The sequence below is a fragment of the Pinus tabuliformis genome, chromosome Q (assembly GCF_031772625.1).
Source record: "Pinus tabuliformis cultivar Carrire ecotype Pingquan chromosome Q, CPIR1, whole genome shotgun sequence".
In the NCBI taxonomy this organism is placed as follows: domain Eukaryota; kingdom Viridiplantae; phylum Streptophyta; class Pinopsida; order Pinales; family Pinaceae; genus Pinus; species Pinus tabuliformis.
Genome location: NC_142296.1, coordinates 649,758,071 through 649,902,249, shown reverse-complemented (window position 1 = coordinate 649,902,249; position 144,179 = coordinate 649,758,071).

The window sequence follows — 144,179 nt, the reverse complement described above, 5'->3', positions numbered from 1 at the left end:
GGAACATGTTTTAGGATCAAAGGAGCACTTCTAGATATGTTTTTTGTAAAGTGAAGCCTATGGAGGCCCTGGTCAACCATAGTGTTGATTTAGTTTATGGAGGAGTTCCAAGATGGAGATGACCTTGTAGGGGTCTTCCTGCCTTCGTGTGCTTTCTGCAACAACCATTACAACAGTGTTGTAGCTATATTTCTTCTTTTCTATATATGTGTATGGAGAAAGAGATTTGTTTAAGTACTTCAAGTGGATTGTAGTACTGTTTATGCTCTTGGTAGTTGGAGTATGGGGTCTGGATTTGAGAGCCCTTAGCTTGCTGATTTTTTCATGATTAACTGTAGGTTGTCATGTTTTTAGAGTGAGAATTATTTGCAGAATACTGTTTCCTTGAAGGGGAAACTAACCACTCTTTTTTTCAACACATTTATGTACTCTTTATCTGAAGAATTTTGAGTATAATGAGAAGGGGTCATGCCTTTAGAGCTGATCCAAGGAGATGTAGCCCAGGAGGGGTGAACTCCTTTATTAATGGTTGGTGTATTATTGTTTGATGCATGCTTCCATTTAGTGTTTTGGTTTCATGTTTTAAGTTTTTCTTCATGAAACTATCTTAAGCAAAAACACATAAAATTCATGCTTTTACTTGCTATTTTGGAGTACAAACTCAAGCACATTTTTATATTATGATGAGGGGAATTAGCATAGCGTTACTAATCTGTCCCAATTCAGATAAAAAACAAAGACCCAAACCCTATACCAAGTCCTCTTCCATGTACCAAGTCAGCCCTTTCAATAGAATTAGATCACCATAGCTCAATCCTACAAATTTTACAACTTCAAAACTATAATTGCGGCCATGTAGTTGTTGTAGAAACCCTGATTCAGCTTCTTCAAGAGATCCTTCTTTGAGCAAGACAAATCTTCCCAAGGTCAAGGAAGTCAAAACAAATTATTTCCTCTCCCAACAACTTGATACAACAACTCGTCCTAGTGCAACTCGGACCTACAATTTCGGCCTTCCTAGAAGCTGCAAAAACCCTAATTCTTTGCACGTGTGAGAGAGATAGAGCCCAAAGAAAACAAGTGTTCTTCCTTATTTTCTTCTTCTATACCTTCGCTCTTCTTTCTTCCTTTCTTGAGATCGAACTTGTGTGTGAGTGAGTGCCAAATGAGGTCGAATTTGCTCCTTTATATATCCTTTCCAAGGGGTCGAGTTCCCTCCTTTAGGCCAACTTGGAGCTTCCAGGGCTAACTTATACTTTGGAGGTTTCTAGGACTTTCTATACTCAAAATAAATTCTTTTACAATATATATTTTTCCCAAAAGGGTCTTATAAACATGATATTGACTCTCTTCACTCATGATAATATATCGTATGACCTAACAAACCCTAGACGCATGAAGAACATGCTTTTACCTAGAAGGCCATAAATAATGAGCATGAAACCCATGCTTTAAAATAATAACTTTTTCTTTTTTCTTCTTTTGTTTGTTACATAAGATACATATTGAAATGAGTACAACAACAATTATGAATACTAAAACTAGTTACATTTCCAACACTTCTTTTTAACTAGGCAGGTATTCATAATTGTACAACCAATACAACATCATTCTCAAACTGAAGAGTTCTCATAATAAGAGTTGGATTGATAAGCCAACTATAAGCATCAATATTATAACCAACACTATCATTCAGGGCCTAACTAGACAAGCTCAAATTTATTCAAGATCATTATGTTGGGAGGCTTTACGTGTGATACCGCACTACCTCTACAAGGAACATACACCATATAGATGTTCATAGGGTATGTACTTTTGGGACCATTCTTATCTTTTATCCCAATCCTCAAAGAATATTTGTCCTCTTCGACCACTCTTCTTTTGGATACATGTCCCATCCTCAAAGAGTGTCGGTACCTTTCCTTTCTTGGATGCTTTATCCTCAAGGAAACCACATGTGCTTATCCAATCCTCCAACATTCTCTCTTCAATGCCTTCACTTAGACTTACAACAGTTAGTCCTTGTTAAGTGCATGAAACATGTAGAAGAGAATGCACACGTGGTGTCCAACATCACTTCCTCTTACCTAGAGAGGGTATCCCCATTCTCTCTTAACCAGGGAATAGATCCTCCTATTCAAGGAGACTCCTTTACTCCCTCTTAAATCTAGAGGAGATTCAAGACTTCCTTTCTATTTGGGAAGTCAACACCACAAGCCTTACAACTTGCCTTCATAAGAATATCAACTACCTGTTCTTTACAACTGCATGGCTCCCTATTTCCTTCGCATCTCATTATATTGAGCTTGCTTCCTTCTGAGGTATCATGGAGCCATCTTCTTTCTTCAATATTGTGACAGGATCTAGGTCATCAATCTTTCATCTCACAATGAAGGCATTATATTGAACCTTTCCAATCTTCAAGTTGATGACAACTTCCTCATGAAAGTGATCTCCTTATTATTGTATGAAATTTGACCTTCTTGTTATCTTCTCGAACCGCTACCTTTTAGTCCCAAGATGAACACATCTTGACTTCATAATTGCCAGGACCATATATTTTATACAATTGAACTTGTCACCCACTGTTGTAAGCGAACTTTACTAGTGGAAGGTACTCTTCCCACTTCTGCTTGTGATGCATGACGTACATCCTCAACATGTCCTCTAATATCTTGGTGACCTTCTCTATCTGTCCATCTGTCTGTGGATGATAAGTTGTGCTGAAGGCCAACTATGTGCCCAATATTGCAAATAACTCCTTCCAAAACTTGGAAGTGAACTTCACATCCCTGTCTAACATAATTTGCTTCAGAACTCCATGCAATCAGACGATGTCCCTGTGCTACATCACTCGATGAGAATGTATACTTTACTGGAATGAAGTGCGCTACATCTGTCAACTTGTCCACCACTACCATGATGGAATCATCTTGTCCTATCATCTTCAAAAAACCTATGATAAACTCCATGGAAATGACCTCCCAGTTCCACTCTGGAATCGGAATCGACCGTAGGAGTCCACCTAGATGCTTATACTCTACCTTCACCCACTGAAAATCCAAGCACCTAGCTACAAACTCTAGTACGTCTCTATTCAAATTCGGCCAATAATATATTTTCTTCATTGTTTTCAGTGTCTTCTAATAACTCAGGTGACCTGAATATGGTTTTGCATGAAACTCCCTCAAGATCACCTTCTTGATCTCATTGTTATGTGGCACATATATCCTGTCCCTAAATCTAACCAATCCACTAACATGATATGATAGTCCACATCATGTGAAGTTGCATCTATACTATACATGTACTTGTACTTGTACCACTACCTGTACTTATACCTATACCACTACCTATACTGTGCTACAACTTGTGCATAATATCCATATACTTGTTATGCAGCTGACTTACCTGCAAGATCTGATCTTGTAAATTTTTCCCGTAGGAGCTCATAGTTGCTATGTGATTTACTTGTATCTGCCTGCTAAGAGCATCTTCCACCCTATTCTCTTTACCTTTGATATACCTGATCTCAAAGTCAAACTCATTGATCGTGGCCAACCACCGAGCTTTCCTTCCATTCAGATTTGGATGGTCAAATAGATACCACATACCAATGTGATCACTCATCAATACAAACCTCCTACCAAGAATATAGTGCCTCCGCATATTCAATGCATGTATGATTTTTGCCAACTCAACATCATGTGTTGGTTAGTTCTGCTAATTCTCATTCAATTTCCGTGACTCATAGCATACCACTCGTCCATCCTGCATAAGGATTCCACCAAGTCCTCTCTTGAAAGCATATGTACATACTAAAAACTCTTTCTGCGAATTTTAAATCTTTAACATTGGTGCATGTGTCAATGACTGCTTGAGTTGCTCAAAACTGGCCGCACACTCCTATGTCCATTCAAACTTATTACCTTTCCTCTTCAATGATGTGATAGGATAAGAAATATATGAGAAGTTCCTAATGAACCTCTTATAATAACTTGCTAACCCCATGAAATATATCACCTCATCCAAATTCCTGGGAACTGCCCACTCCATGATAAATCTTACCTTTTCTGGGTCCACTTCTATGGCATCCTTGGAAACCACTTGTCCCAAGTAGTGTACCTCAGTCTGAAATAAATTTCTCTTGCAGAGCTTAGCATACAACTGATTCTCTCTCAACAATCTCAACACTGCTTCTAAATGTTCGACATGATCTTCTTCATTTTTTGAATATACTAATATATCATCAATGAACACAATACCAAACTTGTCCAAATAAGGACACAACACACTATTCATCAAGCACATAAAAGTAGCTGGAGCATTAGTCAAACCGAATGGAACTATAACAAACTCATAATATTCGTACCTGGTTCGGAAAGTTGTCTTGTATATGTCCTCTTCTTTAATGTGTACCTGATGATATTTGGACCTCAGATCAATTTTCAAGAACACTATTTCTCCCTTCAACTGATCAAACAAGTCATCAATCCTCGGTAACAGAAAACCTATTATTGATGGTCAATTTGTTTAACTTATTGTAATCAATGCACAACCTAAGAGTACCATCCTTCTTCTTCAAAAATAGTACCAGTGCACCCCATGGTGATACACTTGGCCTAATGTACCCCTTGTCAAGCATTTCCTTCAACTACAACTTCAAATCTACCAACTCAAGTGTACTCATCCTTAGCACCAACTCAATAGAAAATTCTACTTCCTTGTGAGCTTGAAACTCTAAAATATCTGCAGGAAATACATCTTGAAACTGTTGTAGAACTGGGTACCTGCACAAAACATCTGCATCCTCAACTTCCTTATCTTTGTTACTAGAAATGTGCATTTCAAATAACACACACCCTTTCCTGTGACTACGCTTGGCCTGCATAGTTGTCACCATTCTAATTGATGTTTTTTTCTTCTTACCCTACAAGACTCTTTGTTCCCCATTGTCATCCAAGCACTCAATGGATTTGTCATAACAATCCACCTTGGTTCTATCAAGGTACAACTAGTACATGCCCAACAACATATTGTATGATCCAAATGACAATACATTCAAATGTGCTGAGGTAGTCATACCATTCAAATCAAATGTACAAGCTATTACTCAGTGATGAACTCTCTTCTTGGTACCTATAGCGAACTGCACTAACCAAGACTCTGCTTGCACTTCTTTATTCAAACCACACTTATCCACCAGGTCAGGATTAACATAACTATAATTAGATCCAAGGTTAATCAAAATATAAACAACTTGATCACAAAGATTATTGTCCATCTCAATGATAGATGCCTGATGGTCTGCTTGTTTGTTATCCAACGCTACATAGATACAAGGAATGCTATGTCCAACATCCCCCCCAATCTACACCTCTAGTGCATTATAGATCTGTAGTCTACTACCCTGATGCTATGGGAAATCTCTCCTACGATTCTCTCCTCCATAAGTCCAACACCGCACAGACTCCTTATTTTCACTCTTATTTTTCTCCTTAGACCGAAATCTTTGTCCTCTACTAGATGTATTGAAATTCTTAGGTGGTGTGACATTCTCTTTGTTACATGAATCCTGAGGGCTTGCTCACTTCTTATCCCATCTCCCTTTATTCCTTGCATTATCTTTCCAGTACGGTTTAGTCTTAGATCTGTGCTTCGATTTCTCATAGAAATGCTTTAGATTTCATATGGCTTCCTCCAATGATTTAGGCTCATCGAACTCAATCCTATCTTTGAATGCTATCAGAAACCCCACTAATGAATCTCTGAATATTGGCTTTCTCCTCCTTGAGGTAAGGCACATACCTCAGTAACTCCAAGAATCTACTACTATACTCCTCATCTGTCATTGATCCCATCTTTAGCTCATAGAATTCTTTTTCTCTGTCAACAAATTATCTCTATGATAGATACTTCTTTCAAAATAGCCTCTCAAACTCACTCCAAGTCAACTCCTCCTCATAAATATCTATGACGTTCTTTATATCTTCCCACCAAATATCTACTTTGCCTTTAAAACTGAATGTAGCTATTCTAGCCTTCATGTTCTCTAAGTAATTGTGCAATTTGAAGAACTTATTCATTCTAAGAAACCATGCTTCTGCATCCTATGACTTCTTCATCTCTCCATCAAATGTAGGTGGCTTTGCTTTCTTAAATGCATCCGAAAAATACCCCTTGTCACTCCTCCTATAAGGATGATAAAAATGATGATCATAATTCCTGTCAGAACCAAAACTAGAATAATACCTGTGTCTATCACCTCTCCTATGCGAAGTGTCCAAGAACCTGCTATCTCTGATCGTGTCATCTCTACGTGTCATCTCTATATGACTTGTACCCACCAGGAGACCTATTTCCATATGCCCCATTAGTTCTTTCCTCCTACTCATGGTTGATCCGAAGTGGTCCCTGTCACTGCAATTTTTACAAACTTTGAAGTATCACTGCATTTACCTATGCTTGTTTCTCCTGTCCCTATATGATTTTGTCATTTTCTACCTTACAACTCCTTATTTCTGCCTTTAAGGTTTCTTGTGTGTCTGCCAAATAAGAAGAATGCCCAACACCATGCTTCTCATATGATCCACAGGAAGAGTCTCAGGAATGTAGTCTACCATCTTGCTAGTCATCTTTGGTGTTCTTCCTGCAAGGTATATCATGTCAGCTAAACCAAATCACAATAAACCTATGTACTGTAGCATAACTCGGGGAGGATACCACGTCTGTAGGATCAACAAATCAGCGTAATACATGTATAACATAATCATGACAACATATAGAAATATAACACATAAGCATATAAGCATATAACCATCATTCTAGGTAGAGTTCAGTCATCAATGCATGACCATATCAACTACACATACCATGACCTCATGCATGACAACAACCACCACATCATTGTACACTTGACCACATGTGAATACTAACGTGCATAAACAATTCATAATCAACCATATACTCATGATGACACACTCCACAACAACACCATCAATTTCCCATTGCGACCTCATTGCAACCATAACCCATACCATACAAATGCAACAAGCACATGGTCTGACAACACAAGAAACACATATTCAACCGACATGAATGCATGATCAACACACAACTCATCAAGTCTGAGGGGTGAACAATGCTCTCATACCACTTTGTAACACCCTCCTCCCACATCTACCCAAGTAACCGACCAACCAGGGTTAACATGTGACGAGAAGTTACTATGATATGATTTGAATCCATATGTGTTAGTTAAGGAAGTGAAACCGATGGAACACGTCACACAAAGCTTCCACATCAACAACATAACTCCTAGGAGCCATCTCAACCATTCGGGTAACCAGTCCTTGAGACCAACTGAAGTTTTAATGCATCAAACTTTTGGACGCTCCCTTGATATGGACCAAGGTGCGTCTAGGAGGCTCTAGACACTCCCACAAGAAGGGAAAGGGATTGTCTGGGGAATGTTCCCCAGTGTTGTGCCTTCGATTCTGAAATTGTGCCACTTTCTCAGGCCCAGAGCCTAGGTCACTAACCATAACCCAATGACAGCTTCAAAAATGAAATTTCACAGTGGAAAAAAGATACATTTGCAAAAAAATCAATAAGGACTAGACTGGACCCCTACTAGCCATGACAAACATTTTGTCATACATGTCACAAACATGAAATCTACAGGTCTTAACAATATAATTGAGCATAGGGGTCTCATACTTATCTGAGAATCGCTAAGAAGCATTGATGCCTCAACACATTAGCTACCATTTCATCTATTAGGCCATATTCATTTACAAGTAAAAGCATGATGAGAGCCACACATAGCCACTGTCATAATACATGAACCAACATAATAAAAACAAAAATACCAAGGAAACAACAACCATTTAATTCATATATAAGCCAGTATAATACTCGTGAATTAACTTGGAGAAATAACCTCATATTAATGATGCAAACGCCAACCAGGTTTGGGACTTCCATGAACCACCCGACCATAGACATGGTTGAACCAATCTCTCTCCATCTAGTCACCCTCGTGCCATATTCCAAGCATGAATGTGGTATCCCATGGAACAATCCATCAAAACCAAACTAGGGATTTAGAGTCCAAATCACCTCATCCCATCAAACAGTGATTCCACCTCACGGTCAGACATCACAAACCATTAACAGATTGGTTTCCACCCAAGTTGTCCAGGGCTCCAGAGAATTTTTTCTAACCAAGGCTCCAGGACTAGTAACTCAACCCACAACTACTTTCTGACTCTAGAGCGTTTGTCCAACCAAGGCTCCAATACTAGTAACTCAACCCACCAAGGGCTTCAGAGCGTTTGTCCAACCAAGGCTCTAGGACTACTAACTCAACCCACCAAGGGCTCCATAACGTTTTTCCAACCAAGGCTCCATGACTAGTAACTCAACCCAAGCTATTACGGGGCTCCAGGAACTAGTAACTCAACCCACAACTAAAGGAACATGAGAACCAATCAGAAATAAAAGGAAAATGAACCCACAACACCATAGGTATCCAAGAAATGGAAAGGCTAGGAAAATCCACTATCAATCTAGGAAATCCTCCATGCAATGACAGATCATAACCAAGAAACCACATGCATATGCCATGCATGCCAAAACTATTGAGGAAAACTTACATGCAACTCAGTACCTGCAAACAAAACTTGTTGTAGTTGTTGATCCTGATGTCCTCTTGCACTTTCTTACTCTTCCTTTACCTTCTTGCTCTAAAAATCCAAGTATTCCACACTCCTCCAAGAGTGCTCCAAGAAACTCTAAGTGTCAAAGAGTATGAGAAAGAGAGAATAGAGAGAGAGCTCCAAAACTGAATTGAAAAAAGTTAGTGAACTAATCATCAGAAGCCCTTTTATTAATGAGACCTATATTTTCTTCATTTTCCATTATTTTCCTTCATTTTCCTCTTCACATGCAACTTGTGACCTTTCACCTCCCTTTTCTCCTAATTTCTATTATTTTCATAAATAAAATGCCTATAAATGCCACTTTTCCTTTCTAAAGCCTTAGCCATTTCCTTTGCCAATTTCCTTAGCCATTAATCAATCACTAGTGATCCCCATCACTAAGATTTTGGCCAACATTCAACTTGGAATACATGTCCCATGACCAAGGTCTTATTTTACCTTTATTAACTTTTACATGGATTTGTGATCAGGGTTGTTACACCCCAATTAGCTTAAATGATGGCTTATCTGCGTGCTGAAGTTAAGAGGGCATGCCACACCAAGTGGAAAAGGAAAAGAAGAAATCTCATGAAGGAGGAAATTGTCTATTTAACCCATTGCTAGAATGGAGTTATTAGTTTGTGCTTGTTGGTTATGTGAGTGAGGTGCAAAGGGGGTCAAAAAGCTAAGTGTGCATATGCAAGCTCCTTGTACATGCATGCCACACCAAGTGGAAAAGGAAAAGAAGAAATCTCACGAAGGAGGAAATTGTCTATTTAACACGCTACTAGAATGGAGTTATTAGTTGTGCTTGTTGGTTATGTGAGTGAGGTGTAGAGGGGGTCAAGAAGCTAAGTGTGCATATGCAAGCTCCTTGTACATGAATGCTCGAACCAATGGAATTGAGGGTCTATGTTGTGATGGTGATGGGAGCTCAGTTGCCTCGACCAATTTTTGGGTTTGTGTGGGGGTAGTTCGAGACTTGGGTAATAGCGACGACTTTTCTAGTCTTATGGCCATTTTCCCTCATCCCTTCCTTCAAACCTTTATGCTTGGTCGTGAAGGGCATCAAGATGGTTTTCTATCTATCTAGGTAGTGCTTATCTCTGGTGTTTTGGCTTACTCACGAGGTGGTGCTCATCATTATTCTATTGTTTCCTTTTATTGGTTTATAGTGATAATTCAGTTTTGGTTTCCTATGGCCGACATTTGGTGTGGTGACATCAATGGTGTGTGAATTCTGTAGTAGTGGGTGGAAGCTTGGTATGGTTGGAGCAGGAGAGTAGTGTGTGCAGAGAGTTGTGTCTAGAATTGGGGGAGGAAACTTCAACTGGACAGGTAAGACCAACTAGCTTTATGAGTGTTGGTTTGAGAGTGAAGTGGGCTCAAGGGTGTCAACTAGTTGTGGGGTAGTTTGGGTCTTGCAATGGTTCTGTTAGGCCTAGAATTTGCCTCAGGCTGAAAAAACAAGGTTCTAGGTCCACATCAAACCACGCTTAGCCTCGTAGCTAGCCCTACGAGGACAGGAGAGGGCTCTCTCCGGGTCAACCTCAGCGAAAGATAATCAGATGGGGATTGAGATGACTGATTTTGCAACTAATTTTAGGCTAGGTATGAATTACAAGGGTTTGATTTGAGTTTTTTGGGGGTTTTGTACTGGAAACAGGGAAAGGCAAATTGGGCTCGGGGATGAGGCATAGTTTCTGCAGAGTTCTGATTGGGGAAAGGAAGGCAATCATTTTGATGCTTTAAAGTGGGTGAATGGATAGATCAGACTGGTGAGGAGCTAAGGAGAGCAAGAGAGTTTCAAGAATTCTCCTTAAACAGATGAAAACATAGAAATTTAAACAAATTCAAAGGCAGAGCATAGTAATGGATTCTACCTTAATCACTCATTTGTTCAAATTCAGAAGAAGAGACAGGAAAATGATACATATAACACTAATGAACTTACAATTACTCAGAGACTAACATGATCAAAACATAAAGCCACATGGATCCCAAAGAGTGCTGCAAAACCCTGGTCTTTCCTTTGCCAAAAATGCAGAAATGAATGTACAATAGAGTGACCAACTTTTCCCAAGAGTCCAACCCTGAAAATGACTTAGAATTTACATGATATAGACTAGCCCAACCCATTCCCTTGCCTCTAGGGGTCGAGCTCATCATTCTAGGAGCTGTTTCAACCAATTCTAAACAAAGCACTAAAATCTAGGCAATCAAAACAACTTGCCTCTATAAGGTAGGAAACTGATTCATTAATTAAATTTTCACTTTTTAGTGAATGAATCATCTAGAACAAGTAAATAAGTGCCCAAATTACATCATGTTCATCCAATTACATCATGTTCATCCAATTACATCAAGATAGATAAAAAATTACATCACAAAGCAAAACTAGTCAAACTGGCCGAATTTTTTAGCTGGAAGGTGAAAAATTGGGCAAAAACAACTCTGTGCGCCGCGCCAATTTCTCTGTGAGTCGCGCCACTTTGAGGCTGAGTTTGAGGCACTTACTGGAGTCCAAATTGAGACCAAGTGTGCTTGTTGGAAAGCCCTACCTGTCTAATTTCCAACCCAATGGAATGTTTGAATTTGGTGCCCATTTACCCCTCCAAAACTTCAATCTCCCAAGATTGCTTCCTGTGTGTGAAATTAGGGGCAGAGAGGTCATTTTTAGGGTGTTTTTGACCTCTTGAGGACTCAAAACTTGACCAAACTTCTTGGCCATGCACCAAAAGTCATGATTTTTCATGAAAAATTCAAAAATATAAACTTTTTGCAGTTTGGAGCTCCCTAGAAAAAGCGCGCGCCAGGTGGCGCGACGCACAGGGAAGGCGTGGCGCATTGGGCTTGAGGCGCGGCGCATAGAGCCTGTGCATAGCACTTTTGAAAGAGACTTTTGGAGGCCTTCCCGGTGTCAAAATTGGGCACAGGATAGCTCGTTGGAAAGGTATTTGAGTCTAGTTTCCAACCCAACTAGAATTATTCAATTTGGAGTTCATTTTCCCTATAAAAAATCAAATCTCCCAATACTGGTCAAAATGTGCCAAATGAGGTTGCCTCAAGGTAGAGCACGGTTGCAGTCAACTTTTGAATGCCTTCCTCAACTCCAAAGTGAGCTCATGATAGCTCATTGGAAAGATATTTGTGTTTAGTTATCATTTGACTCATCAAGAAAGTCATTTGGCCAACCAAGGTAGGAGAAAACTTGATTTTCCCAAGGTCACTTCACAGGTGCATCGATTCTCCCGAGGCAGTTGTATTTTTCACATTTCTATAAAACCATGACACTTGTGTAAAAAGTGAAGGAGGTTTTTCTTTCTTGGCATGTTTTGGACAAAAAAATCTCTCAATTTTCTAAAATTCATCTTTTCTTGCTCAGAAACATCATTTTAGTGAAACCTACCCCAATGTGTGGAACAAGAGATTTTTCGAAATGAAGCGAAATGAAGGGGATAGGGAGCTTCTAAATTCTTGACGAAATTTTGGGAAGTAGGGAGGGATGTTAGGAAGTAGGGGAAAGTGTAATCTCAGCAATTGAGTGAGGGGAAGGGGTGCAAAAGGGCAAAACACAGGCCTAGCCTTGAAAATTGCCAAGTTGTAGCAAGAAACTAGGGTTTGTGCAAAAATGAGGAATTTGGGGGATCTCAGTGATGGGAAGTATTTAATAAGGTACATTAAGGATAGGGGAAGGTGTATGAACATCATGATACAAGTTTTGATGATGATTTGACCGTCCAAGAGAAATTGCCTTCAAAACCCTAGGAGAGGGAAATGACCTTACCTAGGCGTGATTGAAGCATGAACAAGGTGTAAAATGACCCATTGGAACCTGACATGATGATGGCAACCCTCTGAATGATGGTACACTCAGCTGAATGGTGACATGGACTAAAATTTGGACAACTTTGGAAAGAGTGAAAGCAAACCCTAGACCTAATACCTAGTGACCAAATTTTGCTTGAAGACTCACTAAAATGACAAAATTTGACCTTGACACCTTAAAATCACTTTGTAAGAGCATGTTTGATCACTGGAGGAAGGCTGCAAAGACTGACACTAATAGGTTCCATGCAAATGAAGAGGGGCAGGGCTCGACATGTAGCTAGACATCATAGGAAATTAGAGTGTCAAGCCGCGAGAGGGGAGGAACGCGAGGAGTAGGGCGGCATGATGGAGGAGGAGGTCGCCTAGGAACAAGCCTAGTTGTCAAGAAGTGTTGAGCAACCCTGAATGATGCAGTACATTTTTCAACAACTGTGAAACATCCAAGCCATCTTGGACATCCTCCCGAAGCAACGTTATGAAGACCCAAATGACGTAATATCTTACATTAATGATTTGAAATTTTCTGAAGGAGAAATCCTTGACTGCCTAGCTTCTGTTTGTTGTAGCCAACACAGGTCTAATGAGCACTTGGAAGAAATAGAGCCTAGGCTAGGTCATATTTATTTTCATGTTCACGAGTGGCACGGTCCATTGATGGGCCCTGGAAATGCATAAATGCAAAATTCTCCAATATAATCTTCATGGTTGTTGGTAGTTTTTTTTGCCTAGCAATTTTCTAGGTTTTCAGGCATCTGTGGTTCATTTCTTTTAATTGAATCTCAGAGTATCCACAATAATGATCATACTTTTCAATGTTTCAAATCCCAAGAGGGATCCATCATCTAGGTGTTAGTGTCTGCTAGCCTTTTGGTTTTTTGTAGAATTTGTCTTTTGTTTTCAAGGTATTGTACAATTCTCTCAGCCAAAAAATTTGGTTTGAGTGAGGTCAATAGAGATAATAAATCCAGAATCAAATGTATTCAATTTTTTCAAAATTAATACAAAAAGTTTGACTGATAAAAAAAGAAGATTGGGCTAATGATAATGGTCCTATAATAAGAGGGACTAATTTTATCCCCATGTTTAAAGGTAGACAAATTGAAGCTTTGAGTCTATGGTTTAGGGAAGCTCTGCTTGACTATTGAATTGAAGAGATCTTATATATGATGGATGGGGATAGGCCCTATGATTTTCAATATTTCAACATTGTATCTTTTTATTTCCTTAAAATTCCCTTTTGGGAGTCACTTAACCAAACTTTATGTCTTCTATATAAAACACTTCATCATTTATATGAACATTTGGAATGTTATCCCCAACAATAGGGGATTCAATAAATAGTTTTGAGGTAGGATTTTCATTCCTTCAAGGGGATCATATTGTTTTCTTTAGTTTGAGGAGTCAAATTCTGCCTCCAAAATGTTCTAGCATTGAACTTTGATAGTTGGAGAAGCTTCTCGTGTTGTTTATTAACACACTTCCTTTTTTTCCTTTTAATTAGGGAATTGTTTCTTTGTATATTATCGAAATTTAATAATTCATTAGAAGCATATATGATGCCTTTTCTAGAAATTTTACACTTATTGTTAGTGCAAAGGGTTATTTGTCCTATTTTTATTTTTCCTAACAACTCAATACAATTTAACACCCCACCCACATTTACCTACTTTAACATACTTACCAAGGTAAACATGAGTTAAGAGTTACTATGCATGACCCAACTTCCAATATGAAGTTATGAAAATGGGGTCTAACTTTCCAACACGTGCTATTACAAGTACATAGTACCTGTAAGTCATGGATGCATAATTTGGTCATTGTTTACATTAGTTTCATCAGATGGTCATCACGAAGTCTTGATTCCCTCTCATAATTTCTGCAGAAAACATATTAGCTCATGCATCCATACAAAATAACCAAGAGTCTGTCAAACCATATATTAGATCTAGATCAAGAGCACACCGCATAATAATAAATACACCATGCATATGGCATATACTTAACCAACAATAAATCCATGAAAAACCAGACATGTAGACAATAGTAAATCAAAAATTATTCTCATTGGTAATCAATAAAGAGTGCCACATATTAAAGTGTGCAAAGTACCAACCAAGTCAGGGACTTCCACATACCACCTGACCATAGATATGGCTGAACCAAATCTTTCTTTCAGCCAATCACCCCTGCGGCATATTCCAAGCATGAATGTGGGATCTCATGGAATATATCAAACAAAACCAAACCAGAGCTTCCAGAGGCCAAACCGCCTCAACCCTCAACCTGTGATTCCACCTCACAGTCGTACATCACTAATACCAACCAAATTTGTCTCTACGCAAGTTGTCCAAGGCTCCAGAGCATTTTTTCCAACCTAGCTCCAGACTAGTAACTCAACCCATAACTATCGTAGGGCTCCATAGCATTTGTCGAACCAAGGCTCCAGGAATAGTAACTCAACCCACCAAGGGCTCCAGAGTGTTTGTCCAACCAAGTCTCCAAGACTAGTAACTCAACCCAAGTTGTTTTAGGGCTTTCAGAGCGTTTTTCCAACCAAGGCTCCTATAACTAGTAACTCAACCCACATCCATAAGGAACATGAGCACCAATCAGAAAAAAAAACAAGTGGGAAACCCACAACACCATGTCTATCTAGGAAATGGAAAGGTTATGAAAAGTTATTGTCAATCCAGGCAATCCTCCATGCTAATGACAACTCATAACCAAGAGACCACATGCATGTATTGTGCATGCCAAAACTAGCAAGGAAACCATACGTGCAACTTAATTCCTGCAAAGTAATTTGGATGTATCCTTGCACTTTTCTGCTTTCCTTTGCCTTCTTTTCCAATCCAATGAAAACTAGAGGGCTCCAAGCATGCTCCAACAATTCTCCAAGATTTATCTAAGTGTGCAAGATTTTTCTTAGTGGAGATTTTGTGCACGACAAAGTTTAGGGTTAGGGGTAAAGGTTTATGACCAGAGTGTAACAACCCTGGTCAAAATTCCATGTAATAAAGTTAATAAAGGAAAAATAATAACCAAGGTCACGAGACACGTATTCTAAGCTAAATGTATGGAAAAAAATCCTAGTGTGGTTGTTCATTTGGTTTATTATGGCTAAGGGAATTGGCAAATGCAATGGAAAAGGATTTGGAAAAACAAGAGGCATTAATTGGCATTTTATTTATAAAAATAAAGGAAAATTAGGAGAAAAGAAAGGTGAAAGGTCATAGGTTGCATGTGAGGAGCGAAATGAAGGAAAATAATAGAAAATGAAGAAAATAGAAGCCTCATTAATAAAAATGCTTCTGAGGATCGGTACAAAACCTTCTGTCAGTTCAGTTTTGGATCTCTCTTTCTCTTCTCTCTACTCTCTCATACTCTCATACACTTTGATTATTCTTGGAGAATTCTAGCATTGGTGAAACAAAGGAAAAGGAAGGACAAGAAAGCAAAGGGAGGCAAAGATCAAGCAAGGAAGAGAGGGATCAAACAACTACAACGAGATTACTTGTAGATATCCAGTTCCATGTGTGATTTCCTTACTAGTTTTGGCATGCATGGTACATGCATGTGTATTTTTGGTTCTCTTGTTGTCATTGGCATGGGTATTTCCAGGTGTGACAATGGTTTTCAGCCTTGCCTTGCCATTTTCAGATAGCCATGGTGTGACTGGGTTCTCTTATTTTGGTTGAGATGGATTGCCAGATGGTTTTCAAAATTGAGTGGAGTGGTCTCAAGGGAGAAACACAAGGCCTAGGAATCCTTGGACTGGTGAAGGTGGGATTATGGTAAAGCCTGATTATGTATTCCCTCGTTAGGCCTAGGAATACTCGACTGATGAATGGTGGGATATACAGTAAAGCCTAGAGGGTGGAGCCTTGTTGGGCCTAGGAATAATTGACTAGTTAATGGCGGGATATACGGTAAATCCTAGAGGTGGAGACAAATAGATTCCTCACAATTTAGGTGGAGAGATCTAGAGGCATCCATGCTTGTTTAGGGCCTAATGATCTAGTGGGATTGTGATAAACCCTGATTGTATTAATGAGGGTTTTGGGCCTAGGAATTCCTTGGTGGATATACAGTAAATCCCGAGGAAATCTTGGTTGGTTCTATTGTGAGTCCCACATTCATGCTTGGAAAATGGCATGGGGGTGATTGGCTAAAAGAAATATTTGGTTCAGCCCAATCTATGGTCGGGTGGTACGTGGAAGTCCTTGGCTTGGTTGGATTTTTCATATATTAATAAGAGCTCTTTTTCTCTTATGTTTTATGTGTAAATGTGTTAATGTGTGGCTTTAATGGCTATTCTATTATTGTTATTCTGTTGGTTATAAGCATGGTTCATGAAAAACTTTGGTTATGGCTCTCATCATGATTTGATTAGTACATAAAATGTGAATGATTATATGATCTAATAGGTGATAATGCAACTATTGTGATAAGGCATCAATTCTCCTCGATTATTCTCAGATAAGTATGATACCCCTATGCTCAGATCTGTGGTTATGGCCCATAGATTACATGTTTGTGATATGTTTAACAAAATGCCTATCATGGCTAGTAGGGGTCAGGTCAAGACCCTGTACCAAAGTTTGCATTAGTATCATTAATTCATTGTTATTTATCATTTATGGAAGTTTCATGAAGTTCTGGGTAGAGGCCTGAAACCTAGCCCTGAAAAGTGACATAGAAGTTGGGGTCGCTGACTCAGAATTGCCTAGAATGGGCCACAGTTGCATCCATGCCTTGTTGTGGGAGTGACTAGAGAGTATTAGTCACATGCATGGATTGTCATGGGAGTGACTAGGGGTTTAACTCAGCGAAATGACAAGTTGTCTTAGGGGTTGGGCACTTGGAAGGGTTGGTTGTCTCTTGAAGGTTCTGTAGCTCCGCGAAAGGTCAGATTGGTCTTGTTTTGTTGGTTCCACTTTCTTAACTATACATGGGGAGTTAAATCACATCATAGTAACTCTTCGTCACATGTTTTCCCTAGTGGACCGGTTAGCTTGGGTAAATGTGGGAGGAGGGTGTTACACAGAGTCAGGTGCATGGTCATTTAAATTGTCAAAATTTACTATTTGATTGTATATGGGGATATTTTAAATCACATAATACACGACATTACTGCCCAACCCATGGATATAATTCATCTAATAAGAATTTGGCCATTTCATTATACCATTGCAAATTATTAGATCTTGAGACCTACAAAGCTTGATTACCTCAACACTAAATAAATTTTTGATAAGATATATGTTAGTGGAAAAAAGGTCCTCATTTAGGCAGAGAGGATTATGGTTGGAATCATTTCTTTTAAGAATAGTTTGATTAGTATCATTTCTAGAATTACAGTCTCATATCAAGATGATATCGCCTTCATTTCTTAGGATGTAAATATCTTGATCTAAGTTTTTTAGGCACAATTCTTATCTAGATTGTTTTTCTTATAAAAAGTTAAATTAATAGGTAGAAAGTAATAGATTTCTATATAAATATTCTTTGCATTAATATAAAAAATATCCATCTATATGCACAAATGAAGACAATCTTTCTTATGAATTTGAATGTGAGGAGAATGTTCATGTTAATGTAATAAGCTATGCCTCCAATTCCCTTGTGGGAAAATTTCTCATTCCATGCCAACTACATTACAAACCTCTCAGTGTGAGGGACCTTAGATTCTTCATGCTCCCAAGTTTCAACTAGATATATAATATCGATTTCACTTGAGATCCAACTTAATATAAGGCCATTGCTCCATGGAAAACCCTGTCAGTTCAATGTGAGCATCTAAAGTGTACTGAATTCCTATATATTATTATCTTTTGGTCTCTATCCCCACCATAAACTTTTTGATTCCTAATTATTGCCCATTTTCCTTCCTTCCTAGCTTCTTTTACCTTTTGGCCTTCCTTCCTTAGTTATTCTTGGTCTTATAGAATGAGATATTCATCCTAACGCTTTTATGTTGAGAGTTTTGCTAAGTATTCCATATTTATGGTCATTAGATCTTACCTTAACATGAATCAACTTATTTTTATGTTCAAAATTTTTTCCCAATGTCTTCGCTTCCGTAAAGTAAGTTGTTTCTATTTTTAATTTGTTGTTTAGTTCTTCCTTCCCTATCGCTAGAGTGTCTTTATATTCTACAATTAAATAACTAAAATGATGAGGTTAAAGGCTCTTTAATAATACTGATAGTCTAACCCTTTGAACTTATTAATTTCCTCTATGATGGATTTGATATCCAAGTTACGTTCCAAATTATTTTGTAGTTTTTCTTCTAGCTCTTTAATATTGTCCCTAAGATTAAGATTTGATTTGACCTCTTCTCCTTGGGTTGATTGCTTGCTTTCTTGACTTTGTTTTTCCAATTCTTGCAATTTGGTATCCATTTATTGTAGTTGAATCTCCATTCCTGGTATTATATTGTTTATCTATGTCTGAATCTTGTCTTGTAAGGAATTAAATTTATTTTCAAGCATTGTCTCAATCATTGCTTTTAAATCTAATTGAAGTTTGGCTTCTCTCTCCTCTCTACATTTTTCTAAATAATTATATATTCATACAAATTATCTAGGATTATTTTACTAGGTCTCCCCTTGGAATATTTTTATATTTGTGTTGAATTACTAGTATTAGAACTCATATTGTAGAATGTGAGGAGAATGTTCATGTTAATGTAATAAGCTATGCCTCTAATTCCCTTGTGGGAGAATTTCTCATTCCATGCCAACTACATTACAAACCTCTCAATGTGAGGGACCTTAGATTCTTCATGCTCCCAAGTTTCAACTAGATATATAATATCGATTTCACTTGAGATCCAATTTAATATAATGCCATTACTCCATGGAAAACCCTGTCAGTTCAATGTGAGCATCTAGAGTGTACGGAATTCCTATATATTATTATCTTTTGGTCTCTATCCCCGCCATAAACGTTTTGATTCCTAATTATTGCCCATTTTCCTTCCTTCCTAGCTTCTTTTACCTTTTGGCCGGCCTTCCTTAGTTATGCTTGGTCTTATAGAATGAGATATTCATCCTAACGCTTTTATGTTGAGAGTTTTGCTAAGTATTCCATATTTATGGTCATTAGATCGTACCTTAACATGAATCAACTTATTTTTATGTTCAACATTTTTTTCCAATGTCTTTGCTTCTGTAAAGTAAGTTGTTTCAATTTGTAATTTGTTGTTTAGTTCTTCCTTCACTATCACTAGAGTGTCTTTATATTCTACAATTAAATAACTAAAATGACGAGGTTAAAGGCTCTTTAATAATACTGATAGTCTAACCCTTTGAACTTATTAATTTCCTCTATGATGGATTTGATATCCAAGTTACGTTCCAAATTATTTTGTAGTTTTTCTTCTAGCTCTTTAATATTGTCCCTAAGATTAAGATTTGATTTGACCTCTTCTCCTTGGGTTGATTGCTTGCTTTCTTGACTTTGTTTTTCCAATTCTTGCAATTTGGTATCCATTTATTGTAGTTGAATCTCCATTCCTGGTATTGTATTGTTTATCTATGTCTGAATCTTGTCTTGTAAGGAATTAAATTTATTTTCAAGCATTGTCTCAATCATTGCTTTTAAATCTAATTGAAGTTTGTCTTCTCTCTCCTCTCTACATTTTTCTAAATTATCTAGGATTATTTTACTAGGTCTCCCCTTGGAATATTTTTATATTTGTGTTGAATTACTAGTATTAGAACTCATATTGTAGATTGAGAAATAAATAAATAGGAGGAAAATATAAATTTGCGCTTGATCAATTGTAGGGTTTGGCTCTGTGCTACCAAGATCCTTTTAGATCACATAGAGTTTTTATTGGTTAGACATTTCTTACGACCTAGAGTTATAAATATATTTACCACAAATATTTTATCCCTAGAAATATAAAGCAATTGGAAGTAGAAAAATAAAGCCTTATACGTACCCAAATATGTTTTCATTATATAAGTTGTATGCCCAGAGATATATATTTGTCACACATAGAAGTATGCCCAAATATACATCCACCATAGATATGTATGTCGAGATAAGAAATCATTACATAAAAATATTCACCAAGGAGAAAAATAAAGTGATATTCCTATATATATGCCCAGAAATATATTCACTGCAAAGAGAGATGTGCCCAAAAAAACATTCTCTGCAAAGAAAAAATTATATACATGCTCATAAAACTATTTATCACAGAGAAAAATAAAATGGTATGCCCAAACAAAAATATATGCCTAAATGTGTCCTAAGGGGATAACTCAATTGGAAATTGTCGTAATATGAAGTATTGTGTAAGCTAAGAGATCCAAGATTCAAATCCCCCCAGAGTAACCTAGTCAACAGAGAGGGGGATTGTCACAAGCCTAAGAGATATAGTTGTAATGGTCATAATTGACCCCATGTCACACAAGTACGAGCCCGACCCTTTTTCCACTTCCTCTAGTATTATATATATGCCCAAATGTATCTGGAAAAAAATATTCACCACAAAGAAAAATAAAGAAATATGCACGTCTGTGTGTGCGAAATTGTTTGAAAATGAAGTAGTGTTTGTTTGTTTTGTTTGTGTTTTTTAAAATATAAATCACATACTCTCTTTTCTATCATTTTTCCTTGGGATTGCTTTTACTGTTTTTCTTATAAAAATATCAATTGTTAAGAACCTTGTTGCAAACAAGTAATAATTTTAATATGAAAAAAGGGTGATTTTGGGAGCATCATTTTTCAATTTATGGGTAAAAATAGCCACTAAATACAACCTCCAAAAATATGATAATTTTTGAGATTTCTCATCAAATAGGTAAATATGTTTTCTAAGGAATTTAAACATTTACTTTCATTGTAACCATGTCGGCCATTTACTTGCTACTCAATCTGGTCTTTCCAATTGGCTTTGATAGTAGCATTGACTTGATCAAGTATGGTTTCGACCTTGACACATCACAAAAAAATTGCAAATAATGCATGGTGTTGTCCAAGCATTGTTTCTATTTAATAATAGTAACAAAAGAGTCCTCTAGAAAGTTCCCATTACATGTTGACCTTCGTGTGGGTTAGAAACGAGATATCTTGAATAAGCCCTTGTGACATTTGTTATGGATGAGATAATATAGGGAATCAATAACCATCACAAAGTTTATTTGGCCTAGAGGGTAGTGCTGGTAGATGGAGTAGAATAGGTCTATTTCCTCATTTGACTTGATAAATATAAATAGGGTTTCAACAACTTTGGTAAAAAAGGGGCTAGATCTAATCACCCTCAACATAACAAGGATGAAATCCCACTCTATCAATCTTGATGAAGAGGTCTTGTAGGCCTAGCTTTGATCCCATTCCATAGATAAGCAAACAATAATGATATTTCCCATATTGAATTAGCCTCTAATAAATCTTGTATGTTCCTACCTTATAATCTTTGGAAAATGTGATTTTACCATTGTTACTACACAATTTAGCACCCTTTGGAAGAGTCTCGATAATGGTGTTATGAAGGTAAGTACTTTGGGAAACGTACCATTTTCACCTCAACATAATTTCCCCATCAATTTAGGCTATCTCTTTTCCTCTTGTGTTTTATGTGTAAATGTACTTGTTAATGTGTGGCTTTAATGGTTGTTCTATTATTGTTATTCTATTGGTTATATGTTGGTTATAAGCATGGTTCATAATAGACTTTGGTTATGGCTCTCATCTTGATTTTATTAGTACATAAAATTTGAATGATTATATGATCTAATAGAGGATAATGCAACTATTGTGATAAGGTATCAATTCTCCTTAACAATTCTTAGATAATTATGAGACCCATATGCTCATATCTGTGGTTATGACCTCTAGATTACATGTTTGTTATATGTTTGATGAAATGCTTGTCATGGCTAGTAGGGGATAGGTCAATCTCTTATACCAATGTTTGCATTAGTAGCCTTAATTCATTATTATTTATCATCTATGGAAGTTTCATGAAGTTTTGGGCAAAGGCCTAAGACATAGCCCTAAAAAGCAACACAAAATCTGGGGTTGTTGGCTTAGAATTGCCTAAAATGGGTCACTTTCGCATGCATGCCTTGTTGTGGGAGTGACTAGAGGGTCTCAGTCGCATGCATGGCTTGTCATGGGAGCGACTAGGGGTTTAATTGAAAAAAAATGACAAGTTGTCTCAAAGGTTGGGCACCTAAAAGGGTTGGTTGTCTCTTGAAGGTTTTGTAGATCCTAAGAAAGGTTAGATTGGTCTTGTTTTGTCAATTCCACTTCCTTAAATGTACATGGGGAGTTGAATCACATCATACTAACTCTTTATCACATGTTTACCCTATTCGACTAGTTAGCTTGGGTAAATGTGGGAGGAGGGTGTTACATAAAGTTAGGCACATGGTCATTTAAATTGTCAAAATTTACTATTTGATTGTATATGGGGATATTTGAAATCACATAACCCACGACATTACTGCCCAACCCATGGATACAAGTCATCTAGTAAGAATTTGGCCATTTAATTTTACCATTGCAAATTATTAGATATTGAGACCTACAAAGCTTGATTACCTCAACACTAAATAAATTCTTGATAAGGTCTATGTTAGTGGAAACAAGGTCCTCATTTAGGAAAAAAGGATTATGGTTGGAATCATTTCTTATAAGAATAGTTTGATTAGTATCAGTTCTAGCATTACAGTCTCATAGCAAGAGGATATCGCCTTCATTTCTCAAGATGTAAATATCTTGTTTTAAGGATTTTTAGGGACAATTCTTATCTAGATTGTTTTTCTTATAAAAAGTTAGATTAATAGGTAGAAATTAATAAAAAAAATCTCCATCTATATGCACAAATGAAGACAATCTTTCTTATGAAGTTGAATGTGAGGAGAATGCTCATGTTTGTGTAGTAATCTATGCCTCCAGTCCCCTTGTGGGAGAATTTCTCATTCCATGACAACTACATTACAAACCTATCAATGTGAGGGACCTTAGATTCTTCATGCTCCCAAGTTTCAACCAGAAGTATAATATCGATTTCACTCGAGATCCAACTTAATATAATCCCATTGCTCCATGGAAAACCTTGTCAGTTCAATGTGAGCATCCAAAGTGTACTGAATTCCTATATATTATTATCTTTTGGTCTCTATCCCCACTATAAACATTTTGATTCCTAATTATTTCCCTTTTTCCTTCCTTCCTAACTTCTTTTACCTTTTGTCCTTCCTTCCTTAGTTATGCTTGGTCTTCTAGAATGAGATATTCATCCTAACCCTTTTAAGTTGAGAGTTTTGCTAAGTATGCCATATTTATGGTCATTAGAACTTACCTTAACATAAATGAACTTATGTTTATGTTCAATAATTTTTCCCAAAGCCTTTTCTCCTGCAAAGTAAGTTGTTTCAATTTGTAATTTGTTGTTTAGTTCTTCCTTCACTATCGCTAGTGTGTCTTCATATTTTACTATTAAATACCTAAAATGATGAGGTTAAAGGCTCTTTTTTATGTTGATAGTCTAACCCTTTGAACTTATTAATTTCTTCTTTGATTGGTTTGATACCCAAGTTACATTTCAAATTATTTAGGACCAGATTATCTTGTAGTTTTTCTTCTAGATATTTAATATTGTCCCTAATATTAAGATTTGATTTGACCTCTTCTCCTTGGGTTAAGTGTTTGTTTTCTTAACTGTGTTTTTCCAGTTGTTGCAATCTGGTATAAATTTCTTGTAGTTCAATCTCCATTCCTGATATTATATTGTTTATCTATGTCTAAATCTTGTCTTGTAAGGAATTCAATTTATTTTCAAGCATTGTCTCAAGCATTACTTTTAACTCTAATTGAAGTTTGGCTTCTCTCTCCTCTCTACATTTTTCTAAAGAATTATATATTCACACAAATTATTTAGGATTATTTTACTAGGTCTCCCCTTGGAATATTTTGATATATGTGTTGAATTACTAGTATTAGAACTCATATTGTAGAGTGAGAAATAATAAATAAATAAGAGGCAAAGATAAATTTGTGCGTGATTGATTGTAGGGTTTGGCCCCGTGCTACCAAGATCCTTTTAGATCACATAGCGTTCTTACTGGTTAGAGGTTTCTTAATACCTAGAGTTCTAAATATATTTACCACTAATATTTTATCCCTAGAAATATAAAGCGGTTAGAAGTAGAAAAATAAAGCCTTATACCCATATATGTGTTCATTATATAAATTGTATGCCCAGAGATATATGTTTGTTACATAGAGGAGTATGCCCAAATATACATCCACCATATAAATGTGTCAAATATACATCTACCGTAGAGATGTATGCCTAGAGAAGAAGTCATTACATAAAAATATTCACCAAGGAGAAAAATAAAGTGATAGTCCTAGATATATGCCCAAAATATATTCACTACAAAGAGATATGCCCAAAAAAATATTCTTTGCAAAGAAAAATTTATATATATGCTCATACAACTATTTATCTCGGAGAAAAATAACATGGTATGCCCAAACAAAAATATATGCCTAAATGTGTCCTAAGGAGACGAACTCAATTGGGGATTGTTGTAATATGAAGTATTGTGTAAACTAAGAGATATAAGGTTCATATCCCCTTAGAGTAACCTCGTCAATAGAGAGGAGGATTGTCACAGGTCTGAGATGTACAATTGTAATGGTCAAACTTGACCCCATGTCACACGAGTACGATCCTGACCTAGTTGCCACTTCCTTTAGTACTATATATATGCCCAAATTTATCTGGAAAAAAATATTCACCACAAAGAAAAATAAAGCAATGTGCAAGTGTGTGTGTGTGTCCGTATGAAATTATTTGAAAAGGTAGTAGTATTTGTTTGTGTTTTTTCAAATATAAATCAAAGACTTGCTTTTCTATCATTTTTCCTTGGGATTGCTTTTACTGTTTTGGTTACAAAAATATTGATTGTCAAGAACATTGTTGCAAACAAGTCATAATTTTATCGAAAAAAAGGGTTATTTTTGGAGCATCATTTTTCAATTTAGGGGTAAAAATAGGCACTAAATACAACCTCTAAAAATATGATAATTTTGGAGAGTTATCATCAAATGGGTAACTATGTTTTCCAAGGAACTTAAACATCTACTTTCATTGTAACCATGTCCAACATTTCCTTGCTATTGAATCTAGTCTTTCCAATCGGCTTTGATAGTGGCATTGACTTTGATAAAGTATGATTTCGACCTTGATACATCACAAAAAAATTGCAACTAATGTATGGATTTGTCCAAGCATTGTTTCTCTTTAAGAATAATAAGGAAAGAGTCCTCTAGAAATTTCCCTTTACATGTTGACCTATGTGTGGGTTAGAAAGGGGATATCTTGAATAAGCCCATGTGACATTTATTGTGGATGAGATAATATAGGGAATCAATGACCAACACAAAATTTATTCGGCCTAGAGGGTAGTGTTGGTAGATGGAGTAGAAGAGGTCTATCTCCTCATTTGACTTGATAAATATAAATAGGGTTTCAAAAACTTTGGTAAAGAACGGGCTAGATCTAAGCACCCTCAACATGACAAGGATGAAATCCCACTCCATCAATATTGATGAAGAGGGCTTGTAGGCCTAGCTTTGAGCCCATTCCATGGATAACCAAACAATTATGTCATTTCCCATAATGAATTAGCCTCTAATAAATCTTGTATGTTCCTACCTGACAATATTTGGAAAATGTGATTTGCTCATTGTTACTACACAATTTAGCACCCTTTGCAAAAGTCTCGATAATGGTGTTATGAAGGTAAGTACTTTGGGAAACGTACAATTTTCACCTCAACATAGTTGCCCCATCACTTTAGGCTAGCACCTTGAAGCAATAGGCAAAACAAACTCAAAGTATATTGTTGTGGGAAATAAAAATTTCACTTCATCAACAAACACCTCAATTCAAGTTAGACTGGTGCCAATTAAATGATAAAATTCCTTAATATTATTTATTGAAGAGTTATGTTAACAATCAACACCTTAAAGTGAGGTTTAAGAGATAATTAATAAGTGTTGAAATATGTTATATGATATGTTATAGTAGAAATATAAATCAACACAATAATTTCACTCTTTAAGCTAGAGAGAATATACCTTTTACCATCCAAGAATGATGTAAAAATGCACAAATCAATGAAAAGTGATATGCCAAGGTTATCTCCTAATTATGTGATGCAAATTGGATAATATTTTTATTTTCCAAGCTTTCTAGAATCTGATTTATGGTAGAAAATGCAAAATTATGCAGAGTTTGGATGAGGAAAATCCACCTAAGAGTGCCTAAAGGAACTTTTAATGATGGATAATAGGTATCTTGACTGGTATAATGAAATACACATGTGAACATAGCCTAAAAATGATCAAATACAAGTTCAAATGACAAGTAAATTAGCACAAACTTGTATGAAAAGAGTGTGAATCCCCAGAGGGTTTCACCCAAAATTCTCCAAATTAACATGTAAGAAATATAAACCACTTAGGAGACAAATTTTATCATTAGAATGTGTTAGATAACTTTGAATAATAATCCAACAATGATATATGAGCTAGAATAGGGTTAGAATCAACCTTTATGGAGTAACTTTAGGGTTTCATCGAATCTCATTTATATTGTTGCAATTAATTTCCAAATTTAATAATACCTTTTTTCCCAAGGAAAAATCATAATTCTCATTAAGAGTTTTGAAAATTACATTTTGTATATGCATTGGAGTGCATTCAAAATGGGCTATTATAAAGAGGTACAACCATCCATAAAAAAATAAAATAAAAAACAAGCCTATAAAGCCTTATCCATGTCATAGTTTGTTTAGCTTCAACATTTTACATAAATACATAATCAGAAAAAATCTTCCTGTTAGCCAATAGAATTTTTTTATATAAGAAACAATGCCTTAAAAATATATTTAAAAAGATATGTGGTCCTCAATCTTGAACAAGGTCAACCTTCAAGCCTTCTATAAAATGCCTATGCAAGTACTCATAAAATGTGTTGTCACTGTGTTCCATGATCTTCCATGTGCCCAACGTCTGTTCCATGCCCGGTTTGGAAAGTTCATCAGCAATGGAGTTCCTCTCCCTGTAGATGTGACAAAAGGAAGTATGATCAAAACCACTTTTCAATTGTAAGATCTCCTCCAAAATAGGTATCTGTGAGTGCATGTGACATCTAGTGACTTCATTAAACTGATTTATAATAACCAAGGAATCTCAAAATATCTATAGCTACCTACATCCCTTTTCATTAGAAAATAGTAGCACAAGCTTAAGGCTGATCAATTTAGTGTGATTATTTGTGCCCCTACCCACCTTTCTTTGTAGTTTTAAGAAATTATTTTCATTTAAACATAGGAATTCTCCTCCCCCACATTCACCTCCAGCAAGGGAGTGTTGATTTTTGAGTAGCTTGGGAGGTACTCCAAGCCCTATCATTTAGGGTTGGGAGGTTGGAGCCCCACAATAGGGAATTGTGGGCTTGGAACCCAAGTTTGGGGTTTTTCACCCATTGATGTTTGGGCCAAAACCATGAGGCATTTTGGACATGTGATGGATGGAGATGATAGAGGATGGCAAGGAGAAACCAACATTTCAAGAATCATCGAAATCCGAGATGTCCTTGATGAGATATGAATTTTTGAAGATCGTGATGGGTTTTTGGACACTGAAGTCATGTAGGCCTTAGTAAAATTGGTCAAAAATACATGTCTCTTCAAAAATTCGTTGAGCCCTCTTGTTAAGCATAAATAACAAGTTATGTGATTTCATTTCATACATCCAAGAGCATCAAATCATCATCATTTCATCTTTGAGTTGGCCGTAGGCAAAGGAGGACAAGGTGTGGAGGTTTAGGGTTGTGTTGGGCATGTTTATCCTTCATTAAAGTCCTAGTTTATTGCAAGAGTAGACCACATTATAAAGAGGGGTTATAAGGGATGTTTGAGGTGTAGTTTTGTGCTAGGGTACCTTTGTTTGAGGGCCACAGAGCATAGTCTCCTTACAGGGGGATGAAAGGCATAGTTGAAGGTTGTTGAGGGCTATTGTAGGGTTCCGAAGGGATTTGGAAGAGTTATTTGTAGTTAGGAGAGGGATGGGAGGCCTAATCTAAGGAAAGAATCTTCCTAGAATGTATTCCTAAACAATAGGAGAAAGGGACATCAAGACCGCGGCTATAGAGGGCTATTTGTGCAAGGATATGAGGGTTGTAATAGTGGATCACAAGCCCTAACCAAGAGCAAAAAAGTACAACAATAAAAATACTTGGAAATCAAGGTATGTTATGATGTGTTTGTGTTGATTCGATGTTGGGGATGAGGTCCATGTGTGGACAGTTTTGTATGCAACCTGCGAGAGCCATTTGGAGGGCTTGACTTGGTGGTTAGAAGCCCCTCCTAGGAGCAGATTCTACTGCGAGAAATTGGGTGCCATTAGACTGGTGGAGGGAAGCATGTTGGTGACCCAAAGTGGCCATAAAAAAGTAGTCATAAAGAGATATTGATAGCCGAAGGTTGGGTGAATTTGTTGAGCCTAATGTGCAGTACATTAATGGACTAGTGGAATGCTAGAAGGCAGATTGTGGAGCTCAAATATTGGCTAGCCTAGAAGATTATATTGGATCAGCCCGTGTTCATTGTAGCAAAAGAGACTTGTAGCAGTGATAGGTGGCAGTCCTCCTGGAGAGTCTATGTGTTGTCTCTTGATGGACTAATGGGCACTATAGAGCATAACGAAAGCGAAGGACCGACAGGACGAGATACTTGTGGATAACTGAGGACCATTATCCCTTGTACAAGAGCCCTAGACTGTTGTATTAATTAGTTGGTTTAATATAATGAAGATTTGGTTGTTGTACATATTTGTACAATATTTTGTAAAAAGTTGTATATACTTGTGCATGTGTGATTTACTACTATTTATATTTCGCTATGCAAAGTAGCTTTGTTGAGATTCTTGATTCAGTAGCATCAGATATTTTAAGATTCTATCCTAGGCACCAAGGTCGTGGAAATTCAACATGGTGTTAGAGCATGCCTGAGCTACTTTGGAAAAAAGTGAATCAGAGTGTGCATAGAGAAGTACAACTTAAGAGGGAGTTGGTCACATTGTAGGTGAAGGGCTCACTACAATGTCGAAGTTGCAGGCTAGTATCTAGTGTGAAGTCAGGTTAGAGGGATTGTCCAACTATAGTCCATGGAAGGAAAGGATCAAGTTAGTCTTGTAGGTTGACATGATCTGGGAGTTCACCGAGAAGCCATCAAGAAGGTAATTGACCCAAAGGAGCTGGAAGTGTACGAGGATTTGGATACGAGGGCGAGATTGATCATCCTTGATGGTGTGAAGGATCCCCTAAAACCTCATTTTTTTGGGAAGAACATTGTAGATGAGATGTGGATGGCTCTTCAGAATTTGTTCCAAAATAAGAATGAGAATTGGGTATTGGTATTGAAGAATAAGTTGAAGTCCATCAAGATGATACATGATGAAGGAGTGACTTTGTATATGACGAGATTGTCTCAAGTCAAAGAAGAACTTTCTTTCGTCGGTGTGACTATTTCAGATTCTGATATGGTGAGGATTGCTTTGAAAGGGTTCACCAAGGAATGGAAGCCCTTCATCAAGGGGATCGTTCCCAAAGAGAACTTGCTAGAATGGAATAGAATGTGGGATGAATTCATTCAGGAAGAGTTGGGAGACAAGGATCTTCATCCAAAGAGGAAGGGTTTCGATGATGATGTTGCAAGTATGAATGAAGGGTAGGTGTTGGGCACCAAATTGGCCTATCTTTTTCTTGCATTTCCACTCCTCTTTTCATCCCTTTTGTATTAATTCACATATATTTACTATGTAAAACTATGAGGCAATTCCCCTTTCTTCGTCTCTTGGGATATTTAATTAATGAAGTAGAGTCATGAGGGTTTTGCCTATGTGAACCACTAAAACATGTTATGACCATAGATTCTGGAGCGCATGTGTTGACCTCACGGCATATCGCAACAGTTCCGCGATTCACAACAACTGATCGACCACGATGAAACAACATAACTGGTTTGTAGCTGTTCTCAACCCATTTTGGATCATTCCTATTCTTGTTCTCTCGGCGCTGGTGCTGTGTTGAACTAATGTATATATTTGGTCATATAGTTGCCGGGTTTTGGGGAAAGATGTTACTCCCCTTTGTACTATATAAAAGATGGGTCATTCCTGTATAAGGGTTTGGCTAGACCCTGCATTATATTGTAACAACATTGTTCAGATTAATAAAATACAACCCCTTTTGCTGTTCTATCTTTCACTGTGAGTAACGTAGCCCTGATCAGAGAGCTGGGCCCACTCTTCTGATCAGGTGCTGCATGTTTTCTTGTTATGTGTGTTGTTCATTATTGTGTTTATTTCTTGATTGCTATTACAGATTCTTTAGATCACTGTGAATACCTTTTTAAGTTCTGCAGTTGAGTTTCTATTTCTGTTTCAGCAATGATTTGATTTGGTAATCACGAACCCTTGGTCGATGACAAATTGTAACCTTGCCCTTGCATATATCTTGTGTGTTGCTTTGAAAATAATGCGCACCCTGATTGATACATTAATGTAGGAAAAGGGGTGAATAAATTGTTCATACCTAGACACCAACATTTTGGCGTCGTTGCCAGGGAGGCTAACAAGGTGCAAGACATGACCTGTATCAACTAGAGGGTCAATCTCTCATCTTGGGAAGAGAACGATATTTCTCACTATGCTCCAGGTCCTGAGCGTAGGCATTTTGTTTGTTTTGTGCTTTTATTGTTTTCCTATTTTATTAGGGCCGATCTCTTGCCCTGGGGAGGGAAGAGTCCTTTGACATCCTGCTCCAAGCCTCGAGCTTAGATTTCTCTAGCATTTTTGTTGTTTTGGTTTTGAGAAACCCAATCTCTCACCCTGGGGAGGGAAGGGTCCTTTGACGCCTTCAGGTCTTGACGTGTTAGGTTTTCTCGTGCGTGTGTTATTTTTCTTATTGGGTTTCTTGTCCTGCGGAGGGAGGAGTCCTTTGGCGCCTTGCTTCAAGCCCTGAACCTTAGGTTCCTATTTTTTTTCTGTTAACTATTCTCTTTTCAACGTGATCTCTCGTCCTAGGGAGGGAATGGTCTTTCGACGTCCTACTCCAAGTCTTGGGCACTATGATTTGGTATCAACATCTTTTGTCACACCAACTTGTATGAACAGAGAGCCAAATAAAAGGGGCAAAGGGAGAGCCCCAAAGAAGGGAGGACATGATTTGGGAAGGAATACTTATATCCAACAAATAATTGCAAAAGTTGAATTAGAGGCGTCTTCTTGTGCAGCTGTGAGGCCAGGTGCGCAGACAAGATTTGAGGGACAATCTGTAGATCAATCAGTGTTGTCCATAGCACCCCCTTTTGATTCGATACAACAGGTCCTTCCAGTAGCCGGAGAGACAAGCAACTTTACACTTGATAAAGGGGTACTGTTGCTTGTAACAGAAGAAAAAGAAGTTGCAAGTAAAAAATCTAAGGAAACGGTCCATCCTAGTAGGGAAGAAGAAGTTGCAAAGAGAAGATCTAAAGGGCCAAGCCACTGTGATAGGGAGGAAGAAATTGTAGAGACACTTCTATCACCAAAGGATAGAGGGATCATTGTTAAGGCAACTCAAACCCCTATGATAAAAGCCCTTCCTGCGGAGCCTGCTGAAATCCCCAGCGAGTGTTGGAGGATATTCACAGCACCGACAACCTCTACTATTGACTTCCCAATTGAGGATCTTGGGACTGGTGCACCAACAAAGCCCATTCATTTAACAACTTTACCCAGTTTCCATGGGCTTACTTCAGAAGACCCCGACACGTTTTTGTTTGAATTTGACATTGTGTGTCGAGGATATGATTATATAACGGATGCTCAGAAATTGAAAATCTTCCTTGCTACGCTAAAAGGGATAGCCCTACGGTGGTTTATGGGTCTTGGGGGAAGGTCTATCACCACATGGGAGGAGATGAGAACTGCTTTCTTGGAGAAGTACTAGGACTACTGTAAATCATGGGATATTAAGGAAGAACTTTTCAAATTTACACAGAAAGAGGACAAAAATATGGAAGACTGTGTGGAACGCTTTAAATACACATTATAGATATCAGGTCACTCTGACCTGGATAAGGACATTTTAAAATTATCCTTCTCCGAGCCTTCCGAGAGGACTCCTTGGAATTGTTAAATATAGTAAAAAAGGGAGATATATCAAAGGAGAACTTTGACACCATCTGCGAGTTGTGCATCCAGTGCTCAAGGGGAGTTGTAAGGAATAAAAAATGGATTCGATCAACAAAAGTATCTGGTGGAGGTGTTACAAAAGCAGAAATTGGAAATCTGTTGGACAACCAGAGGACTGATATCCTGAGTACCTTGTCTAAACAAATAGACACGCTGCAGGTAAAACATAAACAACTAGAATTGGAAAGGACTATGGTTGTATTTTTCCCAACATGCAGGAAGAAACACCCATAGAGGGAATGTCCATTAAACTCTGTAGAGGAGTGTGAAATCTATGATTTGAATCATGCGACAAGTTCATGCCCATCCTTTCCAGGACTGAAAGTTGTTTTTCAAGGGACAGACGAAGAGATGGACCAACTGTACTTTATGGGACCTAAAAATCCATGGCAACCTCAACCGTCAATGGGAAATCAAGGTATGTTTCCAGGTCCATCTCAATATTTTAGTAATTTTAATATGGGTCCCCAGTCCATGCCTTATCCACCTGTGTGGCCCCAATACCAGCTTCCACCTTGGCAGCAATGGGCTCCTCAAGCTAGTTCGAGTTCCTCGTGGGATCCGAATTGGAGGGGACCTTCTCCTCCTGAGCAGTTTCCCCAGTCAATGCCACAACAACAACTTCAGTTACCCTCTAATGTGCCTCCTAGTAATCAGCCTGTTCGTCCCCAACTTCCCATCCAACCCAATACAAATCATAACAATAAAGGGGTTCAGCACGCTGACACCCTCAACCTACCTTCATACAACATCTCTACCGTAGAATTCTATGAGATGAATTTATGATCTGGGAGGACAGTAGACGCTCAACCCTCACCAATTATCATTTGAACAAATTGACAATGAGGAAAGGGAACCAGAAATGGTTGAAGAGGAATCAAACCATGTCAACAAAAATCATACACCTTCTCAACCGCTAGTTACTCAAAAACACCAAGCGCCCTATCCAGAAAGGTTATCTTTGAGTAAACAAACCCATCAAGATAAGTTTGACCTGTTGGGGAGTTACATAATTTATTTATCAAGATTCCCTTGCTACAAGCTATGAGGGACATACCTATATACGCAAAAACTCTTAGGGAATATTGTGCTAAGAAGCCTAAAAAGAAATCAAGAGACCCGCTCACCATTCATGTAATGGGGAACTTATAAAAATTTTATGATGGGAAGGTCCATGCCTGTAAAGTATGGGGATCCTAGGAACCCGATTTTAACCATGAAAATTAATGGGGTATAAATTCCAAATGTACTGGTAGATTTGGGTGCTGCCATAAATGTTATCACTGCTGAAACTATGCATGCATTAGGTCTTCGTAACTTGAAACACACACCTACAGTGTTAGAGATGGCAGATCGATCTATAGTGAAACCGGTAGGGAAGTGAGAAGATATCACAATTTCGGTTGATTCATGGCACTACCCTGTGGAATTCCTATTACTCCAAATACAATCTCCAGCTGGAGGCCATCCCCTGATTCTGGGAAGACCGTGGCTGACAACTGCAAACATTTATATTGGATGTCGGTTTGGACATATGATCATTTCAAATGGACAAAACACTAAGAATTTAGTATTATATCCTCCCGCAGAACCTAACCCATCAACAAAACCAACAAGCCACAAGAAATTTTTAACCAGGAAAGAGTCTGAATCGAAAAATGAGGAATTAAGACCAATTCTTACTATTGGACAGGCTGTCCAGCTAAAAACTGAAACGAAAGATGACACAATTACTACCTTTATTAGTGATCCCTGTTCTATTTCAGATTTAAATCAGAAAATATTGGAGTCCATCTTGAGCTGTGAAACACAAGAAAGTATTAGAACAGAAGATGGATTTGATGAGTTACCTACAACTGCACCCAATGACAGTATTTCCATGGAAATAGAACCAGGAAAAGCCCTGAATATCAATCCAGATCTGTTAGAGTCCCAAAAGAAACAACTCTTGGATGTTCTTCAGAAACACAAAGAAGCCTTCGCCTAGGACTACTCAGATATGAAGGGGATTCCTACTAATCTATGCACCCATCACATATACATTAAGGAGGACTGTCGTCCTGTGAGGCAACCCCAGAGGAGAATGAACCCTGCTCTGAAAAACATTGTTAAGGAAGAGCTTCAAAAGCTGCTAGACGTGGGATTTATTTACCCCATTTCAGACAGCCAATGGGTTTCCCTATTGGTAATGGTCCTTAAGAAAAATGGAAAATGGCGGATATGTGTGGATTACAGAGAATTAAATAAGGCAACTCAGAAAGACCATTTTCCGTTACCATTCATTGACCAAGTCTTGGATACGTTGGCTGGGAAGAAGTTTTTCTCCTTCCTGGACGGATTTAGTGGGTACAACTAGATCCAGATAGCTCCTGAAGATCAAGATAAGACCACTTTCACATGCCCTTGGGGAACATTCACATACCGGGTCCTCCCATTTGGTCTCTGTAATGCGCCTGCAACATTCCAGAGGGAAATTTTAGGGATTTTCTTTGATTTGATGGATGATAGTGTTGAGATTTATATGGACGATTTCACGACATATGGAGATTCATTCGAAGAAGCATTGGGGAAGCTAGAAAAAGTTCTTGAAAGATGTAAGTAGGCGCATGTCTCTTTAAGTACGGAAAAATGCCATATGATGATGAACGAAGGAATAGTCCTAGGACACTTGCTTTTGGATATAGGAATCCAGATGGATCCAGCTAAGATAAAGGTAATACAACATTTTCCAATACCCAGAACACCCACACAGGTACGTAGCATTATCGGTTGCATTGGTTATTACAGGAACTTTATAGAAAATTTTTCTAAAACAACACATCCGCTTTTTCAATTACTGACAAAAGATGTAGACTTTATGTGGATGGATGACTGTGATGCAGCCTTTGTGAAGATCAAGCAATTGGTCTATTGCGCTCCGATCCTTAGGGGGACAGACTAAGCATTACCATTCCATATTCATGCTGATGCTTCCTAGACAACAGTTGGGGCGGTTTTGGGGCAACAAGTGGATAACGTACCATATGCAGTTTATTATGTTAGTAAGAACTTGGCTCCTATTGAGTTAAACTACACAGTGACTGAAAAAGAATTCCTTGCTATCATCTACGCCATCAACAAGTTCCGACACTACATCACTAGTTACCCCACCTTTGTACATACTGATCATGCAGCCGTTAGGTACCTAATGAATAAACCTGTTACTCCTGGTCGTATTACAAGATGGCTTTTGCTACTTCAAGAATTTGACATTACCATAGTAGATAAACCAGGGAAGGACAACGTGGTTGCTGATTTTCTATCTAGGTTAGAAAATAATGCCGAAGGTACACCTATCGAAGATAGCTTTCTAGATGAATATCTCTTTGCAATTTTCGCTAACACTCCATGGTAAGTAGATATTGCTAACTATATAGCTACAGGGAAGGTACCTCGTCATTTGTCATATAAGGATCAATGGAAAATTATTCATCATAGTACCCGATATTCATGGATGGCAGGATATCTCTTTCATATAGGGGTTGATCAACAAATGCGCTGTGTATCAGAGGATGATATCTATGAGATATTGAAGGCTGCCCATGGTGGACCTTGTGGAGGACATTTTGTAGATAAAAGAACAGGCCACAAGGTGCTGCAAATGGGATAATATTGGCCTTCTATCTTTCACGATGATAGAGATTATGTCCGAAGATGTGACAACTGTCAACAGATGGGACAACCTAGGAAATCAGATGAAATGCTATTACAACCCCAGATAGTCCTTGAACCTTTTAAGAAGTGGGCTGTCGATTTCGTTGAGCCCTTCAACCCACCTTCTCACCAAAAGGTTCACATCCTGGTCTGCACTGATTATGTGACTAAGTGGGTGGAAGCCAGAGCAGTTACGAAATCAACAGAATAGGTGGTTGTAGATTTCCTTTTTGAAGAGATTTTTTCATGATATGGTACCCCAAGAGAAATTGTTTTAGATGGAGGAGCATAGTTCACATCCCACATGATAGGGAGGCTTATGCAGAAATACGTGGTTAAACAGAGAGTGACAACTCCTTACCATCCCCAAGCGAATGGACAGGTAGAAATTACAAACAAGGTATTGGAAAATATCTTGACAAAAACTGTAGCAAGTCATCGCCGAGATTGGTCGCAAAAACTTCCAGAAGCTCTTTGGGCGTATAGGACGACATGGCAGAATACAATCGGTTTTTCACCATTTGAGCTAGTCTATGGGAAATCCTCATTGTTTCCAGTAGAGTTCGAGATCAGTATGCTCGGAATGGATTTAGAAGTGGGGTTAGACTTATCAAAGGCCCAAAAACACTGTTGGTACAGCTCAATGAGTTAGACGAGATTTGTTCAGTAGCTGTCCAGAGAACCACTACTATCCAACAACAAAGAATGAAATGGCATGATAAATTTATCAAGAATAAGGTGTTTCATAAAGGGGATTGGGCATTGCTCTATGACTCCCAATTCAAAGATTTTAAAGGAAAGCTTCACACTTGTTGGATGGGATCCTATGAAATGGATGTTGTATTCGACAATGGAACAGTCAAATTGGTTACAGTAGATGAAAATCATACTTCCTTCCTAGTGAGCAGACACCATCTGAAGTTATATCACCGTCCAACTTCTAAGGATGCCTTCATCAAACATCTTTCTGATACATCTGGTTGGATGGTTGTTGGTGCAGAGAATACTCCCTTTGCCTTCTGTATATATATATATATATATATATATATATATATATATAATATGTTGTTACAACTTACTTGTTTTTATTTTGCAGGGATAAGAACTGAATTATGACAAGGAGAAACTGAGAAATTTTCCAAGAGCCATTGTTGTTACTCCGCCGTTTCTGTTACTCCATCGGTGTTGTTACTCTGTTGTTGTTGTTACTCCACCGGTGCTGTTACTCCACCATTGTTGTTACTCCGCCGGTGCTGTTACTCCGCCGTTGTTGTTACTCCATCGGCGTTGTTACTCCGCCAGTTATTTTTTTTGTTACTCCACCGCCAAGTAGGTCACCAGGTATGCCTTCATTGACTCTTATGGATTTAATTAAAATATTCCAAAGAAGAGACCAGTACGTGTCGCGAATGGCCGCATTTAAGTTGGTGAGGGGGGGGGGTCCCGTCATAAATAAACGACGACGTACCTAAAATTGTAATTATATCACATCATTACCAAATCTATTGCGAACGAAAACCAAAAATATTGCGATTTTGTAATCATGATTTCAACGCATTGGAATTTGAAAACGTACACCAAAAACCTTATCGATCATTTCCACAGTATGAATGAATTCAGCTACTACAAGTCATGATCAAGACAATGGTTCGATGATTTACCTTATAAACCTCGTTATAACTCTACAATGATATGTGTTGCATTTCACAAAGAAAATGCATGACTATAATACAAGATACACCAGTGGATTTTGACATCCCCTCCAAGGTATGGAAGTGATTCAAAAACTTTCTAAAAGGACATCAAGAAGATAAGAGTAGAAGTGAAGGAAGGAGGTACATTATAGGCATGTTTTTGTTGGCATTATGGTTCAGGTGTTGTCCTTGATGGCAACCCATTCAGGTGGTAGATCGTTGTTCTTCATGTCAGCGGCAAAGATTGATGATCAACTCTTAATTTATTGAAAAATTTAAGAAGGACGCAGGTACACCTTTCAGAAAGTGCGTACCCGCAGGTAATCCATGCATAGACCACGTCCAGGGACGCAGTCCAGCCGTTCAGAAGGTGCGTCCACCCAGTGCACACTTTTTAAGGCAGAGAAAAGCACACGTGGGGTTTTCTTGTGATTTACTCCTGGTATCTAGCTGACGGTATTGTGTTTTTAAGGTGTCGGCTCGTGGTATTGTTCCTTGATTTGAGGAGGAGCTTGCCTATATAAAGCAAAGGAGATCATTTGGTTTTAGCATGTCTTTGGTTGAATATCTTATTGGGTGAGATCTAGTCTAAATCTAAAGAAGGCGAATCTACAGAAGGACTAAGATTTCTTTGGCGCATGATCAGATCTGTAGATCTGTGTGTTTGGGTTTCTCTTAAAGTCCTGAAATCACTCATACCCAAAGGCACGCAGGTACAGTGAAGGGAAAGTGCGCCGGGACGCAGCGCAGGAGAGAGAGACCTGCGTGGGGACGCAGGGCAGACGTGGCTCAGGTGCGTCCGGGACGTAGTTCAGTAATGGGAGATCTGCGTGGGGACGCAGGACAGACCAGGTTCAGGTGCGTCCCTGAGGTAAAAAGACGCGGCGCGATAGTATCTCTGAGTGCGTCCTTTGAGCAACTGGACGCGGCGCGATAGTGTTTTTGGGTGCGTCCCTGCAGCAAAAGGACGCAGAGCAGTTGAAGGAACAGTGCGTGGGCACGCAGTGCAGCAGAAGGATCTCTGCGGGTGGTCGCAGGAAAGCAGAAGGTGAACTGCGTCTATACGCAGGCCACAGAAGGGAAAACTGCGTCTCTGTTCTGTTGATTATATTTCTCTGTTGATAAGGTGTTCTGGGTTAATTCTGTTATTGCTGATCTGATAACTGTAGTAGACAGTAACTGTTATGTACTTGATGATCATTTGATGCTTTATGAAAAGAAGTAGAGAGTTGTAGCTCTCTGCAGGTTGCAGCCTGCGTACTGGTAAAGAACTGCACCAGTACAAAATCATTGTAAAAGGAGTTTCTAATTTGAAAGAAGATAGAGACATATTGCAGCAGGTGGTTTTCACCCACATTGGGTTTCCACCTTACATCTTGTGTTCTTTGGTGTGACTATCTGTTTTCTTTGTTCATGCTCATTATTTTATGGTACTGATATGCAAGAATAATTCAAAGATCAAATAAAGAAGATTTGTTAAATTGCTAGATAATACTGATTCAGCCCCCCCTCTCAGTATTATTTCCAACAATTGGTATCAGAGCAGGTCCTTCAGAGAAGCTTGATCGCTTGAAGGTAGATCGTTCATCATGAGCAACTACGAGAGAGAAGCATCAATCAGGCCACCAGTTTTTGATGGGACAAACTTCAACTATTGGAAGGTAAGAGTTACTGCATATCTTCAATCTCTTGGTACAGAAGTTTGGGACATTGTAGAAACAGGCTATGCTTTTCCTTCAGCTACTCCTACAGATCCAGCTGAGAAGAAGAAATATGAAACAAATGCAAAAGCAGTCAGTACTCTATTAGGAAGTATATCCCAAACAGAATTCATGAAGGTAATGCACTTCAAATCAGCAAAAGAGATATGGGACAAAATGGTCACGAGCTATGAAGGAGATGAACAGGTAAAGCGAGCTAAACTTCAAACCCTCAGGATTCAGTATGAGACTCTCAAGATGTATAATGATAAAAGTGTGGCTAATTATTTTCTTCGGGTAGATGAGATTGTTAATTGTATGAACAATTTGGGTGAAGAAATAAAAGAGGCTATAGTAGTTGAAAAGATTCTAAGATCATTATCCCCCAAGTTTGAATCTAAAGTATCTGCAATAGAAGAAAAGGAAAATCTTCAAATTCTCACTATGTCTCAGCTACATGGAATTCTAACTGCTTATGAAATGAGAAAGGGAGGTCCATCAGACAAAAGGGAAGCTGCTTTCAAGGCATCAAGCAAAGAAGATTACTATGAAGCAAGCCATGTTCCAGAAGAAGAGGAAGAAGAATCAAATTTTGTCAGAAATCTTCAAAGGGGTTCTGGAAGGTTCAGAGGTAAGCTACCTTTCAAATGCTTTGCTTGTGGAAGAGTAGGTCATTATGCTGCAAAATGTCCCTATAAGGATAAAGGTAAAGAACCTGCTAGATGGAACAAGAAACAAAGTACAAATAAGAAAAGCTACTACACCCATGAAGACAGTGATGGTTTATCAAACAGTGATGAAGATGAACAAGGTAATAAATATAAGTTGTTAATGGCATTTGAAGATGATGATTATGAGGATGCTGTAGATGTGAATAACCTCTATGATGAAATTACTAGACTCAAGAGATGTATAGAAGAAAAGAATGTGATCATTGATACTCTACAATTTCAAATTGATGAAAAGGAAAAACATCTTGAAAAACTAGAAGGTGAAATTGTTGGTCTCAGAAAAGAAATTGAGAAAACAAAAGCTATTAATCTTAAGTTTGTCAAAGGATCTGAAACTTTGGATGAGATTATCAATGTGCAGCGGTCTCCTCTAAACAAGACAGGTTTGGGTTATAATGGAGAAACCTCTCAAGCATCCACCTCAAAAAGTTATCTTGATGCGGCAAGAAGAAATGAGCAGAAGAACAATGAAGATAATCAGGTGAAGCAGGGACGAAATACAAACAGAAACTATCAAGGGCAATCCATCTTAAGGGTGAACAAAAGCTACAACCAGCCACAGGTAAAATCTTCTCAGTTTGGTTCAAGAATAGATGAAAATAGAAATTACAATCAGTTGGCAGGTAGATTCAATAACCGCAGAAGCTTCTTCAATGGACAATGCTTTTCTTGCCATAATTTTGGTCACAAAGCAGCTCAATGTGTTGCATATAAAACAATCATGACTAGGGAAGCTCAAAAACAAAGAAGCATGACAGGGATTACAAAAAGGACCTATAACAACTTTTCAGCTCTTGAAAATGAAGTTGAATGTTCCATTTGCAATAATTTTGGTCATGAAGACTCTGAATGCAGGAGCAGGTTTCAGGAGAGAAAGGAACAAGAGCGGAAAAAGGAACAAACCTCAAGCACCAAAACATGGAGAATAAAGGAACCTCAAACAGAAAGATGTGGGATAGCATTCTATGCAGAGGGACAGGAAAATCTATGGTACATTGACAGTGGATGTTCGAAGCATATGACAGGTGAAAAAGAAAAACTTGAGTCTTATTCTACGTTAGAAAAGGGAAAGAAAGTCTCTTTTGGAAATGATACTCCTGCAACTATAAAAGGAAAAGGTATTGCTCCTTTAAAAGAAAATGTCAAGGCTGGAAATGTTTTGTATGTTGATGGATTGAAGCATAATATACTAAGTGTCAGCCAGATGTGTGATCAAAGAACCTAGGTTATATTCAGATCAAATGGATGTCTTGTTCGTGATCTTGATACAGGTAAAACAATGCTCAAAGGCAAAAGAACTCCAAATAATCTGTACATATTTGAAGAAGGACAACAACAATGCTATCTAAGCAAGGATGAAGAGCACTGGTTATGGCATCGAAGGTTGGGACATCTAAGCTTCTCACAAATAAGGAAAGCATGCAAATATCAGGCAGTTCGCGATCTTCCAGATATCAAAATTCCTGACAACACCATATGCAAATCATGTCAGTTTGGAAAAAAAACCAGAACTAACTTTCCAGAGAAAGAGGGATCAGCTAGCATGCCTCTTGAGCTAGTACATACAGATACATGCGGTCCTTTCAGAAAAAGGACACCTCGAGGAGAAGAATACTTGATATTATTCATTGATGATTTCTCCAGGTTTGTTTGGTTGGGACTCATGAAGCACAAAGATGAAGCATTCGAAAAATTCAAATCCTTCAAAGCTTTGGTTGAAAATGAATCAGGTCACAAAATTAAGTGCCTCAGATCCGACAGAGGTGGGGAATTTACTTCAAATGAATTTTTCGATTTCTGTGAAGAACATGGGATAAGAAGAGAATTCTCTACAGCAAGAACTCCCCAGCAAAATGGAGTTGTGGAAAGAATGAACAGAACAATCCAACAAATGGCTCGTGCTATGCTTGATGAATCAGGAACTCCCGCAACTTTCTGGGGTGAAGCTGCACATGCTGCGGTTATTATTCTCAACAAAACAAATGTCCGGGTAAATAGCACTCAAACTCCTCATGAGCTCTGGAGTGGTAAAACTCCTTCGATAAAGCACTTCAAAATCTTTGGGAGCAAATGTTATATCAAGAATACTGATGAGCAGCTTGGCAAACTTGAACCTAGAGCAGATGAAGGCATTCTTCTTGGTTACTCTCCACATAGCAAAGCATACAAGTGCTACAATAAAAGACTTGGCAGAATTGTTGACAACATTGATGTGGTGGTTGATGAGAAGGGATACATTCCTAGGCAAGTGCATCGGGAAGATATCGAAGAAGATGAAGGCTACCCTCAAAGACAGAATGATGAAGAAGAAGAACCTCAAGAAGAACCAGAGGAGCAAACAAGAATAGAAGAAAAGACTCCATCCAGATATGTTCAGAAAAACCATCCAGAATCTCAGATTATGGGACAGAAAGAAACAGGTGTACAAACTAGAAGAACAGTTGCAGAAGCCTCAAGCTATTTGGCATTACTCTCCTCAACTGAACCAAAAAATGTGAAGGAAGCATGCAAAGATGAATGTTGGGTGAAAGCAATGGATGAAGAACTTGAGCAGATCGAAAAGAACAACACTTGGGAGCTGGTTCCTAGACCAAAAGATAAGAATGTTATCGGGACAAAATGGGTCTTCAAAAACAAATTGAATGAAAATGGAGAAGTAATTAGAAACAAAGCCAGACTTGTTTGTAAAGGGTACGCACAGCAAGAAGGAATAGACTTTGAAGAAACTTTTGCTCCTGTTGCAAGACTTGAGGCCATCCGAATGTTCCTTGCTCTCTCAAGTTTTCAAAACTTCAAAGTATTTCAAATGGACGTGAAATCAGCCTTTCTGAATGGAGACTTGGAAGAAGAAGTGTACATTGAACAACCAGATGGGTTTATTCTTGGAAATGATCCAAGCCTCGTATGCAGATTGAAAAAGGCCCTCTATGGTCTCAAACAAGCTCCAAGGGCTTGGTACTACCGCTTGGACAAATATCTTCATCAACAAGGGTTCTCAAAAGGTTCAGCAGATAGCAATCTTTATATAAAAGTTGAAAATGAAAAGTTGCTAATTCTTGTTGTGTATGTAGATGACATTATTTTTGGCAGCAATGAAGAAGCTATGAGTCAAAGCTTTGCCTCGGTCATGCAGAAAGAATTTGAAATGTCCTTACTAGGAGAACTGACATATTTCCTTGGTTTGCAAATCCAACAAAAGGAAGAAGGAATCTTTTTATCTCAAACCAAGTATCTCAAACAGATTTTGAAGAAATATGGCATGGAAGATGCAAAACCAGTATGTACACCCATGGTCACAGGATGTAGCCTCAGTGCAAATGATGAATCTGCAGCAGTTCATCAACCAACCTACAGATCTATGATTGGAAGTTTACTTTATTTGACAGGTACCCGACCAGATATCATGCATGCAGTTGGAATAGTTGGAAGATTTCAAGCAAATCCAAAAGAGACTCATCTTCAGGCAGTGAAGAGAATTTTCAAATATCTTCAAGGGACTCAAAATTATGGCTTATGGTATCCTAGAGATACAGATCTTACACTTCACTCTTATACAGATGCAGATTGGGCCGGAAGCGTGGATGACAGGAAAAGCACAAGTGGTGGTGCGTTCTTTATGGGTTCCAGACTGGTATCTTGGATCAGCAAGAAACAGAGTTCAATTTCCTTGTCTACAGCTGAAGCGGAATATGTTGCTGCTGCATCTTGTTGCACCAAACTCCTTTGGATGATGCAGACATTGCAGGATTTTCAAATCACTTGTACTCCACCAATCCCTATCTTATGTGACAACACAAGTGTAATCAGCATCTCAAAGAATCCTGTTATGCATTCAAAAACCAAGCACATACCAATCAAGTATCATTTTCTTCGGGAACAAGTACTTGAACAGAAGGTCAAATTGGAGTATGTTCCTTCTAAGGAACAAGTTGCTGATATTTTCACCAAACCATTGCCCAGGGACACTTTTGAGTACCTCAGGCAAAAGTTGGGGGTTGTTGATGCATCATCTTATTGTTGAACCTCTTCTTATTGGTGATACAGGCTCAGGGGGAGCACATAATGCATTGTTGGCATTATGGAGGATGGTCAGAAGGAGATCTTGGAAATTGCTACAATATGTCTCTATCTCTTTCATGGTAGATTATGGTTCGTCGCTGCAGATCTGGTTCATATTCAGGAGGAGCATGATCTTAGGGGGAGCATACCATTTGCCCTTGATGTCAAAGGGGGAGAATGAAGCTGAAGATTATGAGGTTGCCATCAAGTCCAAAGGGGGAGATTGTTGGCATTATGGTTCAGGTGTTGTCCTTGATGGCAACCCATTCAGGTGGTAGATCGCTGTTCTTCATGTCAGCAGCAAAGATTGATGATCAGCTCTTAATTTATTGAAAAATTTAAGAAGGACGCAGGTACACCTTTCAGAAAGTGCGTACCCGCAGGTAATCCATGCATAGACCGCGTCCAGGGACGCAGTCCAGCCGTTCAGAAGGTGCGTCCACCCAGTGCACACTTTTTAAGGTAGAGAAAAGCACACGTGGGGGTTTCTTGTGATTTACTCCTGGTATCTAGCTGACGGTATTGTGTTTTTAAGGTGTCGGCTCGTGGTATTGTTCCTTGATTTGAGGAGGAGCTTGCCTATATAAAGCAAAGGAGATCATTTGGTTTGAGCATGTCTTTGGTTGAATATCTTATTGGGTGAGATCTAGTCTAAATCTAAAGAAGGCGAATCTACAGAAGGACTAAGATTTCTTTGGCGCATGATCAGATCTGTAGATCTGTGTGTTTGGGTTTCTCTTAAAGTCCTGAAATCACTCATACCCAAAGGCACGCAGGTACAGTGAAGGGAAAGTGCGCCGGGACGCAGCGCAGGAGAGAGAGACCTGCGTGGGGACGCAGGGCAGACGTGGCTCAGGTGCGTCCGGGACGCAGTTCAGTAACGGGAGATCTGCGTGGGGACGCAGGACAGACCAGGTTCAGGTGCGTCCCTGAGGTAAAAAGACGCGGCGCGATAGTATCTCTGAGTGTGTCCTTTGAGAAACTGGACGCGGCGCGATAGTGTTTTTGGGTGCGTCCCTGCAGCAAAAGGACGCAGAGCAGTTGAAGGAACAGTGCGTGGGCACGCAGTGCAGCAGAAGGATCTCTGCGGGTGGTCGCAGGAAAGCAGAAGGTGAACTGCGTCTATACGCAGGCCACAGAAGGGAAAACTGCGTCTCTGTTCTGTTGATTATATTTCTCTGTTGATAAGGTGTTCTGGGTTAATTCTGTTATTGCTGATCTGATAACTGTAGTAGACAGTAACTGTTATGTACTTGATGATCATTTGATGCTTTATGAAAAGAAGTAGAGAGTTGTAGCTCTCTGCAGGTTGCAGCCTGCGTACTGGTAAAGGACTGCACTAGTACAAAATCATTGTAAAAGGAGTTTCTAATTTGAAAGAAGATAGAGACATATTGCAGCAGGTGGTTTTCACCCACATTGGGTTTCCACCTTACATCTTGTGTTCTTTGGTGTGACTATCTGTTTTCTTTGTTCATGCTCATTATTTTATGGTACTGATATGCAAGAATAATTCAAAGATCAAATAAAGAAGATTTGTTAAATTGCTAGATAATACTGATTCACCCCCCCCTCTCAGTATTATTTCCAACAGTTTTTTTTATGAAACTAGGCCAAAGTTTTATTTATTGGTAGAAGAGGGACCGAGCCCTAGTCTAGAGTTGGTCTAAGATCGGATCAAGCAATGTGGAATAAGGCCTAGAAATACTACAAAAATTGGAAAAGTAGACAACCTAGTTTCACCATCTATCAAAGTGCAACAACATCAAATATAGTCTTTGGATTGGCTCCAGATATGAAGTAATACCTAGTCAAGGAAAAGAAGGACTAATTTTGCATCTTCTTGTGACTAGTTTGGTACAAATTTGTTTGGGATTGAAGGTCGAGGCTTGAGGGACAAGTCTGATTTGTTTTGGGGCTACTTTGTGCATTATTTAGATTATTTATTGCTCTATTTTGAGGTTCATAGACCCCTATGGCTATTATAATGAGGGCCAAGATTTGAAGCAACTAGTTGGAGGGGCCAAAAGGCCTAGAACCTAGTCTATTTGGCCTTCAAGAAGCAGCGAAGGGAGCAACCTAGAGTTTGAGGAAACCACAATGATTTTGGAAGAATTACATCTGGGTTTGTGGGGTTGTAATAATTGTTGTAGAAAACCTAATCAAGAGAGTCGAAATTACAGTGAAAGTGCATAGAGCTAAGTTGATTGGGAACTGAAACAATGGCTTAAACAAGGTATGTAGTATTCTCATATTGATTCTTTTAGATGTTTGTCCTATCTTTAGACAGAGTTTTTGTGGACATCTTGTGGAAGAGTAGCAATAGTTTCGGGAATAAGATTAGGGAATCACGCTTCCAAGGAGTGAGTAATGGTCACAACCTTGGGAGCCCTAGCTAAGGTGAGAAATAGACCTGGTTAGGTTTGATCTTATTGTAACTTTGTAGGGCATGAGAAATAAAATAACATGCCAAGATATAGCAGGCATATTTTGGGCATGAAATAAAGGTGTTCTCTTTATTCTAGAGGGTTGAAAGTGTTAGTGTCAATATTTGTAGCCTTCCTCCAGTGATCAAACATGCTCTTACAAAGTGATTTTAAGGTGTCAAGGTCAAATTTTGTCATTTTAGTGAGTTTTCAAGTAAATTTTGTTCACTAGGTATTAGGTCTAGGGTTTGCTTTTACTCCTTTCAAAATTGTCCAAATGTCGGTCCATGTCACCATTCAGCTGAGTCTACCATCATTCAGAGGGTTTTCATCATCATGTCAAGTTCCACTGGGTCATTTTACACCTTGTTCATGCTTCAGTTGCGCCTAGGTAAGGTTCATTTCCCTCTCCTAGGGTTTTGAAGGCAATTTCTCTTGGATGGTAAAATCATTAGAAAAACTTGTATCGTGATGTTCATACACCTTCCCCTATCCTTAATCTACCTTATTAAACACTTCCCATCACTGAGATCCCCTAAATTCCTTATTTTCGCACAAACCCTAGTTTCTTGCTACAACTTGACAATTTTCTAGGCTATGCCTGTGTTTTTCCCTTTTGGACCCCTTCTCCTCACTCAATATTTTAAATTCCACTTTCCCCTGCTTCCTAACATCCCTCCCTACTTCCCAAAATTTTCTCAAGAATTTAGAAGCCCTTTATCCCGTTCATTTCGCTTCATTTCAACAAATCCCCTGTTCCACACATCGGGGTAGGTTTTACTCAAACGATGTTTCTGAGCAATAAAAGATGAATTTGGGAAAACTGAGAGATTTTTTTGTCAAAAATAGGTCAAGTAAGAAAAACATCCTTCACTTTTTACATAGGTGTCATGGTTTTAGATAAATGTCAAAAATACAGTTTCCTCGGGAGAATTGATGCACCTCTGAAGTGACCTTGGGAAAATCAAGTTTTCTTATAGCTTGGTTGGCCAAATGACTTTCTTGATGAGTCAAACGATAACTAGGAACAAATATATTTCCAGTGAGCTATCACGACCTCAATTTGGAGTTGAGGAAGACCTTCAAAAGTTGACTACAACATCACTCTGCCTTTAGGCAGCCTCATTTTGCACATTTTTACCAGTCTTGGGAGATTTGATTTTTGACTAGGAAAATGAACTATAAATTGAAAAATTCTAGTTGGGTTAGAAATTATACTCAAATACCTTTCCAACGAGCTATCCTACGCTCAATTTGGACACCAGGAAGGCCTCCAAAGATCTCCTTCAAAAAGCGCTACACATTGGGCAACTGGCGCAGCGCATTGGGCTGCAATTTCCAGTGCAAATTTACACTGGCACGGTGCATTGAGAAGGTGTGGCGCATAGAGTTGGAAGCCTGATTTCACTCACAAACTCTCCCAAATCACAAAATTTTCTCAATCTTCTTATGTTCAAGTAAGTTAACATTTCTCCCATGACCAATGAATGAGTTACCTTGGTGTTTATGGTGATTTAGTGAGAAATTTTTCAAACCCTACCTCCTTGCAATTTTTCCTCAAAGGTAATTGCTGCCTAGGGTTTGTATTGACTATTTAGCCATCAAGTCCACCTTTCTACTCCCTTGCTCCATTTTCCCTCATTTCCCTATTCCTTAAACTCACGTATCCCTAAATTCACTAATCCCATATCCCAATTCCCATTTCCCAAAGTCCCAAATACAAATTCCCAAACCCTAGTCCTATACTAAAAGTTCCCAAATTGTTCTCTAATTCCTTGTTCCCTTAACTAAACCCTACCCCAACAGTACCTAAATCCCTCATTGTTTCCACCCTCCACAATCCCACATATCACTCTTTCCCTTGGTGGCAAAAGTCAAAACACATCACAGCTCACCTACTTCTCATCAAGAAACCATCCAAGAGCAGCAGGCGGAAATCAAGGCCTTGTCCCTCAAATCGGAGAGGGCTAAGTGGATTATAACATACCTGGAGTAGAGAAATAAGCAGCTTGAAGATCAGCAAACAATCATGGAGTTACAAAACATTCGGGAGAATCGCCAAGTTGCCCAAAGGAGGAGGGTGGAGCTCACTTCACTTGAGCAAGAGATCAATGCCGATTGGAAGTCTTGGCTTGAGAGAGCCAACATCCACTTAGAGAAGATTGTTGGATAAGGCCAACAAGGATAAAAACATATTGAGGAACATGCAATATCATTACTTGGCGAGAAACAAAGTGTGCAAGGCAAGAATCAGGAGCTTGAAAGCAAAGTTGAAGAAGAGATCGAGGAGGCAAAAAGCGCAAGATAAACTTCAAATATTGTCTAAGGCTTCCTTGGCCCAACACAATGTTTGATGGAGAATACTCAGCCCAAATTTCAAAAAATTTGGAGCACTTTTTGTATTTTTGAAATTTTTGCACTAAAACATAGAAATTTTTGCTCTATGCACCACGCCACCCGGCGCTCGCTTTTGATGGAAGCATCATTTTGAGAAAAACTCAACATATTTGGATTTGTCATGAAAAAATATGCATGCTCACAAATTTCCAATAAATTTTCATAGGTTCTGAGCCCCCAAAAAGGTCAAAAACACCCTAAAAATGGCCTTTCTGCCCCTATTTTGACACACAGAAGCAATGTTGGGAGAACTGAGTTTTGAAGGGGAAAATGGAGGCCAAATTGAAAAATTCAACTTGGGTTGGAAAGAAGATAGATATACCTTTCCAACAAGCACACTTGGAGTGAATTGGGACATCGGGAAGGCCTCCAAAAGTGGGTCCAAACAGGCACTACGCATAGAGAATCAAGCGCGGCGCATAGAGGAAAAATTGCCAGTTTGACCAAGTTTTGCTCTATTTTTCGCCCAGCTTTGCCTAGTTTGAATTTTTTACTTTCCTAATGGAAAATTTATGATGTAATTTGATGAAAATTGATGGATCATGATGTAAATATGTTAAATTTTCACTTGTAGAGGTAGATTCATCAGTTTAAAGGTTGTTTGAAATTGAATGAATCAGTTCCCTAGTTTTTAGAGGCAAGTTGTTCCACTGCCTAATTTGTAGTTCTCAGTTTAGAATTAGTTGGAACAGCTCCTAAACGCATGAGCTTGACCCCTAGAGGCTAGGATGAGTTGTTATTTACCTATATCTTATGTTTTTTCAATCATTAGCATGGTTGGTGTCTTGAGAAAGAAAGGAACTTCATTGTACACTCATATTTTCATTTTGGCTAAGGAATTGAGACCAAGATTTGCAACAATTTTTGGGATTCATGTGGCAATTTGTCTTGGTACATTGATTTCTTTTGTAATTTTGAATTTTCTTATGTGTTATATATGCCATTCTCTATTTTGTTTCTTCTGAACTAAACAAACAAGAGTGTAAGTAGAATCCATTGAAATTGCAGTTCTCTACTTGAACTTTGCTTTAGTTATTTGATGTTTTCAGCTGTTTGGGGAGGATCAATGATTTCTCTTGCCCTCTTCAACACCTCACCTATCTAATCCCTCCATCACATTCGATTTGATGTGCCAAAATCAATTTCCTACCTTGCCCCATTGAGATCTCTGCAGGACTAAGCGTCAATCCCCGCACCCAAAATCTACCTTTCCATCTGAGCCAACAAAACATCATTTTATTCAATCAAACTCTCTTGCACATATACCTAGCCTAATATCAGTAGATATTTCAGTCATCTCAAGCCCTCATCAATCATAATTTGCTGAGATTGAGCCGGAGAGAGCCCTCTCCTGACCTGGTAGGGCTAGCTACCAGGCTGAGCGTGGTTTGATGTTGGCCCTGTATCCTACCTTTTCAGCCTAAGGTAAATCTAGGCTCCAACAGAAAGCACGTATTCTAGGAGAGAAATATCTTCAAAGAATGAACAGATGGACTTGTACAATGAAGGTAAAAATGCAGAATGATGGAAAAGATTAAAAATATGCTAAGTAATGAGCAGTGCTGTTATAAGGAGCCTAGATTAGTTAAATTATTGACTGCAAAAGGTGGATCCTTCAGATCAGTTAGACTATGTGAGGGAAAAACTACAAACCCTAGTTATGATATTTGGAGCAACATATAAGTTATTTTCAGAAACTAGTTGAATACCCCGTGAATTGGAAATCTTCAAGGTGTCAGATAATAGCTAGAGGCAAGATTATTTGAGACTTTGGAGTTGTACTAACTAATAGAGAATTATTGAAAAGGCAAAAAGTAGTGTAGGAAGTAGTAGTGATCACATTTGAAGATGATTTAAGGGACTACCTCAAGTACAAGATAATGATCTATTAGGAAGGAGAATTGGATCCCTTGAAGTTATAAGATTAGTGGTCTTAAGTGGTAAGAGGGTTGCTAAAAGGAAATCTAAAATTACAAGTAGCTAATGTAAGAGAATTATGAATACTTATGACACAAGTTGAGGCTTATTGATAAAGTCTCCCTGGTTCAGAAGGTGTGAGCATAGATTTATCCTCTTAGATTGAGAGGGAGTTAGGTTGGACATTGGCTCTCCCTGTGTCATGTATTAGGACAGGACTAACATTTGAAATTCTAGTGCATGCATCACAAATAGGGAGAGTGATGATTTGATTTAGCTTGGTTCTCCTTATTTCAGGTATTGTGACGGATTAGGACTAACATCCTAAGTAAAGTACATGGACATGGATAAGGAGAATAACGGATTGGATAAGAATCTTGGACAAACATTCTTGAGTCATGTAGTGTGATGGATTAGTATGGAGATCCTAAGTCATATGGACTTGGATAAGAATGGTCCAATGGACAAACATTTCCTTGAGGAAAATGGCCTGATGGTAGATATACTCTAGGTATCCTAGGTGGAGTATGTAATTGTCAAGGCCTTGGTAATGTGACAATGCTAACTATGATGATATTTAGATGCTTATCAAGATAGATCCTTTCTTATGAGAATATTTCAACTTGAGATGGACTTGTTGAGTCATTATGAATACCTCCCTAGTTAAAAGGAGTGTTGTGAAAGTAACTAGGTTTGGTCTTCATAATTGTCTTTGCACTCATGTCATTATGTATTTCTTATATAAAAAAATAAGAAAGAAAAAATATTATTTTCTAGCATGGGTTTCATGCTTATTTTAATTTGTCAACTAGGTTAAGCATTTTCTTCATGCTTCTAGTATTTATCATGAGTTAAGAGAGAATATCAATTGTATAAGACCCATTAGGGAATATTGTTTCATATCAAAGAATTTATTTGAGCCTAAAACGTCATGAAATTATCCAAGCATCAAGTCGACCTAAGTCAGGAATAAGTCGGCCTAGCTACGGTAAAGTTGGCCTAGAAGAGGCCTGTCCAAATAAGAATATATATAACATAAAGATTCGACTCATTTGGGCACTCACTATTTGTTTTGAAGCATGACAAGAAAGTTTTAAAAGTGAAATAAGAGCAAGGAAAGAAAGCAAATAATGAGGGCTAAAATATGGATTTTTTGATCACTTTTGTGAAGAATATTGGTATTCTATTTTGTTACAGAGCCAAGGTTACAAGCTGAGTTGAAAATGTGAAGGTGCAGACCAGGACTTTACAAATGTGAAATTATAAGACTGAGACTTTGACTGGAAGGTTGACCTGATACTTGAAGGAGATTTTGACTTTGGTGTTTGGGTCTTGAAGGTCTCATTTTGATATGATTCTATAAAAAGGAGATTGTTTGGGTTTAGCCCAAGTTGTGGGGTTTTTCCATGGCATGGAGCATATATCTTGTGTCTATTGTCTCTTATGATCTTCTTGTTTATATTACTAATTGTTTGATGAGGAAAATGAACACAAAAGAATTAATAAGAAGCCAACAAAGTTCACAAATACATTGCCTTTAATTTTCCAACACCTTACCCCATGTGCTTAGCATATATTTATAGGTGATCTACTAGATGGTAGCCTCCCTATAGGTGAAATTCTGCAAAAGAGCAAGAGGTAGTGGTTGTGGTGACAGTGATACACACCTCATATTGTTGTCCATTAGCCTATTTCTTGCCTTGTGAGATCCCCTCAGAAGACTTGTTATATTTTGAGGCAACAGGAAGCAAGTGTGGCATAACATAAGTTCTATTCATGTCCTCCACAATTATGTTTAGGTTATGGTCAAACCTGGAATTATTCAAAATGATAAAAATCTTACTCTTCTCTACTATGATACTCATTTTTATCACTAGAAGATTTACTCTTTTGATTTTTGTGACTATCGGTGGTGTTGGATCAATCTCCATTACAATTGAGTTTGACTAGATTTATGTATCCAAATTTTCTTCCTGAGCTTGGGGAGCTCCTTCCCTCACTCTAGATTCTAATTTATCCATTAATATCTTTTTTTTTTCTTCAGTGTGCTTCCTCCTATATTCTTCTTTTACCCACTTCTTCTTTTATTCCTCAACTTTTCCTATTTCCTTTTCTTTTCTTCTCCTCTCCCTTTCTCTCTTCTCATCCTCCTCTTGTTATATAATCACTAGCTCTCAATCTACTCTAGAATCCTCTTATGTTATCTGGGGTGTTTCCTTTTATTTTCCTTTTTTGTTAGCTTCATTTATTATTCCCTGAAATATACATCCTCTTGAGCTACTTAATTCCAGGCCAATTTTTCTATGTTATCTTGAGTCTCTTCCAATTTTTTAGTGGTAGAGGTGTAACCAATCCTTGAGGTAACCACTGCAAAGTTGAAGGCAATATTTTCTTGCTCTTCATCTTCATGGTTATCCAACCGATATTCCCATGTGAACTTGCAAGACCTACAATGATGATTCACTTTAGATCCGGCGTCACATTTATGAAACCTTAGATCCCCAAGCGAAAAATTGTCCAAGCATCAAAATCTTCCTTATATCTCTTGATATCCTTTATATCATAATCTCCTAGGTAGAAAGGAATATTAGGCCAAGAACGTTTCTTTATCCTTGAAATAGCTCCCCCTAGCCCCGTGTTGACTTGATAGGCTATATCCTACAATATTGATCCAAATATTGGGGGGATTATAATCTAATTTTGGATGTTTCAGTCATAAATTCATATTTTATTTAAAAGGAAACTTTATAGACATGTAATAGACAAAGTAAAACCTAATTAAAGTTGACTGCATTAACAAGACACATTATAAGAAGGAAATAGGAAGAGAGTGAGGGTCGGGAAGGATAGGTCTTGAAATTGGCCTCATTGCATGTAACGATTATTCTTAATGGAGTTCTCTCTCTCTCTCTCTCTCTCTCTCTCTCTCTCTCTCTCTCTCTCTCTATTTTTGTGATGTATTCAGTTCTTTCATTTTTATCAATGTTCTTCTCTCTTCATATTTTTGTGATGTATTCAGTTCTTTCATTTTTATCAATGTTCTTGTGAATAGTTTCATGGTAGATATGTATGTTTCCCCTCCCCCTCTCTCAAATATCAACTTAGCCTTCTTGTTCTTAGCCCCCAAGATCCAAATCATTAGTATCAAAGCAATTCATTAGAAAAATTTTGAGGTCTAAAATGGGCCTCAAAAAAAAAATGTACAACCAAAATAAACTTTATAAGAACCAATAGGATTCAAGATGATGATGTCAACCATGGGTGATGATTCACCATTTTTGGAGTAAAAGCAAAAAAAAAAAAAAAAACTTTCTCATATTTTCAAGTTATCTCCTTATGCTTTTACTCAAATTTCGAGTGGAAGTCATTGGATGCAGAATTTAATTCCTCATCCAATGATTTTCTCACTCCGTAGAACATTACAATGCAAGAATATTATATTAAAGGAAAGTTATTTTCAATACCTCAAATTTATCTTCGACAAAATTTGGTTTCATCACCTGTAGCAAAATCTATCAACAAAATTGTAATGAGAGGTCCATTGTCAGAATTATTCAAAAAACCCACGGTTATAGGTAAACCACACACACCCTTCTCCAATATTGTCATTGCCAATGTGGTTATGGGTCATCCACAAACCCATGGTTACGGGTTAACCACACAAAACCCTACTCTTCATTGCCACTTGGCACATTGTAACAATGATGGTTATCAGTCATCCACTGTTAAGTTATGGTATGTTCTATGCTTATAACAATTTACTTCTTTTTCTTATTATATTCCACCGATTAGCAATCACATGTACATAAAGTAAAGTGCAGATAGAACATTAAACGATCGACAGAAAACAAGCCAAGACAAGAGACACAAGATGTGGCGGCTAGCCAGGGACACACCCCACAATGTGTGGGGAAACCCTTTGACAAAATCTTCTTTTATCTTCAATAATTCAGCAGAGAGAAATAGTACAATAAATCTGATTCATATCAGCAGTAGCAAGCCCTAGATCAGTAGCATCAGCATTAGCGGCTTCATTATCAAACTAGGGCAGACCATATCTCACAAACCGACAGCCGGATTGACTTCATTCCACCACCAAAAGTTTCGGCTTCCAGAGGAGGTTTAGATGAACCTACAATGAAGTTCAGATGAGGAGATCTTCTAGGCCACGCAATTCAATCTTTACTTCTGCAGTTGCAGCTTCAGTTTCAGCAGTTTTCGGCTTCAAACTAGGGCAGTCGATATATTGCAAACCGTTCGTCGGATTGACTTCATTCCACCACCAAAAGTTGCGGCTCTCAAAGGAGGTTCAGATGAACCTACAGTGTAGTTCCAAAGAGGATATCTTCTAGGCCACACAAGTCAATCTTTACTTCTGCAGTTGCAGCTTCAGTTTCAGCAGTTTCTGGCTTCACATGTGTGAGAGAGAGACCCATTTCAGCGCAGTAGAGAAGAGACTCATATCTGTGTAGTAGAGAGAGAGAGATGTGATGAGATGAGTGAGTCCAAATGAGGAAAAGTCCTCTTATATTTATAAACAACGTTGGTGGGTGAATAGATGCGACTGTTGGGCTTCTGAGCCTACATGAGTTGTAGGTCGGCTTGATAATAATTCCATAATCAAAATAAATTCATATCTCCATGAATACTTATCGGAATTGGATGATCTTTATATCAATCCTACACCTCTCGACGAGAGGAATCTAATAAAAATATTATTAGCCATGAATAAGATGACCCACATGAAGTTTTTCCTTGGTTGCCAATTTTAACACTCCCTCTCAACCATGGAGAACTTCATCTGCAATCTGTCTATCAGTCGTTACTATTCATCCATCAAATGCACTACCTTGTACAACCTGACCCTTACCCTGCTCTACTCTATTTTTCCTGTTCTGCTTTGTCTTGTTCTGCCCTGCACTGATCTCTATTATTTTGTTTTGTTCTGCTCTGCTCTTGCATTGTTCTGTTCTACTCTGCTTTTGTCCGAATTATGAAGAAGAAGAAATGATCGAGGATGTATCATATTGACTCAAAGTCAGTCTCAGAGTATGTACCACTGGTCCCAGACCAGTATCAACCAACCCAAAGTCAGCGTCATAGTGAGTACAACTCCAATGGTCCCAGACCAATATCATCCTCCACTGACTCAAAGTCAGTCTCAGAGTATGTACCACTAATCCCAGACTAGTCTCAACCGACCCGAAGTCAGCGTCATAGTATGGTACAACTCCTACAACTGGTCCCAAACCAGTATCATTGATCCTAGATCAATGTAGGTCATCCTAGCGTAGGGAGTACGGTAGTTACAACGATGCATCCATCGGTACTACTATGGTCCCTAACTTCATTTCCCTGCTCATTGATCAGATGAGAGGTACTTCCCATGAGTCCCAGACTGCATGGGTAGGATGCCTCGACAGGAGAACTAATCAATCCTGTCCTCACAGGACAACACATCAATCCTGCTACAATTGCCATGGAGAACACATCAATCCAGGCCTCACAGGAGAACACATCAATCCTGCTACAATTGACATGGAGAACACATCAATCCAGGCCTCACAGGAGAACACATCAATCCTGCTAGAATTGCCATGGAGAACACATCAATCCAGGCTGCCATGGAGAACACATCAATCCAGGCCTCACAGGAGAACACATCAATCCTGCTACAATTGCCATGGAGAACACATCAATCCAGGCTGCCATGGAGAACACATCAATCCAGGCCTCACAGGAGAACTAATCATCCTCCTACACAGGAGAGCGAATCATCTTGTTCCACAAGAGAGCGAATCATCTTGTCCCACAAGAGAGCGAATCATCTTGTTCCAGTGCGCACCACCAGGGGAGGGTGAGTCACCCTGTGGTCATATGTTTCTCCAGTAGGAACCGCAAACCCTCAGAGCTCCCAGAGCTCAATGTATGCAACATGCAGGACCCTTGTACAAGGGTTTCTTGCCGACTCCAAGTCATTTGAGAAAATCACATATTAGATCTTTCCTCGGGGCTTTGACAAGGTGTATCAACCTGTACATCATCTTAATGTGATGGAGCTTCCTTGCTCATCGACTTACCATATCCCAGATGAGGTCTATCTGCTGGAGCAATTGACGAATACAGGGTTCCTCAATAATCGAATCCCACCTCTCGTTGTTACAGAGAATCACAGTGGTATCCAATGTAAATCCAAACAGCTCACTGAAGAGCTTTCGCAACCAGACTGCCTCACACGAGGTTATGCTAGCAACAATATATCCTGCTTCAGTATTTCTCAAAGCCACCGACTTCTGCTTCCTGCTCATCCAGGATATCGAAGCAGATCCCAAGATGAAACAGTACCCGGAAGTGCTCTTACGGTTCACCACACTTCTTGCCCAATCAACATCAGTCTATCCAAGTAGTCTCACATCTCCGACAGTCTATCCATGAGAGATTGTGTCCTGAAGACATCTCAGAAGATTCCTGGCATCAATCCAGTGAGGCTCAACCAAATATGAGCTCACAATGCTAATTGCAAAACATATGTTCGGACGGAGGTTCACCAAGAACATCAATGCGAATGAGTTTTTTTTTTTTTTTGAAACTCAGAGGCATTTCCAAAGTCTGGTCCGACATCACTACCATATAACTTCTAAAAGTTAAGATCCTCGAGGTAGTCACAAGCTTGAAGTCCATCATACCGAATCTTTCCAATATATTTACCACATATTTTCCTTGAGATAGGAAAATTTCCCTTGGCTTCTGCCATACTTCAAGTCCTTGGTCCTTCATTTCAAATTCAGAGGCCAGCTCCCTCTTACATTTGTGAATGAGAGGGTCTGCACCTGTTAGAAAGAGGTCATCCACATGCAATACCAGTATGAGAGGCTTGTCATCTTCAAACTTAAAGTAAAGGTTAGGATCGGCTTCACTCCTAGTGAATCCCAGCTTCATCAAGTAGCTATCAATCCTCTCATACCATGCTCGGGGTGCTTGCTTCAGCCCATAGAGAGCTTTCTTCAACCTGCATACATGATATTTTTGATCATAAATCTCAAATCCTTCGGGTTGCTCCACGTAGACCTCTTCTTTGATCGAGCTATGGAAGAACGCAGTCTTGACATCCATCTGATGCAGGTTCCATCCTTGTGAAGCGGCAAGGGCTATGAGGGAGAGGATGGTCGTATATCTGGAAACAGGTGCAAATATCTCATCATGGTCTATACCTTCCTTTTGGGAGAAACCTCGAGCAACAAAACGAGCCTTATACTTTTCCGTGCTTCCATCTGCTGCATGCTTTATCTTGTAAAGCCATTTGGAAGTAACAACAGTCTTGTCCTGGGGTCTGGGAACTACTTCCCAAACATTATTCTTTATGATAGACTCATATTCTTCGGTCATAGCATCCTTCCATACTTGATTCTTGACGACATCTGAGAATGACGAAGGCTCATTTTGTATGATCGTGCTCATGATGGACACGTATCCTTGATACCTATGGGTTTCTTACTTTCACGAAAGGTTCCTCGGGGTGCAGCATGTCCTTCAGCATCATCAAGTAACCCCTTAAGCCATGAAGGCCTCTTCCTAGAAGAGGAAGGCTCATATGGAGGAGGATCAATCGGATCCATGGGTTCTTCTACATCAGGCATTGATTCATCATCCTTTTCTTTCGGTTCCCTGGTGTCGGCTTCTTGAGAGCTACTTAAAGTCAGCGGATTGTCCACCTTGCTAAGAGCCATATCTTCGTCAAAGGTGAAATCATGACTAATTACAACTTCCCTTTAACCGGCTACATAGATTCTATAGCCTTTAGTATTTTCACCATAGCCAACGAAAATTTCCTTCTTTCCAGATGCACCCAATTTATTTATTTTCTCTTTCGGCACATGAAAATATACAGGGCTTCCAAAAATTTTAAAATGAGAAACATCAGGTTTCTTACCGGTGAATTTTTCTTTAGGAGTCTTGGAACCCAATGCTTAATGAGGGCATCGATTTTGTACATATACGACGGTGATTGTAGTTTCAGCCCATAGAAACTTTGGAAGTGTTTGATCATGTAGCATGGCCCGGACAACTTCCATCATCGTGTGGTTCTTCCTTCCCACCACACCATTATGCTCAGGAGTATGTGGTGTAGTAGTCTCCCTCTTAATGCCAACCTCAGGTATGCCTGAGTAAACCAATTGTAATATATCGGAGGTCTTGCATTGGCTTGAGGGGAATGGTCCCCTTTTGAGCTTTCCTTTGGCACATCCCGGACATACACCTTCTTTCTCTACTTGGAATTCAGGCATCCCTGTTACCATCTGTCTTACATCGGGTAGAGCTTTGTAATGAAGGTGGGAAAACCTCTGATGCCAAAGTTCGAAATAAAGAGTTGTGTCACAAGACATGACACCTAGCGGACTTCCATCGACATGATATAATGAATCAACACTAAACCCAAGAGTAAAGGCATCTTTAACATTATTTTTCCATATACATACCTTGCCATTGCTGAAGGTTACCTTGTAGCCTCTGTCTTCCATTGCCAAGATGGATAGTAGGTTCCTTTTGAGGTCAGGTGCATTTAATACATCCTAGAATTTCTAGCCTTCTTGAATGCTTGTCCTCTTCCTTGATTCCCAGCTCTCCTCTTACCTTTGCTGTTGACTTTTTCATTCAGAGGAATTTCGAGTTGCACCACTGCATACTGTACCATGCTTCTCCAATCATGATTATCATCATGCTGCCCATGTCCATGATTTTATCCATCATAATGCTGCTGAAACTAGTGTGCATCATCATCGTGCTATCCTATATGTCCATGATCTCATGTTGCCCTTTTGATTTAGACCCAGAATTATTTCTTCTCTTATCATGAGAAGAAAAAGCAGCAGGAGGACCTTTAGGCATGGGCATTTCTTGCTCTTCTTCCCTTGTTTCTTCTTGAATGCATCTAGCCATTAATTCCTCGAAACTAGGAATTACATTATTGTTCGGAAGAATAGGCCTGAACACATACCATTCAGATGGTAATCATCCGAGAGTTGTGAGTGCCATTTCTCAGTCAGTAATGGTTTCCCCAATAGATAGGAGATCGTTCTTGATCTCGGTGATTCTTAAGAAGTATGCTTGCATACTTTCATCTTTACCCTTCTTGATTTCCCTCAACTTATTTCTAAGAAACAAAACTTGATTTGCATCATTAACTTTAAATAAACTCACCAGTCTGTCGTAGATTTCCTTGGATGTGTCTATATCAGAGATGTAGGCCACCAAGCGCTTGTCGATAGAGTTCCGGATGATCTTCTTTGTTTTGATTTCTCCATTTTCCCATTTGTTCCAGGCAGCAGCATATGCATTTGATGAAGGCTGAACAATATTGCCTCTTACATGGTCCAACACTCCTTGATCTTCAGGGGTTAGATCAATAGACATCTTCCATCTGTGATAGTCAGCTTTCTCACGGAGCTTATCTTCGGTAGGAAAGAGTGTTGAGGACCCCATAGTTCTTTTAGGATAGCCTTGCCAATCTTCTCTTCAATGATTGCTCTTGCTCTTGCTCGGGCTTTGTCTTCACCTCGGCTCCGATACCATGTTAAGTTATGGTATGTTATATGCTTATAACAGTTTACTTCTTTTTCTTATTATATTCCACCGATTAGCAATCACATGTACATAAAGTAAAGTGCAGATAGAACATTAAACGATCGACAGAAAACAAGCCAAGACAAGAGACAGAAGATGTGGCGCTAGCCAGGGACAAACCCCACAATGTGTGGGGAAACCCTTTGATAAAATCTTCTTTTATCTTCAATAATTCAGCATAGAGAAATAGTACAATAAATCTGATTCATATCAGCAGTAGCAAACCCTAGATCAGTAGCATGAGCATTAGTGGCTTCATTATCAAACTAGGGCAGACCATATCTCACAAACCGACAGTCGGATTGACTTCATTCCACCACCAAAAGTTTCAGCTTCCGGAGGAGGTTCAGATGAACCTACAACGCAGTTCAGCTGAGGAGATCTTCTAGGCCACGCAAGTCAATCTTTACTTCTGCAGTTGCAGCTTCAGTTTCAGCAGTTTCCGGCTTCAAACTAGGGCAGTCGATATCTTGCAAACCGTTAGTCGGATTGACTTCATTCCACCACCAAAAGTTGCAGCTTTCAAAGGAGGTTCAGATGAACCTACAACGCAGTTCCAAAGAGGAGATATTCCAAGCCACGCAAGTCAATCTTTACTTCTGCAGTTGCAGCTTCAGTTTCAGCAGTTTCTGACTTCACATGTGTGAGAGAGAGAGACCCATTTCAGCGCAGTAGAGAAGAGACTCATATCTGCGCAGTAGAGAGAGAGAGAGATGTGATGAGATGAGTGAGTCCAAATGATGAAAAGTCCTCTTATATTTATACACAATGTTGGTGGGTGAATAGATGCGACTGTTGAGCTTCTGAGCCTACATGAGTTGTAGGTCGGCTTGATAATAATTCCATAATCAAAATAAATTCATATCTCCATGAATACTTATCGGAATTGGATGATATTTATATCAATCCTACACCTCTCGACGAGAGGAATCTAATAAAAATATTATTAGCCATGAATAAGATGACCCACATGAGGTTTTGCCCTGGTTTCCAATTTTAACACTCCCTCTCAACCATGGAGAACTTCATCTACAATCTGTCTATCGGTCGTTACTATTCATCCATCAAAAGCACTGCCTTGTACAGCCTGACCCTTGCGCTGCTCTGCTCTATTTTGCCTGTTTTGCTTTGTCTTGTTCTGCCCTGCATTGATCTGTACTCTTTTGTTCTCTTCTGCTCTGCTCTTGCATTGTTTTGTTCTACTATGCTTTTGTCCGAATTATGAAGAAGAAGAAATGATCGAGGATGTATCATACTGACTCAAAGTCAATCTCAGAGTATGTACCACTGGTCCCAGACCAGTCTCAACCAACCCAAAGTCAACGTCATAGTGAGTACAACTCCAATGGTCCCAGACCAATATCATCCTCCACTGACTCAAAGTCAGTCTCAGAGTATGTACCACTGATCCCAGAACAATCTTAACCGACCTGAAGTCAGCGTCATAGTATGGTACAACTCCTACCACTGGTCCCATACCAGTATCATTGATCCCAGATCAATGGAGGTCATCCTAGCATAGGGAGTACGGTAGTTACAACGATGCGTCCATCGGTACTACTATGGTCCCTAAATTCATTTCCCTGCTCATTGATCAGATGAGAGGTACTTCCCATGAGTCCCAGACTGCATGGGTAGGATGCCTCGACAGGAGAACTAATCAATCCTATCCTCACAGGAGAACACATCAATCCTGCTACAATTGCTATGTAGAACACATCAATCCAGGCCTCACAGGAGAACACATCAATCCTGCTACAATTGCCATGGAGAACACATCAATCCAGGCTGCCATGGAGAACACATCAATCCAGGCCTCACAGGAGAACACATCAATCCTGCTACATTTGCCATGGAGAACACATCAATCCAAGCTGCCATGGAGAACACATCAATCCAGGCATCACAGGAGAACTAATCATCCTGCTACACAGGAGAGCGAATAATCCTGTTCCACAAGAGAGCGAATCATCGTGTCCCACAAGAGAGCGAATCATCTTGTTCCAGTGCGCATGACCAGGGGAGGGTGAGTCACCCTGTGGTCATATGTTGCTCCACTAGGAACCGCAAGCCCTCAGAGCTCCCAGAGCTCAATGTATGCAACATGCAGGACCCTTGTACAAGGGTTTCTTGCCGACTCCAAGTCGTTTGGGAAAATCACATATTAGATCTTTCCTCGAGGCTTTGACAAGGTGTATCAACCTGTACATCATCTTAATGTGATGGAGCTTCCTTGCTCATCGACTTACCATATCCTAGATGATGTCTATCTGTTGGAGCAATTGACGAATACGAGATTCCTCAATAATCGAATCCCACCTCTGGTTGTTACAGAGAATCACAGTGGTATCCAATGTAAATCCAAATAGCTCACTGAAGAGCTTTTGCAACCAAACTGCCTCACATGAGGTTATGCTAGCAACAATATATCCTGCTTCAGCAGTGCTCAAAGCCACCGACTTCTGCTTCCTACTCATCCAGGATATCGAAGCAGATCCCAAGATGAAACAGTACCCGGAAGTGCTCTTACGCTCCACCACACTGCTTGCCCAATCAACATCAGTCTATCCAAGTAGTCTCACATCTCCGGCAGTGTATCCATGAGAGATTGTGTCTTGAAGACATCTCAGAAGATTCCTGGCATCAATCCAGTGAGGCTCAACCAAATATGAGCTCACAATGCTAACTGCAAAACATATGTTCGGACGGAGGTTCACCAAGAACATCAATGCGAATGAGTTTTTTTTTTTTTTGAAACTCAGAGGCATTTCCCAAGTCTGGTCCGACATCACTACCATATAACTTATAAACGTTAAGATCCTCGAGGTAGTCACAAGCTTGCAGGCCATCATACCGAATCTTTCCAATATATTTACCACATATTTTCTTTGAGATAGGAAAATTTCCCTTGGCTTCTGCCATACTTCAAGTCCTTGGTCCTTCATTTCAAATTCAGAGGCCAGCTCCCTCTTACATTTGTGAATGAGAGGGTCTGCATTGGTTAGAAAGAGGTCATCCACAAACAATACCAGTATGAGAGGCTTGTCATCTTCAACCTTAAAGTAAAGGTTAGGATCGGCTTCACTCCTAGTGAATCCCAGCTTCATTAAGTAGCTATCGATCCTCTCATACCATGCTCGGGGTGCTTGCTTCAGCCCATAGAGAGCTTTCTTCAACCTGCATACATGAGATTCTCGATTATAAATCTCAAATCCTTCGGGTTGCTCCACGTAGACCTCTTCTTTGATCGAGCCATGCAAGAACACAGTCTTGACATCCATCTAATGTAGGTTCCATCCTTGTGAAGCGACAAGGGCTATGATCGAGCGAATGGTCATATATCTGGCAACAGGTGCAAATATCTCATCATAGTCTATACCTTCCTTTTGGGAGAAACCTCGAGCAACAAAACGTGCCTTATACTTTTCCATGCTTCCATCTGTTGCATGCTTTATCTTGTAAATCCATTTGGAAGTAACAACAGTCTTGTCCTGGGGTCTGGGAACTACTTCCCAAACATCATTCTTTATGATAGACTCATATTCTTCGGTCATAACATCCTTCCATACTTGATGCTTGACAGCATCTGAGAATGACGAAGGCTCATTTTGTATGATCGTGCTCATGATGGAGAGGTATCCTTGATACCTATGGCTTTCTTACTTTCACGAAAGGTTCCTCGGGGTGCAGCATGTCCTTCAGCATCATTAAGTAACCCCTTAAGCCATGAAGGCCTCTTACTAGAAGAGGAAGGCTCATATGGAGGAGGATCAATCGGATCCATGGGTTCTTCTACATCAGGCATTGATTCATCATCATTTTCTTTCGGTTCCCTGGTGTCGGCTTCTTGAGAGCTACTCAAAGTCAGTAGATTGTCCACCTTGCTGAGAGCCATATCTTCGTCAAAGGTGAAATCATGACTAATTACGACTTCCCTTTAACCGGCTACATAGATTCTATAGCCTTTAGTATTTTCACCATAGCCCACGAAAATTTCCTTCTTTCCAGATGCACCCAATTTATTTCTTTTCTCTTTCGGCACATGAAAATATACAGGGCTTCCAAAAATTTTAAAATGAGAAACATCAGGTTTCTTAACGGTGAATTTTTCTTTAGGATTCTTGGAACCCAATGCTTAATGAGGGCATCGATTTTGTACATATACGGTGGTGATTGTAGTTTCAGCCCATAGAAACTTTGGAAGTCTTTGATCATGTAGCATGGCCCGGATAGCTTCCATCATCGTGTGGTTCTTCCTTCCCACCACACCATTCTGCTCAGGAGTATGTGGTCTAGTAGTCTCCCTCTTAATGCCAACCTCAGGTATGCCTGAGTAAACCAATTGTAATATATCGGAGGTCTTGCTTTGGGTTGAGGGGAATGGTCCCCTTTTGAGCTTTCCTTTGGCACATCCCGGACATACACCTTCTTTCTCTACTTGGAATTCAGGCATCCCTATTACCATCTGTCTTACATCAGGTAGAGCTTTGTAATGAAGGTGGGAAAACCTCTGATGCCAAAGTTCGAACTAAAGAGTTGTGTCACAAGACATGACACCTAGCGGACTTCCATCGACCTGATATAATGAATCAACACTAAACCCAAGAGTAAAGGCATCTTTAACATTATTTTTCCATATACATACCTTGCCATTGCTGAAGGTTACCTTGTAGCCTCTGTCTTCCATTGCCAAGATGGACACTAGGTTCCTTTTGAGGTCAGGTGCATTTAATACATCCTAGAATTTCTAGCCTTCTTGAATGCTTGTCCTCTTCCTTGATTCCCAGCTCTCCCCTTACCTTTGCTGTTGACTTTTTCATTCAAAGGGATTTCGAGTTGCACCACTGCATACTGTACCATGCTTCTCCAATCATGATTATCATCATGCTGTCCATGTCCATGATTTTATCCATCATAATGCTGCTCAAACTAGTGTGCATCATTATCATGCTATCCTATATGTCCATGATCTCATGTTGCTCTTTTGATTTAGACCCAGAATTATTTCTTCTCTTAGCATGAGAAGAAAAAGCAGTAGGAGGACCTTTAGGCATGGGCATTTCTTGCTCTTCTTCCCTTGTTTCTTCTTGAATGCATCTAGCCATTAATTCCTCGAAACTAGGAATTACATTATTGTTCAGAAGAGTAGTCCTGAACACATACCATTCAGATGGTAATCCTCCGAGAGTTGTGAGTGCCATTTCTCAGTTAGTAATGGTTTCCCCAATAGATAGGAGATTGTTCTTGATCTCGGTGATTCTTAAGAAGTATGCTTGCATACTTTCATCTTTACCCTTCTTGATTTCCCTCAACTTATTTCTAATAAACAAAACTTGATTTGCATCATTAACTTTAAATAAACTCACCAGTCTGTCGTAGATTTCCTTGGAGGTGTCTAGATCAGAGATGTAGGCCACCAAGCGCTTGTCGATAGAGTCCCGGATGATCTTCTTTGTTTTGACTTCTCCATTTTCCCATTTGTTCCAGGCAGCAGTAGATGCATTTGATGAAGGCTGAACAATATTGCCTCTTACATGGTCCAGCACTCCTTGATCTTCAGGGTTTGGATCGATAAACATCTTCCATCTGTGATAGTCAGCTTTCTCACGGAGCTTGTCTTCGGCAGGAAAGAGTGTTGAGGACCCCATAGTTCTTTTAGGATAGCCTTGCCAATCTTCTCTTCAATGATTGCTCTTGCTCTTGCTCGGGCTTTGTCTTCACCTCAGCTCCGATACCATGTTAAGTTATGGTATGTTCTATGCTTATAACAGTTTACTTCTTTTTCTTATTATATTCCACCGATTAGCAATCACATGTACATAAAGTAAAGTGCAGATAGAACATTAAACGATCGACAGAAAACAAGCCAAGACAAGAGACACAAGATGTGGCGCTAGCCAGGGACAAACCCCACATTGTGTGGGGAAACCCTTTGATAAAATCTTCTTTTATCTTCAATAATTCAGCAGAGAGAAATAGTACAATAAATCTGATTCATATCAGCAGTAGAAAACCCTAGATCATTAGCATCAGCATTAGCGGCTTCATTATCAAACTAGGGCAGACCATATCTCACAAACCGACAGTTGGATTGACTTCATCCCACCACCAAAAGTTTTGGCTTCCAGAGGAGGTTCAGATGAACCTACATCGCAGTTCAGATGAGGAGATATTCTAGGCCACGCAAGTCAATCTTTACTTCTGCAGTTGCAGCTTCAGTTTCAGCAGTTTCTGGCTTCAAACTAGGGCAGTTGATATCTTGCAAACCGTTTGTCGGATTGACTTCATTCCACCACCAAAAGTTGCGGCTTTCAAAGGAGGTTCAGATGAACCTACAATGCAGTTCCAAAGAGGAGATCTTCTAGGCCACGCAAGTCAATATTTACTTCTGTAGTTGCAGCTTCAGTTTCAGCGCAGTAGAGAAGAGACTCATATCTGCGCAGTAGAGAGAGAGAGATGTGATGAGATGAGTGAGTCTAAATGAGGAAAAGTCCTCTTATATTTATACACAATGTTGGTGGGTGAATAGATGCGACTATTGGGCTTCTGAGCCTACATGAGTTGTAGGTCGGCTTGATAATAATTCCATAATCAAAATAAATTCATATCTCCATGAATACTTATCGGAATTGGATGATCTTTATATCAATCCTACACCTCTCGACGAGAGGAATCTAATAAAAATATTATTAGCCATGAATAAGATGACCCACATGAAGTTTTGCCCTGGTTTCCAATTTTAACACTCCCTCTCAACCATGGAGAACTTCATCTGCAATCTGTCTATCGGTCGTTACTATTCATCCATCAAATGCACTGCCTTGTACAGCCTGACCCTTGCGCTGCTCTGCTCTATTTTTCCTGTTCTGCTTTGTCTTGTTCTGCCCTGCACTGATATGTACTCTTTTGTTTTGTTCTGCTCTGCTCTTGCATTGTTCTGTTCTACTCTGCTTTTGTCCGAATTATGAAGAAGAAGAAATGATCGAGGATGTATCATACTGACTCAAAGTTAGTCTTAGAGTATGTACCACTGGTCCCAGACCAGTCTCAACCAAACCAAAGTACAACTCCAATGGTCCTAGACCAATATCATCCTCCACTGACTCAAAGTCAGTCTCAGAGTATGTACCACTGATCCCAGACCAGTCTCAACCAACCCGAAGTCAACGTCATAGTATGGTACAACTCCTACCACCGGTCCTAGACCAGTCTCATTGATCCCAGATCAATGGAGGTCATCCTAGCCTAGGGAGTACGGTAGTTACAACGATGCGTCCATCGGTACTACTATGGTCCCTAACTTCATTTCCCTGCTCATTGATCAGATGAGAGGTACTTCCCATGAGTCCCAGACTGCATGGGTAGGATGCCTCGACAGGAGAACTAATCAATCCTGTCCTCACAGGAGAACACATCAATCCTGCTACAATTGCCATGGAGAACACATCAATCCAGGCCTCACAGGAGAACACACCAATCCTGCTACAATTGCCATGGAGAACACATCAATCCAGGATGCCATGGAGAACACATCAATCCAGGCCTCACAGGAGAACACATCAATCCTGCTACAATTGCCATGGAGAACACATCAATCCAGGCTGCCATGGAGAACACATCAATACAGGCCTCATAGGAGAACTAATCATCCTGCTTTAGGAGAGCGAATCATCCTGTTCCACAAGAGAGCGAATCATCTTGTCCCACAAGAGAGCGAATCATCTTGTTCCAGTGTGCACCACCAGGGGAGGGTGAGTCACCCTGTGGTCATTTGTTGCTCCAGTAGGAACTGCAAGTCCTTAGAGCTCCCAGAGCTCAATGTATGCAACATGCAGGACCCTTGTACAAGGGTTTCTTGCCGACTCCAAGTCGTTTGGGAAAATCACATATTAGATCTTTGCTCGGGGCTTTGACAAGGTGTATCAACCTGTACATCATCTTAATGTGATGGAGCTTCCTTGCTCATCGACTTACCATATCCCAGATGATGTCTATCTGCTGGAGCAATTGACGAATACGAGATTCCTCAATAATCGAATCCCACCTCTGGTTGTTACAGAGAATCACAGTGGTATCCAATGTAAATCCAAACAGCTCACTGAAGAGCTTTCGCAACCAGACTGCCTCACACGAGGTTATGCTAGCAACAATATATCCTGCTTCAGCAGTGCTCAAAGCCACCGACTTCTGCTTCCTGCTCATCCAGGATATCGAAGCAGATCCCAAGATGAAACAGTACCCGGAAGTGCTCTTACGGTTCACCACACCGCTTGCCTAATCAACATCAGTCTATCCAAGTAGTCTCACATCTCCGGCAGTGTATCCATGAGAGATTGTGTCCTGAAGACATCTCAGAAGATTCCTGGCATCAATCCAGTGAGGCTCAACCAAATATGAGCTCACAATGCTAACTACAAAACATATGTTCGGACGGAGGTTCACCAAGAACATCAATGCGAATGAGTTTTTTTTTTTTTTTTTGAAACTCAGAGGCATTTCCCAAGTCTGTTTCGATATCACTACCATATAACTTCTAAAAGTTAAGATCCTCGAGGTAGTCACAAGCTTGCAGGCCATCATACCGAATCTTTCCAATATATTTACCACATATTTTCCTTGAGATAGAAAAATTTCCCTAGGTTTCTGCCATACTTCAAGTCCTTGGTCCTTCATTTCAAAATCAGAGGCCAGCTCCCTCTTACATTTGTGAATGAGAGGGTCTGCACCTGTTAGAAAGAGGTCATCCACATACAATACCAGTATGAGAGGCTTGTCATCTTCAACCTTAAAGTAAAGGTTAGGATCGGCTTCACTCGTAGCGAATCCCAGCTTCATCAAGTACCTATCGATCCTCTCATACCATGCTCGGGGTGCTTGCTTTAGCCCATAGAGAGCTTTCTTCAACCTGCATACATGAGATTTTTGATCATAAATCTCAAATCCTTCGGGTTGCTCCACGTAGACCTCTTCTTTGATCGAGCCATGCAAGAACGCAGTCTTGACATCCATCTGATGTAGGTTCCATCCTTGTGAAGTGACAAGGGCTATGATCGAGTGGATGGTCGTATATCTGGCAACAGGTGCAAATATCTCATCATAGTCTATACCTTCCTTTTGGGAGAAACCTCGAGCAACAAAACGAGCCTTATACTTTTCCGTGCTTCCATCTGCTGCATGCTTTATCTTGTAAAGCCATTTGGAAGTAACAACAGTCTTGTCCTGGGGTCTCGGAGCTACTTCCCAAACATCATTCTTTATGATAGACTCATATTCTTCGGTTATAACATCCTTCCATACTTGATGCTTGACGACATCTGAGAATGACGAAGGCTCATTTTGTATGATCGTGCTCATGATGGACAGGTATCCTTGATACCTATGGGTTTCTTACTTTCACGAAAGGTTCCTCGGGTTGCAGCATGTCCTTCAGCATCATCAAGTAACCCCTTAAGCCATGAAGGCCTCTTCCTAGAAGAGGAAGGCTCATATGGAGGAGGATCAATCGGATCCATGGGTTCTTTTACATCAGGCATTGATTCATCATCCTTTTCTTTCGGTTCCCTGGTGTCGGCTTCTTGTGAGCTACTCAAAGTCAGCAGATTGTCCACCTTGCTGAGAGCCATATCTTCGTCAAAGGTGACATCATGACTAATTACGACTTCCCTTTAACCGGCTACATAGATTCTATAGCCTTTAGTATTTTCACCATAGCCCACGAAAATTTCCTTCTTTCCAGATGCACCCAATTTATTTCTTTTCTCTTTCGGCACATGAAAATATACAGGGCTTCCAAAAATTTTAAAATGAGAAACATCAGGTTTCTTACCGGTGAATTTTTCTTTAGCAGTCTTGGAACCCAATGCTTAATGAGGGCATCGAATTTGTACATATACGGTGGTGATTGTAGTTTCAGCCCATAGAAACTTTGGAAGTCTTTGATCATGTAGCATGGCCCAGACAGCTTCCATCATAGTGTGGTTCTTCCTTCCCACCACACCATTCTGCTCAGGAGTATGTGGTGTAGTAGTCTCCCTCTTAATGCCAACCTCAGGTATGCCTGAGTAAACCAATTGTAATATATCAGAGGTCTTGCTTTGGGTTGAGGGGAATGGTCCCCTTTTGAGCTTTCCTTTGGCACATCCCGGACATACACCTTCTTTCTCTACTTGGAATTCAGGCATCCCTGTTACCATCTGTCTTACATCGGGTAGAGCTTTGTAATGAAGGTGGGAAAACCTCTGATGCCAAAGTTCGAACTAAAGAGTTGTGTCACAAGACATGACACCTAGCAGACTTCCATCGACCTGATATAATGAATCAACACTAAACCCAAGAGTAAAGGCATCTTTAACATTATTTTTCCATATACATACCTTGCCATTGCTAAAGGTTACCTTGTAGCCTCTGTCTTCCATTGCCAAGATGGACACTAGGTTCCTTTTGAGGTCAGGTGCATTTAATACATCCTAGAATTTCTAGCCTTCTTGAATGCTTGTCCTCTTCCTTGATTCCCAGCTCTCCTCTTACCTTTGCTGTTGACTTTTTCATTCAGAGGGATTTCGAGTTGCACCACTGCATACTGTACCACACTTCTCCAATCATGATTATCATCATGCTGCCCATGTCCATGATTTTATCCATCATAATGCTGCTCAAACTAGTGTGCATCATCATCAAGCTATCCTATATGTCCATGATCTCATGTTGCCCTTTTGATTTAGACCCAGAATTATTTCTTCTCTTAGCATGAGAAGAAAAAGCAGCAGGAGGACCTTTAGGCATGGGCATTTCTTGCTCTTCTTCCCTTGTTTCTTCTTGAATGCATCTAGCCATTAATTCCTCGAAACTAGGAATTACATTATTGTTTAGAAGAGTAGTCCTGAACACATACCATTCAGATGGTAATCCTCCGAGAGTTGTGAGTTCCATTTCTCTGTCAATAATGGTTTCCCCAATAGATAGGAGATCGTTCTTGATCTCGGTGATTCTTAAGAAGTATGCTTGCATACTTTCATCTTTACCCTTCTTGATTTCCCTCAACTTATTTCTAAGAAACAAAACTTGATTTGCATCATTAACTTTAAATAAACTCACCAGTCTGTCGTAGATTTCCTTGGAGGTGTCTAGATCAGAGATGTAGGCCACCAAGCGCTTGTTGATAGAGTCTCGGATGATCTTCTTTGTTTTGACTTCTCCATTTTCCCATTTGTTCCAGGCAGCAGCAGATGCATTTGATGAAGGCTGAACAATATTTCCTTTTACATGGTCCAACACTCCTTGATCTTCAAGGGTTAGATCGATAGACATCTTCCATCTGTGATAGTCAGCTTTCTCACGGAGCTTGTCTTCGGTAGGAAAGAGTGGTTAGGACCCCATAGTTATTTTAGGATAGCCTTGCCAATCTTCTCTTCAATGATTGCTCTTGCTCTTGCTCGTGCTTTGTCTTCACCTCAGCTCTAATACCATGTTAAGTTATGGTATGTTCTATGCTTATAACAGTTTACTTCTTTTTCTTATTATATTCCACCGATTAGCAATCACATGTACATAAAGTAAAGTGCAGATATAACATTAAACGATCGACAGAAAACAAGCCAAGACAAGAGACACAAGATGTGGCGGCTAGCCAGGGACAAACACAACAATATGTGGGGAAACCCTTTGATAAAATATTCTTTTATCTTCAATAATTCAGCAGAGAGAAATAGTACAATAAATCTGATTCATATCAGCAGTAGCAAACCCTAGATCAGTAGCATCAGCATTAGCGGCTTCATTATCAAACTAGGGCAGACCATATCTCACAAACTGACAGTCGGATTGACTTCATTCCACCACCAAAAGTTTCGGCTTCCAGAGGAGGTTTAGATGAACCTATAGTGAAGTTCAGATGAGGAGATCTTCTAGGCCACGCAATTCAATCTTTACTTCTGCAGTTGCAACTTCAGTTTCAGCAGTTTCCGGCTTCAAAATAGGGCAGTCGATATCTTGCAAACCGTTCGTCGGATTGACTTCATTCCACCACCAAAAGTTGTGGCTTTCAAAGGAGGTTCAAATGAACCTACAACGTAGTTCCAAAGAGGAGATCTTCTAGTCCACGCAAGTCAATCTTTACTTCTGCAATTTCAGCTTCAGTTTCAACAGTTTCCGGCTTCACATGTGTGAGAGAGAGAGAGACCCATTTCAGCGCAGTAGAGAAGAGACTCATATCTGCGCAGTAGAGAGAGAGATATGTGATGAGATGAGTGAGTCCAAATGAGGAAAAGTCCTCTTATATTTATATTCAATGTTGGTGGGTGAATAGATGCAATTGTTGGGCTTCTGAGCCTACATGAGTTGTAGGTCGGCTTGATAATAATTCCATAATCAAAATAAATTCATATCTCCATGAATACTTATTGGAATTGGATGATATTTATATCAATCCTACACCTCTCGACGAGAGGAATCTAATAAAAATATTATTAGCCATGAATAAGATGACTCACATGAAGTTTTGCCCTGGTTTCCAATTTTAACACTCCCTCTCAACCATGGAGAACTTCATTTGCAATCTGTCTATCGGTCGTTACTATTCATCCATCAATTGCACTGCCTTGTACAGCCTGACCCTTGCCCTGCTCTACTCTATTTTTCCTTTTCTGCTTTGTCTTGTTCTGCCCTGCACTGATCTGTACTGTTTTGTTCTATTTTGCTCTACTCTTGCATTGTTATGTTCTACTCTGCTTTTGTCTGAATTATGAAGAAGAAGAAATGATTGAGGATGTATCATACTGACTCAAAGTTAGTCTCAGAGTATGTACCACTGGTCCCAGACCAATCTCAACCAACCCAAAGTCAACGTCATAGTGAGTACAACTCCAATGGTCCCAAAACAATATCATCCTCCACTGACTCAAAGTCAGTCTCATAGTATGTACCACTGATCCCTGACCAGTCTCAACCGACCCGAAGTCAGCGTCATAGTATGGTACAACTCCTACCACTGGTCCCAGACTAGTATCATTGATCCCAGATCAATGGAGGTCATCCTAGCGTAGGGATTACGGTAGTTACAACGATGCATCCATCGGTACTACTATGGTCCCTAACTTCATTTCCCTGCTCATTGATCAGATGAGAGGTACTTCCCATGAGTTCCAGACTGCATGGGTAGGATGCCTCGACAGGAGAACTAATCAATCCTGTCCTCACAGGAGAACACATCAATCCTGCTACAATTCCATGGAGAACACATCAATCCAGGCCTCACAGGAGAACACATCAATCTTGCTACAATTTCCATGGAGAACACATCAATCTAGGCCTCATAGGAGAACACATTAATCCTGCTACAATTGCCATGGAGAACACATCAATCCAGGCTGCCATGGAGAACACATCAATCCAAGCCTCACAGGAGAACACATCAATCCTGCTACAATTGCCATGGAGAACACATTAATCCAGGCTACCATGGAGAACACATCAATCCAGGCCTCACAGGATAACTAATCATCCTACTACACAGGAGAGCGAATAATCCTGTTCCACAAGAGAGCGAATCATCTTGTCCCACAAGAGAGCGAATCATCTTGTTCCAGTGCGCACCACCAGGGGAGGGTGAGTCACCCTGTGGTCATATGTTGCTCCAGTAGGAACCGCAAACCCTCAGAGCTCCCAGAGCTCAATGTATGCAACATGCAGGACCCTTGTACAAGGGTTTCTTGCCGACTCCAATTCGTTTGGGAAAATCACATATTAGATCTTTCCTCGGGGCTTTGACAAGGTGTATCAACCTGTACACCATCTTAATGTGATGGAGCTTCCTTGCTCATTGACTTACCATATCCCAGATGATGTCTATCTGCTGGAGAAATTGACGAATACGGGATTCCTCAATAATCGAATCCCACCTCTGGTTGTTACAGAGAATCACAGTGGTATCCAATGTAAATCCAAATAGCTCACTGAAGAGCTTTCGCAACCAGACTGCCTCACGCGAGGTTATTCTAGCAACAATATATCCTGCTTCAACAGTGCTCCAAGCCACCGACTTCTGCTTCCTGCTCATCCAGGATATCGAAGCAGATCCCAAGATGAAACAGTACCCGGAAGTGCTCTTACGGTCCACCACACTGCTTGCCCAATCAACATCAGTCTATCCAAGTAGTCTCACATCTCCGGCAGTGTATCCATGAGAGATTGTGTCCTGAAGACATCTCAGAAGATTCCTGGCATCAATCCAGTGAGGTTCAACCAAATATGAGCTCACAATGCTAACTGCAAAACATATGTTCGGACAGAGGTTCACCAAGAACATCAATGCTAATGAGTTTTTTTTTTTGAAACTCAGAGGCATTTCCCAAGTCTGGTCCGACATCACTACCATATAACTTCTAAAAGTTAAGATCCTCGAGGTAGTCACAAGCTTGCAGTCCATCATACCTAATCTTTCCAATATATTTACCACATATTTTCCCTTAGATAGGAAAATTTCCCTTGGCTTCTGCCATACTTCAAGTCCTTGGTCCTTCATTTCAAATTCAGAGGCCAGCTCCCTCTTACATTTGTGAATGAGAGGGTCTGCACCTATTAGAAAGAGGTCATCCACATACAATACCAGTATGAGAGGCTTGTCATCTTCAACCTTAAAGTAAAGGTTAGGATCGGCTTCACTCCTAGTGAATCCCAGCTTCATCAAGTAGCTATCGATCCTCTCATACGATGCTCGGGGTGCTTGCTTCAGCCCATAGAGAGCTTTCTTCAACCTGCATACATGAGATTTTCGATCATAAATCTCAAATCCTTCGGGTTGCTCCACGTAGACCTCTTCTTTGATCGAGCCATGCAAGAACGCAGTCTTGACATCCATCTGATGTAGGTTCCATCCTTGTGAAGCGGCAAGGGCTATGATCGAGTGGATGGTCGTATATCTGGCAACAGGTGCAAATATCTCATCATGGTCTATACCTTCCTTTTGGGAGAAACCTCGAGCAACAAAACGAGCCTTATACTTTTCCGTGCTTCCATCTACTGCATGCTTTATCTTGTAAAGCCATTTGGAAGTAACAACAGTCTTGTCCTGGGGTCTGGGAACTACTTCCCAAACATCATTCTTTATGATAGACTCATATTCTTCGGTCATAGCATCCTTCCATACTTGATGCTTGACGGCATCTGAGAACCACACAAAACTACTCTCTTCATTGAATTATAACATATTGTATCATAATGGTACATTAAACATATGGGGATTCCTCTTTTTCTAGCATGGGTGAATGATGGAAACCATCATTTTCTAACGGGGAGGGGGGGAGGATTGATCTGAATCTTAAGGGGGCTTATAGTCTAACTTTGGATGTGTAAGTTATAAGGTCAAATTTTATCTAAAATGGAACTTGATAGATATGTAACAAATGAAGTAAAACCTCATTAAAGTTGACCTTGTTAACAAGACACCTTATAAGAATACAATAATAAGAGAGTGAGGGTCAAGAAGGAGAGGCCCCATAATTGGCCTATTTTCATATAGTGGTTCTTCTTAATAGAATCCTTATTCTCCAATTCTTTCTCTATCTTTTCATAGTTTTGTGTTGTATTTACTTATTGAATTTTTATTAATATTTTTGTGATTAGTTTCATGGGGGATATATATTTTTTCTCTCCTCCTCTCTCAACTTTCAAGCATCTTGGATCTTAGCCCCCTAGATTTAGGTCAACTACTACCCTATCAATTACGAATCTAGGCAGTATATCGGGAAGTTTGATTACTCTAGAAACCCTGATGTAAGCACCCTCCTCATCCGCAAACCAATCAACCACTGAGGGTAATGCATCTATAACTCTTTCTTACATTTAGGGAGTAGCTTCATTGAATAACACTTCATATAAAGGCATCATGAAACTATGGCATATCCATAAATACATCGATGCATAGTGATCCTCCCAGAGGAATTTGCAATAAATGTGAACTAATCCTTCATGAATGGTCCATGTCCATTTCAGAACTAGGAAAATCATCTTGGACCAGACAACATATAAAAGATATGAAACATGAAAAAATAAGGTTGTTGGCCTTGTTGAATATCTATATGTTCCTGCTCAATTATGACTGAGAAAACTTACTAAAACATCTTCCCAATTAAAGATATTCCCCTTGACAGTGACAACATACATGAGTGGTACCCAACTAACGAATGCTCACATTGACATGTTTTTGGCACCCATCCAATACCTTTTTGCGTACCTTTTTTTTGGTTTCCATCTCATTCTAATACCTTCTTCACCCACAATGATGCATTTTTGGTTAAGATATAATTATTCTCTTAACATGACATTCCAATAATTATGCATTTTTAAGATATTACAACTTTTCTATGCTAACAATGGTTATAAGAAATAAGTTTTCACATGCACCATTCAAGCACAAGTTTTGAAACTCTCTCAGTAGTTGTTGCAACTCTCTGTAAAGACATAGATGCTACAACTCCTGAGTATGAGCTGTTACAACTCTAAGATATTGCCACACGTGTTGTAACTCTAGATTGCTATCACTGCCTCTTTGTTTTTGCAACTCTCACCTCTTCATTGTTGTGACTATCACCTCACTATTATTGTGAATTGCACCACATGGATATTGTTGCAACTCACTCATGATCGTTGTTGCAACTCACTCATGACCATTACTGCAACTCTGAGGAAGTGTGTTGTAACTTTGTGCCACTTGTAACAATGCATCATTCAATTGAACAATTGGCATATGTGGATTGGATAGGTAGTCAAAAAACAAATATCCTCACGTAGGAAAATGACAAAGGAAAATGGGCACTCAACAAAGAATGAATGACTCAACCACCACTTGTCATACAACTTATTATGTAAGCATATGCACGATTATACCATCTTTTGGATAAAACAATGTAGCATGATGGAACAACCTGATTCACATGGTTTTCCATCAAATTATTTTATTAATTTAGAGATGAATATTATGTATAAAGAACCTTGCTCTCCTTCAGGTTGGTATCCTATCAAGTAGCAAGAAAGTGAACCAACATTTGTATTAATATTTGTAGCATTGTTACTTTCTCGCAATATACAAGTCCCAAATCATTCCTATCTAAGTGATGGTGTGTTGAGCATTTAACACCTTACTTCCTTCATAAACTATTTCATCGTCTAATGAGGCAGGCCCCCCTCATTAGCCAAGTATTATTTGTACTTTATAGAGTAGTTGTAATATCTTTTTATATTTCTTTTATTTATAGCAATTCTCATTAGGGGAATTTTGAGGTCTAAAATGGGCCCCCTAAGAAAAATGTACAAGCAAAATAAACTTTATAAGAACCAATAGGATTCAAGATGATGATGTCGACCGTGGGGGATGATTCACCAATTTTGGAGTAAAAAAGTAAAAAGATTAAAAAATAATAAATAATAAAACTACTTTTCAGCTCGTAATTTCAACTTATCTCCCTAAGGTTTTACTCAAATTTTGAGCGGGAGTACTCGTTGGATGAAAAACATAATTTGTCATCCAAAGAGTACCCATGTTGCATACTTTGGATGGACCCTACTACAAGAAAAATGAGAAATACATGAAAAAACATTATTGCAATCACGTTTTTCACGTATTTCTCATTTTTCGTGTAGCAGGGTCCATCAAAAGTATGCAACATGGGTACTGCTTGGATGAGGAATCAAATTATGCATCCAATGAGTGTTTCTGCTCGAAATTTGAGTAAACACATAGGGAGATAAGTTGAAAATACGAGTTGAAAAAAATAGTTTTTTCTTTTTTTTTTCCCTCTAAAATTTGATGCTGCAATCTAATCTTATTTTATTATTTCCACTATTGTTTTATAATTTCCTTAGGAGGCCCATTTTATACCTCAAAACTCCCCTAATGTCTACTAATACTTAGCTATAAATTTGATATTTCCTTTGCTGCAACTTTTAATTTCAAGCATTGCAACTTTGATATTTCATATTGTTGTAACTCTACATTGTAGGTTTATTGCTGCAACCCAATCATTAGCATTGTTGATATTGTTGTGAGACTTATACAGTAATTTGTGACATATGTCATTGTTGCAACTCTTCTTGCTAAAACTATGTGCTAATGTTCAACATTGTGTTTTTTTGGTTAACAATTTCTTTGTTTTTAATTTGGTTTAGATTTATTGCTTTGCTTATAGCATCTAATTCATGGTCCTATATCCTTTATGAACAAAATATGGTTTGATCATTTGTGATATTTTTCATTTCCTTGCACATGCAGCTATATTTCTATTACAATGACCAAGGTAGTCATAATATTGGAACAAGTCACCTTAGATACCTATGTGATATATTTCCTACAAGTGTGATATTTACTTCCCACAAGTGTGACATCTACTTTCCTCCAAGTGTGCTATTTACATTCCTATAAAGTGTGGATCAAATTGCAAGTGTGGTGTGAATTTCTCTTGGTGACTTGTGAAAGCATCTCAATGTCTTTCCTTGTGACATGCATTTAGAATACTAGAACTACAAATTATACTGGCACAAATGATGCATGACAATTTGCATGTTCCATATGAATCTTAGATTGATAATCAAATGTACAATCATTTGGTCGTATTTCTAAACAATTAGAAAGGTAATTGAAATATTCATTATTTTTTATGATGTTGTCATGGAACTGTCAATAGTACAATCAACTATTAATAGTGCAATCATTATTTATTACCTGATTATTGTCTTTAATTATTTGCTTTGGCAGAGAGGAATTATTTTTCAGTAGACTAATAAAATCAGTTTCTTTTTTTTATTAGCAATATACTTTATATAGAATGTCTCTTTAAATTTTCATGCCCAAAATTAGATATTAGTAGGGTAGATTTATCAAAAAACCCCAAAAAACTAATAGTGCAGGTCAATCTCAAGAAGAGAAAGGGCATAATCATCCAAACTACTTGACTCCCACAACAAGCTCTCCTACAAAGGATAAGTTTGAGATCTCTGGCCAAGAGCCCAAGGTTGCACAAGCTTCATCCTCTACACCAACGAAAACTCTATTTTCTGAGGATATAATCAATGAGCAGTTCCACTCTAAAGAAAAAAAAATTATAGACTCTCCTAAAGCACCTTCAGAGGAAGAATCAAGCCCTAAGTAGAGATGGCCCATTAAGTTAAGGAGGAAGAAACCACCTTTGAATTCCCTATCCTCAAGTCAAATGAGGAGACCAAGATGAAAAACATTCCTTACTCAACTCTGACAAAATTTCCTCGTATTTCCAAGGAAGATCTTGATACCTACCTTTTCAAATTTGATGTACTTTGTCGAAGCTACAATTGCATGTTAGATGCTCATATGTTGACTTTATTCCTTTCCATACTTAAGACTGAACACTACGTTGGTTCATGAGCCTTGGTAAAGGTAGCATCCACATGTAGAACAAAATGAAGTAGAAATTCTTGGAAAAATACCAAGATTAGTGTAAATATAAGGAAAGAAGGGAAGAGGTATTTAGAATGACCCAAAACAAAGAGGATAGCATTGAAGACTATGTGGAAATATTTGACTATAACTTGCATAGGAAAAGTGATCCGAGATATTTTTTTTGGCGATGTTAAATATAATTGCTTAAAGAGCATGAAAATACCATAAATGCAACATTCATGAAGAAGAAACAAAAAATGAATACATTATAGACAATGCACTAAGATTTGTTAACAAATTTCACTCACAATGTGTGAACTACGTTTCTAAGCCCAATTTCATAGTGGAGAGGCCTATATATTATCTTAGCTAAATAATACATGGGAATATCTCACTTATGGGGATGACCTAAAAATCCACTCCTCGGATCCTAATTCTAACTGCACTAGTGGATTCGTCTTGAAATTTTGTGAAAAATGACTATAAAATTCATATGGCTTTGTCACTTTCACCTCTAGATCCCTTAAGGAATCTTCAAGTTGCCACAACATTCAAAATATTCCAAGACTATTCTCGCAAAATATTTCCTAGAATATACCTTGGGAATCTTTCTCGAAATTCATTCCCACCTAGGTGTGGGTCCCCTTGGCATGCGTGTTGAGTTTGATCTCCATTCTCTACATGTGGTTTTTGGGCCCATGTAGGCTCCTCATCGAATGATATGGCATAGGTTTAAATAATGGAGGGTGGACCATACAACCATATTATATATGGTGTGCATCCAAAACATATGTCATAACAAATTTTAATTTATGGTATGCACCACATATATAATAAACAACCCCCACCAAATTACTTTGATCGTACAATATTGCGTGAAACGCTATAACCATATAGCACATGGCAATGATTGTTTTGGGGTTAGCAAGGCTTCCAAATTTGGCGGCCTGCTAACATTTTCCCCATTTGCGTATGAAACAAAGTTTAAATATTAATCTTTCCACCAACTTTAATAAGCCTTTATTGTGTCCTAGTAGTTAGGCCGTTGGCCTACCTCCGCATAGGTTGTAGTGTCAAACCTCATGCACTCCACTTGCTTGGTTAATTTGGCCTAGGTGGTTAGCCCAATTTTGGCCCTCGGGGTGCATTGTGGCACCACTTGGTTATGCCATGTGGCATTATCCCATTGGTCCACTTGTGTGCCATCTCTACCACCTTGCACATTATTCACTTGCCATGTGTTGACACATCGACCTCTATGGGTCACACAACCTACTAACTAGTATGCCATGTGGCATCATGTGGGAATGCAACATGGATTCTCCTGATGGTACCACATGGCATCTTTTGGTGGTGCCACATGGCATAGTTAGTACCCCTTATTGTTTTGCATATTTCCACAAACCCATAACTTTGTCATACAAAATTAGATTGAGGTGTTGTTCGCATCGTTTGAATTGTCTCGATGATATCTACTACTTGATGTTGGTTTTCCTAAGTTTTGAGGACTTCAAATTTTGAGCCTTTTTGGATCCTCTTAGATCATAAATTCAAGAGAACTTGCCTCTCGAGACACTATGTATCTTTCTGCTAAGAGGGATTCAAGATTATCGCATTGAACTCCTCAACCTGATGGGAGGTAATGTTGGAAATACTGAGGGGGGTGAATTATTAATTCTTTACAATTGTTATATTATGTAATTTAAGATCACTAGTTAAACAAGAAAAATAAAATTACAACAAGAAAATAGTTTTATTAATGGAAATGACAAGGAATCCAATCCTTTTATAACAATTATGCTCCAACCTGTACAATAAAATTCTAACTCCTTCAATGCTCCAACCTGAATGAGGGCTCCAATCCACAAATATCAATCCAGGCTCCAGCTTGGTATCAATGAGCCTCCAATCCTCAAAAACCAATCTAGGCTCCAACCTTGTATGAGGACTCCAATCCTCTAGGGCTCCAACCCTCTCAATTTAATTCAATCCTTTAAGGCAGATTCAATGTTGTTTCAATGCTTCCAAAATATTCTTCAATAATACTTGAAAGATATCTTCAACAATAATCCAACAATGCTTCAAGGATGTCTCCAATACTACTACAACAATTCTTCACATATTGCTCCAATACCTACTTCAACAAATGCTTCTAGAGATGATATAAACGGGCTCCAAGATATTCAAAATATGGTTCAATTCTAGGTCAACTTCATTAAGTTACCTAGATCATCTTCATATCTACTACAAGGATCTCTAGAAGTTGAAGAATGTGTTCGACAATGCTTTAAAGACAAGGGTCCAAAGATGTCCTCATATGCCACTACATTTGTCTTCAATAATGCTCCAAGCGTAGGAAAGAATGCATGCTCCAACAAGAGATTTAAATCTACTCAAGTCTTTAATAGGGTTGCTTCAACGAGGTTCACATGTATCCACAACAAGTTTGCACAGGTGTCAACATCTGCTCCAAATAATGCACAAACTACTCCAACAAGGTTGTTCCAACAAGTCTTCAACAATGGTCTTCAACTTCAAGGATGGTCTTCAAAGAAGTGTTAACAAGTCTGCAAAATGAGGTTTGCTCTTAGAGGCTGGAATTCTGATTTTTTCCATAGGTCTATACGCCAAGTTTTTCATAGGTTCAAAGGTTCTTACAAGAACTAAAGTCTGCACCCAAAAATATGAAATGGACTGAAATTACAGATGTATATTACTCTCAAAAGGCTGAAATTACAAAGGTCTATTATAGAGTCTCCATAGTTCCGAACTCACAATTTCAAGGCCGAAATTTCACTCCAATGCACAAAGAGTTCTTCTGAAAAGCTATAAATAGGTTTGCTTCCAAAAAAGTTTGAAATTTTTTCTCTAATAATAATCCATGATCCCACGAAAAACCCAGAAAAGTATGACCAAAAAACCTAATAAGAAACCCTCGTCTTGTTTCTGTTTCATAGATCCAAATTCCTCCTTCTCTTATTTTTTCCAAAGGTTTTGTACTTTCCCTTTTATTAAGTTCCTATTGTCTTCTATTGACCGAATTTTGTTTCTCCCATAGATCCACGAATTCTATGCCAAATGAGGTTGAATCATATATTATATTTATATTCGTTCAATTTTTGAATCGTCATGTATTTTTGGAGCTGACCTATGATCACATATATGGGTTGTCGAAAATCACACCACACAGACAAAATGGAATAATATCGAACTCCACTTCATTTATATAGCCTATAGAGATGATAAACTTCAATTTAGATTTGCGTTGGAGGTATAAACCCTTGTTCTCGTTGAGTCAACAACAGAGTAGGGTCTCGAGTGTATTGTAGTAGACAAATTATGCTCCTTTATCACCAATTTTAAAATGAAATTTCATTGACTACCAGTATTAGACAGTATTGTCAAAAACTCCCTGATCTAGATCCTAATGGAGAATAGTTTTTTTTTGCACTTTTCCCTACAAGGATCAAAAAGTATTGTCAAAAACTCCCTGATCTAGATCCTAATGGAGAATAGTTTTTTTTTTGCACTTTGCCCTACAAGGATGTATGTATGTAATCAAATAAATGCCTTCTATCACAATGTGAGGTGTTTATTTCTCCTCTCCTATATTTATCATGGATGATTGACACTTCTCTAAGTGTAGTCTCCAAAATGTATCTTTGGAATACACTATGTATTTGCAATACTTGTAGAATGTTACATTCATCTTCTTGAATGTGCTCTACCCTTCCTTCTTTAGGAAACTTGGATTTTGTATGTTATTGTGCATTTTTATTAAATGGCTTGTTTTTTGTTCCATATTTTGCAACAATCTTATCCTCAACAATGGGATTGACATCAACAACATTATTAGGCTTCCTCCAACTATAATTTAGTCCTTATTTGCTTAATCTTTTTGCATGTGTCTTCACGAGTGTAGATGCCATGAGATTTACATGTGCAACTTGTTGTAGTACTTTTCATGTTGCAATGAAGAAAGGATTATGGTGTTCATAATATTGAGAACTTTGATTATTGGGAGTTGGATTAGTTTTTATGCTACTATCCTCACGGTCATGAAGTAGAAAAGGAAGGAAAGCCAATTTATATCAAGAGATATAATGAGATGGAGCAAAACTCCTTTTTCTTGGAACATCAATGACAATAGAGATGAAATATCAACAAGTGTAGATATCTCAATATCCATATGATGTCATTACCAAATTATGTCGAAGATATTCTACGGACACTTCAAAATTTAGAATAGATCTAGAGATGTACTAACAAGACTTCATAAGGATACTGGAAGTAAGGTTATAAGAGAAGAGATTGGAAACATTCTAGAATATTTCAAAATTGATATACTCAGTCCTTTGAGCTCCCATCTAGACACGTTATAGATGAAGAAGAATAGGGTGTTGGAAATACTAAGAGGGGGAGTGAATCAGTATTTTCTTTCAATTGTTATTATTACCAGTTTAATTCTTCACAATTTAAATAGAGAAATGTATAAGTATAATTTTATTGAGTAAAATAATAAATACAATATAAATGTGTTCCAAGCTCCAACTTTGTTTTGATGAGGCTCCGACCTCTAGGGCTTCGACCCTATCTTGTCAAGGCACCAACCTTGGATTTAGGAGAACCAAATCCAAGGACACCAATCCTTCCAATTCTGAGGCACCAATCCCAAGGGATTTGACCCTATCTTTCAAGATGAATTAGGTCAAAATATTGTCCTCCCGCTCTATCTTTAGCTTCCTTCTTCGCTCAGCCTTAGGCTTCTACTGCACCTTCTGCGTCTGCCAGACCTTCGGCTTTTGCTGCACCTTCTACGTCTGCCAAACCTTCGGCTTCTACTGCACCTTTTGTGTCTGCCAGACCTTCGACTTCTGCTGCAACTTCTATGTCTGCTAGACCTTCGGCTTCCTCTGTTTCTTCCAGTTCACGAATTGTGAACTTTCCTTGTTCTCTACGATAGATGCCTGATACGCCTCATAGAAGTGAAGCGTTTCAACTTGTATATATATATGTATGAGTTTTTCCAATGAATAGAAACGACTCGTTCAAAGGTGAAGGGGCCAACTTGTGCATGAGGTGGTATATTAAAATATATCAGAGGGCCTACCACGTGATCACCTTACCCCCGAAATAGAAACCTTCATGAAAATCAGAGTTATTCCTTTAATCCCGCACTCGCAACTTTCGGAGGTTTGCACATAACATAGCTGATTCCCTTACTGCTAATAGAGCAGATGTGATATGATATTAAACAGTTGTTAATAAATCCGTCGGGTCCACAACCTTATCGCAATCGACGGTTTGACATCCCTTAGAAACTAGCGATGCTGCATATGCGATATTGTATAAAGTCATGTTATAATGGTGCAACGGGTCCACAATATTATATCGCAATTGAATGTTTTACCGTGATAACCCTATAAGACTTGCAATATGGCAGATGCGATGTTATATTAGGGTTGTTAGTGTAACTTTTTCGGGTCCGCATGTATTATTGCAATCACATTTTTATTGTAACATTGACTTCTAACAAGGCAAACGCGATATTACATCAGGGCGTGTTCTATTGGAGCATCGGGTCCAATATTATATCGCAATCTATGGTTTGCGGGACTTCGACTGGTACACAGATTAAAATGGCCTTAACCCCCGCAGTTGACTCTGATCTAAGAGTTGAATATGAGATCGATGGCTAGGATTGAGTGTGGGACTTCAGCCATGATCAAGGAAATCCGTACCTTCCTACCCCCGAAGTTGCTAATCACCGTTGATCTAATAGATCTGTCGATCTGACGATCCAGGTCTATTCCGCCGCCATTCTTCTTCTGCAAGCACTTGTGTTTGATTTCTTGTGACTTCTCTTCACTCTTCTGCTCTTCCGATAACTGTTTCTCCTGTGGTTTATCTTCGTGTGACCTCCGATAACTTTGTTTATGCTCCTCCACTGCTTTCTTCCTTTTGGTTCTTCTTGGGAATATATTACATGTGATACTTCCGACATGGCTCCTCCGATGTTTTCTTATTTACTCCTCTGATATCGTTGTTAACTCCTCTGTTATGTTAGCTCCTCCGATATTTCATGCAATATCTCTGATATGGCTCTTACTCTTGACTTGGCTTTCCTGTAGCTTCTCTGTGATTTCCGATGGCTACTCTTTGATGGCTCTTGTTCTTGTCTTCCAATGGTTTCCCTGATGGCATTCCTCCTTGGGTCTATTGCTTCTATTATGTCTATATATATATATTCATTCCATATGTTGTATTCAGTCCTTGGGTCCTTCATGGGAAACATTATGATCACAACAATTTACCATCACAAACACTGCCATATTGACATCAATGACAACCTTGATTAACAATCTCCCCCTTTGTCATTGATGGAAATATTCTTCATCTCTCCCCCTTTGACATAAATGGAAAAAATCTGCTCAAGAAATCCCCCTGTCGAACTGCTCCCCCTATCATGCAACATCTTTATGAATCAACTTAATGTGATGCTAGATACATAACCCCCATCTTTTGGCGAAGATGTTCAAATGCTTATCGAGGAAGAGGTTTTGTGAAAATATCAGCTATCTACTCCTTAGTATTGATATATTCCAAGTTGATGTTTTGTTCAGCTACTTGTTCATGAAGGAAATGATACTTGATTGGTATATGTTTGGTCTTTGAGTACATCACTGGATTTTTGTTGAGACTGATAGCACTTGTGTTATCACAATAGATGGTGATTGGTTGATTGGTACTTATGTTGACATCTTTCAGAGCTTCCTTCATCCATAATATTTGAGTACAACAATTTGCAGCAGCTATATACTCAGCTTCGGCTGTAGATAGTGATATGGATGTTTGTTTTTTTCTAAGCCAAGATACTAGACAATCTCCCAAGAAGAATGCATTTCCACTAGTACATTTTTTATCATTAACACTTCCGGCCCAATCAACATCGGTGTATGCAGTCACAGTAAGAGTTGAGCTCTTAGGGTACCAAAGACCAAAATCAGGAGTTCCTTTCAAGTATCTGAGAATTCTTTTTACAACCAATAAATGGGATTGTTTAGGAGTTGATTGAAATCTTCCTACCATTCCTACTGCTTGCATAATGTCAGGTCTCATAGCAGTTAAGTATAGGAGGAATCCAATTATTGACCTGTAATGAGTTGCATCTACCAGAGGAGAGTCATCATCTTTGCTTAATTTGCAATCTGTGGTCATAGGTATGCTCATGGGTGCACAATCTTCCATTCCATAGATTTTAAGGATGTCTTTAAGATATTTTGCTTGAGATATGAACATGCTAGCCGTGGTTTGAGATACTTGTAGTCCAAGGAAGTAAGATAACTCTCCTACCATCGAAATTTCGAACTCTTTTGACATATTTTGAGCAAACTCATGGCTCATCTCATCATTATTGGTAGCAAAAATCAAATCATCAACATAGACAAGAGTGACTAGTAACTTATCCTCATCCATCTTTATGTAGAGATTACTTCCTACCACCCCCTTCTTGAAGCCTTGTTGTTGTAGATAGTGATCCAATCTTGCATACCAAGCTACGAGCTTGTTTCAACCCATATAATGCCTTTTTCAACTTACAAACAAAGTCTTTTCCTTTTGATAGATTAAACCCTTTTGGTTTCTCCATGTAGACTTCTTCCTTGAGTTCCCCATTCAGAAATGTTGATTTTACGTCCATTTGATATATTTTGAATCCTTTTGAGAAATAAAATTCCAAGAACATCCTTATAGCTTCCACACGAGCTACTGGTGCAAAGGTTTCTTCAAAGTCAATTCCTTCAATTTGTGAATAACCTTCACAAACAAGCCTTGCCGTATTTCTGATGATTTGTCCATCTTCATTCATTTTGTTTTTGAACACCCACTTGGTTCCAATTATATTTTTATCCTTTGGACGAGGTACCAGCTCCCATTTATCATTCTTCTTGATTTGAGACATTTCTTCTTCCATGGATTTTACCAAATGAGGATCATTACTTGCTTGAGTAAATGTTTATGGTTCTATCATAGATAGGAGAGAAACATCATTTTTATTTGGTGTACTTGTCATCCTTTGTTATGAAACCAGCTCACAAAAAGATAGAAAAGATAGATCAACACCTTATAATTCAGCCTCTTCGAGGGGGCAACCTCCTTTACATTACACAAATGAACAATTCTTGGATGATACAAATGACAAGACCTCCTTTTTATATATAGGAATCTAAGGGGTCATAATATAATCAGAGCCAACATAACAATAATAATGTAAGGGCACAATAATAACAATAGTGGGCTTCTATGGGGACTACATGGGCACAACAATATAATAAGGGGGTTGTACTAATAACAATATGGGGTTACACTAGTAGTATAGGGGCCTAACATGCCCCTCTCCTTCAAAAAGTGTTGTCCTCAACGCTTGAGTAGTTCTTGATGATTCTGTATAAAATTCTTCTCCTTCCATGTGAAATCTTCAACAGGTAAGTTCTTCCACTCGATGAGATGCTTTGAAATTGATCGATTTTGTAGCTATTAACTTCTCGGTTCTGTAAATGCTTCAGGTTCCAATATGATTTTTCCTTCCTTGTCAAGTTCTGGCAATATTGTTGGAAGTGGGATATTCAAAAACTTTTGAATGAGTTCCCACCCTGCTTCTTCATTATTCCATTCATACCTTCCTTTGTTTTATCAAATTTGGTTGGATAATTGTACCAACCTCTACCATTTCTGCAACCATGTGTTCAATTTCACTCCTTTGGGCATATGGATATCTATAAGCCATGACGTTTGGAGGAACACATCCTAGAATAAAATGAATAACATGATCATGATCACGAATACATGGGAGACCTTTGGTTGTCTCAAATACCTTGGAATGATTGTCCAAGACTTTTTGGAGATCTGGAGAAATAGATGATTTTGATGTGGAAACATCTACTGAACATAATTGTGCAATTACACCTCTTTGTTCCTTTTTTAGAAGCTTTGTCGTACCGTTAGAACTGATTATCTTTCCTGGTTTCCTTGTAATACCCCTTAATTCAACTTCCTTTCCTTCCGCAGAAAATTTCATGAAAAGTTCTTGAAAATTAAAAGCTATTGTACCCAAGGATTGTAGCCATTGGACTCCTAGTACAACATCAGCACCTCCCATTGGAATGGAAAGCATTGGGCTGGTCAATACATATTCTCCCATGGATAGCTTGATATTATGGCACTTTCCAGAGAAATTTATTGTTCCTCCATTTGCAACCATCACTTGACACGTTGGTGTTGGATATAGGAAGCAATTCAATTCTTTTGCTACCTTACAATGAATAAAATTGTGGGTACTTCCTAAATCAATCAACACTATTACCTTTTTCTTCTTGATTTGTCCTTCTATCTTGATGGTTTGAGGAGTGGTAATTCCCGCCAATGCATTACAAGATATGGTCGGATTCATTTCTTCTTTATCTAGGCTTTGTTCCTGGAGTATATCTTCTTCTTTTGACCTTTCTTGCTCCTTTTCTTCTTCCTCTTCGCAATCTATGTAGAATAATTTCTTCTCAGCATACTTATGACCTTTAGTGTATTTGCTATCACAACTGTAACAAAGCCCTTTTGCTCTTTTTTCTTCCAGTTGTTGTGGTGTCAACCTTATAGGTTGTGGAAGACTAGGGGCAACAACACTTCCATCTTTATAGTTGTGAGTGGTATGCTTCTTGGTTGCCGTAATTTTGCTTTCCATTTTTCTTGCTAACTTGAATGCCTTCTCTAATGAATCAAGTTCCCAAAGGTGAACATCATGTTGGATATTATCCTTTAAGGTCCCTATGAACACGTCAACCCTATGCTCCTATTAGGGGAAATTTTAAGAACCCCCCCTAAATTTACATGTATAATAAATGGGCGAATATCCATGGTATATAGGAAAAATGGAAGGCGATTTTATCAATAATATGATATGTATATATAATTTTTTGGTGAATCTCTCACCAAGCATGGCGAATATTTTACTCAATTATAAAATCTTGTTTTTATTGAATACACAAATGAAATCATTGCATTTCTTTAAAATATCTTTTGAAATCAAAATTACCGAAATTACATATCGATAACCTAGTGGGTGTAGGATAAAATTCACCCATGCCATTCACAGAAAGCATGAGAAAAAACCTAATACTATATATAAAACCAAGAAAAATTCAAATTCATCACTTCTAGGGACCTCGTAACCACCCTGCCAATACACAAGTATATTCCTGTTTGCAATTAGAAAAATTACCCAAATTACAATCTGTTTACTCCAGTGTATGTTGAAAAGATTACAATCTGTTTACTCCAGCATATGTTGGAAAGTTACAGAAGGATGACTAGTGCAATCAATCCATTCCTTTTAGCCCTGGATTTGTTTCAGTTTAAAATAGAAGTATACAAATATACTTGTCCAATGTCTATGCTTTAACCATTCACCTTAAGATGTTTTTACAACATAATTTCCTAAGTCTATTTAATATCTTCATTATCATAAAAACCAACCTATATCCATCTTAATTCCACATCTACCACTCTCAGGGGGATGAAATATATTTATCCCTCTGAGCACTTGGTAGACCCAGAATTAAGATGGATCTAAGATGATAGAATTTCCCCTTTAAATAGTATATGCTCACATGAATACCATGGTATTACCATGCGTCAATACCATGGGTTATCATAAACCCGGAGCTTAAAAATTACTATTACTAATTTATAAAAATTAATAGTTGATTTTTATTTTATTTTTTATTTTAACCAAGCTAAAATGTTTAACATACATTAAATTACAACATCCATTTTTACTCTTGATCAGATCAAATATTTTTTCACTCTATGCTAGTTTGCATATCACAATATTTGATACCTCTCGGGGGTTAGTAGATCCATAGTAAAGATGGATCTATGCTGGTTTAATTCCCCCATTTAAATAGGCTACATTCCAGGTGAATACCATGGGTCAATACCATGTGCCATTTTTATTTTTATTGATACTAATATTAGGGTTAATAATGCTTTTTTGCATGGTATTAATAACAATCTAGTCCATGATATTTGTCCCATAGTATTTTGCCCATAGGTTTCACCTAAATATAACGCATTTTTTGAGTGTTCGTAAATATAAGGTGACTTATGGAGTAAATATAAAAAAATGTTTTATTTGTTTACCATACATCTCGTTTATTTATATTTTTATTAATTTACCATACCTCTTTTACAAATATGGTATTTTGCCCATAGGATTCACTTAAATAAAACCTCTTTCTTGAGCCTTCACAAATAGAACGAGGGTTATGGACTAAATATAAAAAAAGGTTTTATTTATTTACCATGCGTCTGGTTTATTTATATTTTTATTTATTTACCATACCTTTTGAGTAAGTATAAAAAGACGTTTTATTTATTTACCATACCTTTTGAGTAAGTATAAAAAGACGTTTTATTTATTTACCATACCTCCACTTTACTTATATTTTTATTTGTTTACACCCTTGCATGTATATAAGGTGACTTATGGAGTAAATATAAAAAATGTTTTATTTATTTACCATACCTCTCATTTATTTATATTTTTATTAATTTACCATACCTCTTTTATAAATATGGTATTTGGGCCTTTGACCCATAGGATTCACTTAAATAAAACCTATTCTTGAAAATGGGCGAATGGAAGGTTGTAACTCCTAATTTCAAGGGCTAAATTTACCTTTTTTACCCTCTCCCTTAAAATAAAGTGGGCTATTTGAGGTGATTTGTAAAAATGTACTATGATACAAAATATTCACCCACTAAAAATTTAAAACCCCTTAATTTCGCCAAAGGGCGAACATTCGCCCCAAAAATTTTCTATGGCTCCTATGGAATATTTTTTACCCTTATGTTCAATTTTTGGAACTCCTCAATGTGCTCCATTATTGAACCCTTTTGTTTGAGACTTATCAATTGGCTAGAAAAAGTGTTGCTTTTTGTATCCTCATAATGTGCTGTCAATTCTTCCATAAAAATTGCCCATGTGATAATTTTTTTACCAGAGTAAAGCCATTGATACCATACAAACTAATTTGTTTCCAAATATAAAGTTGCAATACGTACCTTTTGTGTGTTTTGCACATTATTGAGATCGAAAAATTGCTCCATTTGTAATATCCATGTTGCGGGATCCTTGCCATCAAACTTCCTCATATCGATTTTTTGAATATGGTGGGTCTTTGATCCAACATTAGAGTCTATGAAATCATGATTAACATTTCTTTTGTTCGCATCATGAGTTTCCTTTACTACCCTTTCACCATTAGTAAGTATTTCTTGTAGAAAATTTGTCAAATCTGTCTTCAAATCTGCCATGTTTATCTTCAAATCTGTCTTCAAATCTACCATGTTTGTCTTCAAATATTTCTTCAAATCTATCTTCAAATTGTCCATCTTAGCTTCCACGCCATTCATATTAGCTTCCATGCCCTTTATCCTAGATTCCATGACATTTATCTTAGTTTCTATTAGCTTTTGTGAGAGTGACATTTGTTGCACTTGGTCTTGTAATTTTGATATATCATGTAGTAATTCTTCCCCTTCTTCATGAGTCATGCTAGAGCTTTCAGGTTGCTTACAAGGTGTTTTCATTTTCTTTCCTCGAGGCATCAATTACCGATAATAATGCTCTACTATGCCCTTTGAATTCCTTCAAAATAATTTTTCAAACCAAGCTTAAGCAAAAATTTAAAAAAATCTACACACCTTTTTTCACTTTGTAGGAGATCGATGTTGCCTCTGATGTATCTCTGTAATTTCAGATCATCCAGTTCTAAAATTGTGATCTGCAATAGCCCTCTGTGTCCTCTTTCCAATGCCACTAGTCTGATCCAAATTAGATTCTCTAAGGAAGACTTATACCAAATCTCCCACAGTGACCTGATTATAGACTAGTTCAGTAGATCGAACTTGTATGACATGCCACGTGTTCCTATTTTGACCTTTGGCTCTAAAAAATATATACAAGAAACTGCAATCCATCCTCTTTCTGTACCTTCTTACAAAATTTCAATCGGATGCTCAAAGAGAAAGTTATGACGATTTTCCCCAGGTCACCTGTTTGGAATGTAATTCAGGAGTCTGCAAAAAGACCAACTTCCTCAGTTTATATCTCCGCAAATATAGCGTGAAAAGCTCTGAAATTCAGACCCAAGGTTTAGTGCGATTTCGTCTCAAATGGTTTATTTTTCGCTTTTGAAACTTTGTAGCAAAATATTTATAGCGAAAATCCCACGATGACCTGTTTGGAGCAACGAAACCCTAGAATCCACAGCTCTGATACCAAATGTTATGAAACCATCTCACAAAAAGATAGGAAAGATAGATCAACACCTTAGAATTCAGCCTCTTCGAGGGGGCAACCTCCTTTACATTACATAAATGAACAATTCTTGGATGATACAAATGACAAGACCTCCTTTCTATATATAGGAGTCTAAGGGGTCATAATATAATCAGAGCCAACATAACAATAATAATGTAAGGGCACAATAATAACAATAGTGGGCTTCTATGGGGACTACATGGGTACAACAATATAATAAGGGGGTTGTACTAATAACAATATGGGGTTACACTAGTAGTATAGGGGCCTAACATCCTTCTTCGGGTTTGCATCCCTTCATCTATATTGCCAATAATCTTCTCTTCTGGGTGATGTTTTTGGAGAAACTTCACCTTTGAAGGGGTTTGAGATGGTTCTTTTCCCTTGTGTTTTTTTTTTATCTTTTTCCTCTTTTTTAGGTTCTTCTTCGTTTTCTTCAATGAGAGGGTCAACTTCATGATCTTCAATTTATTTTTTTGGAATGTCTTCATCAATCTTCACATCAATGCTTTCCATTATTTTCCATAGTCGATTATTGTAGCACTTGTAGGCTTTGCTCATTGTAGAATATCCATTGGAATATTCCTTCGTCAACCCGAGAATCAAAATTTCCTGGTGAGTCATCATTGATTTTTATGAAGCGCTTGCTTCCAAAAATCTTGAAGTATTTTATTGAAGGAGGTCTTCCTTTCCATAATTCATCAGGATTATTCTCATTATTTGGTCTTAGTTGAGTTCGATTCAAGGTATAAACAACTGTCTTGACTACTTCTCTCCAGAATTTTGGCTGCAAGTCAGCTGCTATTAACATTATTCATGCCATTTCTTGAACTGTTTAGTTTCTTCTTTCAACTACCCCATTTTTCTTGGGTATTCTGACAACAGAGAGTTCTCTTTCGATTCCATGTACTTTACAGAATTCATCAGATTCTTTTGATGTGAATTCTCCCCCTCTATCCATTCTAAGACATTTAATCTTAGAATCCTTTTCATTTTCTACAAGAGCTTTACGATTCCTAAAACACTCAAATGCTTCGGATTTATATTTTATGAAATATACCCACATCATTCTAGCATAGTCATCAACAAATAAAGCAAAGTACCTTTCTCCTTGGAGTGTCGGAGTTCTGGTTGGTCCACATAAATTAGCATGGATGATCTCCAAAGGTTTTGATGTAGAAAACTCCTTGGTCTTGTGGCTAGTTCTAGTTTGCTTTCCATGTTGCCATGGACCACATACTCCTTGATTTGGCTTGAATAACTTTGCGATGTCTCGTACTACATTAATCTTGCTGATATTGATCAAGTTATCAAAACTTGTATGTCCAAGTCGCTTGTGCCACAACCAAATTTCATTTGTTTGACTTAAGTAACATTTATCTACTTGAATTCTGTTTAGAATGTAGACATTATCTGATGTTCTAACTCCTTTCGTCACAAGTTCCCCTGAAGAAGAGTTCCTTATTTCACAATATTTAGTGCTAAAGACAACATTATGTCCTTGATCATAGATTTGGCTAACACTCAAGAGATTTTGTTTAAGCCCGTCTACTAGTAAAGCATTTTGAGCCTTTCCTTTTCCATTAATAAGGGTAACAGTTCTTTTTCCAGCAATTTTGGCAGATCCACTTCCAAAGGATACATTTCCTTCCTTTTTGTTCAATGAGACAAACTTCCTTTTGTCACCTGTCATATGTCTGGAGAACCCACTATCCACAGACCAATTATTTTCATCATTGTGAGCACATAGAGCTAGGCCACATTTATCTGTGTTGGGATTCTCATTTTTTTCTTCTCTTCTTTTGAGGGGGAAATTTTGTTCATTATGTCCATTATCATTACATAATGAGCAAATTGGATCAAATTTGGCCAAGGGATCAAAATATTTGTAGGTCTTGATTTGTCGTTGCCCTTTGAGACCATATTGTTTGTTTGTTTGATCCTTCAATTTTGGTGTTTCATTATTACGAGGCATGCAGTGTTGAGTTTGATGACCAAAATTTTTACAATAAAAATAATGCCCAAAAAAAACAGTTTTGTACCTGTTGTAATAGCCATGATTTGAATCAACATTCTTCCTTGGATTTACTCTCTCTTCATTCTTTGGATTTGAGATGGGCCTTTGATGAAATAATCTTTCTTCTTTTGGGTTGATGGAAAGTATGTCGGAATAGCTTTTCGCATTATTCTTAGTACTTGATGATTCTCCTTTAAAACCTATCCTAGATTTTTCATGTCGAGGTTTTTGATCATTTAGGATAATGTCAAGTATTTAAGAGATTTCCCAATCCTTTTTGAATTGCCCCAATTCCTTCCTCAATATATATATATATATATATATATATATATATATATATATATATAGATATAGATATATATATATATATATATATATATATATATATATATATATATATATATTATATTATATATGTATGTATGTATGTATGTATGTATATGTATGTGTATGAGTTTTTCCAATGAATCGAAACGACTTGTTCAAAGGTGAAGGGGCTGACTTGTGCATCAGCTGGTATATTAAAATAAATCGGAGGACCTACCACGTCATCACCTTACCCCCGAAATCTCAACCTTCATGAAAATTGGAGTTATTCCTTCAATCCCGCAATTGCAACTTTCAGAGGTTTACACATAACATAGCCGATTCCCCTACTGCCGACGGAGCGGATGTGATATGATATTAAACAATTGTTAATAAATCCGTCAAGTCCACAACCTTATCGTAATCGACAATTTGACATCCCTTAGAAACTAGTGATACTGCGGATGCGATATTGTATAAAGTCATGTTATAATGGTGCAGCGGGTCCGTAATATTATATCCCAATCAGAGGTTTTACCATGACAACCCTATAAGACTTGCAATATGGTGGATGCGATGTTATATTAGGGCTGTTACTATAACCTATTTTGGTCTGCATGTATTATCACAATCACAATTTTAGTGTGACATTGACTTTCGACGAGGCGGACACAATATTACATTAGGGCGTATTCTATTGGAGCATCGGGTCCGCGTATTATATTGCAATCTATGGTTTGTGGGACTTCGACTGGCACACAGATTAAAATGACCTTAACCCCCGTAGTTGACTGTGATCTAAGAGTTGAATATGAGATCGACGGCTAGGATTGAGTGCGGGACTTCAGCCACGAACAAGGAAATCTGCACTTTCCTATCCCCGCAGTTGCTAAACACTGTCGATCTAATAGATCTGTTGATCTGACGATCCATATATATTTTGCCTCCATTCTTCTTTTGCAAGCACTTGGGTTTGATCTCCTATGACTTCTCTTCACTCCTCCGCTATTCCGATAGTTGTTGCTCCTATGGCTTATCTTCCTGTGACCTCCGATAACTCTGTTTATGCTCCTCCACTATTTTCTTCCTATCAGTTCTTCTTGGGCATATATTACATGCGATACTTCCCATATGGCTCCTTTGATGTTTTCTTCTTTACTCCTCTGATATCACTATTAACTCCTCCTTTATGTTAGCTCCTCTGATATTTCATGCGATATCTCTGATATGGCTCTTACTCTTGACTTGGCTTTCCTGTGGCTTCTCTATGATTTTCGATGGCTACTCTTTGATGGCTCTTGTTCTTGTCTTCCAATGGCTTCCCTGATGGCTTTCCTCCTTGGGTCTATTGCTTCTATTGTGTATGTATATATATATTCATTCCATATGTTGTATTCATTCCTTGGGTCCTTCATGGGCAACATTATGATCACAAGAATTTTCCATCACAAACACTACCATATTGACATCAATGACAACCTTGACTAACATAGGGTAGAAATAGAATTAGCTCTGACTATCTTCTACCTGAAATGTAAAAGAAAACACCCACTGAAGAAATGTACCTTGGATCAAATTGAGGTCTATTCTATGTGTCAAGGAACATAACACAAGATGATACCCATCTCTTCATGGTTTAAAGGATGTTTTTAAAGAAGCAAAAGAAGCAAAATAATTGTTATATGGCCCAGAAAAAATGCTGGTTCAAGACTAGTATCAATGTTATAATTATTATTGGACTAACCCTTCTGTACAATATGCTTCTCAGCCATGGTATTTTTCGGCACAACCATGTATGGATCCTTCTCCCCAATCTAGCTTTGGAAATAGGGATGGAAAATCCCTACTTATGGAGGCCCTCAACAGGCAATTATATGACAACCCATGTAGATTCTAACCCCTTTACAAATGCAGGCATCCAAATCAACTCCTCGTCATCCACATTTACCTACACATTTTATTCCTAACCATAATAACAGGAGGGTATCCCAACTAGCATAGGCTATTTTACTTTCCACCTACCCTACTTATTCCATCTCTTCCATAGATTGTAAGGATATTCATCTTCAATCTGGGAAGATAGTAACCAAAGACCATCATCCTATTCATATTGAATATTTGAATGAGGATGTTCAAAATGAATAACTAGAACAAGAACCATCTCCTATAACTTTAAATGATCATGCATGCCATGAACCTGAAAATACACCTTATCTAAAGAGATGAAACCAAGAGAAACTTGTTACTCATCTTGAGTTTGACTTCTTAGCAGAACTCAAGAATATGTTTGTTAAAATATTGTTATTCCAAGCCATCAAGGATGTGTCTATATATTTGAAAGTGGTATGTGAACTTTTTTTAAGAAGGCACGATAGAAGAAGGAAGGATCCCCAACCTTCCATCTTATGGGAAAGTTTTCATATTTAATGATGGGGGAGTTCTCGCAGCCAAATATTCTAACCCTATCAACCCAATAATTAATGTGAAAATGAAAAATACAGTCATTCCTAACAAATTAATCCATCTAAGAATTTCCATTCATGTCATGACTCGTGAAACCATGGAAGCTCTAGGACTATTGTTGGAAATATTGAGAGGGTGGGTGAACCAATATCTCTTTCCAATTAGTTAATTTTAATCTTCAAAGCATTAAATATCATTAGCATCAAATAAATATAAACATTCATCAACAATAAAAAAAAAACATTCAATAATGCACAATAATTAAGACAATAGACATAAATATTTTTAGGTGGAAAACCCCCTCTAGGTCAAAAAACACAGAACGCTTCTTAATATTTGTCTTCAAAAATAATTACATCAAGTTTTTAGCTCCAACTAAAGGAGGCTCCAACCCACTTATTTAAAGTCTCCAACCTATAGGATGCTCCAACACCCTGTTTACCAACTGCAACTAGGAGGATGATCCAATGCCCTAGATCATAGGCTCCAACCTGACGGATGCTCCAATGCCTTGTGTACTAGCTACCACTGGAAGGACACTCCAATGCCCCATGTAGGCTCCAACGTGCCCTAGAACCACCTTGCCGCCCTGAAGTGTTTTTAGGCTACAACTTGAAGGTGACTTCAACCACCTTCCTTGAACCACCCTACCACCCTAATCAACTGACAAACCAAGTTTCACAATTTTCAGACATGATCCCCCTGTGCTCAAAATCTATATAAATAAATTGTAATGAAGATTTTTCTTCTTTACTCTATATGTATATCACTATCAATTCCTAGCACTCTTACTGCTCAACTCTTCTCAATCTGACCACTACACAATCATATATCAGACCCAATCTACCTCTTCTCAATCACAGAGCCAAAATAAGCAAATATGATCTCTAACCACTTTGCAATCTATCACTGCTCACTACTACAATTCAAGATCATCACCAAGGTCACTAACTCCCAATTATAATTGTTCAATAACCATCCAATGTCATATAAGTAATATGCTATGTCAATCAAGTACTTATCATATCATCATGAAACTGCCATGTAGAAGGAACACTATCAAGTACCAAAAGATAATGTCAAATACCAAGTGCACTCTCATGTAGATCATTGTCATGCCAAAATTCTACCAAGGTTAGATCATCAAGTGTATTGTCATGTCATAGAGTCACATTGTCATAAAGGTTCTATTAGTAAGATTAACTTTATTCTATCAATAAGGCCATTGTTCCATGTTTCAGTGGTTACTGTTATCTACAACTTAAATATGTTGATACTGTAGAAACCCTCACTCAAACTTTGTGAAATTTTACTATCAAATTATCCCATTAACCATTCCCCACTTTCAAGATACTGGAGGTTATAATAAAACTGTAGAGTTGTATACTTATACCTCCATCTTTCCTTAAACTTATGATTGAATAAACCCATCACAAAATGTTGCTTCAAATTACCATACCTAAGCAATTTAGCAATTCGTCTTAATTACCTTTGCAAGCATGGTAGATAGTAACCTTTATTTCATATAGTTTTGTACTTGTTTCACTTCACTTAACTGGACTTAAATTTCAGGGATGATGCAAATTTGAATCCAACCCCTATGTTGAACATCACTCTTCAGATTAGGCCATAATATAGGCTACAGAGATGATGATTTATCAAGAAGCCCTAAGTCCTATTTAAGGGAGGTCGAATGGAATTGTAGCCAAGATGCATTTCCTAAGTCTAAATATTGTGAGAGAACATGCGATAACTTGATCTTCAAAACATGCCCAACTAATTTCAATAAGGCTTCACTATTTCTGTACCAAAATAGATTCTACTTATCGGAGAATTAGCATAGGGTTATAGCCACAAAAGAATCGTACTTGTGCAGAGATTTTTCAAGGTGGATGCCCTAATAGAAACTCAATTTTCCTTTAATATATGTTTTCCACTGAATTAGAACCTTTCTGATCAAGGGTTTTCTGAGCAATAGTTTAGATTTGGTCGTAAATATATAGCTCCATAATCCTTTCAAACGGTCCCACATTAATCATAGTAGCTTCAGGCATAAGGTCGCAAGAGCGAAGGGAATGTTAGTAAGTTCAATGCCCTAAAAAATTTAAAGTAACAGATAAATATTGCAATGGAAGCCTTGGTAAGTAAGAAGAAAAGTCCAAGTCAAATCCCAAGAACCAAAAAAGAAACCAAAATCAAAACCCTTCGCTTGATCAGTCAATTTCTCCATAGGGGTCAAATTAATTTCATAGTTTATTCCCTAAGAATTCATCATTAGAAGTACATCAAAATGAGGGTATAAGGAGAGACGATTTATAAATCATGGAGGGGCTTCAAGGAATAAATTGACTCCTAATTTGGAGGGCTTTATTATGTTTTAATTTTAAATGTTGGAGGAATATTAGGAGGATATATTTTATTTGAAGCTAAACGATTTTAGAAGGACATTAGGATTTAAACTTTTTAGGTTGAGATTTTAAGGTTTACTTGGAGGGATTTTGGGAGGTCAATCAAATTACTCCTTTTGAGGGAGGTATTTGAATTTCAAATTTAATTTAGTGGAGGAAATATTTTTTAAGGTTTTTAAACCTTAATTAACTTAATGAACCTTAAAACCCTTATGCACCCTTGATTACTTGAAAGTAATAATTTATGGGTGATATTTTGCTATAAGAATAATTATTCTAATATATGGTGGATAGCCTTATAATATGGAATTTTGACTTAATCAAGGAGATGTTGCCACATTACCACCTCATGGGTTTTTATCCCATGAACTGGGGTCTTCAACTTCAAACGAGGATATCTCTTAAATTGAGAGGCCTCACGGGGCATGCCACATACCACCAGAATTGGCTCGACGAGGAGAATCCATTGACAAGGATATCTAGGATAAAATAAATGGTCAAATTCTTCAAAAATCATAAACAATTGTGGGGTATGTCCTTATTTTAGGGAACTAAAACCCTAGAAATAGGGTTTCCAACCAACCTTCAGTTGAGCTTCCAACTTGATGTAATCCAAAAAAATATAAGTTTTCATCAATAGTTTGACATAAATGGCATATATTTAGTCAAAGTCAAACTATAGGGTTGACATTAATGACAACACCATTCAACAACTATCTAGTCTAGGAAAACCCCTACCATACTCCAACTTGCTAAGAAATCTACCATTAAACTAGAGGGAATATTGGAAGTTGTAATGCCAAAATATGTGGATTTGTTGGAATATCCTGATGATGTTATGGTCATACAACCCATATCCTCTTTACATGGGTATACTTTAATATTTGGATTTCCATGTTTGACCATTGTCAATTCTTATATTGGTTTCCAGTCTAGTAACATGACCATTTCCCACAAGACCTATACAAAACAATTAACCTTGTATCCTCCCGCCAAACCCAACATATAATTTGAACCACCACTATGGGATGATGGATAGGATAGTGATGAAGAAGGAGAAGCTCGCCAAGTCCTATTTATAGACAATATCTAGCCATTAGAGAGAGAAATGAAGTCGATGAAATTAGTGATTTCATAGCTTCTTCCTGTCCATCATCTAACTCACATGTTCTTGACCATGTTCCTCATCCATAAACACATGATTATATTTCCTCAAAAAAGAACTTCACCTTTATAACATCAATCATCAGCTAAAGAATCCCAAGGTTCCACTACATAAACTATAGAAATCAGCCCCATGAATACTTTGAAGAATTTAAACAACAATCGAGGGCTAACTGAACAACAAAAATACTAACTAATTAAAGTGCTACAAAATCACAATGGTGCCTTCACCTAAGATTACTCTAGCATGAAGGGGGATCCATATCAACCTATGTACATAGCATATATACATCAAGGAAGGATATAGACCCATTCACAAGGTCGTATGCTGGATAATCTAACACTGAGGATATAATGAAAGAAGAGTTACAGAAGTTGTTCACAGCCGACTTTATCTATCTAATTTCTAACCAGTGGGTCTCCCCTCTAGTCATTGTACCAAATAATAATAATAAATGGAGGATTTTTGTGTAATATTGAGAACTCAACAAACACGCAAATACCATTTTCCACTTCCACTCATTGACCAAGTCATGTATACATTAGCAAGGAAGAAATAATTTTATTTTCTCAGTAGATTTAGCAGGTACAACTAGATCCAAATCCCACTAAAGGATCAAGAAAAAATAACATTTACCTTTCCATGGGTGACATTTTCCTTGTGGGAAATACTGAGAGGGGGGGGGGTGAATCAGTATTTTCTTTCAATTGTTATTATTATCAGTTTAATTCTTCACAATTTAAATAGAGAAATGTATAAGTATAATTTTATTGAATAAAATAATAAATACAATATCAATGTGTTCCAAGCTCCAACTTGGTTTTGATGAGGCTCCGACCTCTAGGAATTCGACCCTATCTTTTCAAGGCACCAACCTTGGATTTAGGAGCACCAACTCCAAGGACACCAATCCTTCCAATTCTGAGGCACCAACCCTAAGGGCTCTGACCCTATCTTTCAAGATGAATCAGGTCAAAAGATTGTCCTCCCGCTTTGTCTTCAACTTCCTTCTTTGCTTTGCCTTAGACTTCTACTACACCTTCTACATCTGCCAAACCTTCGGCTTCTACTGCACCTTCTACGTTTGCTAGACCTTCGGCTTCCTCTGTTTCTTCCAATTCACCAGTTGTGAACTTTCCTTGTTCTCTATAATAGATGTCTGATACGCCTAACTTTTGGCTTCCTTTTTTCACTCGCTCGACCTTTCGACTTCTCGATCTTTGGCTTCCTCTATCTCTTCAAGTTCATGAGTTGTGAAATATTACTTCTTCTCTCTGTTAGATGCCCGAGATCAATTACCTGAAGTGAAGCATTTCAACTTGTATTTATGTGAGTTTTGCCAATAACCAAAAGACACGTTCATTGGGAGGAGAGGCCAACTTATGAGATTTCACATTAAAAGATTATATTGGAGAGGCCCTTTTTAATATTCATCCAAGGCTATACCCACATGGAGGTCCTACATGCCACATCATCACCTTTAATCCCGCAATCACAATTTCATGAGAATCAGAGTCATTCCTTTAATCCCGCAATCGCAACTTCATAAAAATCGGAGGTTTTACAAGTGTGCACATGCTTTGTCTTTTGATGGAGTGGATCTGATAGTTAATGAATTTTTTTTAATGAATCCATCAGGTCCACAACTCTATCACAATCGGAGTTTTGCACATAACATAGCCGATTCCCCTACTGCCGACAGAGCAGATGCGATATGATATTAAATAGTTGTTAATAAATCTATGGGGACCACAGCCTTATCGCAATCGACGGTTTGACATCCTTAGAAACTAGCGATACTACAGATGCGATATTGTATAAAGTCATGTTATAATGGTGCAGCGGGTCCACAATATTATATTGCAATCGAAGGTTTTACTGTGACCTTTATGAATTACGATATGAAAGTTCATACGACGGATGCAATATTGTATTAAGGTGTATTATAATGGAACCATCAGGTCCGCAGTACATATCACAATCTATGGTTTGTGGGACTTTGATTGGCACACGGATTAAAAATGGCCTTAACCCCCACAGTTGACTATGATCTGAGAATTGAATATGAGATTGACGGCTAGGATTGAGTCCAGGACTTCAGCCACGATCAAAGAAATCCGTACTCTCCTACCCCTGTAGTTGCTAATCACCATTGATCTAATAGATTTGTCGATCTGATGATCCAGATCTATTTCCATGATTCACCTTCCACAAGCACTTGGGTTTGATCTCTGACGTTCATTTCTTGACTCCATTATATTGCAATTGGGGGTTCATTACTTCCTCTGATATGGCTCTTATTTTTTGCATATGCGATAGATCTACATTGTCTTGGCTCGTCGCTCCTGTGGTTTCTCTTTACTCATATCCGATACATTGTTCTGATAGCTCTTCTTCTGATATTTATTCAATGCTCCGATAACTCTTCTTCCAATAGCTCTTCTTTGATGGATTTTGATGAACTCTTCCTGCTCTTGTTGCTTCACGAATCTACTCTGCTTGGCTTCACATCATTATTTACAATCCAAAATATTGTCATATTGACATTAATGACAATCTAGATCAACAATCTCCCCCTTTATCATTGGTGGAAATATTCTTCTTCTCTCCCCCTTTGACATCAATGGCAAAAAGGTGCACAAGAACTCCTCCTGTCGAACTGCTCTCCCTGTCATGAAACATCTTTATGAATCAACTTAATGTGATGCTAGATAAATAACCCCCATATTTTGGCGAAGGTGTTCAAATGCTTCTTGAGGAAGAGGTTTTGTGAGAATATCAGCTATCTGCTCCTTAGTGTTGATATACTCCAAGTTGATGTTTTTTTTCAGCTACTTGTTCATGAAGGAAATGATACTTGACTGGTATATGTTTGGTCTTTGAGTGCATCACTGGATTTTTGCTGAGACTGGTAGCACTTGTGTTATCACAATATATGGTGATTGGTTGATTGGTACCTATGTTGACATCTTTCAAAGCTTCCTTCATCCATAATATTTGAGTACAACAATATGTATCAGCTATATACTCGGCTTCAACTGTAGATAGTGATATGGATGTTTGTTTTTTGCTGAGCAAAGATACTATACAATCTCCTAGGAAGAATGCATTTCCACTAGTAATTTTTCGATCATCGACACTTCCAACCCAATCAGCATTGTTGTATGCAGTCACAGTAAGAGTTGAGATCTTAGGGTACCAAATACCAAAATTAGGAGTTCCTTTCAAGTATATGAGAATTATTTTTATAGCCAACAAATGGGATTGTTTAGGAGCTGATTGAAATCTTCCCACCATTCCTATTGCTTGCATAATGTCAGGTAACGTAGCAGTTAAGTATAGAAGGGCTCAAATTATTAACCTATAATGAGTTTCATCTACCGGAGGAGAGTCATCATCTTTGCTTAATTTTCAATCTGTGGTCATAGGTGTGCTCATGGGTGCACAGTCTTCCATTCCATATCTTTTAAGCATGTCTTTAAAATATTTTTCTTAAGATATGAACATGCCTGCTGTGGTTTGAGATACTTGTAGTCCAAGGAAGTAAGATAATTCTCCTATCATCGAAATTTCCAACTCTTTTGACATATTTTGAGCAAACTCATGGCTCATCTCATCATTATTACTAGCAAAAATCATATCATCAACATAGACAAGAGTGACTAGTAACTTATCCTCATCCAACTTTATGTAGAGATTACTTCCTACCACCCCCTTCATGAAGCCTTGTTGTTGTAGATAGTGATCCAATCTTGCATACCAAGCTTTACGAGCTTGTTTCAAACCATATAATTCCTCTTTCAACTTACAAATAAAGTCTTTTCCTTATGCTAGATTAAACCCTTCTCGTTGCTCCATGTAGACTTCTTCCTTGAGTTCCCCATTCAGAAATGCTGATTTTACGTCCATTTGATAGATTTTGCATCCTTTTGAGCAAGAAAATGCTAAGAACATCCTTATAGCTTCCACACGAGCTACTGGTGCAAAGGTTTCTTCAAATTTGATTCCTTCAATTTGTGAATAACCTTTACAAACAAGCCTTGCCTTATTTCTGATGATTTGTCCATCTTCATTCATTTTGTTTTTGAACACCCACTTGGTTCCAATTATATTTTTATCCTTTGGATGAGGTACCAACTCCCATGTCTCATTCTTCTCAATTTGTGAAATTTCTTCTTCCATGGCTTTTACCCAATGAGGATCCTTACTTGCTTGAGTAAATGTTTCTAGTTCTATCATGGATAGGACAGCAACATCATTTTTCTTTGGTGTACTTGTCATCCTTCTTCAGGTTTGCATCCCTTCATCTATATTTCCAATAATCTACTCTTCTGGGTGATTTTTTTGGAGAAACTTCACCTTTGAAGGGGTTTGAGATGGTTCTTTTTCCTTGTGTTTTTCTTGATATTTTTCTTCTTTTTTAGGTTCTTCTTTGATTTCTTCAATGAGAGGGTCAACTTCATGATCTTCAATTTGTTTTTCTAGAAGGTCTTCATCAATATTCACATCAATGATTTCCACTATTTTCCATGGTCGATTATTGTAGCACTTGTAGGCTTTTCTCCTTGTAGAATATCCAAGGAATATTCCTTCGTCAACCCAAGAATCAAATTTTCCTGTTGAGTCATCATTTATTTTTATGAAGCACTTGCTTCCAAAACTCTTGAAGTATTTTACTGAAGCAGCTCTTCCTTTCCATAATTCATAAGGAGTCTTCACATTATTTGGTCTTAGTTGAGTTCGATTCAAGGTATAAACAGTTGTCTCGACTGCTTCTCTCCAGAATTTTGGCTGCAAGTCAGCTACTATTAACATTGTTCTTGCCATTTCTTGAACTGTTCAGTTTCTTCTTTAAACTACCCCATTTTTCTTGGGTGTTCTGGCATCAGGGATTTCTCTTTCGATTCCATGTACTTTATAGAATTCATCAAATTCTTTTGATGTGAATTCTCCCACTCTATCCGTTCTAAGACATTTAATCTTAGAATCATTTTCATTTTCTACAAGATCTTTAAGATTCTTAAAACACTCAAATGCTTCGGATTTATATTTTATGAAATATACCCACATCAGTCTAGTATATTCATCAACAAATAAAGCAAAGTACCTTTCTCCTTGGAGTTCTGGAGTTCTAGTTGGTCCACATAAATCAACATGGATGATCTCCAAAGGTTTTGATGTAGAAAACTCCTTGGTCTCGTCGTTGGTTCTAGTTTTCTTTCCATCTTGACATGGACCACATACTCCTTGATTTGGCTTGAATAACTTTGGGATGTCTCGTACTGCATTAATCTTGTTGATATTGATCAAGTTATTGAAACTTGTATGTCTAAGTCACTTGTGCCACATCCAACTTTCATCTGTTTGACTTAAGTAACATTGATCTTCTTGAATTTTGTTCAGAATGTAGACGTTATCTGATGTTCTAACTCCTTTCGCCACAAGTTCCCCTGAGGAAGAGTTCCTTATTTCACAATCTTTAGTGCTAAAGACAACATTATGTCCTTGATCACAGATTTGGATAACACTCAAGAGATTGTGTTTGATCCTGTCTACTAACAAAGAATTTTAAGCCTTTCCTTTTCCATTAATAAGGGTAACAGTTCCTCTTCCAGAAATTTTGGTAGATCCACTTCCAAAGGATACATTTCCTTCATTTTTGTTCAATGAGACTAACTTCCTTTTGTCACCTGTCATATGTCTGGAGCACTCACTATCCACAAACCAATGATTTTCATCACTATGAGCACATAGAGCTAGGCCACATTTATCCGTGTTGGGATTCTCAATTTTTGCTTCTCTTCTTTTGAGGGGGCAATTTTGTTCATTATGTCCATTATCATTACATAATGAGAAAATTGGATCAAATTTGGCCAAGGGATCAAAAGAGTTGTAGGTATTGATTTTTCCTTGCCCTTTGAGACCATATGGTTTGTTTGTTTGATCCTTCAATCTTGGTGTTTCATTCTTACGAGCCATGAAATGTTTAGCCTGATGACCAAAATTTTTACAATAAAAACAATGCCCAATAAAGATATTTTTGCACTTGTTGTAATATCCATGATTTGAATCAAAATTCTTCCTTGGAGTTACTCTCTCTTCATTCTTTGGATTTGAGATGGGCCTTTGATGAAATAATATTTCTTCTTTTGCGTTGCTGGAAAGTATGTCAGCATAGCTTTTTGCATTATTCTTAGTACTTGATGATTCTCCTTTAAAACCTATCCCAGATTTGTCATGTTGAAGTTTTTTATCATTTAGGATAATGTCAAGTATTTGAGAGCTTTCCCAACCCTTTTTGACTTGCTCCAATTCCTTCCTTAGAGATACTATTTCGACTTCACGTTCTTCACAAATTTCTTCTTTTTCTTTTACCTTATTTTTCAAGAGGTCTTCCCTTCTTTTTGCTTCCTCCTTTTCTACCTTGAGAGAAATGATTTTATTTCGTAATTTCTCATTTTCTTTAATGGCACTCATTAACAATTCATCTACATTTCCTTCTAGACCTGAATCATCATCATTTGTGAATGCCATGAATAATACTTCTTGGCTTCCAACATAGTCATTTTCTTCATCTGATTCATCATTACCTCCTTTGCGATGAGGGAAATTATTAGTTGATTTCTTTTTTATGACTACAAATTCATCTTCATCAGACTCATCTTGCTTAGAGAAAAAATTCTTCTTATTGAACACCTTTTTTTTGTATACCATCCTTTTAGAATTTTCCTCACCATCACTATCATGCTTAAGAGGACATTTTGCAGCATAATGACCTATTCTTCCACATTTGAAACAAATAAGAGGGTACTTACCTTCTTGCTTAGATCCTTTCTTTAGTATTCATACAAATTGCACCAATTCGGATTCAACATTGGAATCATCACTACTGGTATTCCATTCTTTCCCCTTTTTTATTTTGAGGCCTTGAATGTTGCATCTTGGAACTTGGGCTTCCTTTTCTGATCTCATAGGAAATGAGGATTCCATGAAGTTCATCCATTTTGAGAGTATCTAGGTCCTTCATTTCTTCTATAGCACTTACTTTGGAGTCAAATCTGTCTAGGAGAGATCTTAAGACCTTTTGAACAATAGTGCTTTCTTCAATGTTTTCTCCCACTCCTTTAAGAGAGTTGACCACTTCAACTACTCAGAGAAAGTATGATGCAATATCTTCTTCATCATCCATTTTCAGACTTTCAAATTGTCTTCTATGAGTTTGAAGCTTTGCCTTCTTAACTTTGGAGTCCCCATCGTATAAGCTAACTAGCTTATCCCATACTTCTTTGGCCGAGTCACAATTCATGACTTCTGTAAATTCAGAATCAATGATTCCACTAGTGATGGAATTTAAGGCTTTTGCATTTTCAATGTAAGATTTCCTTTCATCTTGATCTGTTGGAAGAGTGGAGGGATCTGTGTACCCATTTAAAATTGAATGCCAAACTTCAAGTCCAAGGGACATTAAGTCGTAGGACATTCTTTTTTTCCAAAAGCAAAAAATTTTGCCATTGAACAGAGGAGGTCTTCTTGACACTTCTTGATTTCTCATTGTGACTAAGAATCCTCCTTCTAGCTGTTAGGCTGATATGAAGACGCTGGCTCTAATACTAATTGTTGGAAATACTGGGGGGGGGGGGGGGGTGAATCAATATTTTCTTTCAATTGTTATTATTACCAGTTTATTTCTTCACAATTTAAATAGAGAAATGTATAAGTATAATTTTATTGAGTAAAATAATAAATACAATATCAATGTGTTCCAAGCTCCAACTTGGTTTTGTTGAGGCTCTGACCTCTAGGGCTTCAACCCTATCTTATTAAGGCATCGACCTTGTATTTAGGAGGACCAACTCCAAGGACACCAATCCTTCCAATTCTGAGGCACCAACCCCAAGGGCTCCGGCCTTATCTTTCAAGATGAATCAAGTCTAAAGATTGTCCTCCCGCTCTATCTTCAGCTTCCTTCTTTGCTCGGCCTTCGGCTTATAGTACCCCTTCTACGTTTGTCATACCTTCGGCTTCTACTGAACCTTCTACGTCTACCAGACCTTCGGCTTCTACTGAACCTTCTGCATCTGCCAAACCTTCAGCTTCCTCTGTTTCTTCCAGTTCACCAGTTGTGGACTTTCCTTGTTCTCTATAATAGATGTCTGATACGCTTGAATTTTGGCTTCCTTTTTTCGCTCGCTTGACCTTTCGACTTCTCGATCTTCGGCTTCCTCTGTCTCTTCAAGTTCATGAGTTGTGAACTGTTACTTATTCTCTCTGTTAGATGCCCAATATCGATTACCTGAAGTGAAGCGTTTCAACTTGTATGTATGTGAGTTTTCCCAATAACCAAAAGACACGTTCATTGGGAGGAGAGGTTGAATTATGAGTTTTCACATTAAATGATTATATCGGAGAGGCCCTTTTTTAATATTCATCCAAGGATATACCCACATGGAGGTCCCACATGCCACATAATCATCTTTAATCCTGCAATCGCAACTTCATAAAAATCAGAGGTTTTACAAGTGTGCACATGCTCTGTCTTCCAATGGAGTGAATGCGATATTTAATGAATTTTTTTTAGTGAATCCATCGGGTCCACAACTCTATTGTAATTGAAGGTTTGCACATAACATAGCCGATTCCCCTATTGCCGACTGAGCGGATGCGATATGATATTAAACAGGTATTAATAAATCCGTCGGGTCCACAACCTTATCGCAATTGATGATTTGACATCCATTATAAACTAGCGATACTGCGGATGCGATATTGTATAAAGTAATGTTATAATGGTGCAACAGGTCCGCAATATTATATCTCAATCGGAGGTTTTACCGTGACGTTTATGACTTGCGAAATTAAAGTTCATAGGACGAATGTGATATTGTATTAAGGTGTATTATAATGGAACCATCAAGTCTGCAGTACATATCGCAATCTATGGTTTGCGGGACTTCAACTGGCACACAAATCAAAAACGGCCTTAACCCCTACAGTTGACTGTGATCTGAGAGTTGAATATGAGATCAACAACTAGATTGAGTGCGGGACTTCAGCCACAATCAAGGAAATCCGTACTTTCCTACCCCCGCAGTTGCTAATCACTGTTGATCTAACAAATCTGACGATCCAGATCTATTCCCGTGATTCACCTTCTGCTAGAACTTGGGTTTGATCTCCGCCATTCATTTCTTGACTCCATTATATTGCAATTGGGGGTTCATTACTTCCTCCGATATGGCTCTTACTCTTGGCATATGTGATAGATTTGCTTTGTCTTGGCTCTGTTAACGCTCAAATTTGCCCCAGGCTGAGGATGGCAAAACTCAAGGCAACATCAAACCACGCTCAGCCTCGTAGCTAGCCCTACGAGGAAAAGAGAGGGCTCTCTCCAATCAATCTCGAGAAAATGAGCAATAGGGTGCGAGATGACTTTAAAACGGTAACTGATTTTAGGCTAGGTATTAAGTGCAGAAGTTTAAAGGTGAGTTTTTGGGGTTTTTGTTGAATCAAAGGGAAAAGCAATTTTGGGTGCGGGGATGAGACACAATTTCTGCAGAGGTCTAATTGGAGCAAGGTAGGCAATTGTTTTGATGCCTTAAAAGCAATGAGGTGAATAGATCAGACAGGTGAGGAGCTAAGGAGAGCAAGAAAACCTCAAGAGTTCTCCTTAAACAAATGAAAACATAGGAGATCAAACAAACTTAAAGGCAGAGCATTACAGATTATGAATTCTACCTTAACACTTCATTTGTTCAATTGCAGAAGATGAGAGAAGGAAAATGATACACATAACAACTTACAAGTACTGAAAGAAGCACACCATAAAGACATAAAGCCACATGAATTCCAAACAGTGCTACAAAACCCTGGTCTTTCCTTTGCCAAAATGCTGAAGTAAAATGTACAATAGAGTCTCAAAACCTTTTCCCCAAGAGTCCAACCATGAAAATGACTAAGAAAATACATAATATAGGCAAGCCAACCCATTCCCTTGCCTCTAGGGGTCTAGATCATCATCCTAGGAGCTGTTTCAACCAATTCTAAACAAAGCACTACAATCTAGGCAGTCAAAACAACTTGCCTCTATAAGGTAGGAAACTGATTCATTAATTTAATTTTCACTTTTTAGTGAATGAATCTTCTAGAACAAGTAATAAAGTGCCAAAATTACATCATGTTTCATTAATTACATCAAGAGGAGTGAAAAAATCACATCACAAGTCAAAACTGGTCAAACTGGCTTCGTTTCCTGAGTTGAAGATGAAAATTGTGCCAAAAAACCCTGTGCGCCGCGTGCCTGAGCCCTATGCGCCGTGCTCCTTTCCACCTATTTTTGGGGCACTTCCCGAAATCCAAATTGAGCTCAGGTTGGCTTGTTGGAAAGCCCGGGATGTCTACTTTCCAACCCAAGTGAAATTTTCCAATTTGGTGTCCATTTGCCCCTCCAAAGGTGCATTCTCCCGGAAGTACTTCCTGCTGGTGCAAAAGGTGGCAGAAAGGTGATTTTCATGGTGTTTTTGAGCCTTTTGGTCACCCAGAACTTGATGAAATGCTTTGGCCATAGCTTAGCATGTATATTTCATCATGAAAAATCCAACACTACAAGCCATTTGTGATTTGGACCTCCCAATCTTATGGGTCGCGTGCGGCGCGCTACGCGTTGAGCCAAAAAACCTGTTTTTAGGACAAAATTTTTAAAAATGACAAAAATTTCTCCGAATTTGCTCAAATTCAGAGTAAAGACCCTCTATCATGTATTGTGACCCACGAATGAAGCCTTGGCCAAAATTTGGAGTGGATCGGGCTTTTTCCGCAGTTTTAGTGCCTTGCTCAATCGCCTCTTAAGGATCTTCATTTTTGCTTTGCAAACATGCATGCGAGCCCAATAGTGAGTTTTCATATGACGAAGCATGTCCTTGTCTCTATTTGCCTTCGTCAACAATTTCTCCAAATGAGTGTTCACCCAGATGAGCATAGACTCTCGATCAATTGGTGTCAAATCACCGGGTCTCTTTCGGGCCAATTCTCGGTCTTCCCGGATTTGTCGTAGCTCATAAAGTGTATGTTCATCTTCCAGCTGTTTGTTGCGCTGCTCCAAGTAGTTGATCGTCCACTTAGCCATCTGTAATTTCTTTTGCAGCGAGTCATTTTCAGCCCTTTGCTGTCGGATGATCTCTTTTAGCTCCGAGCTAGGAGAGCTCGCATCAAGATCAATGATATCCGTGTCCTGACCTCTTGAAGGACCCTCATCAAACATGGGCCTCTTGCCCCTATCATGGATCTGTACCTATGCTGAAGAAGAAGGCGAGACCCTTTCCACATGATGTGGAGATAATACTCGCTGTGCTGATGAAGTCAACGAGACCCCTTCCACCCCGGGTGGAGATAGTACTCATCGTGTAGATGCAAATAAGGCCCTGTGGCCTCGCTGGTATGTCACATATGGAGGAGCACTTATATGCTCAGTCTCGGGAATGCCTGGCTGGTGTGAAGGCGCTCCCTCATCATGAACTATCTTGGGAGGCGGCTGTAGCGCTGCGAATTAATCACGGGAGATGAAATCCTCCCAAGTAATGCCCTGCTGTGCCAACTGATGCATCACTATGATTTTGATCAACGCATAATGATATATGATCTTATGCTGATGTGCTGGGCTCTTCCTTTGTACTAAAGGCACCATCCTCTCTTTTTTGCGACACATGAAAAACAGAATGTTCATCATACGTACCCTCGTGAAATGCATCAACAAACGGACATGGTACGCATAGAGACGCGAGAATCTGCCCTCACAACTGAAATATCGAATGATGAGTTTCATCAATGGTGCATACTCATCCCTCAAGAATCTGAAAGGAAAAACTGCGCTCAAGTGTCTCATATACCCGGGTTTGATATATGGCTCATAGTAGATTCTGTCTAACAGCTGGCTTTTACTCCATTCCTCCCCTACATTTGGTATCCTGGTGGCCTGAGCAATAGTCTCGGGTGACAAGGTGAAATTCACTCTGGCAAGGTTTACATGACCATCCTGTAAATGTAGAACAAATAAATGGACTAGTTCCCGATGATTCTGGATTTGTGAGATCATCTCACAGTATTGGAAACATGATTGACGCCGAAAACAATCCATTGCAAGTGGGCAAGCTTGCAATTGGGCCAAAGAAGTAGGCTCCTCCCTGACATGATGACCACTTTTGCCACTTCTGCGAGACCTCCGTGGCACATTTGGCACATTTACCTTCGGTGTAGAATCACTATCATACTCCTACTCATAGACTGACTCGGTCTCTGACATGTCTTTGAAAACAAGATAGCTGGAATATATATGCTGATGTATAAATTGCGTGCACAATTGCCTGTAAACTATTCTTTTGCTCTAAAAATGTTGTGACCAAGGGGACACAAATGCACAAGGGAATATTAAGAAAGGGGAAAATACACGTGCGCCTCACCCAACGCGCCGCGCGCCTCTGATGCACCGCGCGCATGTATTTTTACACTGCGATTTTTTGCCTGATGCGCCGCGCGCCTAGTCCAATGCGTCGCGCACCCCTGAAACTGCTCCAACTTCCTCACAAACTCACAATTTCGCTTTGGAATGATGTTCTTCACTCTTGGCATGCAAAATGAGTTGAAAATGTCATGAAATATCTTTATAAAGACTCCCTTTTGATTTTTGCTTGGTCCATGACCCATTTTGTAATGTTTTGTCGTTGACACTTTTTCAGGATTAATAGACTTCTGACCTTTTTGGTTTCCTCCTTAAATTTGGTTGAAATAATTATTTTCTTTGCAATTCTTTGCAGGGATAGCTATGATATGATCTGGCAAAGGAGACCAAGGCTGCGCTTGGACGATTCAAGAACTGAAATTTTTGAAGATTTTTACAAAAATGAGATGACGACTTATCTTCAAAATAGAGTTTTGAAGAGAAGTCCTAATTTATCTGTATAATGATGAAAATTATTGAAGTAACCATCTATCGAGGACATCCCTCTAGCCTGCTAGTCTTCTTAGACTTTGCAAAACAAGACTGACTCAACCCAAGACCTAATGACCAAGAACCATTGTTATGACCCAGAAATTTGAAACATGACTGTACATGACCTTTGAAGACTTGTTTTTATGAATAGACCTGAACCAACAGTGCCAAGCATGAGGGGAATGAGTAACACAAACCATTCCGTCAGAGTTATGGCATGCCTAACGAAATGCAACTAATCGAAACTGAGGGGACACCTAAACATGAAATGCAAAAAAGAGCTTTGATCTCTGACTGAGGGATAACTAGACCGACTCTAACAGGTTCATTTTGGATTACCCACTTCTATTGTATCTGATCGAGACACCTGATTTGTGGGGAAGTTTTGGTGAAGTCTGTGGGAGTTGATGGACACCCAACTGAAGAAAAGCACAACTTTTCATCCACAAACCGATGGCCAGACAGAAGTAGTTAACAGGACAGTGATCTAGTTACTCAGAGGATAGTGCAGCAAACATCCTAAGCTTTGGGATGAACACTTATGTTATGTGCAGCATGCTTACAATAGAGCAAGACACTCTTCTACACAGAGATCTCCTTTTGAAACTTGTTTTGGTTTCATACCAAGGTCTCCTTTGGATTTTGTCTTTGGTAAAGATACCACAGTTGCTGGACACAGTGATGTGGACAAGGAAACTAGGTTCATTGAATAGATCTAGGAGATCCACCAGGCAGTACAGGAACAGCTGGAAAAGAGCCAAGCCAAATACAAGGCAAGGCATGACAAGCATTGGATGGAGCATAGTTTTCAATTTGGAGACCAGGTCTGGTTGTATATCAGCAAGGACAAGATGCAAGGTGAAGGTAAAAAGCTAAAGCCTATCAGGTATGGACCTTTTAGGATACTTGAGAAGATTGGTGAAAATGCTTTTCACCTTGATCTACCAGCTTACATGCACATCTACTCAGTCGTAAATGCAGATTTCTTGATATTGTTTGAACCTTCACTAATTGAGGATCCTGAAGAGAAAAGTCAATTGCCTTCTATTGATGACCTGCTACCTGAATATCTGAATGAATTGTAGGAAGACACAGTCTTGGACAGGAAGGTGAGGACAATGCGTAGAGGAGATGTTGAGTACCTCAGAATTGGACTCAAAGGTTCAAAGTCGAGTAGTGCAAAGTGGATTGAGATTGGGCAAGTGAGACAACAATACCCTCACTTAGTCGATGCTTGAAAGAAAACCAACTTTTGGTGGTGCAAAAGCTTTTTTGTGGGAAGGCTGTGATCCGAATTGGATCCATAAAGAATAATTAACAGAGCCATGGTTGTACCAGGTCGGGAGAGACTTTAAAGAATTTACAACGGCGATCAAAAACACCTCTAAACCAGTGGCAATGGCAGCCAGCGCGGAACGACGAGGACCTCGGTCAAAGCACACTGACCGAGGCCCATGGAGACTCCGCGGGAGTGAAAATTAGCCCTTGGGAGGCTTGGATCGGGAAACATAGGAGGTTTTTGATGTGCTGTGGTCACTCCTATTTTGATCACTCCTGCTATGAACACTCCTGTTGTGGTCACTCCTGCTGAGGTCACTACTGTTGTGATCACTCCTACTGTGATCACTCCTGCTGTGATCACTCCTGCTGTGATCATCCCTGCTGGGATCCAAAAATAGAACTTGCGCCATAATTTGCCTGCGGGCCCACTTAGTGAAGGCGACTCTTTTCACTAAGCTCCATCATCTTGTTGCATTCTCAACAAGAATTTCTTGTTGCACACTTTTCAACACACATCTCAATCAAAAATATGACTAGCATCCACTATGGTTAGCTACAAACCCTATATTTTCTTATTTCAACAACCACTATATAGATTCACTCGGAAACACTCGTGTGATAAACAACACTTGCAGACTTGGCTTCCACTCAAACATGCTATATCAAAAACAAGTTTCTGAATAGATGAACAAATGACCAAAATGAGTGCCTCCTACTCTATTTATAAAAAAGCCTCCAAGATTCCCATGTGGAACCAACTCGACTTTCCCCCACCAACTTTGCTCCAATGAGAGCGTACTCCACATGTGGGTCGTAATTCTCCATGGGGTAGCCCCCACGCTCCACTAGAGCTGCAATATTTCCCTTCCTTCCTAATGTTTGGGCCCCCACTTAATCCCAAAATTCATGTGGGACCTCTAAACCCATAACTCCTAAGTGAAAACATGAAATAAGAAAAAATTGGACAATATTGATATTTCCCTTAGCAATATTTCTAAGCAAGAATATCACAGTCCTCCCTACCAAAACATTGCTTGTCCTCAAGCAACTGTCGAACAAGCGCTCTCTCCATGTTGACCCAATTACCATTGCGAGCAATATTGGGGTCCCAATTATGCCACTAAGCCACTCCTGATCCCTGTGTTGACCTGTCATAAAGGAGTCCCAATGGCAGATCTAGGTGACCTCCCCTATGGGAACCTACTCTCCCCAATCTGTAACCCAACTTCTCAACCCTGTAGCTCTCGGCTCCTAAACTAATATCAAAGTGAGTCCATCAAGTGGATGTTTCCCCAGCCTGGTCATAACTGCAACCCACTCATGCTCCTACAAAGTCATCCACTCTGGTAAACCTCTGCTACACACCTAATAAGGGAAAACTCCACTACACGTAGGTTTATCCTGCCAAGGCACCCCGCCAAGGTTACCATCTACCGATGCACACTCAAACTCTAGTCAAAATAATAGCGCGAAGGTTCCTCTCCCCGTAGTGATCATCATGATGGTCTCTGGCCTATCATCCAAAGGAGGATGTAATCATGTCTCTGTCATCCACATGATCCTCCCAAAACAAGGTAGTCCTCTCAACCAATGGATCCCTGGATCCCACAACCAAATTGGAGGTCCATCGCTCCCAATTCTTAGTGCCTGCCATTGAGTAGTGCCAATGACTACCAAAACCCATACGTGCCAATCATCCTTCCATACTAGGGTAGTTCCCCAAGTCATGAACAAATTTCCAAGGGTAAAATTATTCTCCGTGCAACTGAAACCCAATGGAATACATGTAGGATCTTACCATGTAGAAACTAGCACATCCCTGAATGTGGTTGAACTGTCAAGCCTTGAGAAGCTGAGATCATGTGTAGATCATGAAAGGAAACTGCCATGCTGAAGTTACGGCTCTCTATTCATAACTGGCGGCGCAACATGCTCTTACTTCCCCTTGTGTGCAGACTGTATCATCCTCTCCTGAGGCCTAGTGGAAAAAAATCTATGAGAGCCAATCTCATCCTATCTAGGCATCTCCATGATGTCGATATCTATGCCTCTACTACCAACCTTGACCCTGAGAAACAACAAGATAATTTTTCCTTGCCATGCAATGGAGATCTCAATGATCCCCCATGTGTCAAGCCCAAGGTGAATTGGATCACCCTCTGCCATGACCCTACTCATCACCAAGGGGAGTGATCCATCCACCAACTGGATCCCTGGATCCCCCAACCATATTGGGATCTCATAACTCCCACTCCTTGTAGAATGTCGTTGCGTAGTGTTTCTACTTGCTAGAACCCATCTAGCCCTCATATTTGATCCTTGTATGTATCTCATGGGTGGACCCTAGGTATCAGGAGTCTATCCCATGCCAGCCAACCTGCCATGCTCTTGCCAAACCATGCAGTGTGGTCCACTATCCCAACTCCTGACAATACATCTAGATACTACTCGGAGTGTGGGTGCCCTCCTGTAGACGAATTCTACCATCCACCATCCCTCAGGCTCATGTGACACCTCAGACTGTATCGCGCGAAGTGCGTCATGTAGTTCCCTCACAATCAACTCCCCATGTGTGAGCCCAGGAGTGGAACCTATGATACCTCGGTAATAAACCAAGCCATCCCTAAGCCTGCATCCGTCAGGTCGTGCCTCCACCAAACGTCTCAACTGGAGAGTCATGGGTGGGAGGTCCCAAAGGGTAGGATCAAGACTTTGTTGGGGTACTGAAGAATAACCCTATGGGTGCCCCTCTTTATGTCTCAGATCTGTTGATAAACCAGGAAAAGTCTTGTCTCTGTACACTACAGGATATCCTCAATTACCACTATACCACCATGTATCGTCTCGTGCCCTATCTGTGTCAAGGAACCAGTCACTCCCCGTGTGTACTCAGTGTGATGTAAGACACTCCTAGTCCACAACAAAATCCAACACACTACAAATCACCACTATGCACCTCCATGTCCACCGGTAGTCCACTGCTAAATGTTAGATGCTCCCACACGTCCCTAGATGTGATGGCCTAGAATTGTCTCTATGTGTCGGGCCACACCTGATCGGTATTATCACCTCCACCATCGCGTCACTATACCCATTGATGAATGGATATTCTCTCCAAATCCCCCCTGAGGGATGCGAGAAGTGAATCACCCTATGTGTCAACAGTGATGCCACCACTGCTTTTCTCCTCTACATTCTTTGTGCTGCTAATAGGTCAACTGTACCATCTAGGTTGTAGTCAACCGACATACCTGGGAAATGATAGGTAGTCCCACCCGGATCCCAATACCAGTCTGGGGTTTCAGTATCCCCAGTGCCTGGAAGCTCCTTACTAAGCTACACCCAGGTCCACCACCATCTCCATAGCGCACTCCATAGGGTACCAACTTAGAATATATCACCATCCAACCCCAAGAGAGGGATCGAATGCACAAACTCCTACACATCGAACAAGACCAACATGTGGATGTTGCACCCTGTGCAACTCTGATCATCTCATCCCACTACCTAGGTCAACGCATGAGATCTAAATAGGTAGTTATGTCTCTCTCTCTCTAATGGGAAAAGGTGAGCCAACAATGCTGCTAACCTAGTCATCCCCTCTGGTATGCCTAGACAACTCCACCTCTCTCAATCCAATGCATAGGAATGGGTTGATAACGTGGTAGATCTTGTCAATTCAACTCTGAAGCGAACTGTGCTGAAATCCTAATGTGTGGTCTCTATGCTACCCCTCATCAATGCTAGACCAATGGATGGTTGCACATCCTATTCCATCACGAGCTCGACATGAGCCTCCAACTGCTCCTCCATAGACAACCCAACATGCAAGATATGCTCACCAGTCAGTTGTAGGTGATTATCGTTTGGAAATTTTGTCATAGATATGGATGCCCCTATACCTATTGACCCCTCATCAATAGTGGAGATGTCTCACGGAACCTCATCAATGGATACCTTAACAACAGCTGACATCTCATTATTGGGTGTATGATCAACTCTCTCCTTGCCAACCATGACTCCTTGAACTAATCTCTCTTCTTCTTCCTTAATCCTCCTCATCATCCCCACAAAATTCCACTAAATCTCCATTGGTTTGTGCATGCCTCTTATTTCACAGAACTCCCAAAAAGAGAGGGATTCGTAAATGTCATGAATCAATGATTGGTATGCCCTCCATTTTGCTACCAATAACTCCACATTAGTTGCAATCATGTATGGATTCCCAATTTCTGAATGAATCAAATTCTCCCCCACATAAATCATCATTTGTTGCATCCTAATCACCTCATTCAAGGTTACCACCATGTTGTTTGATTATAACCTTTCTTTGGATCCCATGATTTTTTAATTTATTTTTTGGTCTTGCCATAGAACAAACGGTTTCCCACAGGCTGAGCCAAGATTATGGCTCTGATACCACTCTAATATTCCTAATGGAAATATACAATGATAAACAAATCAAACATAACCATAAACACACAGGAAAATATTCAAGCATCAGAACACCATTTTAAAGCCAAAAACTGCATTGTTGAGCCATTTTATTAATAAATAAGAGGTCACAATGAGGTGCGAGAAAGAATGTACCTGGGCTTTCTCAAGGCAAGCTCGCTAAAATCAAATGTATAATAAGAAGTCCCCCTCAAATATGTTGTTTCTCTATCTCCCAGCTATGTGTTGAACTACCTAGGAATACGTTGTTGGGCGTGAAGATCCATTGTTAGGGCCTCCTCCGGAGCTCAGAGAATTACGGGAAATTAACCCTGGCCTCTCCACCAATAACCCACAAAAACCCACGAAGGAATTGGCCAAATGTTGACCTCAGAATTTTGGCCCAAATTTCCCCTAGCTCCTTTAGATGTTTCCTAGATTGGGACCGATGTTTGACCCCTCAAATCTTCCCAGAAAATTCTGCCAAATTATTTCTAAGATTCATGTCAAAAACCCAGAAAAGCCTAGAAAGGGTTTGTCCTAGTTTTGATGCTCCAAAATTGACCGCAAATGTTTGGCCCTCCTTTAGAAGCAAAAGATGTAGCCTGTAGCAAATGTTGTGTTTTTTTCTCCACAAAAATACTGTAAAACCCCCCACAACACTTCCTTGTACTCCACCTCAATTTTTAGGCCCAAACTCCTTCACTCCTCAAATCCCAAGTGTGTCTCCTCCAAGCATTGTGTTGTCCCTACATTGTTGCTAGGTCTCCTCCACACAAACTCGCATTTCCACTGCTGGAACAACTAAAAAAGGATGGAAATCCTTCCTTGGGTTGGCACTCAAAGTCCACCAAAGAAAGGGTTGAGATCCCCGCTTGGAGACACTCGTGTACTAAACAACACTTGCAGACTTGGCTTCCGCTCAAGCATGCTATGTCAAATACAAGTTTCTAAATAGATGAATGAATGACCAAAATGAGTGCCTCTTGCTCTATTTATCAAAGAGCCTCCAAGATGCCCATGTGGGACTAGCTCGAATTTACCCCACCAAATTCACTCCAATGAGAGCGTACTCCACGAGTGGGTCATAATTCTCCATGGCGTGGCCCCCATGCTCCACTACAGCCAAAATATTTCCCTTCCTTCCTAATGTTTAGGCCCCCACTTAATCCCAAAATCCATGTGGGACCTCTAAACCCACATCTCCTAAAGTGAAAACATGAAATAAGACAAAATTGGGCAAGATTGATATTTTCCTTAGCAATATTGCTAAGCGGGAATATCACATTTGATGAAAGATTCACACATCTTTGCTTTCCACAATGTATCATGATCATCTCTAGCACTTGATTAAACAATCCTATGATCAACTTTTGAAGCCACACTACTTCATAACTTGCCAAACTAGCTGCAATATACTCGGCCTCTGCAGTGTTGAGTGCGAGAAATGTTTTCTTCCCACTCATCTAGGATATCATAGAAATACCCAAACCGAAGCAGCATCTTGATGTGTCATCTTTTCTTGCCACAATGTATCATGATCATCTCTAACTCTTGATTAAAAATCCTATGAGCACCTTTCGAAGCCTCACTACTTCACAACTCGCCAAACTAGTTGCAATATACTCAGCCTCTATAGTGTTGAGTGCGATAAATGTTTGCTTCCTGCTCATCCAGGATATCATAGAAATACCCAAACCGAAGCAACACCTTGATGTTCTCTTCGTCTCTTGGGCACTTCCTGCCCAATCGGAATCTATGTATCCATGTAGTTGTACTTCACCATTTGGGACATCTCAATCCATAATTGATTGTGCCACACAGATATCTAAACACATGATTTGTTGCAATCTAATGTAGATGCCTAGGTTCCACCATGAACTGGCTAAGAGTGCTCACTACACAGAAACTATTAGGTCTGGTATTAACTAGATACATCAAGGATCCGATCAATTTTTGATACATAGAGATCCACCAAATCGAGTTAGAGCCTCTTAGCTTCTTCAGATTGATCACATTGGGAGTGGCCATGGACTTGCAGTCCATCATCCAAAATATCTAAAGTATTATAATAATTTACTTCCCTTGATCAAGGAATATCTCACCACTATTTTTCCACAATTCTAATCCCAAGAAGTAATGCATCAAAACTAGATTCTTCGTCTCAAACTTAGAGGTCCACTCCCTCTTACATTGATCAATGAGATTTTTTGCTCCTGTTAAAAACAATTCATCAACATATAAAAGCAACATCACAGGCTCACCTTTAACAACCTTGCAGTAAAGACTTGGATTGGAATCACTATTGGTGATGTTGGAATTATGATACAAGTGTTGTCCTTGATGGCAACTCACTCACAGGTCAATTGAGTTTTGGAAAAAGGCAACTCACAGTTCAACAGGTATATTCAGAGGTTACAGGGCAATGGTACAGAAAAATAGGAAGATGGAACTAACGTCTACTGATCATAATAAATAAGGTAAAGGAAAAGGTTGATGTAAAGCAATTTAAGAAGTATACACAGGTCCACTTAGTCAAAATAGTGTATACACGCTGGTCCACAGAACAAAAAGAGCGTATACATATACACGCACTCCCACAAGAGGAAAAGCATGTACATGTTGGAAAACCAAGGTTTTGGTCCAAGGTATTGGTCCAAGGTATTTGGTCCGAGGTATTGACCCTAGGTATTTCGTCCGAGGTATTGACCATAGGTATTTGGTCCAAGGTATTGGTCCTAAGTGGTTTTGGTCTGAGGTATTGACAAAGGATCTAAGTATATAAGGAGGAGAAGATCAAAGGGATAAGGGTACAAGTAATGAATATCGTATGAAGTGTTAGATCAAAAGAAAATATGCATGTTATGGGTTTATGTTGCTTTGTTGATCTGAACTAAGTATGCACCTAAGTGTTTGATGATGGATCAGATCTAATTATGGATCGAGACCATAATGACTTATCATTATGTGATCTAATAATGGATATGCTAGATCTGATTGCTAACACACGTTTTATCCTTTCTATGTGATGATCAGGGTATGTCTAAAGTCTGGAATTACAATGAAGTTATAAGTAAGTATTTGCAGATCTGTACGTTGGTTCACTTTGGTGAAGGTGCGTATACACGCCGGTTTGGCTCTTCCAAGTAGCGCATGCAAAAGAAAAGCTTGATGTTCAAGGGTGACTGATCTATCATATCAATTTTGTTGTTTTATTGTTGTCTGTCAATGAAGTATTCTTAGATCTGAATGTAAAACTGAACGAATAAGGAGTTTGATATTTGATAGATTGATTGTATAAGTGAGAAGCAGCGATCTTTGTTGTTGCCTGTGTAAAGCTCTGTAAGTTGACAATAGATGTTCAGTATATTGCTGGTTGGTACAGACTTGATTCAAAAGTTTATGTTTGCAATAGCTTTGGAGGTATACGCAGGTTTGATTAACGGAAGTAGCGTATACACGCAGTTTGGGTTCAGCCAAGTAGCATATATAGTCTGATGCATGGTTTCTGAGGTTACAACTGGTTCTGAATGATGATGCAGGTTTTTAGGTTCAGCACAGTGTTCTGGTGACAGTGATCTGATTGTTTCAGATTAACTGCATGTTGGTTGATGAAGTTTGAGTTTCTAAATTTCTGATGGGTTATTGATGAGTCAAGGTCTTCATATGTCTTGATATGTGCCAGGAGCATCCAGTCTGAAAATTCATGAAACGTGGTCCCTGGTGGAAGAGTGGAGTTTTCTGTAGGCTGGCACCTATGTACTAGTAAACATATTGGCTAGTACAAGAGCTAGGGGGTTGTAGCTCCCTTCCAGTAGAAGCTGGAGAATGAGAGAAGGTTGTAACCTTCTGCAGGTAGAAGCTTGCGTACTGGTATGAGTCTGCACCAGTACAAGATTGTAAATAGATTTTCTTATTATTAAAAGAAGACAGAGACGATAACAGTTGGTGGTTTTCACCCACATTGGGTTTCCACCTTAAATCTTGGTGTTCATGTGTGTTGTTTATGTGTGATGGTTTATTATGTTTATACTGCACATGGTTACTGTTTATATGGTTAATGAAGTACTAATGCATTGATTAAAGATCAACATATGAAGAATTAACTAAATCATAAGTTTGTTGGATATACGTTGGTTACCTCAAATACAGTTGCGTGTACATGTGAGTTACCTTCATTTAAGTAATGTATATAAATCAGAGTATGAAAAGAAAAATCTATTGATTTGACTAATACTGATTCACCCCCCTCTCAATATTATTTACAACAATTGGTATCAAAGCAGGTCCTTCAGAAGAAGCTTGATTGCTTGAAGGAAGATCTATCAAGATGAATAATCACGAAAGCATGGGATCATCAGACCACCAATATTCATTGGGAGAAACTTTGTTTATTGGAAAATAAGAACCACAGCCTATCTACAATCTCTTGGAACATATGTCTGGGAAATTGTCGATGGAGGATATAATTTTGCAACAGCAATTCCTACAGACACCGCAGGTAAAAATCAATATGAAACCATTGCCAAAGTTGTCAATACTTGATCTAATAATCACCCTATGAGTGATCTCAGTTAAGAATTTATTAAATGAAGGTATTACAGACTCATATGTTAGTGTGTGTGTCTATGTTATTTAAGCAACGGATCGATCAAATTGCAAATACACAGACACTTGAAATGGAAAACAGTAGAGAAATACAACAAGCAAAGACAAGAACACAAGAAATTAATAAGGAGTTCACCCTATCCTCCAGGGCTACATCTCTGGTCCAACTCTCAATGGTGGCCTTCTTTTATTGTGTCTTGAAGCAGAGAATTACAATGAAGGAGCTCAATATGAGTCTCCTGAAACAAATTGGCTTGGCAGGGTGGTTCTTAGATTCCCCAAACCACTGAAGTACACAAACTCTATTCTCTACCAGCTCTTTAACCTCTCTGGTCTGACAGATCCTCTCAGGGATGGCTTGAATCTCTCAAGCTCTCTAGTGCTTGACGCTACCTTTGGTCAACTCGGCCCTCTGTCTTCTTTCTACTTTTTCTTCACTGATTCTTTCTCTTCTCTGTCTTCTGTCTTCGGTGTTCCTCTCTGGGTTCCCGACTCTTTCGTGCTTTCTGTTCTTTGTTCATGGCTTCTAAGCCATTTGGGCTCATGGTGATTCGGTTGCCCTTCCACCTTTGTCGGATCGCCTGCTTGTAGCTGCGCTTGGAGTTCCCTGTTCTCAGCATCATCAACAGGCTCTCATGGATGGCCACTTGTCCTCCTACAAACTACGCCAGCCTGCGTCATTGGTTCAATTCTTTGTTTACGTCGTGGAATGAGTCTTCTGCCACCTTGGCGGTCAAAGCAGACCTCAGATTCTTCTAAATCACGGGTTAATCCCTCTTTAAATTCGGCTTCTCCATCGGTCATGATCTCAGCCATTAGATCTAGAGCCCCCAGATCCGACGTCATTCGCTCGTCCCACACGGTTGACCAGCTCGACCGTTAGCGCGCGATGAGTGGTGATTTTCTCTCTCCTCCGCTTGCCACACGTCAAGTGCTGAGTGAAATTGCTCCTTTTCCATCAAAACTGCTTACCACCCATGGATGCCCCCGATCAATACCGTCGGTTTTGGAGTGGGTCCCACCTTTAGCGCTTAGCCTTTTATCCCACGGTTTTCCTGGCTCCCACGCAATCGAGTGCTTAGGGCTTCCCCATTTTGAGGGTTATCGCACATCAAAAACCTCCTCTGTTTCCCGATCCAGGCCTCCCAAGGGATAATTTTCACTCCCGCGCAGTCTCCATGGGCCTCGGTCAGTGCGCTTTGACCGAGGTCCTCGTCGTTCCGCGCTGGCTGCCATTGCCACTGGTTTAGAGGTGTTTTTGATCGCCATTGTAAATTCTCTGAAGTCTGTCCCGACCTGGTACAACCATGGCTCTGTTAATTATTCTTTATGGATCCAATTCGGATCACAGCCTTCCCACTGAAAAGCTTTTGCACCACCAAAAGTTGGTTTTCTTTCAAGCATCGACTAAGTGAGGGTACTGTTGTCTCACTTGCCCAATCTCAATCCACTTTGCACTACTCGACTTTGAACCTTTGAGTCCAATTCTGAGGTACTCAACATCTCCTCTATGCATTGTCCTCACCTTCCTGTCCAAGACTGTGTCTTCCTACAATTCATTCAGATATTCAGGTAGCAGGTCATCAATAGAAGGCAATTGACTTTGCTCTTCAGGATCCTCAATTAGTTAAGGTTCAAACAATATCAAGCAATCTGCATTTACGACTGAGTAGATGTGCATGTAAGCTGGTAGATCAAGGTGAAAAGCATTTTAACCATTCTTCTCAAGTATCCTAAAAGGTCCATACCTGATAGGATTTAGCTTTTTACCTTCACCTTGCATCTTTTCCTTGCTGATATACAGCCAGACCTGGTCTCCAACTTGAAAACTATGCTCCATCCAATGCTTGCCATGCCTTGCCTTGTATTTGGCTTGGCTCTTTTCCAGCTGTTCCTGTACTGCCCGGTGGATCTCCTGGATCTATTCAATGAACCTAGTTGCCTTGTCCACATCACTGTGTCCAGCAACTGTGGTATCTTTACCAAAGACAAAATCCAAAGGAGACCTTGGTATGAAACCAAAACAAGTTTCAAAAGGAGATCTTTGTGTAGAAGAGTGTCTTGCTCTATTGTAAGCATGCTGCACATAACATAAGTGTTCATCCCAAAGCTTAGGATTTTTGCTGCACTATCCTCTGAGTAACTAGATCACTGTCCTGTTAACTACTTCTGTCTGGCCATCGGTTTGTGGATGAAAAGTTGTGCTTTTCTTCAGTTGGGTGTCCATCAACTGCCACAGACTTCACCAAAAATTCCCCACAAATCAGGTGTCTCGATCAGATACAATAGAAGTGGGTAATACAAAATGACCCTGTTAGAGTCGGTCTAGTTATCCCTCTGTCAGAGATCAAAGCTCTTTTTTTCATTTCATGTTTAGGTGTCCCATCAGTTTCGATTAGTTGCATTTCGTTAGGCACGCCATAACTCTGACAGAATGGTTTGTGTTACTCATTCCCCTCATGCTTGGCACTGCTGGTTCAGGTCTATTCATAAAAATAAGTCTTCAAAGGTCATGTACAGTCCTGTTTCAAATTTCTGGGTCATAACAATGGTTCTTGGTCATTAGGTCTTGGGTTGAGTCAGTCTTGTTTTGCAAAGTCTAAGAAGACCAGCAGGCCAGAGGGATGTCCTCGATAGGTGGTTACTTCAATAATTTTCATCATTATACAGATAAATTAGGACTTCTCTTCAAAACTCTGTTTTGAAGATAAGTCGTCATCTCATTTTTGTAAAAATCTTCAAAAATTTCAGTTCTTGAATCGTCCAAGCACAGCCTTGGTCTCCTTTGCCAGATCATATCATAGCTATCCCTGCAAAGAATTGCAAAGAAAATCATTATTTCAACCAAATTTAAGGAGGAAACCAAAAAGGTCAGAAGTCTATTAATCCTGAAAAAGTGTCAACGACAAAACATTACAAAATGGGTCATGGACCAAGCAAAAATCAAAAGGGAGTCTTTATAAAGATATTTCATGACATTTTCAACTCATTTTGCATGCCAAGAGTGAAGAACATCATTCCAAAGCGAAATTGTGAGTTTGTGAGGAAGTTGGAGCAGTTTCAGGGGTGCGCGACGCATTGGACTAGGCACGCGACGCATCAGGCAAAAAATCGCAGTGTAAAAATACACGCGCGCGGCGCGTTGGGTGAGGCGCGCGGCGCACTGGGGTTTAAGCCCAAAATTTGCTTGGAAACGCATGAACTCGCCTCCTCTCCGCACAAAATTGCAGGTAGGCTCACATCCACCACTTGTGCTTGGTTTTTGAAAGATAAATGTAATGGGTTCATGATATGTTTGCCTTAGAAATCCAAGTGGAAAGCCCTCCTTGTCAATGAAATTGTTGTAGGGTTTGAATGCAAAAAATTGTTGTAAGGGTTTCAAAAACAGAGTGTAACCAAGGTTGTCATTATTTCTCCATTTCCCTTTGTTTCCCATTCCAAAATTCACCCTTATTTTTCCCCATTAATACCCTCCTTCATCCTACACTATAATCCCTCAAATCCTAGTCCCTCACCTCTATTACAAAACACATTATCCTTATCATTTCCCTTCCCTTTTCTAAGTCCCTTGTTTTTATTTCCAAATTCCCTAATTTTTCCCCTTTCCTAATATTCCCTTGTGCATTTGTGTCCCCTTGGTCACAGCATTTTTAGAGCAAAAGAACAGTTTACAAGCAATTGTGCACGCAGTTTATACATCAGCATATATATTCCAGCTATCTTGTTTTCAAAGACATGTCAGAGACCGAGTCATTCTATGAGCAGGAGTATGATAGTGATTCTACACCGGAGGTAAATGTGCCAAATGTGCCACGGAGGTATCGCAGAAGTGGCAAAAGTGGTCAGCATGTCAGGGAGGAGCCTACTTCTTTGGCCCAATTGCAAGCTTGCCCACTTGCAATGGATTGTTTTCGACGTCAATCATGTTTCCAATACTGTGAGATGATCTCACAAATCCAGCATCATCGGGAACTAGTTCGTTTATTTGTTCTACATTTACAGGATGGTCATGTAAACCTTGCCAGAGTGAATTTCACCTTGTCACCCGAGACTATTGCTCAGGCCACCAGGATACCAAATGTAGGGGAGGAATGGAGTAAAAGCCAGCTGTTAGACAGATTCTACTATGAGCCATATATCAAACCCAGGTATATGAGACACTTGAGCGTAGTTTTTCCTTTCAGATTCCTAAGGGATGAGTATGCACCATTGATGAAACTCATCATTCGATATTTCAGTTGTGAGGGCAGATTCTCGCGTCTCTATGCGTATCATGTCCATTTGTTGATGCATTTCACGAGGGTACGTATGATGAACATTCTGTTTTTCATGTGTCACAACATAGAGAGGATGGTGCCTTTAGTACAAAGGAAGAGCCCAGCACATCAGCACAAGAGCATATATCATTATGCGTTGATCAAAATCATAGTGATGCATCAGTTGGCATAGCAGGGCATTACTTGGGAGGATTTCATTGTTGGGTTGTGTTATATTCTTTCCACGTAGTTAATAGGGGGTTTGAAGGGCACCCGTAACCCCACTTTATGGGGTCCATAAAATTTTGGTTTTGGACCATATGTTAGGTTGGGCGTACCCACCTATGGTTTTGTGCATGATTTTCGCACATTTTTTTTGGACGCGATGGTTTTCGGTCCATGGTATTGGACGCAATGGTTTTCGGTCCATGGTATTGGATGCTTCGGAATGTATAAATATGTATTGTAACATTGAAAGGAACATAATGAAAAATCAAGCTGGTAGTCCCGGTTTTGGGATCCAGGGAAAAATCTCTGTGCATATGTGTTTTATGGGTTATGCTCTCGCATTGTTTATTTTCTTTGTTTAAGAATTCGTATGCAGGTAATTTCTGTACAGGGTTAAAACCTACATTTGGTATCAGAGTTGTTTTGGCTTCAAGGGGACGCCTTTGTTGCTGAGGGGTTTCGCTCGGGCCTGTGGTAGACCTTGTTCAATGGGAGATCTGCGAGATCGATTCTGGTGGTGAAAGAAGATGGCGAGCAGTGGAAAGATAGAGATTGAGAAGTTCAATGGTCAGAATTTTGAGTTGTGGAAACTCAAGATGGAGGATCTGTTGGTGGATAAAGATCAGTGGATCGTGGTAGATCCAGGTACTAAACCATCGGGAGTGACCGATGAAGAATGGAAGAAGTTGGATCGGAAGGCAAAGAGCACAATACGATTGTGTGTCTCAGATTCAGTATTGCTGAATGTATCAGGGGAAGCTACGGCAAAGGCTTTGTGGGTCAAGTTAGGGACTTTGTACCAATCTAAGTCTCTGGTGAATAAACTGTTCCTGCGGAAAAAGCTGTATAACCTGAGGATGAAAGATGGAGACTCGGTGACAGAGCATCTGAATGCGTTTAATACTGTGGTAATTCAATTATTATCTGTTGATTTAAAATTTCAGATGAAGATAAGTGCATCAGTCTATTGTGTTCTCTACCAGATTCGTGGGATAGTCTGGTTATTGCAATAGGTAGCAATGCAACTGCTTTGTAGTTTGATGAAATAGTCTCAGCCTTGCTGACGGAGGAGATGAGACGGAAAAATATGGACAACCAGAATGGTGATGCCTTGTCTGTACGAGGACGGTCCCAGAACAGAAACAAAAATAAGTCATCGAGTGGGAGATCTAAATCTAGAGGGAGATCTAAATCTCCAGGAAAACCTACAAAGGTGGTGTGCTGGAAATGCGGAAAGGAAGGGCACTTCAGAAGGGATTGTAAATCTAAAGCTCCTGATAAAGGAAAGGGATCTGATGATGCTCCTTTTGCAGAGGCGAAAACCACCTCAGATGAAGGTGGGGATGTGTACTTGGCTTCTTCAAGTACACATGTAGATCATGAGGCATGGTTGATTGACTCAGGTGCATCCTTTCACTTCACTCCCCATAGAGAGTGGTTCTGCGAGTATGAGAAATACGATGGTGGTGATGTCTTCTTAGGAGATGATAGGAAGGCTAGAATCATTGGTCGGGGAAAAGTAAAGTTGAAGTTGCAAGGTTGAAGGGTTAGAACACTTCCGGGTGTTCTACATATTCCTGCATTGGCCAGAAATCTGATTTCTGTAAGCAAGTTGGATGATGTAGGTGTAAAGACGGTGTTCAAGAAAGATAACTGCAAGATGGTTCGAGGAGCACTGATATTGATGCGGGGAGTTCGGATTGGAACTCTGTACAAGCTGCAAGGTAGCACTGTTGTTGATGGGTGCAATAGTTCTGTGGTTCCTGAAAATGGGGTAGAAAATCTAGTGGTCTCTGGAGAGAAGACCATGTTGTGGCATCAAAGGCTTGGACATATTGGAGAGAAGGGCCTTCTAATACTTCATGGTAAAGGTATAGTAGAAGGTATGAATGATAGCTCTCTGGATTTTGATTTCTGTGAAAATTGTGTGTATGGGAAGCAGAATCGGGTGAGTTTCCCCTCTGGTGGTAAGAGGACGAAACAAATATTAGAGCTTGTGCACAGTGATGTGTTTGGACCTGTGAAGGTTCCATCACTAGGTAAGTTTGTGTACTATGTATCATTCATAGATGACTTCTCAAGGAATACATGGATATATTTCCTTAAGAAGAAATCTGAAGTCTTTGACAGGTTTAAAGAATTTAAGGCTCTGGTGGAAAATCAGACAGAGAAGAAGATAAAGGTGCTGAGGACAGATAATGGTGGAGAATTTTGCAGCAAGGAATTTGAAGAATTTTGTAAGAAGTGTGGTATAGCACGGCAGAAGACTACTCCATATACACCTCAGCAAAATGGAGTCGCAGAAAGAATGAACAAGACGTTGATGGAAAGGGCAAGAAGCATGCTCAATGGTGTCGGGTTAGGACAGGAATTCTGGGCAGAGGCAGTGGATACTGCATGTTACCTGATCAACAAATCACCTTCATCAGCGTTGGAGGATAAGACTCCACAAGAAGTATGGACTGGTAAGAAACCTTCTCTTTCACATCTAAGGGTATTTGGATGTGATGCATATGTACATGTTCCAAAGGAGAAACGAACCAAGTTGGATAGTAAATATGAAAAGTTCATCTTTATTGGGTATAAGGATGGTTTAAAGGGTTATAAGCTTTGGAACCCAGTCACACAGAAGGTTGTGTACAGCCGAGATGTGTTGTTCAGAGAGGTAAAAGATGTTATTCAACATGAAGTCCAACCAAAGGAACCTGAGAAGATAGAGTTTGAGCCAAAGGAGGAAGAATCAGACTCTACAGCAGAGGAGGAATCAGAAGATGAAGAGCCACAAACTCCAGCTGTGAGAAGATCAGTTCGAGAAAGAAGGCAACCAGAAAGGTATAGTCCATCTGCTTTCAGTTCAAATTTTGCTTTGTCTGTTACTGATGATGATCCCAGAACTGTGAAGGAAGCAGTGGATTCAGAGGATGGAAAACTCTGGAAAGAGGCCATGGTCGATGAAATGGCATCTTTGCACAAAAATGAGGTTTGGGATCTGGTGGAGTTGCCGGCTGGAAGGAAACCCATTGGCAGCAAATGGGTGTTCAAGAAGAAGACAAATGCAGAAGGAAAGGTGGAGAAATACAAAGCTCGGTTGGTAGCAAAAGGTTATTCCCAGGTGCCAGGAATTGATTTTGGTGATATTTTTTCTCCTGTTGCCAAGGTAACTTCTATTAGATTACTTTTATCTATTGTTGTTGCTTTTGATTTTGAGGTAGAACAGATGGATGTGAAGACAACATTTCTTCACGGGGATTTGGAAGAGGAAATCTACATGAAGCAACCTGAAGGTTTTGCGGTGAAGGGTAAGAAAGAACTGGTATGCAAGTTAAAGAAGTCTCTGTATGGGTTAAAACAGTCACCAAGGATGTGGTATCAAAAATTTGATACATTTATACGGGGACTTGGCTTCACCAGAAGCAAAGCAGATCATTGTGTGCATTTTAAATTAATTGGTGACCGTATTATTTATCTGGTCTTGTATGTGGATGATATGTTGCTGGTTGGAAATGACAAAGAAATTATCCAGGATTTGAAGACCCAATTGTCCTCCAAATTCGACATGAAAGATCTTGGTGCTGCAAACTATATTTTGGGCATGGAAATTAAAAGAGATCGGTCAAAGAGGAAGCTCTGGTTAAACCAGAGGAATTATGTTGAGACAATACTCCATAGGTTTAATATGCAGGATAGTAAACCGGTGAAGGTTCCTATTCCTGTAGGTGTGAGGTTATCTGCTGAACAGTGTCCCAAGACACAAGAAGAGGAAGAGGACATGTCCCGTGTTCCATATGCAAGTGCAGTGGGTAGCCTGATGTATGCAATGGTCTGTACTAGACCAGACATTGCACATGCAGTGGGAGTATTGAGCAGGTTTATGTCAAAACTTGGGAAGGAGCATTGGACAGCAATGAAGCGAGTTTTCAGGTATTTGCGTGGCACTAGTGATTATGGTTTGTGCTACCAAGGAAGACCAGGATTGGACAGAGTGTTGGATATTAATGGCTTTGTTGATGCAGACTGGGCTGGAGATCTGGATCAGAGAAGATCTACAAGTGGGTATGTGTTTAACCTATTTGGAGGTGCAGTCAGTTGGATGAGTAAGAAACAATCTGTAGTGGCACTATCAACTACAGAGGCAGAATACATGGCAGCCACTCATGCAAGCAAGGAAGAAGTTTGGTTGCAGAGATTGTGTTCAAGTATGGGGTTAGTACAGGGAGCTATAAGAATAGACTGTGACAGCCAAAGTGCAATTTTCTTGGCAAAGAACCCTGCTTATCATTCAAAGATAAAGCACATTGATGTTCAATATCACTTTGTGAGGGATATGATAGAAGACAAAAAGGTGTTGCTGGTAAAGGTGGACACTTTGAAGAATACTGCAGATGCATTGACAAAATCTGTGAGCTCTGAGAAGTTCTCTTGGTGTAGAGAAGTAATGGGAATCTCGGGGCTGCAAAAATGACTAAGCTCTCCTGTGGCCCCCTGTTGAAAGAAAACAACAAGTGGGAGATTGTTGGGTTGTGTTTTATTCTTTCCATGTAGTTAATAGGGGGTTTGAAGGGCACCCATAACCCCACTTTATGGGGTCCAGGGCAGCACCCCGGAAAATTTTGGTTTTGGACCATATGTTAGGTTGGGCGGACCCACCTATGGTTTTGTGCATGATTTTCGCACATGTTTTTTGGATGCGATGGTTTTCGGTCCATGGTATTGGATGCTTCGGCATGATTAAATATGTATTGTAACATTGAAAGGAACATAATGAAAAATCACGCTGGTAGTCCCGGTTTTGGGATCCAGGGAAAAATCTCTGTGCATATGTGTTTTATGGGTTATGCTCTCGCATTGTTTATTTTCTTTGTTTAATAATTCGTATGCAGGTAATTTTTGTACAAGGTTAAAACCTACATTCATCTCCCGTGATTAATTCGTAGTGCTACAGTCGCCTCCCAAGATAGTTCATGATGAGGGAGCGCCTTCACACCAGCTAGGCTTTCCCGAGACTGAGCATATAAGTGCTCCTCCATATGTGACATACCAGCGAGGCCACAAGGCCTTATTTGCATCTACACGATGAGTACTATCTCCACCCGGGGTGGAAGGGGTCACATTGACTTCATCAGCACAGCGAGTATTATCTCCACATCATGTGGAAAGGTTCTCGCCTTCTTCTTCAGCACAGGTACAGATCCAGGATAGGGGCAAGAGGCCCATGTTTGATGAGGGTCCTTCAAGAGGTCAGGACACAGATATCATTGATCTTGATGCGAGCTCTCCTAGCTCGGAGCTAAAAGAGATCATCCGACAGCAAAGGGCTGAAAATGACTTGCTGTAAAAGAAATTTCAGATGGCTAAGTGGACGATCAACTACTTGGAGCAGCGCAACAAACAGCTGGAAGATGAACATACACTTTATGAGCTACGACAAATCCGGGAAGACCGAGACTTGGCCCGAAAGAGACCCGTTGATTTGACACCGATTGATCGAGAGTCTATGCTCATCCGGGTGAACACTCATTTGGAGAAATTGTTGGCGAAGGCAAATAGAGACAAGGACATGCTTCGTCATATGAAAACTCACTATTGGGCTCGCATGCATGTTTTCAAAGCAAAAATGAAGATCCTTAAGAGGCGATTGAGCAAGGCACTAAAACGGCGGAAAAAGCCCGATCCACTCCAAATTTTGGCCGAGGCTTCATTGGCGGGGCACAATACATGATAGAGGGTCTTTACTCCGAATTTGAGCAAATCTGGAGAAATTTTTGTCATTTTTAAAAAATTTGTCCTAAAAACAGGTTTTTTGGCTCAACGCGTAGCGCACCGCACGCGACCCATAAGATTGGGAGGTCCAAATCACAAATGGCTTGTAGTGTTGGATTTTTCATGATGAAATATACATGCTAAGCTATGGCCAAAGCATTTCATCAAGTTCTGCGTGACCAAAAGGCTCAAAAACACCATGAAAATCACCTTTCTGCCACCTTTTGCACCAACAGGAAGTATTTCTGGGAGAATGCACTTTTGGAGGGACAAATGGACACCAAATTGGAAAATTTCACTTGGGTTGGAAATTAGACATCTAGGGCTTTCCAACAAGCCAACCTGAGCTCAATTTGGATGCTGGGAAGTGCCCCAAAAACAGGTGGAAAGGTGCGCGGCGCATAGGGCTCAAGCGCGTAGTGCACAGGGTTTTTTGGCACAATTTTCATCTTCAGCTCAGGAAACGAAGCCAGTTTGACCAGTTTTTACTTGTGATGTGATTTTTTCACTCCTCTTGATGTAATTAATGAAACATGATGTAATTTTGGCACTTTATTACTTGTTCTAGAAGATTCATTCACTAAAAAGTGAAAATTAAATGAATGAATCAGTTTCCTACCTTATAGAGGCAAGTTGTTTTGACTGCCTAGATTGTAGTGCTTTGTTTAGAATTGGTTGAAACAGCTCCTAGGATGATGATCTCGACCCCTAGAGGCAAGGGAATGGGTTGGCTTGCCTATATTATGTATTTTCTTAGTCATTTTCATGGTTGGACTCTTGGGGAAAAGGTTTTGAGACTCTATTGTACATTTTACTTCAACATTTTGGCAAAGGAAAGACCAGGGTTTTGCAGCACTGTTTGGAATTCATGTGGCTTTATGTCTTGATGGTGTGCTTCTTTCAGTACTTGTAAGTTGTTATGTGTATCATTTTCCTTCTCTCATCTTCTGCAATTGAACAAATGAAGTGTTAAGGTAGAATTCATAATCTGTAATGCTCTGCCTTTAAGTTTGTTTGATCTCCTATGTTTTCATCTGTTTAAGGAGAATTCTTGAGGTTTCCTTGCTCTCCTTAGCTCCTCACCTGTCTGATCTAATCACCTCATTAGCTTTTAAGGCATCAAACAATTGCCTACCTTGCTCCAATCAGACCTCTGCAGAAACTGTCTCATCCCTGCACCCAAAATTGCCTTTCCCTTTGATTCAACAAAAACCCCAAAAAATCACCTTTAAACCTCTGCACTTAATACCTAACCTAATATTAGTTACAATTTCAGTCATCTCGAGCCTCGTTGATTATATTTTTCCGAGATTGACCCGGAGAGAGCCCTCTCCTGTCCTCGTAGGGCTAGCTACGAGGCTGAGCGTGGTTTGATGTTGCCTTGAGTTTTGCCTTCCTCAGCCTGGGGGAAATTTGAGCATTAACAGAACCCATACATGTTCAAAGAATAGTTTTGCAGTTTGTTCAGTTGTAATCTATTTATTACAAGGTATCAAAATACACATTTCGTTGAACCTATCCACAACCACATACAGATAATCATGACCTTTCCTAGATTTAGGCAGTCCTCCAACAAAATCCATGGAAACACTTTCCCAAGGGTGAGAAGGAACTGGTAATGGAGTGTACAAACCTAGTTTTCTATTGTTGGGCTTGCTTTTAGCACACATAGTACACCCTCTTACATATCTAGAAACTGTCTCATTCATTTTCGGCCAATAACAAAACCTTTGCAGATGTGCAACTATTTTACTTACCCCAAAGTGACCTGATATCAGAGAAGTGTGTGTCTCTCTAATTATCTTTACCTCTCTGTTTGTGGAATGCAGAGTTTCCCACAATGATACAAGATTCAATCCTTCATATGATAATCCAATTCTTCTACCTTTTTGCCTTGACTCAAAGTTGCACATACATCTTTAAAATCTATATCTTGAGCATATTGTTCAATGTAGCTTTCATGTAGTACATAATTATGCTTAAGTATAGTATATGCATTAATAATGGGTCTAGACAACATGTCTGCAACTTTGTTATGTATGCCCTTTTTGTATCTGGTGACCAAATGAAACTGTTGTAGAAAACCCATCCACCTGTAATGTCTTGATTGCTGCAACTTAGTTTGGGAGTGTAGATATTGAAGTGGTTGATGATCAGTATGTTTTACTGTCACTTTACCCATTAAGTAACGTTTCCACTTTTTCACGCTCTGAACTAATGCATACAATTTTTTATCATATGTAGGATAGTTAACTACTGCAAGATTAAAAGTCTCAGAATGATAACATATGGGTTTACCGTTTTTGTGTCAACACTGCTCCCATGGCATAGTCACTGGCATCTATTTGGATCTCAAATGGTCTTTGTAGATCAGGCAGTGCTAGTACAGGTGTTGTACTAATCTTTTCTTTCAAGGTGTCGAAGGCTTTCTAATGTTTGCCTCCCCACTGAAACACCTTGTTCAATCTTGTCAAAGCATGTAAGGGAGCTGCAATTGAGGAAAAGTTAGAGATGAACTTCCTCCAATAATGTGCTGCTCCTAAGAAGCTTCTCACTTATGTAGCAGACTTTGGTTTAGGCCAGTTTACAATGACTGCCACTTTAGAGGGATCTATTTTCAATTCACCACCCCCTACTATATGACCCAAATAATTTAGAGAGGTTTTGCCAAATTCACATTTGGAGAGTTTAACATAAATTTTTTCTCTTTTCAAAACATCTAATGTCTTCTTAACATGCTTTAAGTGTTCCTCCCACATTTTACTAAAAATCAGAATGTCATCCAGATACACAATAACGAAATCATCAAGAAAAGGTCTGAGTACATCATTCATTAATCTCATGAAAGTAGCAAGGGAATTGGTCAAGCCAAAAGGCATAACCAGCCACTCATACAATCCCTGCTTTGTTTTGAAAGCAGTCTTCCATGCATCTTTCTCTGCAACTCTGACTTGATGGTATCCACTGTGCAAATCCAGCTTGGTGAAATAAACAGCTTCCTTTATTTGATCTAAAATATCATCTATGCAAGCAAGGGGATAATGATTTTTGATTGTTATCTTATTCAGTGCTTGATAGTCAATGCACATTCTCCACGAGCCATCTTTCCTTCTCACCAAAATGATTCGTGACCCACATGGTGATGTGCTAGGCCTGATGAACCCCTTCTTGAGCAACTCCTGCACTTTCTTCTTGATTTCAACATTCTCTAAAGAAGACAACCTATACATTCCAATGTTAGGCAATGGAACATCTTGCTGCAAAATAATATCATGTACTATTTTCTTTTTGGGCGGCAGACCTTTAGGTTCTTGAAACAGGACATCATACTCTGAAACAATCTTTTCTATATCAGCTTGCTGCTTAGCATTACAACCCTCAAATACATTGGTTTTATCAGGTTTCTTTTCCTTTACAACCATTAGTAAGAATTGTTTGCATGAATTTATCATTCTTTTCATCTGCCCTGTATGAGAGTATAATTATTCTTGAGCTTATGAGCTCTTACAAAGTTTTCGATTCCATCTTTAACAAGTAGATGCTTGTTCTTAGCTCTATAGAAAATAGCTTTTCTATCATACAAGTAAGGACTTCCTAAAACAATTCCACATATATCCAAAGGAATTATGTCTAACTCAACCTCATCTACAAATGTTGACCCAAAAGAAAACTTGAGTTTGCATTGTCTAGTCACTTGTAGTTGTTTTTTAACATTCAACCATCCTAATGGGTATGGTTTCTTGTGAGGTGTAGTTGCTAATCCTAATTTCTTTACAATTACTTTAGAAATAAAATTTACTTGTGAGCCACTATCAAATAAAGTATCAATCTTTTGATGTTTGGAAATAACTCGAATATGGAAAAGCTCATGCCTTTTTCTCTCATGTTATTCATCAATAACAGATTGAGCAGAATTACTAATAGATGCTTCAGAATTCTTACCTTTTATACTTGTGGCTGCAATGATTGTTTCATCTCCCAAGTATGACCCCAAATCTTTTTGAATAGCTGCAGCAGTCTTCTTCTTCTTTCACTCGGACTTCTTAGGTCTCAGCTCTGGATGCAGAATCAATAGTGCTCATCATCATGCCCATCCTTTTTACAGTGAGTGCATGAAGCTTTGCCTTTCTGTGCAGTGTTAGTCTTCCTTGATTTCCACTTCTGTTTTCTTTTCTCCTTGCTCTTGCTTGCAGTGGGTTGGGATGGTCCCCCAACTTCTGGATTTCCATTCTTTCCTCTAGCCTCTAGATGAGTAGCTTGTACAGACACCTCATCTATACTAGTGGGATTAAACATGAGGATGGTATGCCTCATGTAGCTGTGTATACCACCAATGTACTTCAAAAGAGTCTTTGGTGAGTCTAATGAGATCCCTAGAATCAATGCTCTATTTCTAAATTCTTGAGTGTACCCTTGCACACTTTTCCCTTTCAACTATCGAAGAGTTTTCCAACTCATCATGGCTTGTTGCATGTAGGCCAATGGATAGAACTTCTTCTTAATTGCAGAAACAAAGTCACTCCAGACAGAGATGGTCTTACCATGTCTTTTCATGTCAGCTTGGGTTCTACCTTCCCACCAAACCAAGGCAGTACCTCCTAGGCATAGGCTTTCCAGCTAAATTTTTCCCTTGTCTGAATCGATGTTATGTACTCTGCAATACACATCAATTTGTCTAATCCAATCGTCCAACTTTTCAGCATTTAGCTCTCCATCGTATATAGGCAAGTCAAATTTAACATCTAGCTTAATCAAAGATGCTTTCTTATTATGCACAGGGCTATTAGGAGGTGTGAGAAAGTTTTCCTCTTTCCCTTTTCCTTTTGAGTGGTCATGGGTATGAGATTCTTCTTCTTCTTTATTTTGTTTAGAACCTGATGAATCTTCATCCTTATGCATTCTAAAGTACCTATACATTTCTTCTACCATAGAATTTATAGCTAGGAAACTCTCTATGAATTGAGGGTCTGGCCCCACAGAACCTTCCTCTGACATTGTGTTCCGAGGATAGACTCTCCCAATTTCAGGATTAGTTTTGACCAACTCTCCTTCTCCTAATTTGAGCTTTGATCTAGTGATCATTCAACAGCTAAACCAACACAAGCTTGTCTAACCTTACAGCCTAAAGCTCTGATACCACTTGATCTGATAATCACCCTATGAGTGATCTCAGCTAAGAATTTATTAAATGAAGGTATTACAGACTCATATTTTGGTGTGTGTGTGTCTATGTTATTTAAGCAACGGATCGATCAGATTTCAAATACACAGACACTTGAAATGGAAAACAGCAGAGAAATACAAGCAGAGACAAGAACACAAGAAATTAGTAAGGAGTTCACCCTATCCTCCAGGGCTACATCTCCGGTCCAACTCTCAGTGGTGGCCTTCTTTTATTGTGTCTTGAAGCAGAGAATTACAATGAAGGAGCTCAATATGAGTCTCCTGAAATAGATTGGCTTGGCAGGGTTGTTCTTGGATTCCCTAAACCACTGAAGTACACAGACTCTCTTCTCTACCAGCTCTTTGACCTCTCTGGTCTAACAAATCCTCTCAAGGATGGCTTGAATCTCTCAATCTCTCTGGTGCTCGACATTGCCTTTGGTCAACTCAGCCCTCTATCTTCTTTCTGCTTTTGCTTCACTGATTCTTTCTCTTCTCTATCCTCTATCTTCGATGTTCCTCTCTGGGTTCCCGACTCTTTCGTGCTTTCTATTCTCTGTTCATGAATTTTAAGCCATTCGGGCTCATGGCAATTCGGTTCCTATTCCACCTTCGTCAGATTGCCTACTTGCAGCTACGCTTGCAATTCCCTGTTCTCAGCGTCATAATCAGGCTCTCAGGGATGGCCACTTGTCCTCCTGTGAACTGTGCCAGCCTGTGTCTTCGGTTCAATTCTCAGTTTACGTTGTGGAATGAGTCTTTCGCCACCTTGGTAGTCAAAGCGGACCTTAGATTCTTCTAAATCGCGGCTTAATCCCTCGTTAAATCCGGCTTCTCCATCAGGCGCGATCTCAACCGTTAGATCTGGAGCCCCCAGATCCAACGTCATTCGCTTGTCCCGCGCAATTGACTAGCTCGACCGTTAGCATGCGATGAGCGGCGGTTTTCTCTCTCCTCCGCTTGCCACGCGTCGGGAACTGAGTGGAATCACTCCTTTTCCATCAAAACTGCTTACCGCCCATGGATGCCCCCGATCAATACCATCGTTTTGGAGCAGGTCCCGCCTTTAGCACTTAGCCTTTTATCCTATGGTTTTCTTGGCTCCCACATGACCGAGTGCTCGAGGCTTCCCCATTTTGAGGGCTTTCACCTAGCTAAGCGATAATCACGCATTAAAAACCTCCTCTGTTTCCCGATCTGAGCCTCCCAGGGGTTAATTTTGTCTCCCGCGCAGTCTCCATCGGCCTCAGTCAGTGCGCTTTGACCGAGGTCCTCGTCGTTCCACGTTGGCTGCCATTTTCATTGGTTTAGAGGTGTTTTTTATTGCTGTTGTAAATTCTTTGAAGTTTGTCCCAACCTGGAACAACCATGGCTCTGTTAATTATTCTTTATGGATCCAATTCAAATCAATACTTTATTGGGAAGTTTGTCACAATCAGAGTTTGTCAAAGTCATGCAGCTCAAATCAGCCAAAGAGATATGGGACAAAATCATTCAGAGCTATGAAGGAGACTCTCAGGTAAAACATTCTAAGCTTCAAACTCTCGGAATTCAATATGAAACTCTTAAGATGCATAGTGGTTAGAGTATAGCTAGTTACTTCTTACGTATATATGAGGTTGTTAATTGTATGAAGAATCTAGCTGAAGAAATAAAGGAAGTTACCTTAGTTGAGAAAATTTTGAGATCCTTGTCTGCTAAATTTCAATCAAAAATGTCTGCCATAGAAGAAAAACAGGATCTGCAAAATATCATTATGACACAGCTTCACGGAATCGTAATTGATTTTGAGATGAGAAAAAGGGGTCCTTTAGATATGAGAGAAGCCGCATTTAAAGCTTCACCAAAAGGAAAAGAAAAGGAAGAACACAATGAATCAAGACACATTTCAGAAGAAGAATATGAGGTAAATTTTGTCAAGAAGCTTCAACGGGGTTCTGGAAGGTTCAGAGGTAAGCTACCTTTCAAATGCTTTGCTTGTGGTAGAGTCGGTCATTATGCTACCAGATGTCCTCATAAAGATAAATATGAAAAAGGAAAGGAATATGCAAAAGGGAATAGGAAACAAGTTGTGAATAGAAGGAGTTACTATACTCATGAAGATAGCAATGGTTTATCTAATAGTGATGAAGATGAAACTGGACAAGATTTCAGACATCTCATGGCTTATGATAACGATGATTTTTGGGATAATTTAGAAGAGGATAGTGATGGTTTATCTAATAGTGATGATTATAGAATTCTCATGGCTTATGACAATGATGATTTTTGGGATGCTTTAGAAGAGGAAAACTTTCATGAAGAAATCTCTAAACTCAGAATCTGTTTAGAAGAAAAGAATATGATCATAGATACTTTGACATACCAACTTGCTGAAAAAGAAAAACACAATGAAAAACTAGAATGTGAAATTGTGGGTCTAAGAAAAGATCTTGAGAAAACAAAATCTCTCAATCGTAGATTTGCTAAAGGATCATAAACTTTAAATGAATTATCAAAGTTCAGTGTTCTCCTCTGATAAAGATAGGTCTTGGATATCTAGAAGAAGCATCTCAATTACAGAAGTCGTCAACCTCCACCAAAAGCTATCTTGATGCAGCAAAGATCGGTGAACAATATGACAATCGTCAGCAAAGGCATAAAGGTGATCACCAGGTAAATCATTCTCAATTTTCTCCAAGGATGAATATCAATAAAAGCCACAACCAACCTCAGAAAAATCATACTCAATTTCCTCCAAATATGAATATCAATAGAAACTACAATCAACAGTTAAATAGATTTGATAGTCACAAAAACTTCTTTAATGGGCAATGTTTTTCATGTCATAATTTTGGGCACAAAGCTGCTCAATGCATTGCTTACAAAACTATCATGACTAGAGAAGCACGAAATCAAAGGAATGTAATAGGGATTAAGAGAAGTTCCTATAATAACTTTTCTCCTCTTGAAAATGAAATAGAATTCTCAATCTGTAACAACTTTGGTCATGAAGAATCTAAATGCAGGAGAAAATTTTGGCAAACACCTCAAAAGGAGAAAATGCCATTAAATCCCAAGATATGGAGAAGGAAAGAATCTCAAACAGAAAGATGTGTTATAGCCCTGTATGCAGAAGGACAAGAAAATCAGTGGTACATTGACAATGGATGCTCCAAACACATGACAGGTGACAAAGATAAATTTAACTCATACAATGCCTTAGAAAAGGAAAAGAATGTCTCATTTGGAAATGACACTATAGCTATCATAAAAGGTAAAGGTTCTGTTTTCTTGA